The sequence below is a fragment of the Camelus dromedarius genome, chromosome 10 (genome assembly GCF_036321535.1).
Source record: "Camelus dromedarius isolate mCamDro1 chromosome 10, mCamDro1.pat, whole genome shotgun sequence".
Lineage (NCBI taxonomy): Eukaryota > Metazoa > Chordata > Mammalia > Artiodactyla > Camelidae > Camelus > Camelus dromedarius.
In genome coordinates this window covers 30,918,511-31,044,523 of record NC_087445.1, presented here as the reverse complement: position 1 = coordinate 31,044,523, position 126,013 = coordinate 30,918,511, and the positions used below count along the sequence as shown (strand labels likewise).

The window sequence follows — 126,013 nt, the reverse complement described above, 5'->3', positions numbered from 1 at the left end:
TTATCTATCTAATGCCTGTGTAGAAATAAGACTTAGAAAAAAAAAAAGAGAGAGAAAGAATTTTAAAAGAAGGGAGAAAAAAAGGTTTGAAAACAGTGTATAATGAATAATAGAAGAGCAAGTTGAAGCAGAATAGCAACCGGGTTGAGACATCCTTTAAAAACCTTTAAAAAAGGAGAAAAGAGGAAAAGATGTATTTGAAACCTGTTTATAATCAATAACAGAACATCAAATCCAAGAGAAATAAAAATGAATTAAGAAGTAAAAATTAAAAGGGTAATAGAAAATAGAACAGGTAAAAACAGATTTAAGAAAAGAAAGGGGGAGGATGGTGTTCTCCTGGAGACTGTTTGAACATATTTTATAGAATGTGGGGTAAGAAGATTAAAGGAGAATTGTGTCAATATCAGATAACATATAACTTTAAGTGGTGTTTGCATTACTTTTAATTGTATGAATTTGTGAATGTATGTATGTTTTATACACACATACAAATAGGTATTTTTAAAAATCACTTTGCATTATTATAGCATAAGGATTTTCATGTTATCAAATGGCATTCATACGTACCATTTTTAACGTATATAAGACTTCCAGCAAGTATGTATACAATTTCCATTGTTGGGTATTTCTGGGGTTTTTTTTTTTTTGCTACCATCAGTAAAATCATGATTTTCATATATATATAGCTTTTTAATATTTTGATTGGAAATACTAGCTTAAAAAGTATAAATATTTTAGAACGTCCCCTACCCCAGAACAGTAAAATTACTCAGTATTTTCCTGGATATCTACTAAGTAGTTTTGTAAACAAAATTTTTGAAAGTTCCAGACATGCTTAGAGGTATTTCCTTTTAACAGAGATGATTTTGAAGGGAGTGTGAATTTCTCCATTAAAATGAGAACCAGCTTTAGCCCAAAACCTGAGTCTGTGAAGGAGAGCATGTAATTGCACAGTGTGGGGCTAAGGCTAGAAGCTCTTCAGTATTAAGCTATTCTGGAATGGTGTTGCCCATGCTCTGGAACACTGTCTGAATTTTAACCTTAGACTTCAATCATGGGGCACACCTGTAGTCTGGGCATAATCTGAAGCAGTGGAGCATCACTGAGCTTTGTATGGCCTTGTTTGGGCTTTGTTCATTCCTCAACAGTGACACCATGTGGCAGTGTAATATAATGGCAGCAGTGGGCTCAGATCTTGTTCTCTCCGCACCTAGAAAATTTTTAATTGAGATATAATTCATATATCATAAAATTCACCATTTAAAAGTACGTGGTATAGTGGATTTTAGTATACTCAAAATGTTCAGCCATCACCCCTAATTCCATAACATTTTCATCACCCCCAAAAGAAACCCATACCCATTAGCAGTCACTACCCCATTCTCCCCCTTATCCCCTACCCCCTAGCAACTTCTAATCTGCTTTCTGTCTCAACATATTTGCCTATTCTAGATGTTTTTATATAAATGGAATTGTACAATATACAACCTTTTATATTTGGCTTTTTTCACTTAGCATAAGGTTTTTAGGGTTCATCCAAGTTGTAACATGTATCAGTACTTCATTCCTTTTTATGAATGAATAGTATTTCAATGTATGGATGTACCATATTTTGTTTATCCTTTCAAAATTGATGAAGATTTGTGTTGTTCCCACTTTTTTGCTATTAAGAATAATGCTGCTATGAACATTTGTATACAAGTTTTTGTACATGTTTTCACTTCTCTTGGTTATATATGTAGGAGTGGAATTACTGGACTAAATATACCTCTACATTTAATTTTTTGAGGTTGAACAAATATATGGTACTACCAGCAGTGAATAAAGATACTAATTTCACCATACAATTATATAGTAGTTAGGAGCATAGACAATGAAGCCAGAGTACCTGGGTTCAAATCACAGCTGTATCACTTTATAGCTATGTAACTTAAGTTTTGTACCTCAGTATCCACATCTATAAAATAGGAGCGATAATGGTATCTTCTTCATAGGATTGTTGTAAAATTTAAATGAGATAATATATGTAAATCACCAAGACAATGTCTGATTTATAAAAATGCTGTATGTTTTACTATTACTGTTTTTAGTCTTTATTATAATTATTGCATTTTGTCTTGTTAATTTGATAGTTGAAAAAGTGATGATGTAGTTTTTTGAGGATTGCCATTGAAATGGAATAATCAGAGATGACAGTAATTTAAGGAGGCGGCCAAGTCAAGGAAAGCTTTTTTGAGCAGAGGGTGATTATATTTCAGAGTGTAACGTGTATAAAACTGAGGCTTTACATAGTTCAGTCCAAGCATGTAATAGCCTTCTAAGAAAACATAAACTCACTGCTGAAGCACTGAAGAATGATACGTCAGCTTTCTTAAGGAGTCCTTGCAAACGCTCTGCACAGCATATTTAACAGGAAACTCCTAAAATCTTCTCTAGATATTTCTCTTTCCAAATTTTTTTCCACTCACAGTAACTGCTTATATTTTTCCTACTTCTCAACTATAAGGTCTCCATATCACTAGACTAAACTCCTGAAGACTTCCTCCATCTACAGCTCATGCCACTCACATAATTTTAGCCCAGTGACTCTCAGCCTCCTGCACCTGTGACAAATTCAGCATGGTCTCCTACCCTGAATACCTTTTTTTTCTTTTAAACTGAAAACAGTCCCTGAACTCTAATGGATAAAATGATCTACCTTATTGTATAGTCTCTCTTCTTTGCATCTCTTCACAAGAGGGATACTACATCTGTTTGTGCCATTCAGGGACATCAGAAAACCATACCCAGCCTTCAGTTTTTATTCTTTTTCTCCTCCTTCTATGGCAAGCATCTTGGAAGTGCTGCATAGCTTGGCCTGGCCATATCCATTAAATTTTTTCAAAGCAACCCTGGGAACAAGGATGTCAATAATAATAATAATGTTAGAATCTATTCTTCCTCATGCCAACTCCCCATCTTCCTCTTTCCCACCAAGAAAACATGAAAGAGGATGAGTTAACTGTGCTAATTTTTTGTAGTTACAGCAGGCATTAATTATCCCCTTTATCAAAACCAAGCAAATAAGGGTTACTTCATAACTGTTTCAGTTTGTGAAATACAGAGTAATGGATACCCAATGATTTTGCTTGAGACCAACCCTAGTATACCAGAAGCAAACCAGAACTGCTTTTTCCAACCCAAACTTAGGCCAGCCCTCACTGGGTTTGGGGAAACTGCTTATCTTCACCCCCTGGGGCTTTGCCTTGAGCAAGTTGGACTTAAAGGGGTAAAAATATGCCTTATGTTGCTTCTGACTTTCCAAGTCTACTTCAATGTTTGAAGCCGCAGTGGCACTATCCTATCACACTCTTAAAATGCTGTTAATTCTTCTGTTTTGCTTCATCAGCTCTGATTGGTACAAAATTAGCAAGATTTTCTGGGTCAACAGCATTCGCTTGGGATTGTAAAATGTCTGTAACTCTAGTCTGTAACTCTAGAGTTACAGACATTTTACATATTTCTACTTGGCTTGTTCATGCACAGGCACAAATGAAACCTATGCTTTCCACTTACTCTCAACTCTGCCATATTCTGTAAATTAAAACAGTTCATCCCTAGAGTTCATACACACATCCCTTAATAATGATGCCTTAGCTGATGGCATGTCTCAGCCTCTGAGGCCTTCCCTCTGCATACCATGCAAAGGAATGTTCTAACCACTACTCAGAGCCTTTTCCTCTCATTTCTGGCACAGTGCTCCCAATGAATTTCTTCCACTTCTCATATAAAGTGACCTGGACCTGTCATTTTGCAGCCTGATTAATAGCAAGTCTCAGGAGCAAGACCAAGGCCTTGGGCCACTTCCAACATAATGCCACCAACTTTCCATTTCTAGAAAGGACTGTAATTTCTTCTTAAGAAATTTTGAGTCTCTTGATGGGTTAAAACAGATTTCCAATTGATAATTTAGTGGGAGAGCATATGTTTCATTTTTAGGCTTTCCTTAATTTAAAGAGCTCACAATTACTGTGAAAGCCTGAAACTCTGACTATAATACTCTACTCCGGAACAGTGTATTAAAAATATTTCTATCATCCTTGATTCCTTTTTCTGACTACTAATATCCATCAACAAGTTCTATTAGTTCTACTTCCAAATTACATTTTGAATGTAGTCCATAGCAACAGTTCCTCAAGGTCTCCCAGCTTCCATGCTGTCGCCTCTATACTCCATGCTTCAGACCACAGTTAGAGTGATATTTTGGGAACATTCATCAGGTAACTCTCCTGCTTTAAATTATCCAGTGCCTTTCCATTGTGATTACAATCCAATCCTCTTCCCTTAGTCCTTAAAACCCTTCATGGTGTGATCTGATCACTACCTCTCCCTTCACTCTGTACTCCAGCCACAGTGACCTTCATTCCATCCTTAGAACTTGCTGAGTCTGTTCTCTCCTTATGGTTTTTGCCTCTGTTGACCCCTCTGCCAGGAGTGCTTTTCCTGCAGATAATTTTATGGTTGTCTTCATAATTCATTTCTCAAATATCACGTCTTAGAGAAGCCTTCCCTGGTCACAATAACTAAAGGAGCCTCATATCTAGGCATTCTACCACATTGTCTCACTTCATTTTCTTTCTTGTTTTTTTAATGGGACTTTCCAGTATCTGAAATTTCTGTGTATTAGTTTATGTTTAGAATCTCTCTCTCTTGAGGAACAGAAAGGCCTTGCTGTCCTTTCAGGAAAGGGTGGGGAAGAGAAAAGAAAAAGTACTTTTTATTCTTTTATGATGAGTCTACCTACAGACATGAGTGGCAGATTAATTAGCTTCTATATCCAGTAACCTGGATGTTACCATAATTGGCCTTTGAATAACCAGTTAACTCATACCAGAAAAAAAAAAAACCAAACAGTTTTTCCCTTTAAAGTAGAGGTTTTGAAGAGTTTAGGAACTCATATTGTTCTTAGTTTAAAACCAAGAATGAGTATAAAATAATATTTCTGAAGGCAATTCCGTAAGAGATGAGTTTTTAACCCCTAAAAATGAACAGAATGAGAGGGGCATGAATGGGAAATGGTGATGCTGGAGATGATCAGGGTGTCTAGTTTTGCAGCTCTGGCTTCCCGCTGCTTGTCTCCAATCTCAGCACCTCTCCGTCCACTTCTGCCAAATCACAAAATCTGCACAAAGTTCTGGTACGAATATCCCCCTGGCTGTTTTGATTTTCATATACTTTTTTGAAGTGGTAAAATCTCTTTTTTTCTAAACACATCCTGTTTTTCTGTCTCCAGAGGAAATAAAAACTTCATTAAGAAACTTGATAAACTGTGTAGGAAAATGAATGGCTGAGGGGTGGAAACAAGTGGGTGAGATGAACAAAATCACAGGTCCTCAGATTACTAATATGTAAATTACTGAGCAGCAAGCTGAGTAAATACCTTCCATTCCCCTCAACAACTTTAGAAAAAGGCAAATTCCATTCACCTCCTGCCTTCCCTACTGATCTTTATGTGCTTTGGTAAAAGAAATAAATAAGCAAGTAAGCATTGTGCCCCCCCATCCAATTAAAAAAACTATTCATAGATCATAGGGGCCATCTAAGAGGATACTACTTAATCCTGCCTACTCAGTAAATTATTTGCTCAAGGAAGCTCAGCTGGTTAGTTGTAGGTGGCTCTAGAGCCGGCTTTTTCCCACTTGATAATCATGACCAAACTAGTAGGTCTTGAAATCTATGTCCTGGGTCTTGACTGTCATTTTTAGAAAAATAAAGTTGATTAAATAGAAAATACCACAGGGAATAAAGTTGAGAAAACTATACACTATTCCACTATTTGGCCCCAAAAAGAAATATGAAAGAGGAAGCGTCTGAGCTGAATCTCCAAGTCCATCACAATTTTATTGAAGCTAAAGAGAATTTCACATTCCCCACCAGATTTTAAAGACAGTATTATCATCTGTACTTTTCTAGGTTAAGAAATAAAAATAGGTGATATTCTAAGAATGTAAAAATTCTTACTTGTGAAGCAAATGCCATAATCAAGTCAAGGACATCTCAGTATTCATCCATTATGTAGTATTTAGAATTGCAGTTGAAAAGAATAAACATGAAAGGCAAACAATGAAGAGTCTAATTTATCAACTTAAAATTACAAAGAAAGAAGTAAGAAAGAAAGGAAAGAAGGAAGGAAAGGTGGGAGGAAAGGAGGAAAGAACGAGGGAGACAGCACTAGAGAGCCGGAGAGGGAAGAGCAAGGGTGAAAGCAGCATCTAGAAATTCAAGTAGTGGGGGTGCTTTCTGTCAGCACCTCTGTGTGAGTCACGGGGTTTCAGCTTGGGCTCCATCATTGATCCGGAGTTACCAGAGGATTTTCTTAACCTTCACCTAGCGTGTGCTACCCCAAGCTGGATCTCAAAGACAGCAAGATAGCAACGATCCCAAACATTCTTAAAAGGTGGTAAGTCATCATGGGAAGTTACTTTAATGACAAAGCAATTGAAATTTCACTATGTCGAGGAACTTTGAGGAAGTGACCAAATCCACGTTTTAAAAATATATTTCCTATTATACATACACTACTTTCAAGAATAAAAATCGAAGGCATGTGGGCCTGTCATTTCACTTTCTATGTAGTGTAGATTTATATCAGGTTATGTCAAGATGATTTTTTTACAAGATGGTCTTGTAAAAAAATGTTTTATCAGAAAAGGGGGAACCTCGTGGCAGAATTTAGAGTGCGGATTCTAAAGGTAAAACCATCTGAAATCATCTCAAAGACGTGGTTTTGTTTTTAAACCTTTGTTTAAAACATCAGATGTTGGTTTGTCTTAATCCTTGAAACTTTTCTTTTACGGGAACCGGATTAAGTTTCACTTTTGGTTTCCATTACTTTGTTTTTTTATTCCAAGAATGAAAGTCCAAATTTACCCAGCCAGTGTCAGCGGGTTGGATCTGCGTCAGGGGTGGGCGGGGAACTCACCGAAAAAGCTAAGCTTATTAGCCGCCCGCCGCGGGGGGTCATCACTATCCCAGGCTCAGCGCCGCAGCCTCCGCGCCAGCCTCGAGTCCCCGTTCGCAGGTAGGGAGCGTTCTCGCTCACAGGCCAGCATCTTTGGTCATCTCGCTCGGCACTTTAAAGCAGACTGTCAATAGCCCCTTTCTTTGGGGTGGAGAGAGGAGAAGGGAAAGGGGAAGCGTGATGGTTTGGGTGCAGTAGAACCGATTACCTGACAAGGTTAATAACAGCAAGGAACACGTTTAGCCTTTCACTAGGCGGAATTCAGTTTTGCTTAATGTCAGTCTTGTAAATACATACATGTTTCTTCATGTTCATGAATGTGGCCCTGAGGTAGGTAGCCGGCGCTAGAGGGAAATTCCTAGGCTGGAGATCGGGACACTTGGGTTCTAGTCCACCCTCTGCGGCTCACTAGCAGTCTGCTGTGGGTCAGTCATCGCACCTGCAGCATCTTCTAAAGTTCCTTCGTGCTGTGAGAGCCAGGATACTCGAACTCGAACCGAAGTTCTTCGCTCTATCTGTTCTGAGGACCTAAAGTAGTCCTGAAGATGGAAGAAAGGAGCCTAAGGGGGAAAAATGTTTCTTAGATGCATTGAGCTTAGCCTGTGTCAAAGCTGAGTTTGGATTTGTTTTATAACGCAGAGAGCACTTCATGTATCATTGTTCCACCTTGTTTTTTGCACCTAAGGGGAATGATTTTCCATGAATTAAATTGCTTTCTAAAAATGTGATTTTTTAAAAAATAGCTACATGCCATGGCTCTGGATAATCAAACAAAATTAATCCCTCATGCTGGACATAAAGATTATTTACAGTGGTTCGCTATCTTAGCCATTCACTGAATATCATTGCATATAAATCTCTGGACGTTGATGATTGTTTCCTTCAGATTAACTCTTAAAAGTGTAACTACTTGATCAAAGTCTGGATGTTTAAAAGGCTTTTTGATACAAATTGAAAATTGCCTTCCAGAAAGTTTGTTCCAGTTCACATTGACAGTTGACAAACAGTTTTTAAGAAGAACTGTGATACTCTGAAAAAAAAGTTAGCCTTTTTTTCAGTGGAAGAGAGTAGGCAGAGGTTACAGGACAACAAACAGAGTGTGTTCTTAAAAGAAGCCACAGAAATAACTGTTGGGAATTGAAGCCACATCTGGGAAATGTACAAGAATGTCTCAGTGCAACTGAGGGGAAGGAGTCTGGACGCAGGGTTTTGTTGAGTACAATAGAGTTTGATATTTTAGTAGAGGTTTAATAGATCAGCTCTCTTGATCAGCTCTCTTTTAGTAGAGGTTTAATAGATCAGATCTCTTAACCTGGTGGTTTTTCAGTTCACTTGGAGACCATTTTCCAACTCCAGGAATTTTTTTGCTCAGATCGTAGTTCATATACACCAGGTAAAATGCAAAGGAGTCCCCGAACCAACAGATATCAAGATACTCCTTGCTTCTCTTTTTGAGAACAAAAGCTTGAGTTCTTTCCCCTTTTTCCTCCTACCCATTCTACCTTAGGGAGACAGAGTAGTATCAGTTCCATAATGGTATACAGGGTTCTCCCAGGGACAAACCTAGTTCCTCATCCTAATGAACCATCACTTCTTCCCTAGTTCACATTTCCTTACTCTTTCAATGTCTTAGTTTTTGTCTGGCAATTCAGATACACCATCAGAGTTTCTTACCTGAAGAAGATGTTCGTGTTCTTTTAGACCAATTGCCCTGATGTGGGATTTAGAAGTCAAAGACCACGTTTATTCACATGGTCTCTATCTTTTCCTCCACTGTTCCCCCCACTAACAAAGCCTGCACTGCAAGGGAATGGTGCCTTGTTGGAAGAGGAGGTATAGTGAGGAATTAGGTAAATATCAGATCTAATCCATCACCTTCCAGTAAACTTTTATTACCTCTAAAAATTTCAGCCAAATTTGTTCAAGGATAGGAATTCCAGCAGAGTATGGCATAAACATTGGGAAAATTAGTTGTAATTCACGAGTGGGTTTAATGTCCCTCTGTTTTATTCAGTGGTTCTTTCCTTGGAGTTGAGGGTATCTTAAGTTTTCTTCTGCCCAATAAGTGTATTTGTGTTTATATCATATTAGTATTTTATAATTGTGGTATAACCGACTCTGGTTCGAGGAAAGGACACCAGATAGCTGCTGCAGCATCATTTCAATGACCTTTGTGTTATCACAGACCTGGCTGCCATCCCTATTCCCATGTAGAGGGCAGACAAAGAAGAGAAGTAAGAATTATGCACCTATCACTAGCAAGAGGAGGATGATGACTTATTTTATCCTTTTTGTATGTGTGTATATATATATGCGTATGAAGGATTTGTACAGGTTAGTAAGAAACCAGTAAGATAAACAGGCAAAAAAAAAAATGACCAGATAATTCACTAAAGAATTAAAACAATCAACAAACCCATGAAAAATTCAAGTTGTACTTTATAATTAAATTAGGAAAAAAAATTTTTAAACAATACCTAGTGCTAGGTGAAGACAGAATGTAACCAGCACCAATTATCCACATGTATCACGAACCAGGAAAATGTTTTCTCCTTATTCAGCAATTCCACTTGGGGAAATCTATCCTTAGGGCCTAGCCTGGGACCTGGTGCACAGGAGGTATATAACAAATATTTGCTGAGTACACAAATACTTAGGATATTTTTAAAATTGGAAACAATCCTATACCTAATAACAAGGAAACTAAGTATTATAGGATGACTAAATAAGATGCTTATGAATATTATGTAGTAAAATGGAAAATGTTTATGTCATAATATTAAATGAAAAAATGGATGTTAAGTGTATAATAAGGTTACAGCTATTAAAAAAAAAAGATTCATAGGGGAAAAGAATGGATGAAAAATACATACTGAAATGCTCACAGTGGTTGCAAGTTTTCTCAGCCTTGGCACTGCTGATGTTTTGGGCCAGGTAGATCTTTGCTGTGGGGCCTGTCCTGTGCACTATAGGATGTTTAGCAGCATCCCTGGCCTTTACCACTAGATAGTAGCACCCTCTCTCTCACCCCACTAACAACCAAAAATGTTTCCAGGATTATCAAATGCTCCCTGGGTTAAAGTGATGGAATTGTCAGTAATTTTCCCCTTCTTTTCTCATTTTCTGTAATATGCTTGTATTACTTTAATAATGAAGAAAAACAGAAAAATAAACAAAGGCTATTATTCTTCCTCAGCTATGATGTTGGAGGTTCTGGGATTCTTCCCATTATACTCCTTTGTCTGCCAAACATTTTGCAGCTTGGCAAGATGAAAAGGTTCATTAAATTTTTAAATTAATTATTTTACTAAGGTATAATTGACATATAATATTAGATTAGTTTCATGTGTACAATATAATAACTTAGTATTTGTGTACATTGCAAAATGATCTCCACAATAAGTCTAGTTAACACCTGTTACCATACATAGCTACAAAAATTTTTTTCTTGTGATGAGAACTTTAAAGATTTACTCTCTTAGCAATTTTCAAATATGCAAAACAGTATTATTAACTATAGTTGCTGTGCTGTACATTACATCTCCATGACTTTTTATTTTATAACTGAAAGTTTGTGCTTTTGACCCCCTTCATCCACTTCACACCCCTTCTGCCCCTCCCCCATCTCTTGTAATCACCAATCTGTTTTCTATATATTGGCTCATTAAATTTGGGGGGGGGGGTTTATTCTAATGAAAGTAAAACATATCCATTTATTTGAAAATTTGGTCACAGAAAAACACCAAAGAAGTCATTCACAATCTCATCTTCCTTTTTTTTCTTTTCTCCCATTCTTTCTTCCTTTTCAAAACTACAAAGAGGTGAAAACCTGCCTATCCTTCCTCTAATTTCACTCCTAGGAATAATCACTGTCATCATTTTGGTATGGATTTTTCTGTGTATTTTCTATGCCTAAACACAAATTTTTCTCTCTTTTTTTTTTGACAAAAGTGGTTTTCTGATACACATACCATTCTGCAACTTACTTCCTACATCTTTGCAAAATCAACACATCTACATGCATTCTGTCCTTATGGTATGGCATTGTATGAGTATACCAAAATTTATTTAACCGTTTAGGCTATCTAGGGTATTCCCAGCTTGGGACTAGTATTAGAAATACTAATCTCTTGACATCTATTGCTATACATGTGTGTTTTTGTTTTTGTTATATACATTTCCAACAAAGGAGAAGTGAAGAGAGGAAGTGAAAGCTAATATGATTTACGTTTAAAATTTTAATGACAATTACCAAAGTGACCCCCAAAAGGTTATACAACCTCACATTCCTATCATTAGTGAATGAGAAACCCCATTTGTTCATATTCTCACAAATGCTAAATATTAGCAGTCTTTATAATTTTGATCAAGTTAGTAACTGAAAAATGGTATCTCATGTCTTAAACTTTCACTGTTTTTAATGGGTGAGATTGAGCATCCTTTCCTATGTTTAGATGTCATTTGTATTTTTTCTCTTAACTGTATATTAAAACTTTTGCTTGTGTTCCTATTGAGTTGTGTATAGTTTTCATACTGATTTTTAGGAGCTGTTTTTATATGCATAGCATAAATCTTCTGCCTTATATATGTGTAACATTGATTAATTGATCAGTTGTGAGTTTTTGTAATGGATACAGAGGTCAAAGAGACCCTAAGAGGGAAAAACTGACTTTCTTCTCAAAGTGTAAATATGTATATAACACAAGAAATAAAATATGTTAATAAATAAACAGATTTGCTGTAGTACAAAGCTCCTTTATTTACTCCTCTGCTGAACTATAAGCTCCAAGAAGAGAGTGGTTTGGTTTTTTTTTTTTTCCCTACTATTTATTGCTATATCCCTAATACCTAAAATAGTGCATGGCACAGAAGAGCTCAATAAATGCTTGCTCAAATAAAGAAGTAGGATGACAAAGAGGATGACAAAAAAAGAGTAGAATCTAGGCAGATACCCCTGAAAGAGTGTCTGTGAGTCATTCACATCTTAGTATGAAGTGGTTGAATCCAACTATTTCTCCTCATTCCCCCTGCTACTAGTGGAATCAATTTATTGAGGGAGTATAATTTATAATTTGGAATAAGTGAAGGACAAAAGAGGAGCTTTTTGAAGGATGGCACCTGGGGGACCACTGGCATGGTTGGAATAATGATTTGGAAGTGGCAGAGATAACTATTTTGAATTGTTAAAGGGTAGGATGAAAGTATTCAGCTGTTAGGAAGAAAAAAAGGCATTGAAGTGTAGGAAATATGCAGGTCAGATTCTCCTTGCCTTGAAATTTTGTATAAGGCAGTTTGGATTTCTTGATATGTTACACTATAGAAAAAACATAAAATAGTTGAGAGGATTTTGGTGTAATATTTTATTCTTGGCGTTTTCTTAGTGTACAAGTTTTTTTCAGGCCTTGTAATTAAACTTACAAATTCTTGAGATAGTACCTTTTTTTTTTTTCATTTGGCTTTATATGGCTATGATATATTAAGTGAAGGTATTGAATTTCTAAAATTCCACGCTGAATTTCATCACTTAGAAATCAGTCATTGTCTGCTTATCTGAAGACTATTTCAGTATGAACTGCCAAGCCCCATAATGTTTGGGTATTAAATTATTGAGTAAAGCAGTTTCCTTTTTGTGTTTTCCATAATTAGGTCATTCCAGAAAAATGAGGATATGTAGTGTTTTTACATTCGTGGCTTACTGTTGTTTGCTGAAAGGTAAGACACCAGATCCTTTCATTAGGTTTTGTATTTTAAATATTTTAACTATAAGATAAAAACAAACAATAAAAATGGATGTAATTTTTTATAGAGAGGACATTCTATTTTTCCTTCATTATAATTCAAAAACATTTCATAAGCCCATTTCACTGGACAAAGATATAGAATGTATGGACACACTGAAAGAAACAAAATTAACCCATATCCTTTTATGCATTACTCACTATCCATTATCCATTTCCCAAGGATAATTACTGAAAATATCTGGGGAAATGACCTAAGAGTATACTTTTACATGTTTGTTTTAAGCAGGGGCAGGATCATTCTATCCACCTTGCTCTATGACCTGCTTTTCCCAATGAGTATATCCTAAGGAAGAATTATAGTATATACAGAGCATCAGGATAACACAGTACTGGCATCATCCTGAGACCCTCCCTAAATCTCTACTTTCATGTACCTCCAGCCTGACAACTGATTAAGAATTTAGGGCAGTAAAAAGCCAGGACTACTGGAATCTATGATGTAGACTACGTAAAAAGCAAATAGGTGTCTAGTCAAATGACATTCTGGGGTTGTCCAAAGTCTCCCTGGTTATAAGTACCCTTATAATATATATTGTTCTATAGTATAATACTGTAATAGTTCTATAGTAATATATGTTTATGAATTTTGGGACAACTTGTTTAGCTAGTTCTATTATTCTAACTAGCATCCTAAAATATGTCTTAAGTCCACTGAGTAAAATACTTATTTCAGGGAAGTAGGTCCTTAAATGCAGTTATCACGTCAGTGACCAGACAAAGCGTTTATAAACCCTGCGCTCATTTTATAAATTTTTTGAGGAATTTGCCATCTTCTGAAGATTGGTCATCTTTCTTTTCAGCATTTACTATCACAGTTCCCAAGGACCTGTATGTGGTAGAGTATGGCAGCAATGTGACAATGGAATGCAAATTTCCAGTAGACAAACAATTAAACCTGTTGGCATTAGTTGTTTACTGGGAAATGGAGGATAAGAAAATTATTCAATTTGTGAATGGGGAGGAAGACCTGAATGTTCAGCACAGTAGCTACAGCCAGAGGGCCCAGCTGTTGAAGGACCAGCTCTTCTTGGGAAAGGCCGCACTTCAGATCACAGACGTGAAATTGCAGGATGCAGGTGTTTACTGCTGCTTGATCAGCTATGGAGGTGCCGACTACAAGCGGATTACTTTGAAAGTCAATGGTAAGACTTACTATAGTTAAAGAGGCACAGCCTTTATTAAAACCACATTCCAATGTTGAGAGCTTTTCATTCCTGGAAGTCCAGCCTTTTCACAGCAGCAGTCTCTTCATTCACTCATTCATACAACCATCCAATGAGCATTGCTTGAGTACATACTGTTTGACAGTCCCTGGAATTCCCCAGGCAAGCCTGACAGAGCCATGTTTCATGTTATGTTCAGTTTTCCTAAAAATAAATTCCTAGTCTTTACTTTATTATTATAAAAGTAATACATATACTTGCAAATAATTCAGATACCATGGAAGGGAATAAAATAAACCGCAAAAGTGTCTCTTCTTCTTTCACTACTATCTTCCATGGCATTAAAAGATAATAATCACTCTTTGTGTGTACTTCCAGGAATTTTTAAATGCAATACGCATTTTTTAAATTTATGAGATCTGCCAGCATTTTCTTTCCTTCGAATCTCTCTATGTCAAACCCAAATAAATATATTAAAAGCAAACCTCATTGTCAGGTTCACATGCAAAAAGACTTGAAGTCAATCTGTGAAGTCAAAAGAAAAAAATCATGTCAAGTATTGAATAAACTCTTCTTCCTCAGATAGTATAAATTATGCTCACTGGGCACACGTTCATCTTAAAAATCTATACCAATGTTACCTTGGAGTGTTGAAGAGAAACTGTGGGTGTCAAATTCGTGGGTACTGACCTATGACTATGACATCAGGTCACCTGGGTTCATAGTTTTGGGTTGTCTCTAGCTAAATAAAGGAAAACACCCTAGCTAACTACCTTTGCTTTCACTGTTAAGGTTTATAGAGTTGAGGGCTCAAAGGATCCAAGGCAAAAGCAGTTAATACAAATGCCCAAAGAACAGAAATTCCTCCAAAGGATCTTCTGCTCACATAGTTCTTATAGTGATACTCTTGTCATTTGGACCTCCCTTCCACAGTCTATTGAAATCTCTTTCTGATATTGAACTGAAGTTTATCCTCTCAAGTTAAAGTTTTGAGATTATCTGCCTGCTTCTTTTGTTTACATGATGACCTTTTAATATGTGACTAAAATTAAATCTCAATCCTCGGTCTTTCTATTCCTGGCCTAAGTACCATCAATCTGAAGGTCAGTAATATAAGTAGAAAAGTTTATGTTTATCATAGAGGGATAACTAATAATTATAAACTCAAAATCAAAATTATATAGGGAGTAGGTGAAATGCATCTACTTTATGGTACATTGCTGTATCTCTAATTCTAGCTCAATGTTTCTGTTGTCAAGAAAAATATCACTTGCCTTGTGGCATAGATTTAATTTTAATTGTATCTTACTATGTGCTTCTCTAGAACAGATATTTATGAAAGCAAGCTGCTGGGATCCCAGGTAGGGATTTTCAACTTTTCTTCAGTCCATCAGCAAACATCAAAGCATACTTTGTTTCAGGACATTAAAGAAATTATCAAGACTTAGCTCCATGAACAGTCAGCATTGCTGGATCTCAGGTGGGGAGGAAGAGCATAAGTCTGGCAGTCAGATAGAAGGAAGTATAGGGTGTAATTTCCTGCTTCCAGAAAGAGTCTCTCCTCAGCCTTTAGGGAGTATGTAGAGAGTGGGACAGCTGTCCCTGTAGTGAGAAAGGGTGTTCTTCTAGGTTATCTGGGATCTGTAACGTTGCTTATGGATTTGTAATTTCTTTTGCTATGGTTTGACACAATAGGAACTCTTTCGGCATTGATGGTTTTTCCAAGGACAGATCTTTGATAGAACAAAGGAAATGACCAACCGGATTTGAGGATGTGATTTGTTTGACGATTCCATTTTGTATTAAAAATTACTAAATTGGCATCCTGGTCCCAGTACATCTAGTTATCATTTGCACACAGTGGTCTTGAAGGTTGAAATGCACTGAAAGCAAGATAGCCACCAAGTTTCAATTGCATTGAGGCAGTGTCACCAAAGAAGTTTGGTGACCATCTTGCATGAGCTTTACAACTCAAGGAAGTAGAACTCCTGAGTCACCTCCACATGCAAATAATTTCACAGTAATGCCAGCAGGCTTCTCTTCCCATCACTGCAAACATTTGGTAACACAGCTTCCCCACAGGGAGTTTACTCACCATGGGATTTCAAAGGTGAAACATTTCGAAACTGAAATTTGAAAGCATTTAGTTTTAGATTAACTCAATTATTGTTATCACTTTGGGTATTATTGCACCTTTAATGTTTGTTTAAATTCCAGACACTCAGGCATCAGACTTTGAGTTGAATTTTTTTTCCCTTAAACATTGAAACTAATAGGGAAAATGAAATGAGCATTTATACTTTCAAGAACTTAAATGGGATTAGGCAACTGAAAGAACAAAGTATGTGTAGTTATCCTATTAAAGCTAATGTGTTCATTGGACCAAGGATTAACCACTATCATTTCTGACCAAGCCCATCTCTCCCCCACATTCTTCAACCAGCCCTGTTTAAGTTTTCCCTGTAACATTTATCCTCATCTAATATGTCATATATATATACCTATATATTTCATTATCTCTCTCCTTCTAGAATATATAGTCCACAAACACAGAGATTTTGTCGTTTTGTTCATTGCTATATCCTTGGGACTTGGCATATGAGAGTAGTAGTGTCACAATAACACACAAAATATATTTGTTGAATGAATGCAATGAATGAATGAATGACATATTTCCTCAAATAGGATAAGCCTAAAATTTTTGAAACATGGATACATGAAAATTTATTTCTAAGACTGTTCATCAGGAGCTGTCAGTACTTTCTAAAGAATGCCACGTGAGTGCATTTAAATGGTAATACTCAGAAGAAGAGCAGCTCTAGCAGTAGTAGCCGTGGTAATGAACACTTAGGTCGTGCTTACATGCCAGGCCCTGTCCTAAGCAGTTTGCCTTTATTATCTCATTTAATCCTCAAATGACTCTGTGGAGTAGGGGCTTTATCAGGTCATGTTTTTCACATTTTACTATCCTTGAAATCTGAGTGTGTCTTTCAGTAAGTGGCATTTTAGATACAATGATATGTAGTGTTATTCTTCTCATTTTATGAATGAGGAAAGTGAGATCCAAAGAAATTAAGTTATCTGCAAAGTTCATTCTCCTGTCAAATGATGAAACCAGGTACTAAACTCAAGCAATCTGGCTCTGAAGTCTGTGCCCTTAACAACTAGGTTTTATTTCCTGTATTTGTACCTCCAGAGTATATATTGAGTGGTACATTGACTTCAGAATTACTTTTCAGCTTTTTGTGGTCTTGATAGAACAGTTGCATTAGCACATGTGTATGCTAGATCTAGTAAACCAGGAGTCTGAAAATGTTTTTGATTACCTACCCTATCAGTACAGCATGTTAAAACTAATGTGTGTGTGTGTGTATGTGTGTGTTTATAAAGAATTTACTTGTGCTGATATATAGGGTTATATCATAAGAAATTGGTATTTTTAAAAGGTAAAAGAAATTGAACATCATCAATTTCATATAATTCAACCTAATACATTGTACATTTTATAAATGTACAAAAATAGACATTTTAAAAGATAAAATGAAAATTTAATAAACAATATTTTCAATGTCTTACTAATTATGATGGTTCACTATCATTAGCTAATATATCAAGGCATAATATACCTTAGGTGAAATTCTCTTAACAAAGGTAGATGGTCTTGACAATCTTGAGATTTTTTTAACCAATACCTTATCAGTTCCAATTAGGTACCTACCGTCTTACTTCATAAAGTTGTGTTTACCACACTCCTGTCACTTCCTTTTGGTTTGTATTTGAATTATTGGTAATATCTTCAATCCTGTTTCTTTGTGGGAAAATTTAAAATTAGTTTTAAATTACTTTAATATTTAAATTAATTCATTACTAATAATTGATTAATTAAAAGTAATTAAGTGTTCATTTTGTAAGCAGGCTAGTTTAGTTAAAATTAAATGAGAGAATCTGAAAATCTATAATATTCCCAAACAAGTCACTGTTCTCCCTTTGGTGTTAGAAAACTCCCCTATTTTTGTAAGACCCACATATGGCACACAAAGTGAGACCCAGTGTCAATCAGTCAAGTTTATTAAGCTTAGATTATTAATTTTTATGATAAAAATAAATATTAGTGGAGGTTCTAATACTTTCTTGTTATATCCCAATACCTGTGCCCCACTTGAGAGACTAATACAATGGGTATTTAATTAGTGAGTAGAATGAATCCACTAATTTATTGGGCCCTTAGAGGTAAGCCACATTTAAACATATGCTCAGGCATGAAACAACATTCTCCTTTATTCTTATTTCTTTAAAAAATGATAACAGAAGAGTAAAAAATCAAATATTTTACCCTCAAAGTTTACTACTAACTGATTCTACGCTTGGAATTTTAATTGTCTAGAAATCAAGCTATGTAGTATAAGAACCTGTTATGGTAATATTATTTCATAAGGTATAATCAGTGGATTCATTTTTTTTTAAAGGTTCTTAAACATAACAGATACAAGGTTGAGGACTCAAGTTCTCATGAGAACCATTATTTATGTGGTTTGAAATTGTGATTATGTTGATTTCCAATGTTTCCATTGGTGGTTTCATTGATTTAAGAGCACAAAAACATCACATCATTATTTCAGTTTTGTTTGATCGTGACTGTTTTGTATTAAATCTCTAAAGATATCATATCACAAAACCATTGTTGTGTCTTTGGTAAAAGAGTGGAGAATTAAGGCTCTAGGTGGACCACTAGTGATTACACTAAAATATTAAGAGTAAAATAAAGGTTATACCAACAGCATAATAACATGTTCACATACTTGTAATGAATAAACATGAATAAAGTTCAATATTCAGTACATTGGATATCTCAATCCTAAAAGGGTCCCAAGCTAATGGTCTAAAATTAATTAAAATTTCTTCGAGTATACTTAAATGATATATTAAAATAACCAGCATAAAAACTTTAAAAAATAAGTATCATAACATGGTATTCTAGATGAGATCCTAAAACAGAAAAAGGACATTATGGAAAAACTAGTGAAATGGAACAAAGTGTGAAGTTTAGCTAATAGTAATGTGCTAGCATTGGTTCCTTAGGACAAATGTACCATGGTAACGTATGAGGTTAACAATAGGAGAAACTGGGTGGGAGGTATGTGGGCACTCTGTACTATCTTTGCAACTTTTCTGTAAATCTAAAACTATTCTAAAATTAAAAAAATACATATAAACTTTAAAAAGTATCATTTAGGACCATGTATCAATTTTTACAATGGCATAATGTTGTTTTCATACCTAATTTCTTATTAACCTAAAGTTGAAGAAGTGAATGGCACATCAAAATGAGATTTTCTGTTTATTAAATAATGTATAAGAAAAGAGTGCTGGACAGTGCTGGAAAGGCTTATGTTTATAAAGACAGATTTACAACAACAAAAAGAAAAGATCCAGAAATAAATTTAAGAAGAAATGGATTGGCCCTTTGTAAAAACTATAAAACTTTATCGAGAAACATACAAAGACTTGAGTAAATGGACAGACATATTTTATGTTTGGATAGAAAGACTGCTGATTTAAAAATAACAGTTCTCTTTAATCTGTACATTTACTTTGAGCCCAATGAAAATAGCAATATGCTTCTTACAGCAAGATAGTTGTTCCTTTAAGCCCAAACTTGGCTCAAGTATAAATAGAAGAGATGAGGCAGAACTACCAGGTATTTCCCACATGCTGAGATGTCTGAACATTAAGCTTATTTCTCTGAGAACAGCCTGGATTGACATTCTTTCTAAAGTAGACAGCACCAAGCCACATGTCTCATTCCGTGCTAAGCTAAAGCCATGCCTTTTTGCTCATGACCTAGCCCCATACCGCAAAATCAACCAAAGAATTTCTATGGATCCAGTCACGGCTGAACACGAACTAACGTGTCAGGCTGAGGGTTACCCTGAGGCTGAAGTCATCTGGACAAGCAGTGACCACCGAGTCCTGAGTGGCAAAACCACCGTCACCAGTTCCCAGAGGGAGGAGAAGCTTTTCAATGTGACCAGCTCGCTGAGAATCAACACAACAGCTAATGAGATTTTCTACTGCATTTTCCGGAGGTTAGGTCATGAGGAAAACAGTACAGCTGAGTTGGTCATCCCAGGTAATATTCTGAATGTCTCAATTAAAACGTGTCTTGTACTGTCCCGTGGTATCTAGCCTGAGATGCCTGCTCATCGTAGGCATTCATTGTTTGTTAAATGAATGAATAACAACATTATATTTACAAAATGCATCCTGCTTCCTCACCTCCATTCAACCAAGTCATATTGCTACTTAATAAACATTCAGCAAATATTTATTGAATATGCTCTACATGCCAGGCATTGGGGGCTCATAGAAGATAAAACACAGTTAACACTCTCCAGGAAATAGATAAGAAAACAGGCAATCCCATTTCATGTAGGAAATGATCTTGTGGCTGGGGGACCTAGGGGATCACCTGAGAGGAAAGCTCAGCTCAGGCCATGTTTTAGGAATCGAAATCTGAGCACATCAGAGCTGCTTCTTTTCTTTCCATGGTTTCTGTGGCAGGAAGCAAATGGAATGTACTTTTCTGTCTTATTCCAAACAAGAGAGATCTTCCCTATCCCCTCACTCCCTGCCTCCCCCAAGGTAGTCTGTGACCTTCCAACTCAAAGCAGTCTGCTTAGTGCATAGGACATAAGGCAACTGGACATAAGTCCCTGGACAAGTGACTAGACTTCTATGTGCTTACTTTTTCTGATATAGTTATAAACTACTGGGCAATGCCATCATAGGGTTAAATTAGTTACTGTGTATGAAAATGACTTGAGATTCTTATTTTCACAGATTCAACTTTTTTTTTTTTTAATCTCACTCTCCTATACAAGTGGGTAGGGCAGGATGCAGAGTCTGGTGAGAGGCTCAGATCTTTAGAGAAAGTGAGACTGGTGAGCATGATGTTACTATAAACCCAGCAGTGTTCCAAGAATCACTTCTCACTACCTTTCCCCCAGTAGATATTGACAGCAAAACTTAGTACTTCAGAGAAAACGACTTAAAAAAAAATTGGTTTGAAAAGTCAAACAATAGGAAACAACAATCCAGGATGGACCTATGAACAAAAAAGTTTAGAAAATTAAAGAGATGCTCTTACTTGGGTCTGAGTCACTTTGGCTTTGGTTGGAGCTGCACCAATTTGTTTCTGCCATCTAAAAGCTGTTTTATGACAGCTTATTTGTGAGAAGACCTAGGGTAATTCACCTAACTACTCTCAGTCTGTTTCCTCATGGGTACCCTGGAGGTTTTTTTTAAATGCCTGTGTCACCTAACTCTTAAAGTTATTTTTGAGACTCAAATAAAATAGATATGAACAGGCTTTGTAAACTGCAAGCCATTAGAGAAAGGCTGACTGCTGTTGTGAGTTTAGAGCTTGAACTAGGTAGTCAGGCATCATGGCTAATGGTGGGAGGCGGGAGTTAGCCGTCTCTGAGAGTCATGTGACATAAGACTCCTTTCCTTTCTGCATGGGACTGGAGACAGAGAGACTGGTGAGAAGTGCCTGTGATTAGATGTCCTGAGATATGCCAACTGTGGAGGAGAAAAAAGATAGCAAACAATGGTCCCCAGTCATGGCCACAGATATGGAGAAGTTGGAGCTCTTTGGCAGTGCTAGTTGGCCTTTGTGTTCCATCTTTGCCATGTACAGTCAGCTGCTAGGCTTTATAGTAAAGAATGCAAGAAGTGAAATAATCGAGGCTACCATATAGTACTGAGCAGCCACTCCCTGTGAAAAGCACTTTATAAACATTAGTGTCACAAAAATTTCATTATCATTTCCATTTTATAGGCTGGTTAAAGGACTTGCTGGAGATCTCAAAGCTAGTGATTGGCACCAGAACTTAACCCTAGGTCCACCTGTCCAAAGCCTGAGCTGCTTCCAATTTTCCATGCTGCTCCTATTTTTGTATCTGAGGTATCTCAGCACTCCAACCACTCACTGGCCAGGAACTTTCAGTATTTAAGAAAATTAACCTGCAGCTAACCTAAATTAAACTTCAAAAATGATTATTCTCTTGGCCCATTCCCAAGAAGATTTTATCTTTTTATCAATTTCTTTTTCCTTTGTTTTGTTTTTCAGAGCCATATGTGGATCCAGCAAAAAAGAGGACTCACTTGGTGGTTCTGGGAGCTGCCCTGTTGGTTCTTGGTATAATCCTGACAGTCATCTTCTGTCTAAAAAGAGATGGTATTTCCTTTATTGCATTAGTCTCCACTGGGGGTTGTGGAGAAATGTATGAGGGTGGTACTGTTTTCACAATGTCACTTAGTAGGCAGAGCCAGGAATGCTAAATCTGCTGATACACGCAAGACAATCCCATGTAATAAGGAATTGCCCTATCCAACATGCTAGGGGTGCCTCCAGCAGGAAATGGTGATTTATTCAATGCCTACCTCTTAACCTTCCCTTCCAGGGCCAACTTTCAATTATGCAAAGTAGGTTTTACCTATACCACCACACAAACCTGTGTGTCATCTCTTCCTCCAGTCCTGCTTGTTTTGCTGTTCTGCAGCATCACCCACATTGGAGGGTGACAGTGAATATTGCAGTAACATTTCCAAGGGAGTTAGAGTTGGATCATGACTGCAAGCAAAGCTGACTTGCCTCTCTGCGAGGTGGTGCACAGACATTCCATTGTTTCATAGCAGTTATAGTGAAGCTGTGCACGATTGCTGGGTGAAGATCATGAGTACAGGGGTGAGGGGTGAGAGAAAAGGTGTGTGTGGAGGTTGTCATACAGTTTCTTTCTGTCATGCAAATAACCACAGACTTACAGGAGAGAAAAAGCTAAAAAGCTTGTTGATTTCAGTTAAATTTGTCTTGCGTGAGTTGCACTGTTATACTGAGCTGGTTTCAGGGAGCTTTAAGTAATAAACATAGTTCATTATGTAGAGTAGTGATACTTTTACTGTAGAGTATTTTGCAAGATTTCTGCCTAAGGGTATTATATGCTTTTTAAGATAATTTTCATGTGTGTTTTCTATTTACCTAAGGGACCAATTAAAATTAAGGAAAATGCATCCATTCAAATAATTTCCTCTCATTTTAAGATGATTCAGATCAAACATTTCCCTAATACTTTGAGAAGTACACCAAAGGAGCCAATGATGATCTGTGTACAGAGTTATCTGATGTCAAATAGGGAAGTGAAAAATGGAAGGGAATTCCAGGAGTCATTGAGAAATTCCCTACAACCCCTTAAGAGGGTGGGTAGATCTGGGAAGTGGTGTAATTGAGGGAGTGGAGGTCAGCTTCTTCTAAAGAAGGAGTACTTAACAGAACTGAGACAATCGGGCAGAATATAAGGATCAAGTTTCAGTGACAGGAAGATCCTGAGATAGAATTGATTTGTTCAAGGAGGTTGCTGTTGCCAACTTGCATTTCCATGTGAAAAATAATTAGTTGGCATTAGGAAGTGTTAGGAAATCAGTGTATAATAAGGTATCTCAGGATATGGTCCATCTTTGGGGTAGGGTTGGAAAATAAAAGTATATACACCTGAAGAAAATCTAGGAACAAAAGCATGTGCCCTAAACTGTTGAATTAACCTCAGAGGTTGGGACTCATGGAATAAGGAAGTCTACCAGATTTCCTAAGGGATTAAAAATGTTTCATAAGGACATGGGATTTAAACTTGAGTCACTGTGTGGGATGTAGAGTTGTGATATGTGGAAATAAAAATAACTTTTCTTTTTTCAAGTGAGAATGATGGATGTGGAAAAATGTGTCACCCGAGATACAAACTCAAGGAAACAAAATGGTAAGAATTTAGCGGGGATCAGAAGTTGAAGGAAAAGGAAACCAAAAGTTAAAGTAATAACAAGGAGAAAGTTATCAGCCTTACTTTCCCCTCACTTTACATAATGCTGACTGTTGGAACTACTGGCTCCTCTTTGCCTCCCTACTCAAGAACTATTCCCACAGTCTAAGATTTAGGGATGGCCTTTTGGGGAGGTGAGGGAAGGAGGCAGCTTCTCTCTGCTAAGTCTCTGTTGCTCTGCATCCTAACATCTCCCTGTAATAAGGGGACGAAGTTGATTTATGTGGATGGGTGATGATAGACAAATAGGTAGGTAGGTAGGTAGATAGATAAATAGGTAAAACTTGTGTATCAGGCACTATATTAACTGCTTCATGTGCATTACCTCATTTAATCTCCCCCTGCCATAAAATCAATTATCCCCATTTTATAGGAGAGAAAGCAGAGGGTCAAGAAGGTAATATAAATTGCCCAAGAACACAAATCTAACAAAAATCAGACTTTGGGGCCCACTAGCCTGATCGCAGAACCTTACTCTTAACCTATTCACTTAAATCCATTTTACCACAAATGTCTACATTTACAAAAGATCAACGAAGACCTCACTGAGATGATTGAACTGGGAAGAAAGTTATAGTTAAGATTTCTAATTCTTTTTTAAAAATGTAATTAGAAACCAAACTTCACAACGAGCCCAAGTTTAAAGTCTGATTATCTTGGACAAGTTCAAGCAGGTTTCATTATGTGGCCCATGGCACTCATTTGTGTTGTAAAGCTAATGAGTGGATGTTGTTTGGAGCATCCTAGGGTGACCAACCATCCCAATCTGCCCAGGACTAAGGGTTTTCTCAGGACAGGACTTTCAGTTTTACAACCAGGATAGTTCCTGACAAACCAGGATGGTTGGCTACACTTTATCATAGAAAGGGAATTAGGCATAAATATAACCTGTTTCTTTCTCTTATTGCAAGTTTATTGTATCATCTAGCAAATATAACTTATGTTTCTCATTATCACTCTCCAGATCCCCAGTTTGAGGAGACGTAATCCAGCATTGAAACTTCTGATCTTAAAGAGGGGTTCTTAGCCTGTCGTTTGAGTTCGTCAGGGCTGAGCATGACCAGAGGCATGAAGTAGGCAGATGATGTAGAACTTAAAAGGCCCAAGCTCTGAAAATGGAAGCTGGGAAAGAAGAGGAGGAGAACAAAGGGTGGCCTGCAAGGAAAGCTTGGTACTTCAAAATGACTCATCAACGCAAATGAAAAGGAGGAAGGACGCTTCTGCATGATGAACCTCCACGTACAAACTGTCCATCACTCATCCTAGGAAAACAGGTTGAGATTCCCTGAATTAATGGTCAGTTCCTGCAGAAGGGCCCTTTGCCTTCACTTAATATTTTGTGTTGTCTTCTGGGTGATTGTGAGTCCTGATGTTGCAACACTATTTAAGTATGAGTTATTTCTATTTATTTTGAGTCTGAGTGGTCTTGTCATGTGAGTGTGATTGTGGGTGACTTCTTTTGAAGATATACTGTAGCCTAAGTTAAATCTTGTTACCAAACCAAACTTACTGATTATAGAATTGTGTGAGTCCAGTAGAATATATACTATTTGTGAAGTGCTTGATATACTTTATAACTATCAGCATATTGGAAGTATAGATAATGAACCACTTGTTTGCATAGGATATTACTTTATATAACCCATTGATATTTGGATTGACTTGAATAATCTTATTCTCAGACCTCAGAATAAGATGTTACCAAAATAGCTGTTACATTTAATTATCAGCTTTACAACTATGTATACACATAGTCTCATTTCATCCCTGTTACAAGGGTGTTGTGGTAAGCACTATTATTATACCCATTTTGCAGCTGAGGGAGCAGAGAGATAAAGTAACTTGCCCAAGACAATAAATAACAGACCTCAGATTTTCAAGACTGTCACCCACTGTCCTTTTAGAATAAAATTTACAGATGTGTTTTATTTTAAGAAATTAATTCATTCAACAAACATTTAGGTAGTGCCTTAGCATGTCAGTCACCCTGCCAGGCAGAGAGTCTACAGATGTGAGCAAGATAAAGCATCTCTCCTCAAGGAGCACGTAGTATAATGGGGACATCAATAAGAAAATGTAGCATGTGTCGTGGCTCCTGCCTGGCCTGGCTCGCGGGCGTGCTGGCTGGGGAGGGGGCCCAGAGCGAGGTTGCCGTGCCTGTCGCTCCTGCCCCGCCCCTCTCCCTCCCTCCTCTTTCACCTCCGAGGCCAGGAGGGAGGGAGCGGTGTGCCCGCCAGCTGAGCCGCCAGTCCGACCCTCTGTTCTGCTGTGTGAGGAGCCAGCTGAGCGAAGCTCTGCCCGGAGATTTAAGGAGAAAAAAAAAACAAGTATTACTTCAGTGTAGTGCAGTATCATAGCATAAAGTAGTGGAGGAGAATGATGGTGTGAGGAGGAAAGTCTAGAATGCTGCCAGAGGAGGGGATGCTCTGGGTGGCCAGCCAGTGTGTTCCTGGACATTTGAAAATATTTAAACATTTCATTAATCAAAGCAGTTTTAATTTATGAGAAGTCAACTTTTTTTAAAATTGTGGAAAACAGCTCCTGAATTCCTTTTCTATCGTTATATTTACCCCTGATTTGCTTGCCTTTGTCATGCAATTTGATGCTTATTTATATACTGTCCAGAATTGTTTAGTTTTCTTTTTTATTTAAATACAATTGAATTTTGAATTCATACTTTTTCATGATTTAAAATTTAAAAAGTCCAATAGGGCTCCATTCCATCCTCTTACTCATTTGGTTTTCCATTCCAGAAGAAACCATTCTTGTCTTTTGTCTTTTTTCTTTCAAAGATATTCTATGAATATATGTGGAAATATTTGTAAAATGTATATACGTTGTTAGTTTTTTGCTCTTTTTCATATAAGTTTTAATACATTATGCATCTGCTGTGCACTTTGCTATTTTTATTTAATATACTACTTCTTATGTAACAGACAGAACAAATTTGAAGTTCCCAGGGGCTGAGCACTATGTCTTGTTTGTTTCTAAGTCATCTTTTCCATAGCCTCTTAGTATCTCTCATACAACTTGGTATGTGCTAAATAGTCGCTATATCTGCATTTAGACAATCAACATTTGTTGAGTACTTGTTCTGTGACTAAGTTTGGATTTGGTTCATTTTGTGTTTCTCAAGGAGAGAGTGTTTCTCAAAATGAGTTTTCCAGGGTACAGTGAGGTCAAACTAGCCCTAAAGGATGTCTTTATTGTTAACTCTGTATGATAGAATCCTGTCTGGAACTTGTTTTTTTTCTGCTTTCTCTTGAGTTTTAGCTTGACTTTGATGTTGCACTTGCAAACTTACATGTTCTTTTGGGGAAATTTTAGTATGGGTACCTTGATCTTAGACCCTCATTTGTGCCAGAAAAGGCCCATGAGCTATGCCTGAACCCTTGCGTTCCACCAGTTCTCACCACTACACAGGCGTCCTAAAACATTGCTTTCCAAAGGTTCAGATGCCCTCTCAGGAGGTTCCAGACTATTTCTTCCCTCTTAGCCATCTACCTGACAAGGGAAACCTTCTTTGCTTTGCCTCGTATCAAGGCTGAAGAAACAGACTCTCTAGCAGAATTCCTTCTGTTATCTTTTTTGTACATGTTTATGTGTACAATATCTGTTGTTTATGTGACAAGACCCTTTGTGTGAAGTACAAGCGAGGATTCTGGTTCAGCAAGATGTAAAGTCTATTTACTTCATTCCCAAATCTTAATGCCTTCTTGTGGTGTTGGATTTGCAAGGCACTTTATCCCTTTGTCTTATTTCATTGTCAGTGGCATAGGCAGAGATGATACCTAATTCTGCATTTGTCACTATTTATGCCTTCACTAATTTAATAAAATATTCTTATTTATTTTGCTCCTCAATGAATCCACATGTCCATTTTCTTATTTTCTACATGTTTTATAAAACCATTCCCAGGTTAACATCCCAGTGGAGACAGTTACTTGGAAAATCTTCAGCCACCTTCTTAGTTCTCTTTTTCATAGCTTCTATGTTTACACAGCATACTCTTGAATCTTGTGTGATTAAAAATATCAAAATAATTTTTTAAAGGATTGAAAATTTTCATCCTCTCTCACTCAATAACTTCCTTTGGGACAATACCAAGAAAAGAGTAAAAATTGTGTCATCCAAATTGAAGATCTGAAGGAAGGGAGATGGAGAGGAGTGGTCGTTAAGAGAACTATAGGGAAATGAACGGGCTTTCCTTTACAAGAGTAATGTCAGATCAGTAGACATAGATATGCAAGGCTGTGCATATGAAGCTGGGTATATTTCAGTCATCAGTTTCTGAAAAGAAAGTGAAAAACTTAGAAGTCAAATCGAGGATTAAGACCTGGTACAGGTAGGACTCTAAGAAGATTTAATGTGTCAGCTAACTTGATTACTTAGTCATCAAGGTTACTTTAAAGAAACTTTTAATCATTTCTCTGAATTAGACACTATCAAAAAATGATGACTGTTTCTAAGAATATGTCAGATTCTAGGTGGTTCTAAAGAAAGAGTATTAGTATCTTTATAGTAATGACCATGATATAATATTTATGCCACTGCTAGAAATCAAAGCAATAAAAATGTGTGGTGGGCATCAGGATGTTTCACCTTTCTGACCAGTCCTCCTGGCTGGTTTTAGTAGTCATGGTTCTGGATGGAATTTTGTGACTTTGGGGGAGGGGGTCCGTATTAAAGGAAAGTTAGCCTGAAAATGAACCATAAGCTTTCATTAAGCTTTTCCTCCAATCCATTTTACAAGGATGTGATTATCTGCCACAAGTGGGCCAAATATATTTTTATCTAAATATTTTAGAAAACTTATAGATTACTACCATTTTAAAAGTTAGAATTCAAAGTTAGCTTTTTCACTATAGATATCTCTGACCAAATTTGTGAAGACAGATACATTCTGGTTTTGTAACTTTTCCCCACTCCAGGCCCCCAAAGTTTCAAGGAAATTAATAATACAAACCAAATTACTCCATTATAATTTAAATATTTCCAGAATTATTTATATTTTTAAAGAGGTTTGACCAAACTGAACTGTTAGTGGTGGAGTTTTATCATTAGCAATTATGATAATTACCATTTATTGAGCATGTACTCTATGCCAGGCACTGGGATTACACACATTATCTCATTTAATGCCATGGGCTGGCAATGAGGCATGCCAAAAAAGGGCATCACATTTACCTGAAGAGCTACCAAATCAGGATAGTTAAGGAAAACTGAAGCATTAAAAAGGCAAAAATAAATAACTGCGTAATTACAGTGATATAATGGGAAGCTTTATTTAAAAAAAAAGTTTTTATTATAATTCTTGCTGCTTATTTACTTAAATATTTTTCCTCAACAGAAAAATATACAATGGCCATTTAAATGTTATGTGTATAAAACCATCATGTTAATTTTGTATGGAGAGTAAGTGGCCAAACATTGGCTGAAGTATACACTTCCCAGTTTCTTATTCTTGTGAAGCTATTGTATTTCGGCTCCATCTTCCACCAATTTATGATCTGACTGCAGATTCTATAGTAGAAAAATATAGTTGGATGGGCAGGAAGTTCGGAATATCCATTTCCATTCAAGAAAACATTACCGGTAAACAAATCCCTGACCTCCTCCTTCCAGTCAATGCGACCTCTCTAGGAGATCTCTTTTGGTAGAAAATAAGAATGGCTAATCCTGTCTTACCAAGGAGAGAATCAGTCTGGGGAGATGGGCAGCAGCGTGGAGTGTGGAGTGAAATCTCACTTATGACTCCAGGATTCAATTCCTACTCAGACCTTTTCAGCCCAGGTGGCAAACCAGGAAATGAACCTGACAGGGAGGGGAGGTCGAAAATGTTAAGACCCTAGGCCTTGCAGCAGAGACACCTACTACAAAGATAGACCTGAGGAAATAGGCAGCAGCATCCTGGTTGAAGGGGAGGTAAAGGGAGGTGAAGATCTACCCAGTCTCTAAACTTGCATAATCTCTAGGCTGGAGACGAGCCAAAGGATCTGAGGATGACTACAATGGTGGCAAAACTGAGTTAGGACAGTGTTCCAGTGCCTCCATTTTGGGGCAGGAAAATTCTCAAGATAAGACGTAAAGGGTTTGCCATAATGTTTTATGGCAGGACTGTGTTATATCTCAACATATTAATAAGATTTTTCTCTGTGTATTTCCCGCCACCTCTTCCTCCCTCTTTGTAGCCTGAGGGTCAGTTTTCCTCCCCCGTCCCATGCCAAAGCTGAGACAAAGAAAGTACCATGCTGATACCTGAAATTCCACTCTCATTTCCCACAGTTTCATTGCAAACATCTCAGTGGGTCCCAGTGCTCACTGGGCATCTTCTACATGTCAGGCATTTACAGGGCATTGTCGGGGAGTCAGAGATATTTAATGTGGCTCATGCCCTTGTGGAGCTTCCATCTAACTGAGGAGACAATACATACATTCAGGAAGAATCAAGTAATAAGTCAAGTGTTAGAGAAGATGAGACTTCTAAAAAATCAAGACAGAAGAGAGGACAGCAAATGGTGTGAAGTACAGAAGGGAGGAAATAGTAGGGACTAAAATGCCTTCACCAAGGAAGCCAGATTCAACTCAGACCCTGAAGAATGGAGAGGATTCCTACCTCGGATGGTGTGTGTGTTAGTCCATTTGGGCTCCTATAACAAAATACCACAGACTGGTGGATTATAAACAAAATTTATTTCTCATCTTTCTGGAGACTGGGAAGTCCAAGATCAAGGCGCCAGAGTGGTTGTGTTGGGGTCAGGACCCTCTTCCTGGTTCACAGCTGGCATTTTCTTGCTATGGCTTCATATGGTGGAAGGAGCAAGGGATCTCTGTGGGGTCCCTTTCGTAAAAAGACTAATCCCATTCATGAGAGCTTCACTCTCATAACAAGCACCTCCCAACAGCCCCATCATCCTAATACCATCATCTCTGACGGTTAGGATTTCAACATGTGAATTTAGGAATGGTGATACCAACATTCAGACAATAGCAGTATGGAAAGCAGCTTCTTTTCTTTTCATACAGGATAAACTTAACTATCGAAGAAAATCTGTGATCCCTTACATTTACTTGATACAACTCCTGAAAAAGATAATTTGTCAGTATCAATCAAATTGTAAATGACCCAGAAATTCCATCTGCAAAAATTTATCCTACAGCTATACTCTCATATGTGCAAAATGACATATGTATAAGGATATTTATTGCAGCTTTATAACAACAAAACACTGGAAACAACCCAAATGTCCATCAAAAGGGAACTGATTAAATAAATGTGGTGGCACATCCAAAAAACAGAATACTGTATTAGACAGCCACATCAACAAACAAGGGAGTTCTTTCTGTTCTGACATGAAGCATCTCCAAGATATATTTATTGTTAGCAAAGTTACAGAAGTGTACAATGTGCTATAATTTGTACATTGTATTAATTATGTATACAACATGTATACTATGAACACTTTGCACAACAGGTACTTAGTATACGGTGCACACTTAATTTGCATATTATGTAGACTGCGTAATTTCAGATATAAATTTTGCATTTTTGAAAGGGCAAAAATGTAGATATATATTTGCTTGTATAAAAAACATATATCTGAAAGTATGCATGAGAAACTGTTAAAACCAGTTGCCTTTGTGGTAGCATATTGGGTCTATAGTGGGAGAATTTTACTGGTGTAACTTTTTGACTTTTGAATCACATTATTACTTATTCCAAATAAAGAAATTATAATTTTTAAAGTCTGAGCTCAATTATTTGTCTTCCAGGGACTTTTGTATGCTTTTAAGGAAATGATAACACTCATTAATGTGTAACGCCAAAATGACAGCTCTCATAACGTATAACACCAAATACAGACATCAGCAGTGAGGCAGTTTGAACAACTAAATTCAACCATTGCTGGATTTAAATCTGGACTTGAGCCCAACTGGACTGAATTTGTTTTTCGTTTATTTTTTCCCTATTTTTCACTGGTCTCACTCCCAGCACAGCCTCTAGTATGTGGATGCATGGTTAGTTTATTTATGTGCTCTCATTAAGCAGCTATGGGTTTGGATTCTCATGATAATAAAGGATACTGTTATAAAAGAATGAACACCAAATCAACCCTTTGTTTATGGTGCCATAGACATGAAATATGCTTCCCTAGATATGAACTAACTTATTTGGACCTTGGAAAAGCTTACAAGAATGATCCTAACTTATATTTATCCAGTCTGAGAATTGAGTTTAACACAAGTGAAGTTTTTGCATAACTGCAAAGTAAAGATTTTGGTCAGCATTTTAGGGGCTATTGGTGGCTATCAAAAACCCCCAAGCCCAGGCTTCCTCTTGCAGCCTCTTGGCTTCTCCATGGGAAACTTCCGCTGTCTGCCCTCAGATCAGGCATCCAGACTTTCACAAGATGCAAAAAGCTGTTTTCGCCTCAGTGCTCTGCAGTGGTGAAAAATAAAGAGAAACATCATGCCAAGTTACCAAATAGACAACAAAATTTACATAACTGAAACTGGTAAGAACTTTTTGTTGTTGTGAGAATTAAAGAAATTGCTGTGTCAGGAACAAGTAATGAAAAAAACTAGTGTCAGCAACAGCAAGTGACTAAGAGTAGGCTTCATCAATCAACCATCTCTCTTCCTTTTTGGACATAGATGACTTAGCAAGAATAAAATGGTCTCTTTCTAGAACACTGAAGGTGTTTGGGGACTTAACAACTTGATTAAATGATTCAGCACATAGAAGAAAAAAATGCAAAACACTAAAGGACAAAAACAACAAACACCTGTTTATATTATCACCACTTGAAAAGTTGCTTCATTCCAGGTGACTATGAAAGGGGAAAAAAAAAAAAAAACTAGATGAATTGAGAAATGTATATATATTTGGGAAGAGTGGAAGATGGTTCTAAACATCTGGAGTTGGTCAGACCCAGGTTCCAGTCTTATTAACTCTATGACCATGGGTATGTCATTTAACTTTACTAAGCCTGTTTTCTTGTGAGTAAAATGGGGTAAGGACTAAATGAGGCAGCATCTAGAGTACTTAGCACAATGCCTGGTGCTTAAGAAGCCTGCAATCAATTTGTGTATTTTATTATTAATGCCAAGAAATGGCTTATTAAATTATTTTAAGGTTAAAGAGCTATATGAATCCAGCCAGGCTGTTATTGTTTTGTATGACTTAAAATTATTTTTTAATTAAAGTTATTTACTATTAAATTTTTTATTTTTAAAAATAAAAAATTGAAAGCTGAAGTGTTTAACTTTTCTTTGTATCTTATAATTTAAAATAACTGAATTTAAGTTGTGCCAAGTTGAAGGTCTAAATTGATAGACTTAATAATTTTTTAGGGTTTTTTTAGTTTTATTAGGTAGAATTGTTACAATTTGACTGCACATATACAATGTATTGCATGTAAATATATATACACAATATACTGCACATATTTTTAAAATTTACATATATGTACTGTTCATTGTTTCTAAGAACATTTAAAGCTTTAGCTTTTTAAACTTATATAGTTATCAAAGGAGTAAAGTCAAACACAAAATAAGAATTAATTCAAAAAATACATATACCCTGCTATTAACAGCAACATTATTTATAATTGCCAAGATATGGAAGAATCATAAATGCACATCAATTGATGAATGGATAAAGAAGATGCAGCATATATATGTAATGGAATACAACTCACCCAAAAGAAAGAAGGATATTTAGCCATTTGCAGCCCTTCATTCACTTTTTTTTCCACTTCAAAAACCAAAATTTTATAACTGGCATAATCATTTCCATTGCATCAAAAAGAACAAAATATCTAGAAGTAAACTTAACCAAGGAGGTTACCTATAGTCTGAAAACTGTAAAACACTGATGAATGAAATTGAAGATGATACAAAAAAATGGAAAGATATCTTGTGCTCTTGGATAGGAAGAATCAACACTGTCAAAATGGCTTTACTACCCAAAGCAATCCACAGATCCAGTGCAACCCCTGTCAAAGTACTCACAACATTTTTCACAGAACTAGAACCAACAATTCCAAAATTTATATGGAACCATGAAAGACTCCAAACTGCCAAAGCAATCTTTTGTAGGTCTTTTTCCCCCCCTCCTTCTTCTTTTTTGTTCTCTTTTCTTATGGTTTGATGACTAGAGAAGTTCCTTTAACATTAATTGTGAAGCTGGTTTTGTGGTGCTGAAATCTTTTAGCTTTTGTTTATCTGTGAAGCTTTTGATTTCTCCATCAAATATTAATGAGAGCCTTGCTAGACAGAATATTCTTGGTTGTAGATTTTTCCCTTTCATCACTGTAAATATGTCTTGCCACTCCCTTTGGCCTGTAGAGTTTCTGCTGAAAAATCAGCTGATAACCTTATGGGAATTCCCTTGTATGCTATTTGTTGCTTTTCTCTTGTTAATTTTAATATTTTCTCATTATCCTTACTTTTTGTCAGTTTAATTACTATGTGCCTTGATGTGCTCCTCTTTGGATTGATCTTGTATGGAACTCTCTGCACCTCCTGGACTTGGGTGACTGTTTCCTTTCCCAAGTTGGGGAAGTTTTCCGTTATTATCACTCCCAAAATTTTCTCAGGTTCTTCCTCTCTGTCTTCTATTTCTGGGACCCCTATAATGTGAATATTAGCATGTTTCATGTTGTCCCAGAGTTCTCTTAAACTATCCTAATTTCTTTTCATTCTTTTTTCTTTTTTCTGTTCTGCCGTAGTGATTTCCACTAATCTATCATCTAGCTTGTTGATCCGTTCTTCTGCCTCATTTAGTCTATTCTTGGTTCCTTCTAGTGTGTTATTCATTTTAGTGATTTTATTCTTCAACTCTGTTTGGGTATTCTTTACATTTTCCAACTCGTTGCTAAAAATTTCATTTTGTGCATCTGTACTCCTCTTGAGGTCTCTGAACATCTTCACCATCATCACTTTGAACTCTTTCTCAGTAAGTTGCCTATCTCTTCATCACTTATTTCTTCTTCTGAAATTTTATCTTGTGCCTTGGCCTGGGAGATATTCCTCAGCCACCTCATACTGTTTTTCTATTTATATTTTTAGGTAGGTTAGTTACGTTTCTCAACCTTGGAGAGGTGGCCCTCTGTGGAAGATGTCTTATGCATCCCAGCAGTACACTCTTCTCGTGTCACCCAAGGGCCAGTGTCTAGCCAGTCCTAGTATAGAGTCTGGCCTGTGCTTATGGATTCCTTCCACAGGCTTTGGGATTGTTGTTTTCTTATTTCTAGTATGTGCCCCTGGTGGATGAGGCTGAACTAGGGGCTATGCAGGTTTCCTGGCAGGAGGAACTGGTGCCTGCCCACTGCTGGGTGAAGCTTGGTCCTGGACCTCTGGTGGGTAGTATCATGTCTAGTGGCCTTTGTGGCTTAGGAAGTCTGCTGATGGGTGGGGCCGTGTTCCCACCCTGTATGTCATTTGGCCTGAGGCTTGCCTACAGGCTGTTGGGTGGGACTAGGTCTTGGTGCTAATGATGCAATCAAGATGTCAGCCTCCAGGGAGGCTCATATAGATGAACACTTTCAGAATGTCTGTCTGCCACCAGCTTTTATGTCCCCTGGGTGAGCTGCAGCTGTCCCCTACATCCCCAGGAGACCCTCCAAAACCAGCAGGCAGGTTTGGCCCAGGTTCCTATGAAATCACTGCCTCTGCTTTTGGACCTGGCACACTCAAGATTCTGTGTATGCTTCCCAAGAGAATGAAGTCTCTGTTTCCCCCAGTCCCATGAGGCTCCTGGAGTTAAGCCTTGCTGGCCTTCAAAACCAGATGTCCTGTGGTCTCCTCCTCCTCCTAACGCAAGAACCCCAGGCTGGGGAGCCTGACGTGGGGCTTAGAACTATCAGTTCTGTGGGGGGGCCTCTGTTACTTGATTATTCTTCAGCTTGTGGGACACCCACCTTGGGGGTATGGGGCCCAATTATATCATGAACATGCCCCTGCTACTGTCCTGCTGTGGTTCCCTCTTTATGTTTCCAGTTGAAGATGATCTTCTTTGCTAGGTTCCAGTCTTTTTTTCAATGGTTGTCTAGCAGTCAGTTGTGGTCTGTTTATAGTCACTAGGAGAGGTGAGCTCGTGGTCCTACCACTCCACCATCTTGACCCAATTTTTTGAGTTTTTTATAGCGTCAAAATAACTAGAAATCCTTTTCTTTTTCAATCTGTACATTTAAAATTCTGGCATTAATTCCTTTTTGATTTATCTGGGTCCCTCATGTCAGTAAATATTGAGCTACTATAAAGCAGAAATTATTTACATAGGATAACTCAAAACTTATTTAGGGGAAATTTAGGAAATGTTTATTTGGATAAACCATATTTTGTTTTGTTTTGTTTTGTTTTGAATAAAGATAGTTCATTCTTTGCTAGTTTCATAACAAACAGCTTTATAGTGGAAAGCATTTCCTCATTTTGTACCTCAAGTTAAATATTTGTCTATTCTCCAGTCAAATAGAAAACAAAACAGCAGAACAATGATCCCGCTTGGTTTGTAATTACACAGGAATGAGCGCACTGTAAATGATTGTGTATCCCCTCTATTGCACATTGGTTGAGCACCTACTGTATTCACTAGGCATTATGAAGAATGCAGAGATGGCCCAGATATCCAAGCTACCCTTAAAAACATGAAGATTGAAACACACTATCATTAGTTATGGGCATATCTCCTCCCCCTCCAAAAACAAAACAAAACAAAAAGACACAAGTAACTGTGATTGTTAGAAATAAAAAACACAAACCATTGAATTGCCATAAAATAATGAAAGCAGTTTGAATTCAACCTTTACACTCTCTACTACTTGAGTTATATTTTATCAAACCTCTGTAAATTAGCTCATGTGTTTTGGTGCCTCAATGGCTCTAATCCAAATATGGTATTTTTATAGTTGCATGTGTTCTCATGCATAATCACAGTGTTAGAAAACATATGGAAGAGATTTAATAATAGTATTAATTAAGGTTTTTGTTTTAGCATTTACTACATGCTGGGCAATGTTCTGAGTACCATATGTGTATCAGTTCACTGAGTCTTCCTAAGAACCCTGTGAGCAAAGTACTGCTATTATCTTCTCTTGACAGTTGAAGAAATTGAGGAACAGAAAGTTTAAGTAACTTCGTCAGAGTCACACTGCTAGTAAATTAGGACCCCGGGATGAGAACAGTTTGGCTCTTAATAAACAGTTCTGCTACACCTGAATAACTGAGTCATGTTAACTGAGGTTTGGAGCAGTATGGTACACTGATACCTGTCTGGGTTGCACAACTCCAGGAGCAGTCCAAGGTTTGTTAGCAGTGAATTTTTGTTTTTCCAGGCAATGGAGGCTAATCTGACTAGCACAGCTACAGATATTCTCATATAGATCTTTCAGTGCATCTTTGAACTCATTTCTCTTCAATATATACCTGGTGGTACAATTCATGAATCTTTAGTATGTACATCAGAGTGGAATTTCTGGGGCATAGTGTGGAAATTGCTGGAAAATGTACCAATTTGCATTACTAGCATCAACGTATGGTAATTCCAGTTGCTCTATGTTCTCAGCAACATTTGATATTTTCTGTTTCTTTTATTTTAAGCACTCTGCTGGACCTGTAGGGTATTACATTATGGTTTTAATTTGCATTGCCCTGAAAACTAATGAACTGAGCTCCTTTTTGTATGTCTATTGGCCATTTGGCAATAAACTTCTATGAAGTATCTTTTCAAGTGTTATTATCCACTTTTCTATTAGGTTGTCTAGCTTATTGATTTTGTAGGAATTCTTAACACATTCTCGGTATAAGACCTTTGTCAGATATATGAGTTGAATATACCTTCTCCCACTCTGTGGGTTATCTTTTCCCCCTCTTAATGGGTTCTTTTGATGAATAAAAGTTCTTGATTTTACGTAGTGCAGTTTACCTATTTTTTTCCTTTATGGATAGTACCTTTTTTTTCTTTTTAGATTATAAAAATCCAATTACCAATACTTAATTGAGACCAATTCAATCAGACTTTCTGGGGGTGAGGTAAAATTATCAATATTATTTTAATACTTCTAAGATGAGTCCATTATGCAGCTAAGTTTCAGAACTATAGATACAGAACTATCTGCTAAGTCATGTCTATGACTGTCTTTGTGGGATAGAATTATGATACATTTCATCTATTCTTTATATGTGCTTTCAATATTAATATATGAATAATTTAAATGATGATAATGGTACAAAGTGTATTGGTATGTGTAATGAGGAGTCTGACTCCATGTTTTTTGATGTCTGACTGTTGACAGCTTTAAGCCTCATCTCTCCCTCTTCCCTGGAAGCCCCGTATCTGAAGAAGCTGATAAGGAGACCTGGGATGCCCTCCTTTGGCACAGGTGAGAGATTCAAACCATGCAAGCCTCTTCTTGCACGTGAACCCCCCACTGTAGCCCTATCCTGTAAAGATGATAAAAAAAAAAAAAAACCTAAGCCAATCTCCTTTCTTTTGCTTTCTCAAGCCATTTCAGACCTGCCGAAGAGACTGCTGTATATTCCCCAGAGGCCTCAATTATGTAAGTAATAAACTTTCTAATACCCTTTTCATCTGTGTGGCGTCAGTCTCAGTAAGAACCAAATTTGGGGTAGAGGTCCATTTGACTTTTCAGGGGACTATAACAGCGTGGAAAACAGCCACATTGGAAAATTGTCACTGCAGCTCCTCATAAGATCACATGCCTTCATGTACTATCAAATACTCTATTGTACAGTATACTGCTTGTATTGTCCTCAGCTGCTAAAGAGTCCTGCTTTGGCTCTGGGAGCAGACTAAGGGTTTATGTCTCTATTATCCCACCAGACATAACTTCCAGGAGATTTTGCTATTCATTCCTTGTCTTCAAACTGAATTTTTGAGGCCTGGGGTGAGGTGGGGTACAGATCTGCTCTTCTGGCATGGCTACTGTCTTTGCTCTATTCTTTGACCTAACGTATCAGCACTGTCCCTTGATTCAGATTCCTCTTGTGTTTTGATGCCATGAGAAGAAATGGACTAAATTCCAACATCTCAGTTTTAGAGTCTCAGAGTTGATTATATTTTTTATATCCTTCTCTAGAAGAGTCACTTCTACTGTAGTTTTGACCAAATGCCTTTTTGTTTTATGCAGTCAGTCTTTAGCTATGCCTCATTTATACTCATCTTGCTGTGCTCTTGACAATGTTATGGAATTAGAGAATATTTTTATATTTATTAACCATTAGTTAGTATTCCTTATAATCTTTTGTATCTATACATAATTTAATAGCTAGAATGGTAAACAAAATTTGATATTCTTTCCTCTATTCTTCTACTTCTTTTGTGTCTCATTTAAGCATACTTTCCTTACACCAAGGTCATAAAGACTTTCTCCATGTTTTCTTCCAAAGTTTCTTTGTTTCATCTTTCATGTTTAGATCTGCAATCCATCTGGAATTAATTTTTTTGTATCATGTGAGATAGATGTCAAAGTACATTTTTTTCATATGAATATCCAGTTGTCCCTACACCATTTATTTAAAAAGACCATACTTTCTTCACTGTACTGCACTCACCTGTATCATAAACCAGGTGACTGTGTCTATATCTTTGTATCTCTTGTATCTCTCTTTATCTCTCTCTCTCTCTCTCTCTGTTTGCTCTAGCTTTATGTCTACTTCTGGACTCTGTTCTACTACACTGATCAGCTTGTTTGGTTTTATATCTAGAAAATTTTGTTAAACCTGTATTAATGAGATTGAATTTTGCCTCTTGAGGCTAGGAAAATACTTGAACTTATGATTTTTTCATCTGCAGCCCTAGCCATGTCATGGCACCCACCAAGGCTTCCATCCGATGGCTATCTGTGCTACGCCAAAGATACCCATATCTTTTTCTCCCACTGTTTTCCCTTCCCCTTTCACCCTAAGTCTTTCTTCAGTCTCTTTCTCTCTGAATGTGTTTGTCTCTCCAAAAGTATAAAAGTATACTCTTATCATTTACTTTATTTATTGGATATCTTCTCTTCCTTGTGCATTATTTCAAAAGCAGATGAATGAAGGATTTAACATATTTTTTAAAATAAAAAAGATTATATTTATTTGTATAGGCTTCAATGAAATTTTTTTCTACTATAAATTCAATGGGGTTTGATTTTAGAAAAGTATTTTCCACTCATCCTAAAACAACATGGTTGCTTTAATTATAAAAATAAATTATTTTATTCCAATCTAACAACATGTTGTTTCTACTATAATTTAAAAATCTATAACAAAAAGAGAATATTGTATATAATTGTGGCTTCCTAGAACATTTGCTCACAGCTACAATATTGTCAGGTCAAATAAACTTTATCTTTTGTTCACAAGTTTGGAGTAGAGTCTATAGCAATATGCAAAGCAGATCCCCTGTTGAGATGTCTTTTGGCCTCAGTGGCTCACTTTCTGAACAATGACTTGACTAAAACAGAGACTGTGGGCCTTACCCATCATTTCCCCATTTCTGTAAATGTTTTATCAAGTTCCCAGTCTCCAAAGCTTAAACCTCAGGACCATTGTTTACTCCTCCCTCTTCCTTATGGCTCAGCTTTTATATTGACTTAATTCCCTTTCACAGAATCTCGTGTTCCAATTACTTCTTTTGTGAATTCACTGTTACTGTCCTCTCTGAGCCTTTATATCAGGATGCTCTTATGGGCTTAAACAAAAAGAAAGATCATTGTCTCATGTAACAAGAAATATGCAGATAGAACGGCTCTGTGTCTTGTTTCTCTGCAATTCTCTTGCCCCACCTTCCTGGTGGGTTGATTCTAAGCCCAGGCTTGTGTCAAGATAGCTGTAGCAGTTTTTAAGTTCCACACCTACCAGATAATCCCTCATGTCTCATTGGCCAGAACCAGGTCCCATGCCTTTCTCCCAAACCAATTGTTGGCAAGGATTTACCCAGTAGCCAGGGATGAGGTCATCTTCCTCTGGGTCACATGAGGAGAAAAAACCTGAACAAAATCAGGGCCTTGTCACCATGGAAGATGGGGTTTGAATGCTAGCAGATAACAGTGTCTGCCTTACCTTGAATAACTGCAGCCACCTCCCTAACCATGATCCCTGCCTTTTGTTTTTAGCCCCAATTTTCTCAATATTTATAATAAAGCCAGTACAATCCTCTTTAACACATTTCTGTCACTGTAGTACTTTCTTGGTCAGGGGTCCTAGGTGGCTCCCCTCTGACTGAAGGATAAAGTCCAAACACCTTGGCCTCCCTATTCAAGATCCCCACAGAGTGGAGGCTAATCCACTCTATTCTTCCTTCTCTCTAGTCCCTTGTAACAGGGACTATAGCCAGTCTCCCATCTTCTAATTTCCCTCAGTATTTCTTCTTTGATCTTTAAGCACCTTTAATATAGCTGTTTTAGAGCGTTAGAGAGAATCCAGGCTCATGTGCACAGCTGCCTGCTGTGGGACTGGGGATGGGAGTTGTTTGCTTGTTTTTGAAGTATAATTGACCTTGTAGGTTCCTGGTACACTAAATAGTTATTCAATGTTCCTATAAATTGCAAAATCATCACCATGTTAAGTGTAGTTGTCACGATACAAAGATATTATATAATAATTGACTATGTTCCCCTCACTCTGTGTTTCATACCTGTGACTCATTTATTTTGCAACTAGAAGTTTGTACCCCTTAATCTTCATCATCTATTTCTCTCCTCACCTCCCCTGACAATCTGGCAACCAGCTGTTTGTTCTCTGTATCTATGACCCTTTCTGTTTTGTTATTTTTGTTCATTTGTTTTGTTTTTTAGATTCCATATATATACAAAATCATACAGTGTATGTCTTTCTCTGTCTGACTTATTTCACATAGCATAATGCCCTCTAAGTCCATCCTTGTCACAAATGGCAAGATTTCATTCTTTTTATGGCTGCATAATACTCCATTGTTTGTTTTTGTGTGTGTGCATATATATATCTCACATCTTATTTATCATTCATATTTCAATGGACACTTAAGTTGTTTCCATAGCTTGGCTGTTGTAAATAATGCTGCTGTGAACATTAGGGTGCGTGTATCTTTTGAATAAGTGTTTTTGTTTTCTTTGGATAAATATCAAAAGTGAAATTGCTGATTTGTGTGGTAGTTCTGTTTATAATTTTTTGAGGAATCTCCATACTGGTTTCCATAGTGGCTGCACCAATTTGCATTCCCACCAGCAGTGTACAAGAGCTCCCTTTTCTCCACATCCTCACCAACACTTGTTATTTGTTGTCTTTTTGATACTAGCCATTCTGACAGGTATGAGGTGATATCTCATTGTAGCTTTGATTTGCATTTCCCTGATGATGAGTCATGCTGAACATCTTTTCATGTGCCTGTTGGCCATCTGTATATCTTCTTTGGAAAAGTATCTTGGTTTGAATTCTGGCTCTGCTGCTACTTATTTACCTGACCTTGGGTAAGTTACCTAACTTCTTCATTTCTTCATCTGTGTAGTGGAACCAATGAAAGCACCTGACTCAAGAGAGTTGTTAGAATAATATGTGTAAAAAAATTAAAATAGGGCTTGCCACACTGTAAATGCTGAATATGAGTTGGTAGAAGAATATATATGTTCTGTACTAGGCATGGAGTAAAAGTGATATAGACAAAGGGAGAAAGTCAATATCCCCTTAGTGAGGCAGTCTACTCTGTATATAGTAATTCAAGGACCCAGATTGACAATGGCTCTGCTATATTCCATATATGCCATAAACATATGTTTTCCAAGACTTCCTTTGGAAGCTTACTGAACTAGGAGAGCAGAGAATTGCTCAGTGGAAGGTTTTTATTAGTCAGTTTGGAAATGGTGCATGTAATTTCCTCTCCTGTCTCATTGGTTAGAATTCAGTCATGTGATCATACCTATTCCAAGGGAGGCTGGAAAATATAGTCTGGCTGGAAGAAGAGGGGTTATATGGATTTGATGGGAGAGCTATCAGTTTGGCTACAGCTGAGCATCTAGACAACACTATATTTATAGTGGTATCCTAGCAACAGAGTACACTGAATTGCAATAGCTATAATATCAGCAGCATCTATTAAGTTTCTTTTTAATAAAACAGCTTTTTGAAACTGGTCATTTAGTCTAAGAATACTGATGAAGGCATTCTTCACTTCACTACATAGTGTGCTTTCTAAAGAACCCAGGGGAAAAACTCCCTTTGATCTTAATGCCAAAATAGTTGTGTTTCCCCAAGTGAGATGTTACTTTGCTTTGCTCCCCGACCCAACCTTGGAAATATTGTTTAAATGTCCAATGTTGGTTTAGACAGCTTAGAGCCAGTTTTATTCTTTCATTCAATTAATATTTACTTAGCATTTACTACATTTTAAGCTTTGAGCTAGAAAAAGAAAAAAATATAAGAGAAAACAAAACAGACATGGCTCCTTCCTCATGGAACTCACATTCTAGTTGGGGGGTGCCTGGGTTGAGGGTGGAGATATATAATAAACAAATACGTGACTATATAAGTGCAACAATAACAGTAAACAAGAGGCCAACGTAAGTGATACCAGAATTGGGAACTGATTTTAAATAGGATGGGTACAACAGGAACTTCTCTAAAAAGGTGACATTTAAGCTGAGCTACCCATACAAAAGGTGGTATGCCTCCAGTGGGAGATACAATACGCACAAAACCTTTGAGTATTTAGAATTGAGCTTGGCATGATCAAAGGATAGAAAGGAGGCCAGAGTGACTGAAGAGTCGTGAGTGAGGGGGGGATACGCACAAGTTGAGATTGGAAAGCTAGCCATGCAGGACCCTCAGGATCATGGTAAAGCGTCTGGATTCCATTCTTATCGTAGTGGGGCATTGTTGTACGGTAATGGCTGATCCAGCCTGTGTTATGAGATCACTTTTGCTGCGTGTGGAGGAAGCATTAAAAGGGGCATGGAAGCAAGGAGAACAGTGGGTGACATAAGCCTGGAAAAAGCTGGTGGTAGCTCAACCATGGCAAGCCTGTGCAGTATGACAGAGAATATGTGTTCCCGGCATGTGCTTAGGGAGTAGAGGAGACTGTTACTTGGGGTTGTTCTAATTTCCCTCCCCTTTTTCAGCCCACTTTTTATTTGTGCTCTTTCGTTGTATGTTATAGACCCTTGTGAACAGCCCTAAATCCTTTCTGGTTATCTCAGATAGTCCTAGAATCCTAAAATCTAGATCCCTCTTTGTTCCAAAAATGACTTCATTATATTGCTCAGGAAGAAAAAAAATACTGCTTTTTATTGTTTATCAAGAGGGTTGGTATTTCTGGGTAGATTAATTATGTCCCAATTGTGAAGATAGTTGGGACTTTTAGAGAAAGTAGATCCAGAAAACCCAGATTACTACTAAGAACAATTTATGAATGTGGGTCATGAAGCTTGGAAAAAAGTTTCTCTTTGATATTTTTCTTGGGTTATGTGAAAGGACAACATTTGGAAATTCTGTGGACAGTCAGGGAAACCTCAAGTTTGGTAGCTACAAAGAGAAGAGTTACAACTGGGGAAATGGGTGAACATGGAGAGGGTGAAGTGAGACAGAAGACTACTTCCTCAAAATCAGGATAACTATGAGAATGCTCTGGTTTGAGCTTCAAGAAGTTACTGGAAATGAATAGTTACCTACACACGCATGCACACACATACACATCTATCTAAAAGAAGACATAACAAATGTCTTTTGCAAGTGAGCTTGTGGCAATTTAAAATAGCATGATTACCCTTAAAATCTCCTTTTAGGGAAGAAGAGGTTTTGACTGCCCAGTGGATGTGGACAGGGAGTGAATATCCTGGCTGTTGTATCCCTAATGGAAATGCACCACTCGCCCTCTTCAGTCCAGACCTCCCAGCCAACCCAGTATCCTTCCTTCCCAGCCACCACACAATGGCTTGCTGACTCTATCACTCTTCAGTCACCTCTCCCACCATCTCTGTCTCTTCATTCTTTATCTCCTGTCATGGCTCAGGCCTCTGACTGAGCCTCAGTCTTGGGTACCTCATTTGACCCAACTATTTTCCTGTTTTCTTGAGCAGTGAAGTCATAATTTCATGACCTTGGACATAGAGAACATGGAGTAAAAACATTTATTAAACCTCATTACTTAACATCATTTTTAGAAAATTAACAATTTGTGGATATAAATTGTGTATGTATGAAATATAAATATATATATGTACATAGATATAGATATACATACATACACTGAGCTTGTGCATGTATGTGAAATTAATAGTGTGTGTGTCTATTGGATACAAAACAGTTGCAGCCCATGAGGAAGGGACAGAAGAAACAAGAAGAGAAAAGTAAAGAAACTAGAGTTGACAGAGTAAAAAGCAAAATGCCCACTTACCTCCTACTTTGAGTGCAAAGCATGCTGCTGGCAGATAATGTCACAAATCCCCCAGCTAGAATTCCCACAATTCTGCCCCGAAAGATGGTGTTTTCTTTCCCAATCCCAGGCCTGGAGGGGCTCCATTCAATCCTCTTTTATCTATTTATCAGCTTTTGATCACTCTTAAAGCGTTTCACTTTGAACAGCAGGCTCAAGAACTACTATTAGCTTCTCTAAGATTGCCCCCGATATGTAAGTATGTATGTGATGTATGTGTGTGTGTGTGTATATATATATATATATATACACACACATATATACACACACACACAATTTCTTCTCAGACCTGAAAATATATATATATATGTATTTCTGATTATTTCAGGAGTGTCTGGTTGAAGATAGACTGATAGACTCATAGATGCCCATTTTTACAATAATGAAGAGAAGCAATAGTAAATAAAGGAACCCCAGAGTTAGACTGTGGGATTTAATTAAATCTCAGCTCTCCCATTTGCCTGATGTGTTACCTTCAGCAAATTGTCTACCCTCTCTGTGCCCCAGTTTCCCTATTTATAAAATGAGATCCGTGACAGTACCTACCTCCTAGGGTTGCTGTGAGAGTTAATTGGGTTAATACACATAAAGCTCTTGGAACTGCCCTGGCAATATTTAGGCCTCCATGAATGTTGGCCTATATCACTGGCCAAGTGATGAAGAAAGTTTGGGGCTAGGAAAAATCTTCCCCAAGCCTGACAGGAACAAAATACCCTTGGACATTATACCCTTAGAAGCTTCCTTAAAAGTTAAGTGACGCTTTTCAGCCGATTGAACTTCCCTAACCTGATTTCCTGGAAAAACCAGATATTCAGAGAAACTATAGGGCACTGGTGGTCTGACAAAGAGATCACTAAATTCTCTTAGAGATCCTTCTCAGACATGAAAAATTGCCTTCTAGCATAGGAGCATGTTTGAAACCTGTGAGCAGGGACTCCCTCCAGATATTCGCTCTCCCACAAACTGACCTTGGGCCTAACTGCCCTCCTACAACTAGTTGCTGCAAAAGCCACTTTCACGTAAGCCCTGTCAAGCCAGCTGATTAGCCAGTCTGTCTTCTCACAGCATGAGTTACTCCGCTGGGACGTGCATCTTCAGGTTAGTGGCTTTTGATCCAGAGATTCCACTTACAGCAAGCTGTCCCAAGGAAATATTCAGACAAGGGCCCACAGCTGACTCTGTGGGGTCAACACAATGGTGCCAATGTTTTGTAATATCAGCAACACTGGAATCAACCCAAGTGGCCATCACTAGGGGACAGCATAAGTAAATTATGGTGTAGTCATACAATGAAATACTTATCAGTCTCTAAAAATAATTATGGGATCTGTAATTACTGACATGGAAAGGTGCCCACAATATCTTTGATTGAGTGATAATAGCCATTCACTGAACAGCATCCTAATAAAATGCCATTTACTAAAGCTGCATTCATATAGCTGTGTCCAGATTGCTATAGAGAATTATGTTCATCAAAATATAAAAGCAGTTATCTCTGGGGTTAGCTGGTTAGGTAAACTTAACTTTTTTTTTCATTAAAAATATTTTACAATGATGCAATGGGTCATTTTACAATCTGAAAAAATACTAAGCCTTTTACATTATAATTCTGAGGGGGAAAAATGAGCTAGGTTTTGGGGATGAGATCTTGGCTTGGCCACATCAACCAGGTAATAGCATAAGAACAATATAATTAACATTTATCAGGCACTTACTATGCACCAGCAGGCCCTGTCCTAAGCACGTTCCACATCTCAAATCATTTAATCTATATAATAGCTCTATAAGGCAGGTCTTTTATGATCCTTATTTCACAGATCATGAAACAGAAACCAAGAGAGAAAATCATTTGTTAAAGTTCTCAGGGCTGGGATACAATGGAACAGAGATTTGGACAGAGGTCTCTGATCATGATCCCTGTGCTGCTCTGAATAGTTTGCCTGCTCCTTATCTGCGGGGAGGAGTGAAGATGCTGAGGTCTGAGAAGGAGTGAGGGGTGGGGGTGATGGGAGCAGGACTCTGTCCTGTTTCCCCTGCTGATCCTACAGGCTCCTCAGTCTCCCACTGGCCATTTGTTTACTTAACCCCTCTAAGCTTCAGCTTCCTCTTGTAAAACAAGGAAACCATCTTAGGGCATCCAACTTAGAATTAATTAGCCGCCTCTCTACACTGTGTACTGACCTAGTAGTTACTTCTATTGTGGCACTTATACTGCCCCCATCGTCACCACCAACATCCCATCCCAGGCTGAGAGGCTGGCCCCAGCTTCCCTAGTAGACAAGTTGTCAGAGAGGCTGAATGACAGCTGGGCATTCTCTGTGCCTGCATTTACCACCTTCTATGAGAATTCTGTTCCTGTGTCTTTCTTCCCACCAGACATGAGCCCCTCAAGGCAGAAACCATGTCCTGTGCACTTCTGCATCCCTAGTGCCTGGAAAATAACATTGGGTTCAATAAACATTCTTTGTGGAGGGAATATCTGAAAATTACTGCCGTGTGGTATTATGATTCCAGAGGAAAGAAGTGCTTGCATGTTAATTAGTTTATTTTTTGTTTTCTGCTTTCCACCTCATCTGACACCAAGTTCAGAATAAGAATAGTCATTCAATAAAGAAGTCTCTAATTTTTAACCTGCTACTTAAGCAAAAGGGACCAGCAAGCCCTATTTTACGTTAATTACCTAATGTAAAAAGTTCTGGGCATTCTGTATACATTACAAAACATTCATTAACCTGTTCATTAATAGAACTCCTACTCTTGGTTCAGGCATTTTACCACCAATGCTCAGAACAGTCAACTCACACAGCTGGGTGAGGAGTGGAGCCTCATCCAGCTTTTCAGCCTCCACTTTCCGCCCAGCACCACCCCTCTAACCAGTAACCATGGTTTCTAAAGCCAACTGACACTAACTCTGGCTTTTTTGGAGAAATGGACTCATATCTGAGTGCTTCCATTTTTCTCCCCACTGGTAAACTGTGGCTCGTGATATCATGGTATCTTAGCAGAAGAAAATTGAGGTGGTCTCGACAGACCTAAGCCACATGTTGAAATAGCCACTGTTTGTCTCTGGGTTCTCACCTTCTTTTTCTCCCTTTCACTCACTTTTCTTTCAGAAGGATTGCTGTGACCAACATCATCAAACCTAGGGATTCCCTAATGTCGAGTCACCAATTAGGACTGGCTGGTTACTTCAGAATCACCTGATCAAAGTTTTGAAAAATGTAGATTTTTGGACCCCACCCCTGGAGATTTTGAATCGGGAGGTTTGGGGTAGTGCCCAGGTATCTGTATGTTTTTGAAGTTCCCCAGGGGATTCTGCTATGCAACCAGATTTGGGACCACTGATCTGATGCCAAAATATGAGTCAGCTGTCTTCTGCTGCCCCGACTGTGTTTGAAGAGATGAATCATCATTTCACTTTTTTTTTTTTAACTGAATTGAAACCAAAGAGCCAAAGTGAGAACCTCTGATTTCCTTTACATGGTACTGAGTTCAGATGTCCCTTCCACTTAATCCAAGCACTGCATCTGCTCCCCCAGGTCTTAAGGTCAAAAGATTCAGGCAATAGATTCCCTTCTTTTAGCCCTGGGAACATGTTGTAGTCTTGATCAGCCATGGTTAGGAAGCTCCTGGGTGAAATGGTTGTGTGATATTGTGATTTATAATAAGAAATACATATTTGGTCTTTTGTCTCCTTTTCTGGCACAGAGTTCCTAAAACCTTTGGAATTTCCTAACAGCTGAGAGGTATAAAGGTATCTCTTGTTATGTTAATGAGGTGACTTTTTGATCCCATCTAAAGCTGGGGGTGGTTGCCAGGAGAACCATTTTTGTGATTAGGGGATTGGAACTTTCAGTCCCAACCCCCCTGACCTCCAGGGCTACAGGTTGAATCAATTGCCGATGTCACGAAGCCTCCATAAAAACCCAAAAAGAAAGGATTCAGAGAGCTTCCAGACTGGTGAACAGAACACTTCCATATGCCAGTGTGCTGGGCCCAAACTCCATGAGGACAAAAGATCCTTGGTTTGGGACCTTGCCCTGCGTATCTCTTCATCTGGCTGTTGATTTATATCCTTTAATATCCTTTGTAATAAATTGGTAATGCAGTGAGTAAAAGGGTTTCCTGAGTTCATGAGGGGATCATGGGAACCTTCAATCTGTAGCTGGTCAGTCAGAAGCACAGGTGACAGCCTGGGCTTGCAACTGGTGTCTGAAGTAGGGGGGTCTTGTAAGGACATAGCCCTCAACATATGAGTTCTGATGCTGTCTCCTGTAGGTAGTGTCAGAACTGAGTTGAATTGTAGGACACTCAGCTGGCGTGCGAGAATTGCTTGGTTGGTGATGTGGAACCCCCACCCACCCTCCTACACACACATACACTGGAATTGGGTGCAGAATTTTAGGTGGACTCGGGATCCTTCATTCCTGAGTTGCTGGGACAAAACCAGGTTCATCTTACAGCAGGCCTAGATGTCTGAGTTCAACAGTCTTGCCTCCCTCTGTCCTCCCAGAGATGAGCCAGGACCAGGAAAAAGGAAAGACTTTGGAATGCATGTTCTTCTCCTACCAAACATCCTAAAAATAAGGTCAGACCTAGTTAGCCTGCAGTTGTATGTAAATCTCAGTCATCCTTCTCCTTTGTGTTATTAGAGCTGTCTGAGAATTACTTGAGCAAAAATTATAATTCCACACAGGTATCTAGACAAACCTGACACAGGGCCCACAGCCCAGACTGCAGAAGAGCCTGATGACCAGGATTCTAGTCAGGGCTGTCTCTCTTTCTCATCTGCTTCTTTCTTTAGTTTCTCTCTGAAGAGCCTTTCTGGGCCACATGGTGGAAGATGCTGTTTGCCCCCCTAGCCCCACCCTCACCCCCACACATACACATGACCTTCACAGTTACATTCTGCATCTCCTTCTTTTCACATGAAGTAACTTGCTGGCTCTCAGATCTACTTCAAATGTCAGGACAATGAAATCTGATAGGCTTGGGATCAGATACCAACGTGGGTAGGAGGTAAGGTAAGGTGACCTAGTACATATATGGCTGCCAGAGGCCAATTTTATGATCTAGGGAAGTTTCCAGAGAAGAGGAGGATCACTATGCCCTGAGAAGACACAAAGATCTCTTTTACCGTGGGTGGGGATGAGCGAGATGTCTGACCTTGTGCTCTTAGCCAGAAGAGCTGCTGAAATGGCGAGACCCCTTATAAGTATCTGAACTGTAACTCCAGGCCAGGCCCAATGTCCAGGCTTATGCCCTCATCATAGGCTTCTACCTTCCTCCCCACTTTCTCTTTAGTCAAGCTTCAGGGCACCTGTTCCCTTTCTGAGAGAAATGTCCCTGCCTCTGCCTCTGTTCAAAGGGCCACCCTAGGAAGACAGGTTTCATTTTGTGTGACCCACCTCCTACAAATGTTCACTGAGCCCAAGAGCAGTTCATCTATAGATTGGTCCATGACATAGGATGTAGCTGGTGGCTTCAAGAGGCTGAGTCAGCTGTTCAGATTCTCAAGACTGAGATGGTTAGACTTGAGCCTGAGGTCAGTAATTTGTTAGAGTCCACGATGGGATGCGTACAGCTTTGTGGTATCAGAAACGCTGAGAAAGCAGAAGCAGCAGGAAGAGAAAAGAGGTTGGCGGTGAAGGGAAAGAAGGAGGAAAGTGATAAGGGAAGAGATGAGATGTTCAGAGAGAAGCAGACGCAGCCAGAGGGAAAGACAACTCCCTGAACCAGGGGAAGTGGGCTAGTAAAGCAGCTCAGCTGGTGCTGGTGCTGTGTTGCTGCCAGTTCCAGCCCCTGCCCATCCTTATGTCGCCAATTTGATTGAGACTCAGTTCATTGAAAAGTTTAATTTTTCTGGTAATTGTTGCCAACAGTATTCTGTCAAACCTCCTCCTGTCGGGTAGAGAGTGACTTCATCTCTTCCCAGCCCAGTTTCACAATTTGTAGGTCAGTTATGATGACTCAGTCTAGTCCCATGTTTTCTAACAGCTTTTTGAGATATAATGCACATACGTACGGTTCACCCATTTAAAGTGTACCATTCAGTGATTTCTTGTATATGTATAGAGTGGTGCAGAAATCACTACAATCAACTTAAAAACATTTTCATCATCTTGGAATGAAACCCCATGTGCTTGACCCATCACCTGTCTACTTCCCCCTATACAACCAGTCCTAGGCGACCAATCATTATTTTCTGTCTCTATGGATTTGTCTGTTATGGACATTTCATATAAGTGAAATTATATAATATGTGCTTCTTAAACTTAACATGATGTTTTCCAGGTTCATCTATATTGTAGCGTGTGTCAGTATTTCATTCCTTTTTAAGGTTGAATTATATTCCATTGTATGGATATACCACAGTTTGTCCTTTCACTAGGTGCTAGACAGTTGGGCTCTTCCCACTTTTCCAATGGGCTACTATGAATCTTCATGTATACATCTTGTGTAGACACATATTTTCATTTCTATTGGGTATATACCTAGGAGTGGAATGCTGGGTCATACAGTTACTCTGTATTTAACTTTTAGGGGAACTGCCAGAATCTAGTCCCACTTGAAATTCCAATCATATCTCCTTTTCACAAATCTCCCCTTCTCCCAGAATAGGCTGAGCTTGTGGCTCTGTTATCTTTCAGTGGAGGAGGGAGATAGCACCAGGCACTTTCTGTGTAAGTTGTCCAGCCAGAAATGCCCCTGTTAACACTTTGGTATCTACTCCTCCAGTATTTTTTTGAGGTATATAGATTTATGAGGCAGGAAAATGTGCTGAGATATTTGTTTGAGTTTTATTTGGGCCCCATTGTGAAAACACCTGGGCCTTCTCTTGCTCTGAGATAAGTCTGTTTTCCCAAGCCTGTGTGTGGTGGAATAACTGAGCTGCCTAGAGAAAAGATTGGAAAGACATGCACAGAGCCGGGAGGGAGCCTATATGATGCAGAGGAAGAGAAACAATGGGGAGTGTATCTCCCTCCTAAAGAGGGGTAGGAGCTCTGATGAGTGATGTGTGGATCCTGTTGATATAAAACTCCTAGAGCCTCACAGGGGACACATGCCCATTTCTAAGACAATCATGGTAACTGGGGAAGAGAGGTCGTTGTAAACCACATGCCTGGAGCTGTGGGTGGAAAAGCAGTTCCCCACGCAGCCCCATTCATGGGGTCTAGGCAGCCACTCTCATTTGTAGCTACTACAAGTTGCATTCCTTCTTCTTTGAGGGATAAAGTAAAAAGAACGAGAAGGAGGAAAGGAGAATGCTGCTTTTTCATAAGAAAAATAGGCAGAGAAGAGGCCAGTCATGTTAAGAAGACTAGAGAATATTAGAAAAATGTGGCGAAGAAAACCTACCCTGTCTCTTCTGACCCTACTCGTGTGAGCCCCAGGGAAATGGCGCGGTAGGAACGGGATTGATCATCCTCGACTGCATGCAAATTGGCCTTTTCTTGCCACCACGTTTTAGTTTCACTGTTGAAAAGTCTCATGGTATAGTGGGGCGTCAGTGGCCTGAGTTCAAACTCAGACGTGCAACTAAGGAAAGGATGCTTGATGTCAACTGTTTCATCATATGTAATATGGGGTCTAACAGTATCTAGACCACAAGTTGCTCCAATAATGAAATGAAGTACTGTAGCGGTTGAATAGTGTTCCCCTCAAATTCCATGCCCACACGGAGCCTCAGGATGTGCCCTTATTTGGAAGTAGGGTGTTTGCAGATGTAATTAGTTAAGATGAGGTCATATCTGAATAGGGTGGGCACTAACCCAGTGCCTGGTGTCCTTATAAGGAGAGGAGAGGACATACAAAGGTATGCCCAGGAAATAAGGTCATGTGAAGATAAAGGCAGAGATTGGAATGATGCATCTGCAAAGAATGCCAAAGCTTGACGGGAGCCACTGGAAGCTAGGAAGAGGGAAGGAAGCACTTTTCCCCGGAGCCTTCAGCAGGAGTATGGCCAGGTGACACCTTGATCTCAAGACTTCTAGCCTCCAGAATTGAGAGAATTGGAAGTACAGTGTGTGTTGTTTTAAGCCACCCAGTTTGTAGTAGTTTGTTTTGGCAGCCCCAGAAAACAAATAACAACACCTGCATAAAGCTCTTGGTGCGTAGCTAGGACATGCTGCTGTTCTTCTTTTCCTCCCCTTCTCTTACTCCTAAACGCACACACAGCTCAAGGGGTACCTGCACGCAGAGAAGTGATGCTGAAAGTAAAACCAAAACTTCCCAGTAGGTTGGGCTTTAGTCAGTTCCTTAGAATCAGTTTCGGTTTGAATTGTCCTCAAGTTTCAAGGAAGCCTGAGCTGGATGGAGATGACATTTTTTCTTCTCCTGCTTAATGTACCTTATCCCCACATTTTTCTGTTATCCATCCTCGTATGTCCCTCTGCCAGCTAGAAGGAACCCTGGGTGGAAGCTACTGCTTGTTGCAGTGGTCTAGGCAGCAACCTATGCGTTTTTGTTTTTGTTTTATTTTGTTTTGGCTGTTTATTTAGTTGACTTCTATGAGGGAATCTGACAAAGAGCAACTGTTTGTTGTTTTATTTTCTTTCGTGTCTTTGCCTGAGGAGCTGTGCCAAGTCCTGACGTGAGTATCGAGTGGGCTGAGATTTTTCTTGTACTTTGAGTCGGTTTTGTAGACTATGATGAGGCTGCCACAGCCAGGTGAGTATGGGCACACTTTCTCTAAATACTATTGGAGGTGAGAGAAACTGCCTCAGAAATTGTGCTCAGGTGCACAAACAAGCAAATTTCTTCCTGTCCTCAAAATAGTAGGATTTCTCTTGCTTGTCCCTATGTTTATTATTCTTGTTGAGCAGTTTTATGAGGTGAGTTTTTTTTTTTTTTTGCACAAAATAAATGTGCACTGAAAAAAACCTAACTGTTCCTGAGATTGTCTCTCAGCTTAGAATTTTGAAGAGTTAATGGAACTTAAAATTTTGGTTTTTTTGCATCTAACATCTGTTTGTGATTATCCCTTTGGCAGGCTGTCAACATTCCAGGCTAGCCTGTGTTTACAAGCTATGTTCTAGGAGTAAGCTTTTTAAAAATTAAAAATTAAAAAACTCTAATTGCACTAACTTATGAGATAGGCAACCATTATTTAATGAAAGCATGATTTGGACCTGCTAAAGGGCTTATTATTCTGCATAAAATGATGAAAGAAATGTTAGCAAAATGAAAGAAAGCTGCAACCATCGCTATTGGTCACTACTCAGGTGCATATAATAGAAAAGAGATAACAATTCATGTGAGAAAGGATTGAAGTGAGGAGGTCAGGCTTGAATTAAATTACCTACAAATAAGATCTTCTAACCCTGAAATTCTGTGGTTCTATGGAAGAGAGTCATAGACATAAATTGACAAAATGCGCAGTAAAATACTTAGTGTGAGCAGTAAGTACTCAGACAGTTGTTTCAGTGGTCAGATGCTGATTGACCTGGATAGTTCTTTAAGCCCAAGATTCTATGAATAGATGAACCATATCTCTTGCCACTTGGAATTGGTCTATTTGCCTTCATTACCTGAACTCTCATTATCAATAGAATCTTCCCTGGTTACTCTCCAAGGCATCTTCTCCCAAGATTTCTCCTGTCTGTGTGCCTTTCCATTAAACTGGAGCTCCTTGTAGGCAAGGACCACATCTTTTAGGTTCTTTGAATCCCAAGTGCCTATCACAGTGCCTCACAATGTGCATAGTTGCTCGTTCAGTGCTTGTTGAGTTGTTGAATTAATTGATTTGATGAAATGGCAGGTGAATCCCCAGTTGTGGGAGGTTTGCCTAATATTACAGGGGGCCGTGGGGTTGATGTGAGAAGAAGGAGGTGTAAATGTCCTCTGGGACAGTAGGTAGGGGTCATGCTTCTGAGTTGACTTGCTTTAAGATGCATTAGACAGTGATCCATAGAGTGTTGTATGTCATTTTTACTCCACATGGCAATGTCCAAATACAGCACATGCCTTAACTGTGGCACATTTGGGTTACCCTGTAGTGAGGCAGCTGCAGCCTGTTTTCCTTATGTCTCACCCTGCTCCATTACAGTGGGGCTCCCTCAAGTTTTATTTCCCTAATCTTCAAATGAATTCACAGAATTCCAGGATAGATAAAGGAATCTGAAAGGTTATTCAGGTCAATCATCTGAATGTCCTCCAGCCTTCCTAGTACCCCTCGGGGCTGGTTCCCAGCTCTCACTCTCCTGACCCCTCTATTATCAACCACTTCTGTTGCTCAGTGTTTTCCTCCCTTGGCTCTTAGGACCATTTCTTCTCTGCCTTATTCTCTGGGCTCCTACCCCTACTCTGCTCTCCAAGTCTGGGGGCATTCCTCAGAGTTCAGACCTTTCCTTTCTAATCTCTCTTTTTATACTCTCCCCCTCCTCAGAGAGTTAACTCTTCCCCCAGTGTCAGCTAACACTTCCATACTAGAAATAACTTAGCTTTATCTCTAGTCTTGAATTGTGTCCCAAACTCTAGACCTACATTTTTCTTGTCTTGCATTAGTTAATGACTCAAATCCAACTCATTGTCTTCCCTCTAAAAATCAGCTCTTGATCTTGTATTTCCTCCCCCTCTTCCACCCACCCCAAGGCATCAATTTTGTTTTGATAGTCTAGCCTCAAAACCAGTCAACTTGTTGCTTCTCTTTCTTTCCCATCTGGCTGATCACTTGCCAATCGTTTTGTCAATGGTCATCTCGATCAATTTATAGTTTCTCCTTCCTTTCTCTTTCTTTTTTTTTTTTCTGACCCTAAACAGGGGCTTTACCAAACATCTGGATGAATACCACCTAATGGAGTAGCTGGCCCCCAATTCCACTCTCCCTCATTATATGCTAAAAAACAACCCAAAAAACTCAGATTAAATTGTTGCCACAAAACTGGCCTCTGTACTCCAAAGACGGATTGAAACTTGGAGGCAGAGTTTGGGGAGGATTAGAAAAGAACAGCTTTATTGCTTTGCCAGGCAAAGGGGAGTCATAACAGGCTAATCCCTTAGAGACTGTGAGTCCCTCTTATAGAAAAAAACTGGGTGGAACAGAAAAGGTGATAACAATCAGGGCATTTTACAGGGTGCTGGTACATTGGTACATTTTCCTTAACCTCATGAATCTTTCTGACATCATGGGGGAACTGCAGAGGGTCTGTCCATTCTTCTGAGATTATTGGCCCATTATCTTCTTCCTGGAGCATAGCCTCTGGGTTAAAACTATTGTAAAGAATGTCAGGGAGAAGTTTGGGGGGGTCCTTCGCACAAAAGCAGTAAGGGAGAGAAAGCAAATTACAGGATTTCTTAGAAAGAATCAGCAGTTTTAGCATCAGGGAAGGTAGCTGTTTCCTACTTCTTTAGAATCTTCTTCAAACATCTTTGGTGTTGTCACTCAGTTTCTCACTGTCACTGTCTCCTAGTGGCAGCTCTTCCTGGCATTAATCCCTTAACATTCTTGTTTCAATCTGTATTTCCAGCCAGGTTCATGCCCTGTGTGTTTGCACCTCTGAAACTTTGCTTTCTGGGCCATCTCAGTGCCATCAAGAGTAGCTCCTCTCTGATTCCTACCAGTGCTTGAAAGGCTTATTTCAAATCCCACTCATCTAGGAAGTCTCCCTTCCTCCACTCAGCTTCCATGGTTTTTGCATTTTCATGCAAAATATTTTACACCACTTCTTACTATTTTTCATGTGTATAAACTTTAACCTTCTGACTATGTTTATAATGTCTTTAAGGGCACGAATCCTTTCTTAGATGAATCCTTCTATTAATTCTCCACAGTCTAATACAAAGACTTGCAAAAAATGGGAGCTCAGTGTTTATTGACCAAAAAACTTAAGGTGCAATATGAATTTAAGTTAAATTAAGGTAAATTTGAATTTAATTTAAATTGACTAGAATAGCATTTTAAGGCTACAGATAGTCTATCTATGCCTCAGATGGTTTAGGGATTGAATAATTACACTAAAAGTTTACTGATCCCCCTCTAAAAACAGAGCCACTGTTGCTAAGATTCCCTAAAAGCGTAAATGCCTGTAGGTAATAAAAGTGTGAATGCAAGCTGTAGGTAAGACAATAGGGTGTGGTAGGGCCTGGGGCAAACTCTGCATTATTTGCCAAAGGCATTCAAACCCAAATTATTTTAAAACATTGCTAATTAAAATTCTTCTTTTAGACATTTGGCTTCAAAAACAGTGATTAATTCAGGTATTTAAAATCAGCTTGGTGTGTGTTTATCTAGGTCTTCATAGATACCCAGGACTGTGCTAGACAGTTGAGGAGGAGAAGTCAAAAGAGTTAAGACTGTTCAGCCAGGAATAAAGTGTTACACAAACATGATCCTTTATGCTGGTTATTATTGCACAAAGAAATTATTTGCTAGGATCCTTGAGACATTTCCATAAAGTATTTATGCCTTGCTTATTCTAGAGACTAGAGAATTCTTGAAAGCACTGGTTCTGCTTGTCTTATTTACCTCTGCATACCAGCGCTTGGCACATAGAAAATAGTAAATGTTTTGAATAAAAGAAATAAAGAAAGAATTAAAACTTCTGTAAATTATTGTAAAATCATAAATTTCATCTATCAGTTCACAAATAGATTTCAGGAGGTAGGTGAAATGGTAAGAAACGGCCTGAAGCAACCAGAAAGTGAACCTGCTGGCACCTACAGTGATTTTTGATCTTCTTGCAAATTTTGCTTGGAAAAGTTTTCCTGCTTACATTTTCTGCTGACAAATTTCTCCTCAGAATTTACAGAAATTTTCTGGATTTTTTTTTGGAAATACAGTATGATTGAATACAATTGATACTAGTCTCTTTTATATAGAAATAAGCCAAATAAGATCTAAACATCTACTAAGCAGAAAGTTAAACATAAACTATTAAATACAGGGTAGAAAAGAAGTACTCTGAGAGGTGCAGCAGTTTTGCAGACATTTACTTAGGAGGCACAGGGGAAGATTCATGAAGGAGGTGACCCTGAGTGAGTCTTAAAGACGAGGTAGACTTTACCTGGTGAGATCTTCATGGGTTAGTGAAAGGAGTGGTCATATTAGGAATCCATGGGAATTTTGGACCAAAGATCATCAGTCACCACCATGAGTAATAATGACAATGAATGTGAAGAACACTTTGCCATTTGCAAAGTATTTTTCACATACCCCTCCCAGTATCACCATGTTTGAAGGGCTATTTATATTTATGGCTCATGGACCACGGGAGCCTGATTTAGACATTCAACAAATATTAATGAGGACCCACCATGTATCAGGGGCTATTTGAGGGACCAGCGACATAGTAAGCAACAAAAACAGAAATTCCTACCCTTGGGGAGCTTAATCTTCACAGGCAGGTAGAGAAACAGAGGAAAAAGAACAGAAGAAGCAGAGAAGCAAAAGCAAAAACAGAAGCAGCAGAAAGAGGAGGAGAAAGAGAAGGAGGATGAGGAAGAGGAGGAGGGAGGAGGAGAAGGAACAGGAAAATGTCCACTGAGGTAGGAACCTTCCACTTGATGGTTTCCATAGACTCAGGAAGCGTTCTCCAGGTCTGCTTCTCCCTAGGTGAGGGAAGTGGCTGACCGACCCAACGTCACATTTCTGGCTACTGGCTCTGCCACAACCTAGGCAGCAAAGGTTATGCAGCACCCCACATTGTTTTGTGTTCCTAATAACAGAGTGCCTAAATTATCAGAAGTTTAGCTTTTTATCTATGTACACATACATATATGTACACATTTATAAGTTGAAGTTCATTAATTATCTCCATGATGTCATTTCCACTCACTTTCTTAAATGCCTTTTAGAGGAAAGGAGTAAAAGACCTTAGCTGGAATAAGTCAAGTCTTATGTATCTTAACTTCATCTTAAACGTTGTGATCGATAGTTACTGATAGGCCAGTAATACTTGTGGTAGTTAGAAATGGAATCACGCTTTAATTCTTAAAAAAGAGAAATGTTCATGGTTCATCAAAAATCTTGGTATGTTACACACTTGAGTGTTAGCTAACATGGGGAAACCAAATGGTTGAGACTGGTTGTTTAGGGCCACTAGTTGCATAGATGGTACACGGAAGGGACCTTGGAAATCACCTAGTTCACCCCTCTTTTTGCAGAGCCGAGAGTGAGTTCCTAGGGCATTAGTGGACAAAGACTGGAACTCCTGTCTCCTGATAGCTACCTTAGAACTCCTTCTTACCATGCCACCAAGAGAAGCATCTTTTCCAGTGACCTGAGTGAAAGCAGAGATGGGACAGCAATTTGAACAGGACTTTCCACAAATCTAACAAGAATAGCTTTTGCTTCTTCTCACTCTCAAGCCTAATCATTTCCTGACTTAGAAGGCCCTTCTTGACTCCTCCTGGAGCCACTAGAAAATGTTCTATGCCGTTCTGCTCCATTTCAGATCACGACTTGACATCAACACTTACAACATGTTCACAGGCAGAATTACCAAGAATTACCCAGAAATTCATTAAGAATTATCTAGAAATTAAGAAATTCAGCTAAACTGATCATTTGATTAAAAACTTCTTTTCCACCCACATTCCAAAGTATTCATTAGAAGCCAGCTTGCCTGATATAAAGTTAGCGGTAATGAGCAACCTCAACTTCATGGGAAGGCTGGCAAACACAACCATGTACATAAGGGATGTACAATTAAGATGAAAATGAACAGCTGACCAGGTATAGATAGTAAGATATTTATATCCAAAACAAAGGTGAATATTAAAAGGGGAGACTAGAGAGGGAGTGTGGTTGTTTGAACATGTTCATTGTATCATGGAGAAGCAGCAACATGGTGCTCATTTAGCCAAAGGAGTGCCTTACACATGGCCGCTCTGTAAATGATGCATTGAGTTAATTAACTTTGGCAATGCACTCCATAAATTTTCTAAGTAAATTCTTTCAGGCCTTGCCTATCTGAATATTAAGAGTTCATACTTCCCTAACATTAAAGCTTCAAGAACCTGCTTCTTCAGAAAACGTGGTTCTTCTAAGGAAACCAGAGGGCAGGGGTCTTATCCAGATTGTCTAATGTTTTGAGAGAGGTTGGTGTGGGGCTTGAGATACCTGTGTAAACATTCTTCTGGGAGACAACTTTGTAAATAATTTTACTGCTAAAAAGGGATCACTTTCTGCCTCTTGTGGAAACTCTTGCTTCAACATGCACCCTTTGCTTATTAAACAATTCCAGAGATGATGCCTTCCCACTCCATTAGTGGCCCATTCTGTTGTGAGTGGTTCCATTCAATGGAAAGTTCTTATTTGGGGCCAAAATAAACAACCAAGTTAAGGTTTCTGTTTCTCTGATAGGGAGTGGAGTCAACTGGGAGCCAGTACTCCTCAGATTCCTGAATATGATGCTAAGCTCTTGTGCAAGTAAGCACTCTTTCACTTGTCCATTCAGCACACAGTTAAAAGAACCTAATATAGGGCAGTCCATCCTTTATATCTGCAGGATTCCGCAACCCTACATATAGGACCAACTGTACTATCAACTTTACATAAGGCACTTGAGCATCGGCAGATTTTGGTATCTTCAGAGGATCCTGGAACCAATATCCTGCAGATACCAAGGCAGACTGTACAAAGAGCTCTTGTTCTAGCCTAGGAAAACAGAAGTGTAATATATCAACATACCAGTAATGAGTTAAGTGCTTCACTATAGGGGTGAGTAGTAGGTACAATTGAGGCAGAAGCACCCTAAGTTAGTTAGAAAAGAGTTATTCACTTCTGTTGAATGCATGAGAACGTAAGGCTACTTAAGGTACAATACAGTTTTTTAAACTCAAGAAGAAGTTGAGAGAGAGGAAAAATAAGATTAAAAAAATAAGATTAGACATAGAAGATTAGAATTCTCAAAGCACCTGTGAGGCCCTAGTCATGGAAAGTGCATGTATTACTCTGTGACTGAGGCAGAAGGTGGTAGGTCAGGGAAAGTTTTGTGTGCTGCACTAAGAACTTTACCTTGTAAACAGTGGGAGCTGCTAAAGTCTTTTAAGCAGGAGTGACATGGTCAGATTCAATTATTCAGCGTTCAAGAGATTGTTCTGCCTGCTAGATAAGGGGATAGTTCACTCAACAAATACTAATCAAGTGCCTACTTATTGCCAGACACTGTTCTGGGTACTGAAAACATAGTCATAAGCAAATAGATGAAGATCCCTGCACTTTTAGTGATTATATTCTAATGGAAGATGGCAGGTAATAATACAATAAACAGGTAGGTTACATAGCATGTTAGATGGTAATGAAAGCTTTGGAAAAGAGAGACAGAAAATGGAAACTGGGAATGCTGGATGAGTGGTGCTATTGCAATTTTCCATAAGGTCATCTCATCAAAAAGAGTAAAGTGTCCAGGCATAGGGACGGGCACATTAGCAGCAAGGTCCATCCTTGAATGGATGGATCTGGGGAAGAAGCCAGATCCTGGAAGCAGGCTTAGGGCCATTTGGGCAGGGAATTCCAGCATCCCAAGGACCCAGATTGTGGGGATGGTGGAGAGAGATCACGGGCTCCAGATGACACCTCTCAGTCCTGCGAACACTTCACACTGCATGAAAGGCATGAGCACAGTGGGATCCTCTAAAGCACAGGAGAGCTCAGGACAGAGGCCCCTCTTACTCTCAGTGAAATACTGAGCCATCAAAAGGTTTTAAGAAGACATGGTTTGACTTATATTTTTAAAGAATTGCTCTGGCTCCTGTGTTGAGAATCAACTGTAGTAAGGCAAGGTTACAATCACCATGACAGGTGATAATGTCTCAAGTTGATATGAAAGCAGTGAGAAGTGGTCAGATTCTGGATATGTTTCAAAGAAAGGCCTACAGGATTTGTTAATGAACCAGATGCAGGTGAGAGAAAACAGGAGTCAAGGATGACACCAAGGTTTGTGTCCTCCACTTTGATAAGAGGAGGATGGAGTAGAAAGAAGCAAGACTAGAAGGTAAAAATGGCAGTGAGGAGGCTCTGCTATGGTATAATGAGAAATGGTGGGAAGCTGCATTAAGGTGATGGCAGTGGAGTGGTGGAAGGAAGAGGCATAATCCAAGAAGTATCCAGGAAGTAGAATTAACAGGTGTGGGGGAATGGACTGGATGTTCAAGATGAGAGATGAGTAGGTTTAAGATGACCCCCAAGATTCTGCCTTGAAGCAGAAGTTATTATTGTTGGCACTATAGGAAAATGGGACACAAAGAGTTTTCATAACTGTCCAAGGTGTTAGAGGCTAATAATTTATAGACCCAGGATTTGAACACAGATGCATCTGACTTTAGAACCTGTGCTCTTAACTGTTGCATGGGACACATTATCCCTAGAAGAAAGAAGGTTGCTTGTTGGAAAGTACCTTTATGAAAGTGTCTGTCTCTCAACTGACTCAAGGAGGCAGTGTGCAAGGAAAGTCCCCTTGGATGGGCAAGGAAGAAAGGGAAGTTAAAAGCAGTGGTGAGTGAACTAGGAGTCTTTTCTGTTGCCAGACCACATGTTACATGCTATCCTTTTGTATTCTAGAATTTAAAATGCTGGGCAAGGCTGCAGGTGCAGCTTAAGATGTTATCTTTTTTATACATATTTTTATTTTCAACAAGGAAGAGGGTTTTCAAGTCTAGCTAAGTTGTGTCTAGAGCATTGCCCAGTGGAAAGCACTTGATTCTCTTCCCAGTTGTTACCTGCTGTAATATCTCCCTCCCTAAACTAAGAATACAGCCCACCTCAATTCCCTTCTAGCTGCTGCCCCATTTCTCCTGTAGCACTCTTCCCTGAGTTGCCTATATTCTGTTGTCTCCACATCCTTACCTCCTATTGTCCCTCGAATCCACACAGGCTTTCATCTGCACCAAACCCACTGGTACCATGCTTATCAAGGTAATCCATGACCTTCATACTGCTAAATTTAGCTCTCAGGAGCTGGCTCAACTGATCACTTTCTCCTTCTAGTACTATGTTTTAAACTCTAGGTTTTATTATTGTTTAGGTACGGTGAGGCCAACAGATCAGGAGGTGAGTGCCATTGAAAAAATAATTTGTTATACTCATAGATTCCAAGAGAAAAGGGCATGCCACTCCAAAGGGAGCCACACAGGTAAATATCAGGGTCACACAGGAGGCATTGGGAGAAGATGGGGAAGTAGCTAGGAGCCTTTACTGTGGCTTCCACAGGAACGAATGGGGCTAGTTTGAATAATTTCAGCAGACTCTGGGGGGATAGGAGCTGTCCCTTATTGTCTAGTATCTAGCCCTGGGGTGATTAGGGCAAATAGATAGTGGCCCAGAGTGTGAGAGCTTAATAAGGAGGTGATTGAAGATAGGGCTTTGGAGTGGTTGATTTGCATATGAAAGGCGCACTTGAGGGTGAGTTGTTTACTATTTCTAGGAATTGGGTAATCTTGAGGGGGCAGTCCCTCCACAGTCAACAAGGCTCCAGAAGTCAAATGAGAATACAGAAAATAAAAGAGATGATTCATTTGCCTTTGTACCCAGCCTCTCAGTTTTCTTTGCTAGTACCCTCCCTCTCAAAGATCCATAAATGTTGGAATGACCCACATCTCAGTCCTTTTGACACTTTCTCTTCCTTATCTCTCTTTAGATGACATCGTGCAGCACCATGGCATTAGTAACACTTATACGTTGATGATTCCCAAATTTATATTTCTGCCCCAAACTCTGGACTACCAGTTATCCAGCTGCATACTAAACATCTTCAATGTGGATACCTAATAGGCATCTCAAACCAAACACATTCCAAATACAAATCTTGATTTCTGCTCCCTAATCTGCTTCACTCTTAGTCTTCTCCATTTTAATAAATAGTATCTCCATTGCCCTAGAGACTCAAGCCCCAAACCTAGAAATTTTTCTAGATTTCTTTACTTTTGTCAAACTACCCTTCCAACCTGTCAACAATTCCTGTGAAATCTCTGAAAATATAGAAGTCTTAAATAAATGGAAAGACACACTGCATTCATGGATTGAAAGACTTCATATTATTAAGATGGCTATATTCTCCAGTGGACCTACAGATTCAGTGCAATCCCTATCAAAACTCCAGCTGCTTTTTTTGGGTGTGAAAATGGACAAGCTGATCCTAAAATTCACATGGAAATGCAAGGGAATAAGAATAGCCACACACCAAAAACACAAAACAAAACAAAACAAAAAACCCCCACAAAACTTGAAAAAGAAGAACAAGTTGGAAGATTCACATTTCCCAATTTCAAAACTTACCAAAGTTACTGTAATCAACAGTCTGTGGTACTGACATAGGAAAGATGTATTGTTCAGTGGAAAATTAAGATTCCAGAACTAAGCTCATACATTTAAGTTCAATTGATTTTTGGTGAGGATGCTAAGAGAATTCAATGGACAAGGAATAATCTTTTCAACAAATTGTGCAGCGGCGACTGGATGTCCACATGCAAAAGAATGAATCTGGAGCCGTACCTCACACCATATATAAAAATTAACTCAAACTAGATCAAATACCTAAATACAAGAACTAAAGCTATAAAATTCTCTGAAGAAAACATAGATGTAAATCTTTGTGACCTTGGATTAGGCAATGATTTCTTAGTGATGACACCTAAAGCATAAGCAATTAAAAGAGAAAATAGACAAATTGGCCTTCATCAGAATTAATTTATGCTTTAAAATTAAATTAAAACATTTGTGCTTCAAAGAACACTATCAAGAAACTGCAAAAACAATCACAGGGTGGGAGAAAGTAATTGCAAATCGTACATTTGATAAACAGTTTGGCAGTTTCTCAAAAAGTAAAACAGAGTTACCATTTAATGAAGCAGTTCCACTTCTATGTATATACCCAAGAGATTCAAAAATATATCTACACAAAAACTGGTACCTGAGTGTCATAGTAGCATTATTTGTAATAGCCAACAAGTGGAAACAACTCAAATGTCCATCAATTGCTGAATGGATAAACAAGATGTGGTGTATTCATACATGGAATATTATTCAGTCATAAAAAGGAATATACTACTGATAATGTTTTACAGTACAGATCAATCTTGAAAATAATATGCTCACTGAAAGAAGCTAGACACAAAAGACCACATATTGTATAATTCCATTTATATGAAACATCCAGAATAAGTAAATTATAGAGATAGAAAGGAGATTTGTGATTGCCTGGGGCTGGGGGAAGAGGAAGAGGAATTGGGGAGTTTCTGCTAGTGAGTATTGGGTTACTTTTTGGAATAATGGAAATGATCCAAAATTAGGTACTGGTGTGGGTTGCATAATTCTGTGAATATACTGAAAACCACTGAATTGTACCATTGAATCATCTGTGTCTTAAATATATCTATGTGCACACACCCACAGTCCTCTATTGTACGTCAATCATACTCCGATAAAGCTGTTATGAATTTAATACATTTAAAGGACCAAGAAAAAATGTTTAAAAATAAAAAACCATCAACAGACCACTTCTTACCTCCACCAGCCCCACCATTCTAACCCAAACTATCATCTCTGCAAAAACATTCCTTACTATCACTCTGCTTCTAATCTTGCTCATCCCATTCTCCTTCACAACAGTGGTCTATTGTCTACACCAAAACTGAGTCCTCTTTTAAAAATGTAAAATGAGATCATGCCATTCTCCTGATCCAAATCCTCCACTGACTTTCCACTATACACAGAGCAATTCTGCTTTTATCTGATTTAGATGTATGGCTCCAATTGATTTCCCCTTGGAGAAATGATTCTATGGCTGATAAAATTTTGAAAGCCTGTTTGAAGGAAAAAAAGCTGACAGTGGTATACCCTGTCCCTTTTGCCTTCAACCTCTAGAAGTCCCTGGGTGGAAAAGTTGAGCAAAGGTGGAAGCACAGGAGTTGAAACAGGACCAAGGTTTGGCAGCTACTCAGTGGAGCCAGTTCTCTGCTCTCCCTGTCTACACCTCTTAATGACAAATAGTTCAAGTAACGGGTACATTCAATCATAGCCCTGCAAAGAGCTTGACTGCTTTACCTGCTCAGTCAACTCCCAAGTTTTTGCTGAGACTCTAACTCTGTTCTATTGAACACTATCTAGTGTCTGACTCCCAGAGTTCCAGTGCAGCTGGAAAAGGTGATGTGTATTCTTCATTTGACAAACAAGATTGGTTTTCAAGGGCCTACTACTGAAACTATGGAAGGCTTCATGGGAGAGACAAAGAGGTGCAGATAACCACCAGCATGGGTAACTATGAGGACTGGTTCATATTTAGAAACAGTTGTTAGAGAAGGAAGAAGTGCTTCTAATTTGGATCGAGAGAGGGCCTCGCTTCTTCTTACCCTATCTCCTCTCTTCTCTGAGTGATCAACCCTTCTCGACTCCATCACGGTCCACTGCCTCCCCAAAAGATTTGTTTACGAGTCATTTTCTTGTTTTCAAGAGTGAGCAAATGACCAAATCATGAGACCCAGCAAACTGCAGGTGGCTCTGAGACTTTCAATTGTCTGTTTCAGATCCAGTACAGAACATGTTCCTCCTCCTGCTAATTCTGAGCCTGGAAATGCAGCTTCATCAGACAGCAGGTAAGAAAGGACAAAGGGAGGGGACTGAGAAAGAGGAACAGGTAATGACCTTCAGCTGAAACCAAGGACGAGACTGTGGTCCTCAGGCTGAAGGCTTTCTGTGAGAGGCAGTGTGATTTCTGGTTAAGCACAGCCAAAAGAATGGTGCCCATGGTGGCTTTTGTATATCCGTGTCCTTGTCTTACAGAAACAGGGACTGAGAATATTGGCCCATCTATCCCCACTGTCCAATAATGGTAGTGACAAGAAGTCAGGACCACTCAGACCGTGCACCTCTGAACTGACACAAGAGGGCATGGGTGGAGTGTCCTGAAAGGTGAGATGCCACACAGCTGTCCCCTTCTCTTCTGGCAGGGACAGTGAGGAGACAAAGGTCAGGGGGACACCTTCTCTTTTAAAAAGCAACATCAGCATCCTTTGGTCATTCACACATTAATGTGGATTACTTGAATTGGAAAGTCAGAATCTTCTTGTGTCTAAATGAATAATGAACCTTAAGGTTATGCCTTTGGATTTTGAAGAAATATATTCTACTGGAGAATGTAGGGCAGGGAGGAAAGCAATTTCAGGAGTTTTGCTTTTCTGGGGAAAGTAGTTCATAGACCATTCACATGTGCAGTCAGGACCATGAGTGAATTACATTGGGAGAATACCAGTAGGTAAGAGAGGAAGACAGGCAGATACAGGGGATTAGGTCCTCTATGATAGCAGCCCTGATTCCATGGGAAGTCATCCAGCATTCCACCTTTGATTGAGAAAGAGTGCCTTCTTTGGCACAGATAACTTTTTGAAAAGCTTTTCCCTCCCTTCCAGGTGGTCCCAATTACTCTCTACCCAGTCATGTTTCTCTCCCTCCCTTGGGCTGCCCAATCTGGACTGGTACTAGAGACATCGACTTGGGGCCATCCATGGAAAACATCCCTATATTCTGCGTACTTCAGCCCTGCCTTTGCAGTGGTAGTTAAAGGAACACTTGATGTGTCCTTTCTACGGGACCCTGCCCAGCTGGGATTTTAGAGACATATGAAATTAACTCTTTCCTTGTACGTTCTGTGGATGCTTTACAGTGTTATCTATAATATAAGTTAAAGTTTGAAGTGAAAAACTATCAGAAAACATTTTCATTTAGTTTTTCAAATATTTATTTTTAAATTGACATGAATTAAAATTTTACTGTTTTTTCATAAAATCATCCATGAGTTTTGACAAATGTGTAGTCACACAGCCACCACCACAGTCAAGGCCCAGACAGTTCTATCACCAAACAAAAAATCCTCCCCCAACTTCTAAGCCCAGGTACCCACTTATCTATTCTCTACCCTATAGCTTTAACTTTTCCAGAATGTCATGTAAATGGGATCATTTATTAAATACTCTTTTTGTCTGGGTTCTTTCCACTTAGCATAATGCACTTGAGATTTATCCATATTGTTGTATGAATCTATAGTTCACTCCTTTTTGCTGTTGAGTAGTGTTCTACTGTATGTTTGTACCACATTTTGTTTATTCATTACCCAGTTGAGGGACTTTTGGGTTGTTTCTTATTTTTGGCAATTACAAACAAAGTTGCTACAAACATTTGTATATAGGTTTTTGTGGAAGCATATGTTTTCATTTCACTTGGGTGAAAACCTAGGAGTGGGATTGCTGAGTCATATGGTAAGTATATATTTAACTTTGTAAGAAACCATGAAACCGTTCATAGTCTGTATACCATTTTTGCATTCCTGCCAGCAAAGTATGAGAGTTCCAATTGCTCCACATCTTTGACAGCACTTGGTATTGACATTGTCATTTTCTCTTTTTAAGTCACTCTAATAGATGTGTAGAAGTATCTCACTGTGGTTGAATTCGCCTTTTCCTTATATCTGGTGATGATAAACATATTTTCACATACCTATTGCCCATCCATATATCTTCTTTGCTGAAGTGCATATCAGATCATTTGGCCATTTTTAACTGGGTTATTTATTTTCTTATGGCTAAGTTTTGAGAGTTCTTTATATAGTCTGGATACAAATTCTTCATCAGCTATGTGTTATGCAAATTTTTTCATCTTTTCCTTCTCTTAGCAGTGTGTTTTGTAGAGCAAAGATTTTAATTTTGATAATATCCAATTTATCAATTTTTTTCTTTTATGGATTGTCATATCTAAGAACTCTTGTGCCTAACCTAAAACTTAAAGATTTTCTTCTAAACATTTTCAGTTGTACATCTTACATTTAGGCTTACAACTCATCTTGAGTTGATTTTTATATAAGGTTAAGTTTTGTTTGTTTATTTGTTTGTTTGCTTGTGGACATCCAGTTGCTCCAGCTCCAGCCCCATTTTTTCACTTGTTGAAAAGACTATCTTTTCTCCATTGGATGGCCTTTGCACCTTTGTCAGAAATCACTTGGCCATATTTGTATGGGTCTATTTCTGGCTTCTCCATTCTGTTCTATTGATCTGTGTGGATAGCTTTTCGCATTAATCACACTCTTTTATTACTGTAGCATTACATTTCATTTTTTTCTTATATTTCCATTTCAAAACCTAAGGACATGTTATAATCCAGACGCACTTAAGGGAAAATATTTATTTTTGTATTTTGTCATGTCTTGGAAGAAAAAGTAACCCCAATCTTATATCTTTCATTTGTGTTTTTATGTTTTTCTTTTTTTGTCCTCCAGAAATGAATAAAACCCAGGAGGCACATGACCAGGGTGTTGCTTGAGGTCACTCTGGGCCAGGAACCACACCCTGAGTCACTCCACTTAGCCTATAATCAGCCTCCAAATCTACTTCTGCTGACCCCTGAGGTATACACAGCAGAAGAATCTAGTTGGGGAGAGGATTTCTAAGAGATGAGATGTCTCCATGCAGTATTCCTACAAAGAGAAGTGCATGAGTTAGGTGCCCAGAGCAGGCATCTGTCCTGAACCAGGAACTGGAGTTTTCTGAAAACTGTGTCTGTGTAAAGCAGTCCCCTGCCCCTACCCTGGTCCTACCCTCACCTGTCAAGTACTAAGATAGGAAGTCTGAAAACTCTTAAGCTTCTATTGCTAGATGGGGGGAAAAAAGTATAAAATTAGCTTGAGAGAAAGTTATCTCGGGAGGTAATGCAAATAACTTGTTTTGTGTTTCCTGGAGATGTGACGGCTCCAATTGATGCCTTGATTGCAAAAAAAAATGCAAAGTTCCCCAAAGAACTTTGAAAAACGCTCCAACATTACTCAAGCCAGCTATTTTAATCTGTTTAAAGAACCTGCATGTATGAATTTTTCAAGCTTTGGCCAAGTCCTTTACCTTTTAATTTAGTCAAGATGACCAAATGAATGTTTTGTTTGCTTAATTTCTGTCATGGAAAATTTCCAGTTTTCTCCTTTGGTAACATCAGGAAATCAATGCTAGGTTGAAGCTTAATTTAATAACCATGTGACATGAAATAAAAAACAAATGTCTTTTCCTTAGTATAAAGCTGCAAAGTATATCTATTTCATTCATGGATGGAGCATATACATGCCAGTGGATATATGGTCATATCTCTAGAGTTGTTAGAAGTGCAAGCTTTCAAGACACAGAGATATGAATTGGAATTCCAACTCTGTGAGCTCCCACTCTTTGACCTTAGGCAAGTTGTATCACTTCTTTAAGCCTCAGTTTCCCTATTTGTAAAATGGGGGTAATGACCCCTACCTTGCAGAGTTTGGAGAACATCAAATAAGATGATGATGTAAAGTTTAGCCCAGGGTCTGATTCATTGTGTTTAATAAATATTAAGTATTACTCTACTTCCCAGTAACAATCCAAATGCAAACTAGTGTTATCATTCTGCTTATCAAATGTTAATGTGCATGTGAATCACCCCATTTTGTTAGAAAGTAGATTCTGCTTCTCTAGGTCTGGGGCAGGGGATGCAATTCTACCTGCCTTCCAGGAATTGTAGGAATGCTGAATGGAGACGCCACATTTCTCCCAGAGGAAACTGAGGACAACACTCTGAAAGGCAGGATGATAAGATGTTTGCAAGTGCAGGTGTTTTTGATTTGTCTAACAAATGGTTTCTCATTGTTCTGTGCGCATTAGAAGCTCCCAGTGAAATTAAAAAAAAAAAAAAATTGATGTTGACTTCACAAAATAAAGTTCAGTTTTAAAGGATCCAAAGTGGGGCCTAGGCATTGGTGTTTTAAAAGCCTCCCAGGTGATTCCAATGATGGCTAAGATTGAAGCCCTCTGCTTAGTGATTCTAATGTGCAGCCAAGCTTGAAAAAAACCTCTTCACAGAATTGTTTGCAAGAGTGTTTTGATTTCCTCTGTAATTTACAGTGAGAATATTTTAGGATTTCGAAAGTATATTGCATCTCCTAAACTTGTCATTTTATATTGGGTAATCAAGCTTAAAGCTTTGCATAGCTCAGAAGCTTTAATTGGGACAAACTTAGACCAAATAACAACTAATGTTCTCGTTATTCTGAGCTACTCAGATACATGATTCATGTTTGCCAATTTTTCTCTCCTCTTGTGAATGTTAGCTGAAAAATGTCACCTGCCTGAAAGGTAGCGCACTTTTTGCCTCCAGCCCCTCTACACACACACTCTGTACAAGGCAGAGGCAGAGGGGAAAAGCAAGCATAAAGTGGATTTTTGTCAAAGGCCCAGACAGTGAAGAGGGGAGTTCTGCTGTATGCTATGGGGAGTTCCAGAGGAAGTTATAGCCGCTCCCTCTCATGAGAAGAAAGTGTAAGTGTGGTAAATAAATTTGTTAAATAAATTTGATAGGGACTGCACTCAAAGTCTTCTGATTCTTGTTAAATCTCAGACTCAGCAAGTAACCTTCCTCACAAGCCCCATTTCTCTTCCTTGTTTCTTGTTTTATCTTGTGCAATAAAATAAGAGAAGGAAGTACTATGTGGAGAGTAAACGCAGTGTAAATTCTTGAACCTGGCACATAGAAGATGGTTAATATATATTTGATGGGTGAGTAAATAAGTATTACTCTTCAGGCAGGGTGGACTTGGTATCAGGCAGCTCTGTCTTAGTTATAAGGGAACTTAATAACTCAAGTATTTGGAGATGATTCCTGTCATAAAGGAATCTACCTTTAAGAGCATCCTCTTATGGAGACTTGGGGTAAGAGTTATTACAAGTGTTCAGTGGATTCCACTTTGTGGGAAATTTGGAAGCACGACATCTTTTTTCTCCACATCATCCCAGAGTCTTCTATACCTGGCCTAGCAAATGCAGATGTGATTGGAATTGTTTTATACAGAAGCACTCATGTTATAGCCCTGCCCCATCCCCATTCTGCCCGAAAGAATACTGGGCAGATGTGAACTCCTTTCTGCACCACAGGTATCTGTTAGAAAGGCACATTAATGTTCTCATTGTTAAAACAGGAGTTGGAGGCAAGATATAAACTTGTCAGTCATTATCAATAAACCTCAAGCCTATATTACACTATCACATGTGCTGTGTAGTGATTAAGAATGCCAGTTTGTGCAGTTTGGTGCAAGTTGCAGTTTGATGAGAGGAAAATAGAAGTGAACATGGGTAGACTTGTCCTTTTTTTTTCTGCCTCTTCCTCTTTCTGTCATTTATATGTTAAACCCTGAACTGGAATTTAGTATTAGTATGTGCTAGGCACTGGAGATACCAAAAACAAACTCAACCTGGTCATTGCCTTCAAGGACTTGCAAGATGATACGAGGAAAAACTCGAGTCAGAAGAGAATTGCAATGTGAATCATTCAAGCAACTGAAAACCCCCGAACTACTTATACTGTGAATCTGTTGTCCAGGGTGGTCAGAATACCACTTTCCCAAGAATTAAAGCATGATACAAAAGAAAGGAACCAGTGTTTGCTGACCACCTACTACCTGCCAAAACAAGGTGCTTCACATGTGCCATTTTGTCTAGTTTTCACCACAATATTGAGAGGCAGATATTAACCTTGTACCTTTTTGTTTTTTTAACATTTTTTATTGAGTTATAGTCATTTTACAATGTTGTGTCAAATTCCAGTGTAGAGCACGATTTTTCAGTTATACATGTACATACATATATTTATTGTCACATTCTTTTTCACTGTGAGCTACCACAAGATCTTGTATATATTTCCCTGTGCTATACAGTATAATCTTATTTATCTATTCTGCATATGCCTGTCAGTATCTACAAATTTTGAACTCCCAGTCTGTCCCTTCCCACCCCGCTGCCCCTTGTACTTTTACAGATAAAAGAGGCTGAGACTCATAGCAGTTAAATGACATGATCAAGATCAAAGGATTCATAATCCTTTTTTTTTTCTTTTTAATGGAGGTACTGGGGATTGAACCCAGGACCTTGGGCATGCTAAGCATGTGCTCTAACACTGAGCTATACCCACCTGCCCCAGCAAGGGCTCATAATCTTGGTACAGTCAGAATTTGAACCTAGGTTCATCTGTCACTAAATCCCGAGCTCTTTCCATACATACCATGTTTTGTATGAAAATGACTCCTCAAATCGCATATTCTTAGAAACCATCCCCAATGGCTGTTTTGACTGATTAAATGAGTGAATTAATGAAGCAAGCTCTCCTGAAGATAATTTGATCTAATCTTCTGTCACAATTCAGAAGCTTCTTCGAGATCTTGCTCACTTAGTCATAATGATTTTCCATTCATTAACGATGAAAGCAGCGTCACTTTGTACAGTTTCTCACAATTTAATCTTGCACACACTACCTTCATTACTTTTGCTGTGTTCGACTGCTCTGTGTGCTGTTGTTTTTATAGAATTCTTTAACTCAACTAAGCGTTTATCTTTTGAACAAAACAGTATAACCCTGTGGTAAATGGAAACCCAGTATCACTGGTACTGGTAAAGAGAGGGTATGAGTAAAAATAAATGTAGTGAAAGTAAAGTGGTTTTATTAAATTCTACCAGATTATTATTAACATCTGCCTGAGAGCTTCCTGTTTTACTAAAAGGAAAAATAGCCATTGTTAGGGATGTGAGAGGCTAGTTGCAAATTATATGTAATTTGAGGGATTGAAATAGAATTGAAGAGGGTATGAATTTCTCTTTGAATAATCCAACTCCCTTTAGGCCTTGATTCTGCCATATTTAAAATTATTTTGCATAGTTCTAAAGCTATGTGACATTTTGGGGTCACTGTTTCAAAAACTACAGATTTTAAAGTCAGATATCCGACTGGCTCTGAAGTTTGACTTTACTGACTGTATGTCCTGGAGCAAACCTCTTTGACCAAGTTTCCTCAGCTGTAAAACAGTAATGATAATACATATTTTATGATTGCATTTTCAGTATTAAATGATATAGATAAAAAGCCTGTGGCAGTGGCTCACATACAGTAGGTATACCCTAAACATTAGTCCCAATCTTTCTTTCCTTTTGTTGATATAAAAGATGCTTCCACAGTGGGCTTGTATGATGTGGTGGTGGGTAAGGGCACTTGTATTGCTATTGGTTGTAACCGGTGTCCAGGTTCTTGTTCCATACCAGGAAGAATTCAGAGACAAGACTCATAGGTTAAGAAAGTGAAGCAGGGATTTTTAAGGGATGGATAGTACACTCTCAAGGGGAGAGCGGGCAGGCTCAGGTGAGCGGCTGCCCTGAATTTCTTTGGCAAGTTGGTTACATAGAGAGTAAAAATGAGTGGGCAGAATATTCATTGGGGAGGGAAGGATTTGGGGTCATATTCCCTGATTTTTAATCCCAACTCCACCTTCCCAAAGGGAGGAGGCATTTTTGTCCTTATTTCTTCTGGATCAGAAGTGTCATGGTGTCGGTGCTTGTTGGGTACTTCTAGTCTGCAAGGCTGACTTTATTGTGATGAGGGCATGATGAGCAAAAGGTTACATTTAGACACTGGAGAGTCCTGCCTTTCCTCATCTTTCTTTGTAGGCCTCCAGGCCTCTCCACCCCAAAAGGTATGATTGCTTATCAGTCCAAAGTTTCCTGCTTTTTTTCCACTGCCCAGGGACCCCTGGTGCTTATATAATGTATGGTTTCCTGGATTTGGTCTGTGCCCCTCCTTTCTGCCCAATTCCTACCATTTGGTCTATGTCCCTCTTTCTCTGCTCATATCTAGCTATCTGCCTGCTCTAACACTTCGACTCGGCAATACCTGGGTCTGATCCTGGCTGTGCAATCTTGGGCAAGTTGCTTAACCTTTCTGTGCCTCAGTTTCATTTTCTAAAAAGAAAATGGCCCTACTTCACTGGCTTCCTGGGAAGACAAAAGGGATCATGTGTTAGCAGAGGCCTGACACGTAGTAAGAACTCAACAAGTGATAATTGTTATTCCTCACTGGTGAGAGGAGGTAGAATTTGGCAGGGCACGATGTAATTTGATCCATATGAAGAAAATGTGCCTGGATAATAGGTGGCAGGAGGGCAGTCAGCCACACAGGTGGGGAGTGTTGAGAGGAGAGAACTACCTCAGAGCAGCGGATCAAAAATTCCAGTCTTGGCCAGAACAGATTGGACAAATGAGAAAAAGGAACCTCCACAAATGCCGAGATACTGACAGGTATCTCCTGAGAAGCAGGGTGGGATGGGTCTCCTTTGCTCCCATGCTATGCAGAACTGAAATGTGAAGGCAAACAATGGGAGAATGTCTTATTTTCTTTTCAGCTTTATTCACAGTGACAGTCCCAAAGGAAATGTACACCGTAGACTACGGCAGCAACGTGACCTTGGAGTGTGATTTTGACACTGGAGGTGACATGGAACTTAGAGATTTAAAAGCCAGTTTGCAAAAGGTGGAAAATGATACAACTTTGCTCAGTGAAAGAGCCACTTTGCTGGAGGAGCAGCTGCCTCTGGGGAAGGCCTTGTTCCACATCCCCCGAGTTCAAGTGAGGGATGCAGGGCAGTATCTCTGTCTGATCATCTATGGGATCGCCTGGGACTACAAGTACCTGACTCTGAAAGTCAAAGGTGAGTAGTTTCAGGCACTGGAATCCATGGAGGCATCCCTCCGACACAGGCCCTGCATTAGCTGCAAGTAACAGGAGCACACTAAAGGTAGCTAAGGCAAAACTGGAAGAACGCCTAAGGCTACCTCAGAGAAAACAAAAGCACCTGCTCAGAAATATTTCTTGACATCTGAGTATAAAGCAGCAGGGGTGAGGGTAAACAGAGGTGGAAGGAATAAAATTGGTCTAGAGGAAGCCAGGAAGATAAGTCCCTGAAAAGTGGGAGGGGACCAAAGATTCACAGTTCTCCCAAGGAACAACACTGACTTGATGATTAAGCTACTCTTTAGAAGTCCAGAGTTTTTAAAACCATGCTTTGCCATCCATTAACAGATTAAAATATCAATTTTGTGAGTAGCAACCAGGTGGGTTTTTTTTTAATCAATAAAATGAACAGCTTGATGAAATAGAACATATCAGAGAGCGGCAGAGTGTTGTTTCATGAAACTCAAATTATTTCAGAAGTGTGTGTGCATCTTGCCTTATGGTGTAAAAATTTTTTTCTCACTGTGAGACAATCTAAAATGTTTGGAAAATACTACTCTAATCTGAGCCTCATCTATTGCACATGAAACAGTCAAAGCCCCAAGAAATAAAACAGGTGGCCTGAGGGAGCCAGTTAAACCAACAGCTATCCCCATTTCTCTGGGTTCAGGGCTCACCTCTCCACCACAGCATGAGCCAAGAACCCAAATCTGAAGGGAGTCTTTAAGTTCTTATTTGTTCTGGGAAAGGTCATTTTGGGAAAGGCATATGACAATTATCAAAGAATAGATTTGGCTCTGTTCATTGGCTTGTGTTTTTCAGCCTTCATTGACTGTTCTGAGTTAAACTGTGCCAGTTTTTCTCTGTCCTCTCCCCACCCTACCCACTAGGTCTCAGGGCTCTGTTCTTTGTTCTGGAGGGTCTGTGGATTTTGGTTCCTAAAGACCACTGGTCTTGACAGCAATGGTGTGACTTTATGATCTGGTATAAAGAAGAAGAAACGAGTAATTAGACACGAGGATAAATGTTTTCACCTGTGACCTTGGGCTGGTTATTTCACCTTTCATAATCTCACATTTTTCTTACTTGTAGGATAGCAATAGTATTATCTACCAAATAGGACTTTTGTAAAAGTTAAAAGAAATAATGAACATAAATAACCGAGCATGGTGCCTGGCACTTGGTGTGTCCAGAGGTTTGGTTCAAAGACCCTCAGTTACTGCAGGGACAGTGACCTCTCACACCTCAACTCATAATAGTCATCAGAAAAGCCCTTAGCCTGGATGTAACTGCCTTCTATCTTTACTGCATTTCCTACATCCAAGCATCAACTGGGAGGAAATCCAGAGCATTGAAGTTAGTCTGAGTTCAACTAATGGAGGAGAGAGTGCTCTACATTCTCAAGATCCCCTAGTGTACTTGGGTATCTGCACCCCTACATCACTGCCCTATGTTTTGCTGATTTCTATTTGAGTGCTGTAATGCATCCAGGGTCTTTGGGCAATCTGGGGCCAGTCCCACTCTTTCTGGCTCAGGGGTGCCCCTCATCCCTAGGAAGGCATTCTGCCTGCTTCCTCACCCTGACAAAGGGTGACTCAGGTGTGGAACAGATTTATTCCTCAAACCTTACTTTATATATTATTCATTCATTCATTAATTCATTCATTCATTCCTTAAACCCTCAATGATCTTCCAACTAGAGTGTGTGGGAATCACAAGGGCTTTTTATGGGATGCGTAAGCATAGGCAGTTTTAGGAAACGAGTTTCTAGATCTTCATCTTCCTCAAATACTCTTCCCCCAATTGAGTGTGCCTGAGAATGTGCCTTCCAGGCAAGGCTCTTGGGGTTCCCCTAAAACACTTCCTCTTTTATTATTGCTCTACCCACTTCATATAAAGCCTCCCTCTCTCCCATCGTGTAAAACCTCAGGGTGTAAAAACCTCTATAGTGCTAAACAAAAGAATGACTGAAAATGTTGATACCCTATCAAATTGTAATGACTAATAAATCCTTCTGCAAATCAGGTAGTATCAAATTCTCTGTTTTCAACAAAACTTAAGGAGGCCCTAATAGAGTTTACAGCTGATAATAGGAAAAAATGAAGCAGTTTTTTGTTGTATAGATCATAAGGCTTTCAAAGAATGAAATGACATTACTATAACAGCTGTTTTCATTCCTACTTCCTTATTCATATAAGCAAGATTCCTTAGCCCTTACAGCTACAAAAAAAAAAAAGAAAAATAGAAATAGAATTGATGCTGAACCTTGTCTCACTCCAACCATAAGTCACATGCATCCTCAGATTCATGAACAAATTGAAAAAAGAGCCCCACCCTTCCCATTAAGAAATACATTTCCAGTAAACTTTTTTATGTTTAGTAACCATCAGTATTTGTAATATTTTATGTTTTGACTTTACATGTGTTGATAATAATGGAAATTAGATTTTAATGCAGGAGAAAACTGAACACTTAAAGCCTCATGATCAGAAGAAAAAATTTAGTTTCAATGGCTTACATGTTTTGTTGTTGCACAGAAACAAAAGGATAATCACTAAAGAGCTTTCAAACATGTTGCATAAGGGTAAAATTCTGTATAAAAAGTATAATTGGAACTGAGGTTTAAGGAATTAAAAGAAACAATGTAAAGCTCTGACCATAAAGAAAATTTTTGTATGTATTTTTCAATGGATGGTGGTGTGTGTGAAAGACACCTTTTTTGCTATCTAGGTGACATTGGATACATTTGTATAAGAGTGAAATAATTGCCTTACTAAAAATATGAATGTTTATAAAATGCTCTCATACCATGTTTGTCTAATGTAGAAACTTATGAAATAGTCTAAGAATGAAGTTAATAAATGTGTGAGAAGGACCATACTGCATCGCAATTGTTTAAAGAGGGATGCAAACAAGCAAAAAGAAAAAAGGTTGAAGATCAGCACCTAAGAATATTTTACCCTGATCAGGGGTCTCTGAAGGAAGCAGGAGAGATCTGGGACCCCAGTTAGCGTTTACTTAAATGGCACAAGACGAGAGGAAGGACAATGCTTTGTCCTTAAAATGCCTGATCTATGGCATATACCTTGAAAATAGGTTGATAGCACTTTCTTTGATGCCTGGGAAACAGTTAATATTAAATATAGTGAACTGATTTCATAAGGACAAGGGAAAAATACTAGGTATCATAGCTAGAGAGTCTAGAAGAGCCAGTAACAGAAGGCTGTAGTTTCTGAAAAGCCAGGTTGCAACCACAAGACTAGGAGGAATCTGTCTGAGGAAGGCCAGGGAGCATGGCTGAAGGAAAGAGCAAGCGACCCTGAGAGGCCAGGGATTGAGCCCACAGGTTGAGAACCAGACTGTGCAAGGATCCCAGACAGACACAGAGGAAGAACTAAGAATAGATGGGCCGAACCAGCTTGAAGGCCTGGGTGGGCCATAAGCATAGGCCTGGGAGAGAGCCAACACTTGGAATAGGCTGAGGCTTACAGAAGTACTTCAAACCAACAGAAAGGCCCAAGGTAGACAGAGCATAGCTTCAACAAGTGGAGGAAGGAGACAGCATAGTTTCCATTTTTTTCTCACAAGAGAGATGTCCTTCACTCCGAGAAGAGGAAGACAAATGGCACAGGGGGACAGAGAAGAAACAGCCCGAAATAAGTAATGCAGTATTGAAAAAACAAGTCTGTAAATTTAGCCTCTAGGACCAGAGAAAACATTTGCTAAAGGAACTTACTGATGGGGCTAAATCTTTGCTCTCAGTGCCTTTTCTCCCATGGGGAAACAAAAGGGAACGAGGAAAGCTGGAGTTAAGAAAACAGTATCCTGAATTTTGAAGAGACTGGGGCGGGGGACCTCCTGGGAATTAACAAACTGTTTAAGCTGATGTTCCTCTCCAGGCCATTTAACAGACCAATTTAATAGGTATTCCTAAAAGGTTTATTTCAGTGATTCCTAGAAACCTGCCTGGATCCTCTAAGACCAAGGCACGTAAAAGTATGTTTTTTTACCTGAATTATGGTCATTATAATGATAAAGCAGATAATACTATGTACAGTAGTAAAGATAATGTAGTAATTAATATATATATATAGTAAAGATAATAAGGCTTACCTTTATTTCAGAAATGCTAGAGTTGCTAGTAATATGTGAATCATATAGTCAGAGACAATCAGGATCACAGAAACCATTTAAACCAGTGTAAATTGTAATCAGAAAAGAGTAATTCTTTGGATGAAACAGACTGAGAAGCCAAATGGGCAATAGGGAGGCAAATCAGCAATTAGTAATAGCAGAAAGCTGCTACCGCTGCTGGGCTGGAGGGATAAGGGAAAGGCAGGCTTAATGGAACCCAGGGTCCAGAGTCACTTGACAGACCCTGGAACCCAAATCGGCCTGTCCAGTGGTAGCTGGAGCCAGGGAAAAGATGTGGCTGCTGCTGGAGATGCCATCATAGCATAGAGCGTGGGAAAGAAATACCCTTACCTCTCCCTCCCACTTGCCCTCCAGTTTTCCCAAGAGGCCTGCTGTTGGCTGTCAACAGCCTGGGTTACACAACCTGTAGGAGTCAGCCTTCCCGCAGTACAGAGCAGACAAGAAAAACTGAGGGATGCATCTAAGGGCAAACAGGCCCAGGACCTACACAGCATACACCTGAACAACTAGTAGTTGTTGACTGAGGGCCAACAAAGGATGATTGACAGTCTTGTGTCAAGCTGGAGACAATCTCCAAGTGCCAAGGGGTCTGTGATAATCAGCCTAGCTGGGCAGTAGATCATTTAACGAATTGAGCCTTACAACCTTAGACTGCTTTAAAACCCTGTATTGGGGCTGAAAACTATGTCCTATAAGATATGATTGAAGGATGTAGGCATATTTTACCTAGAGGTGAAAAGACTGTATGGGTTCTTGCCAGTTGTCTTCAGATACCTGAAGGTTTGCCTCGTCCTATGGAAGAGATAATAATTGCCAGTACTAATTAAGTATTTACTAAGATCTAGGTACCTAACTCATTTAATCATCCTAACACCCCTGTCGAGGATAAGTATTATTGTACCTTTTAAAATGAGAAGTCTGAGGCTTGACAGGTCATGTAACCAGCACTTGGCTTAAGCCTTGTCAAACCTTTCAGACTCTGAAGCCCGTGTACTTAACACTAAGCTGACCACATGTTGTTTTGCTAAGCCAGTCAAGTAAGTACCAATAGGTTGAAGCTGCCATGAGGCAAAATTTGATTTGATAGAAGGGTGATCTTCCCAATGAAAGTTTAACTTTTTTATTGTCTAATCATGGTGATGACTGCTTCTGGAAGTAGGAGCTTCCATTCATAGACGTATTTAACCAAAAATTAGTTATCTAGCAGATTACTAATATCAGGGGAAAAAAGTATTATTAAAGACAAAAAGGGACATTTCATAATGATAGAAAAAAATCACTTCAACAATCCTAAATGTGTGTACATCTGACCACATAGCTTCAAAATATGTAAAACAAAAATTGACAGACCTAAAAGGAGAAATTAAAAACTCTGCAGTCATATTTGGAGATTTCAGCTCATCTCTTTTGTAACTGGTAGAACACATGAAAAAGAAAACAGAAGGGTAGAACAAGACAGCCATCTTGACTTCATTGACACACATAAAACTTATACCCAACAACTGCAGTTCCAAGTGCATGTGAAACAGTCATCAAGATAGTTATCTAGCAAATGTGCTGGAAAAGATACTTCTTTTTGAGCAGGAAGTTGGACTAATTAAATTTTAATATCACTTCCACCTCTGAAATTCTAAAATTTACTCATCTTTTCCTAAGAATATCACCCTTAGCCCAGCTTCCCCTTTGTGTGTTGCTGATAATGATGTGTTTTTAGCCACTTCCCAAACACAAAAGAGGCTGTGGAGGCACCTTAAATAAATGCAGAATATGGGATCCTGTCCTTCCTCCAAACTTTGCTGATTCTTTTAGTTGAACACTTGTCCTATCTGCTTTCTCATTTATATATCTCAAGTCAAAGCCTCAGCCCAGCTGCTGATTCCTGGTTCTCCTACCTCTGAAATCACTTACCAGCTCAGCCACCAAAACCAGCTTTTTGTCCTGAGCTACCCTGCTGGAGCAAGCCAAACCTTCAGCTGTAACACACTACTCCTACAAATCCATTTATTCTAATCCATGCACCTCTAAAAACCCAGAGCTTCCAGAAAAAATCTACACTATAATGGAAGGAAATGATTAGAAGGGGACATCAAACCAAGGGGAAAATAAGTGGAGATAAAATAACATAAAATGAGATAAAGTGAATATTCAAATGTGTGCTTCAGATACTGTTAGATTGCTAGAGGTAGACCAAAATTGGCTCCAAGGGAACTGGTGAGTCTAACCAGTTCAAGTCCCTCAGTAGACTGTGTTAGAACCTGACACTCATCTGCTTCTAGTTCTGGGTACTCATAAGTCCCCCAGAAAACATACCCCTCTTCTTGTGTATGTTGCTTCATGCCTAGACTTTTGCAGTTACATAGAGAAGCATCTCTTATGATGACTCCAGCTGTTCCAGAATTCAGAATGCTGCAGCCATGAAGGGCATGAGTTCAAGTCCCCCCAACCACCCCCAGATTCCAGCTGTTTCCTTATTTATTAATGGAATATGAATTTTGTCTACCAAATAGGATCTTTGTGTGGTTTGAATGAGATAATGTGTATGGAGGGGATGGAGTCAGTTTTTTTTTTAACATTTTTTATTGACATATAATCATTTTACAATGTTGTGTCAAATTCCAGTGTAGAGCACAATTTTTCAGTTATACATGAACATATATATATTCATTGTCAGATTTTTTTTCTCTGTGAGCTACCATAAGATCTTGTCTATATTTCCCTGGGCTATACAGTATAATCTTGTTTATCTATTCTACAATTTTGAAATCCCGTCTATCCCTTCCCACCCTCCACCCCCTTGGCAGCCACAAGTTTGTATTCTATGTCTATGAGTCTATTTCTGTTTTGTATTTATGCTTTGTTTTTTTGTTTTTGTTTTTGTTTTTGTTTTTGTTTTAGATTCTACATATGAGCGATCTGGTATTTGGTATGGTATTTTTCTTTCTCTTTCTGGCTTACTTCACTTAGAATGACATTCTCCAGGAGCATCCATGTTGCTGCAAATGGCGTTATGTTGTTGGTTTTTATGGCTGAGTACTATCCCATTGTATAAATATACCACCTCTTCTTTATCCAGTCATCCGTTGATGGACATTTAGGCTGTTTCCATGTCTTGGCTATTGTAAATAGTGCTGCTGTGAACATTGGGGTGCAGGTGTCATCCTGAAGTAGGGCTCCTTCTGGATATATGGCCAGGAGCAGGATTCCTGGGTCATACAGTAAGTCTATTCCTAGTCTTTTGAGGAATCTCCACACTGTTTTCCATAGTGGCTGCACCAAACTGCATTCCCACCAGCAGTGTAGAAGGGTTCCCCTTTCTCCACAGCCTCTCCAGCATTTGTCATTTGTGGATATTTGAATGATGGCCATTCTGACTAGTGTGAGGTGATACCTCATTGTAGTTTTGATTTGCATTTCTCTGATAATTAGTGATATTGAGCATTTTTTCATGTGCTTATTGATCATTTGTATGTCTTTCTCGGAGAATGCTTGTTTAGGTCTTTTGCCCATTTTTGGATTGGGTTATTTGGTTGTTTCTTATTAAGTCGTATGAGCTGCTTATATATTCTGGAGATCAAGCCTTTGTCGGTTTCATTTGCAAAAATTTTCTCCAATTCCATAGGTTGTCTTTTTGTTTTACTTATGGTTTCCTTTGCTGTGCAGAAGCTTGTAAGTTTCATTAGGTCCCATTTGTTTATTCTTGCTTTTATTTCTATTGCTTGAGTAGACTGTTCTAGGAGAACATTTTTGAGATGTATGTCAGATACTGTTTTGCCTATATTTTCTTCTAGAGGTTTATTGTATCTTGTCTTATGTTTAAGTCTTTGATCTATTTTGAGTTTATTTTTGTGTATGGTGTAAGGGAGTGTTCTAGCTTCACTGACTTACATGCTGCTGTCCAGTTTTCCCAACACCATTTGCTGAAGAGACTGTCTTTATTCCATTGTATATTCTTGCCTCCTTTGTCGAAGATGAGTTGACCAAAAGTTTGTGGGTTCATTTCTGGGCTCTCTGTTCTGTTCCACTGGTCTGTATGTCTGTTTTTGTACCAATACCATGCTGTCTTGATGACTGTAGCTCTATAGTGTTGTCTGAAGTCTGGGAGAGTTATTCCTCCAGCCTCTTTCTTTCTCTTCAGTAATGCTTTGGCAATTCTAGGTCTTTGATGGTTCCATATAAATTTTATTATGATTTGTTCTAGTTCTGTGAAATATGTCCTGGGTAATTGGATAGGGATTGCATTAAATCTGTAGATTGCCTTGGGCTGTGTGACCATTTTAACAATATTGATTCTTCCAATCCAATAGCATGGGATATCTTTCCATTTTTCAAAGTCTTCTTTAATTTCCTTCATCAGTGGTTTATAGTTTTCTGTGTATAATTCTTTCACCTCCTTGGTTAGATTTATTCCCAGATATTTTATTACTTTGGGTGCTATTTTAAAGGGGATTCTTTCTTTTTCTGTTGATTCCTCATTAGTGTAAAGAAATGCCGCTGATTTTTGAACATTAATCTTGTAACCTGCTACCTTGCTGAATTCTTCGATCAGCTCTAGTAGTTTTTGTGTGGACCTTTTAGGGTTTTCTACATATAGTAACATGTCGTCGGCATATAGTGACACTTTTACCTCTTCTTTTCCAATTTGGATCCCTTTTATTTCTCTCTCTTGCCTGATTGCTGTGGCTAGGACTTCCAAGACCATGTTGAATAGGAGTAGTGATAGTGGGCATCCTTGTCTTGTCCCAGATTTTAGTGGGAAGCTTTTGAGTTTTTCACTGTTGAGTACTGTGCTGGCTGTATGGAGTCAGTTTTTAGAATCACTCACCCCATCTCCTCTCCAAGTTCTTGACTAAGTGAGCTATAGGCATGAGAATCAGTAGCCGAATGGGAGATGAACTCCATTTTTTAAAGTAATAACTGGATGAGCACATGATTTTCCTCCTTCCTCTCTCCCAACTTTGGGGCTTGTTCGGTAATTTGCACTGAAGAACATGACTTAGAATATCAGCCTCTTATTTCTTGCTCCCTCCTCTTAACCTGAGAGTCCAGGTTTGTAGATCAGAATCCAAAGTCATTCATCCATCCAGCCTCAAACATAAGAAAATCTGCACCACCTACCCAGTCACAAGCAGAAGCTGGAATACTGTGAGCTGGGAAGAGGTGAGAGCTTTTAGAGACAGACAGGCCAGCATGCTCTACTGTGTGGGGACAAGAACTTCAAGAGACTCCACAGGTTATGAACAGCACTTCAGGATGCAGTCACCCTGCTCTCCAGTGAACCATGACCCAGTGAGGGACTTCAGCTATAATTAATCAAGTCAGCAACTCAGCATAAAGACACACAAGGGAGGTTCTCAAGTGGCAAAAATTGTGCAGGGGTTGGGACATTCTTTCCACCTCCACAGTATGTAAAAGCACAGGGCATGAACTCAGCACCTAGAAAACACTTAGTAAATCATACATATTTGATGTTTTCCACATGGCTGTTATTATTATTTTAATATAAAATGGATTTTAACACTTTGTGCCCATTTATACTCTTCCCAACAATTTAAGAAAAAGTTTCATCATACCTGTGTTATATATAGGTATCTTTAATAATTGCATTGAAAATCTTTCTTAAAGAAGTATTTCCTACCTAATGAAAGCTAGTGCTCACTGCATCTTCCTGTCACCAAAAATCAACAAGTTACTTTGCACACTGCCTGATATTTGCATATGTGGTTAATGTTTATTGATTTTTAGCTGTCATCTGAGATAATTGGACAATTTGTCCTTGTGTCTTCCTGTTGCTGTCAGTGTCACTTGTGTCTATTTTAGGTCTCAGGTTTCTAAAGGGCAGGGGGGCATATCTAATTGATTCATTAAGCGTACACTGCACAAGAGTGTGTGTGCACATATGGGTATGTGTGTGGGGGTTAGAGAAGAGCTCCTCAACACTCCTTTCTTGAAACTCTAGTAGACAGAATTTAGGTCTTTATTTGCTCTCCTAACCTCAAAGAGAACAGAGGAAAGGGTGGAGTAGGAAAAGTTTTCCACTTCTCTTGAAGTGGAAAGAAAATTTAGCCATTTAACTAAATACAAATACATGCATTTTGTAATCTAGTCAGAATTTAAAAGACAAAATGTATGCTTGCTTTGGAATGATTTTAGGTATTGTACAGCCTTGAATCAGTTGAGCATGTAGTAATTAATAAATAATGCCGATCCAATGTGATTATTAAAATGACTGTGGCTGAGAGGTTTCATTTTCCTGTTTTGAAATTGTATAAGAACTCATGTGATTAAGTTCACAGTTTATTGTTTGTTTAGTATTTTAGAAATATACCACCGCTATTAATTTTTTTAAAAAAGAGGAAATGGTGAATTGGAAAGAAAAATTTTTTAGAAAAAGTACTAAATAAAGTGAGATTTGAGGGTTATCTAGTGATTTTACTTACCCATCGTGTCTTCTCTCCAGCCCTCAATTGTGAGATCATTTACAGTAATAACGAAAGACACATAGTGTGGTAGTCTGAAGCACTACTGAGATTTGGAATCAGATTTTGTGCATATATTGGCTCCACCAGTCACTAGTCCTGTGACTCTGAGTGAAATGCTCAACCTCTCTAGCCTCAGTTACCTGTAACAAAAATTGGGAATATCAACAATGCTGTTTTGTTGTAGTGTAAGAATTAAATAATTCAATGTGTGTAAAACAGCACAATATCTGAGACATATGAAATGTTTAAAAAATTGAAACCATTTTTACTTAATATTGATAATGATGATTTTATTTCACATGGCATTGAGTACAGAGATCTACAGGAATCAGAAAAGGGAGACTTACTTATTTTTCTTCCTCTCTCATCCAGCTTCCTACAAGAAAATAAACACTCGTAACCTTAAGGTCCCAGGGACAGATGAGGTAGAGTTCACCTGTCAGGCTGAAGGTTACCCCCTGGCAGAAGTGTCTTGGCCAAACATCAGCGTTCCTGCCAATACCAGCCACACCAAGACTTCAGAAGGCCTCTACCAGGTCACTAGCGTTCTGCGCCTAAAGCCACACCCTGGCAGAAATTTCAGCTGTGTGTTCTGGAATCCCAGTATGAAGGAACTTACTTCAGCCATCATTTACCAAGGTAAAAGCTGCCTGCCCTTCCTAGCTCTATCCTCAGGGTTCTGACAAGAAATGGATGGTGCATTCAGAATAAGTCATTTGAGGAAAATGTTCTAAAGGGACTATTTATGAAGGTGTGGTCAGACTTTAGGGAAACTACCAAAGGTAGTGCAGGACACCTGGGGCTTCAAAAGTTGGGGGAGCAGTGACCACCCTTGGAAGGTTGGTGGAATCTAGAGAAGGGAGCTGTAGGGAGAGCACTTGACAGGAGCTGTGTCCTCCAGCACAGGGACGCTGCTGCCTGCGGTGACTCCAAAGGGTGGAAGCTGAGGAATAGATACCCCAGCCTCGTTCCCCTACTGCCCTCCAGTCTCCTGCTGGTGCTTCCCATTGGCTGAACCCAGCTAGACATCAGAGAACAAGGAAGTCCACTGATTTGTTCATAAGATCAGTCTCCCAGAGCTCAGAACTGAGTGTTGGAGTATAGAGAATAGATCCACAGAGGAAACTTAAAACACCCAGTGCAAAAGCTAATCACTGTGATTCAGACACCATGCCATGAGTCAGCAGAATAAATGGTACTTTGCTGGCTTTGGTGCCAGCCAAGTGGTTATAGGGTTTTCCAGAAAAACTGGCCTCAAAAAAAAATCTTTAAGAGCCTTCACTGGCTATGCTGAATCGCGTACTTTAGAACTTGGTATGCCAGCAAAATTTCACTTTGGAAGTCTGACAATTTTTTTTCTACTAGGAACATTCATTTGCCAAATTAGAGAAGCTAACATCTAGTATCATAATCATTTCATAAGAAACCTGTCATTTAATCACCAAAGGCATGTCTCCTATTATTCCTATTGTTCCACAAACATTGTGGGCTTAAGACAACACAGATGCATTAGCTCACACTTCTGGAGGTCAGAAGTCTGAAAAAGGCTTCACTGAGCTCAAATCATGGTGTCAACGTGATTGCGGAAGCTGTAAGGGAGAATTCATTTTCTTGATTTTTCCACCTTCTAGAGGCCACCTGCATTCCGTGGCTCTTGGCCCTTTCCTCCACCTCCAAGGCCAGCAGTTACGTTACTCAGATCTCTGCTTCTGTCATCACATCTCTTTCTTTAACTCTCTCACCTCCCTCTTCCACCTTTTAAGGACGCTTATGAGTACATTAGATGCTTCTCCCAACCCAACACACACCTCAACCTGATAATTCAGGATAATTTTCCCATTTTGAGGTCCTTAATACAATCACATCTACAAAATCCTTTTGCTCTGTAGGGCAACACATTCACAGGGTCCTGGGATTGTGACATGGACATACATCTTTGAGGGGAGACATTATTCTGTCACTATACCAATAAACGATATAATCTCAGAGTAAAGGACAGTCCCTAGTACTGATTAAATCTGACTTTATAGAAGATTTACTACGTTGTCATTATGTTTCACTATTTGCCCTTCATCTTAGTTAGACAAAACAGAGCTTATGATAAGGACTTGTGTGGCATGCAGGTATTTAGGTGATGACTCCAGGGAGCAGAAGTGAGAGGTTTAGGAGATTAAGACAGGAAAGAAGGAAAAGCAAATATAAGGGTGCATTATCAGAGTTGTTGGCATGGGCAGTAGGAGCTCAAATACTCAAAGACCACCTGAGAAGTGTATCAATGGTCTCCTAAGATGTTTACTCAAAGGGCTTCAAGTGGAAGAACTAATCTATCTGCTTTTACTCCTGTGGTTAACACTTGTCCCCAGGAGTGTTAACTTCCTTCTGCTGTGAGCTATGCATACATGTGAGCTGAACAAGCTCCCACCAGCATCTATAGCTTCAAGGTCATTCCAGGGCTGAAAGCAGTTGAGGTGAGTCACTGACTGTGAAATGAGTTTTGGCCAATCTGTGGCTGAAATCAGAGGTGAAGCCGAGAGGAGGTGAAGCAGGACTACCAGTTTATCCCTTGCACTGCTCGGGTCCACTCGTGCCCTGCATTAAGTCCACTGTCTCTGAGCCTTCCATCAGGGAAGCAGCTACAATCTCTGCACAAGATACATATACGAGAGTTCATGGAACAAATTACAGTTCCTGCTGCTGCAGTTGATCCCAAGCCATAACTGATATGTGTCATTGTTATCCACTATACACTCTAGGTTTCCCTCACTCAGCACTTCAGATGGAATAGTTTGTTTGCCTGGAAGGTAGAGGAAAGAGGGGTTGGGGGTTTGACTCAGACTTTAAACCCTAAGAGACCTGAGCCCTTAGTCGCCTTGCCTTTAACAGACTGTTTCCTTTAACAGCAACTGAAGTTGCTAGAATTGCCGTTTCATTGTTATTACTGGGCAAGGAAGTTACAAGACTCAGAGAATGAGTGGGTCTCTGAGTTCCAGATATAGTCTTCCTTGCCTCCATTAGATAGCACCATTCAAGTTCCTCTTGGTAATCAAGATTGATTACTCTACCAGTGCAATGATTCTTTTCTTTGCCTGCTGATCCACTAGTGGGCAGAGCTCAAGCTGACTAGGCAGTAGCTATAACTTTAGATGCAGCGGAACATATCCCTTGGTACAGTATCCTTTGGTAGAAGCATTTGCCACTAGGAAGTAGGACCTTTAATCCAGTAGAGCCTAACTTTGTGGCAATGAGAAACAAAAACTGTACCACTAAGTCATTGGAAGTGAAGATGAGAGAGACCAACCCTCAGCACTGGGGGAGCTCTGACACAGAAGCAGCATGTTGTTAAGCGAGACTGTTGGGGAAGCGAGAACCTGCACGGAGCCATGCATCATTCAGCCACATTCAGCCATGGCCGAGATCAGGGGTGGGACAGGCAGAATATGAGCTGGGGCATCAGAGATCCCTGCTCTATCTTAAATTAAATTTATCTTAGACTGGCACCAATCCGTAGACCAAACTGAGAACGCTGAAGTGACAATGCCCATCTCATCATCGATTTCCTAGCATTTTTTTTTTCCTGGAAAAACAATCCTCCCTGATATAGTTTTCAAAGGCAGCCAGCTCCACTGTCATCTCCAGACCCTCAATTCCCCGCTTCCCCACCTATCCACACTTCACTACCCAATTTTAAAGTTAGCCCAGCCTCTTTCTAACTAAATTATTATAATGAAGTGAGGAAGCAACAAGAAGAGTCATGCTAAGGATCTTGATAGAAATAAAGACATTAGAAATGCACCATATTTAGGGCCAACTTTGAGTGAATATAGCGAATTAAGCAAGTTGACCTTTCAACACACCCTACCTCTCTTTATTACAGGTGAGACCACCAGACTTGTCACCTTATAAAAACTGAGCTATAACTAATTCATACTAGAGCTCTAGGGACTTAAATATTAACAATCCTAGTAGAATTAATTTTTTCCAGAAATTGTTTAGTCAACTTGTCATGTGGAATTTTCTGCCTGGTTAAGTGTTGGCCAATACTTTGGGTGAAGTGTGGTTTTCTAGAATGACACTTACATAAGGATTCTTGCCAGGAAACAGAGGCCAGGTAAGAGGAATTTGGAAATAACTAGAATCTACCCTTTGCATTGTTTTCACATCAGTATTCTTTTCTTCCTGGTAGAGAAGTGGAAGGGCAGACTGGCCATCACTCTGGAAGCCTTGGGGTAGTGAGAACTTAAGGTTGAAGTAAGCTGGCCCTTCTCTCCATGGAAGCCAATAGAGATAACGGAATAGTCAGCAATCATGGGAGGGTCCTATGGGGTCTACATCAGAGCTTGGGAGCTCCTAGGATATCACTCATGAATGCAACCAGTGGGGAAGTGGAGGGATCTTCATGCAGTTAGAGGTTCTCAACCTAGTTCTACCCATCCTTCCCAGCTTTACATTCATCCTCTCTATTCCCTGAGATGGATCCTCTGCTCGGTCAGCTCCCCTTCCTCACCATGTGCTCTCTGAACTTGCTTGTCCCTCTCCCATCACCATGACTTCTTTGCTCAGGCAGTTCCTTCCATATAAAATAGCATCATTCACCTTCTTCACCAGCTCTCCAGGGCGGCTCATGTAACTCCAGGGTACAAGGAGTCTTTCCCTCATTTCGCCTCCTAAAACAGATTACTTGTACCATTTCTTTGCCTGCCTGTGACTGTACTTATCTTGTCTTCCTTCACAGCCATTTCATTTTCCATGTATTTCCATTATTCACATGAGTCTTCTCTATACCCAGACTAACACAAAAGCTGAGTGCTCTGCCCATGGTAAGTGCTCAGTCAATGTCAGGTTAATGGTTGGAGACTTCATCTTGGATGGCCCCAGTCCTGTCATCCCAGCTGCCAGTCTGTGGGGACAGCCAGAGCAGAACGATCAAATGGTTCCCTACTTTGTGGTACAAATTCCAGCAACAAAATAACCAGAGTCACACGTCCTCCCACAGGTTCCTTGCTTCTATTTCTCAAAAGCATTTTTGAATTGCCTTATGACTGTCTCCTTTCTACTCATTCTCATAAGTTGAGCCACTCTCTGGTGACTTCTGTGACCCACAACATGTTTCTCCACAAGTCCACAAATAAAACAAATACAGCAGTGACAGTCTGGGGTGGGAGGTGCTCCAGGGGTTCTAGAATAGATGGCTGAACATCCTATGTTCTATCAGAAATTGAGAAGCAATGAGACCATTTTCCTTTTGAAAGAGGGTTCCTTCGGCTCAGCCAGTGTTATATTTTCATTAGGAAACGGAATGGGACTGCAGCACAGGAAACAGCTATAACAAGAGCCTGCAGGGCTGCCGGAGAAGTCCTCCCAGAAGTCCTTCCTGGTGGTGACTCTCTGGCAGTGGTCAAGAGCAGGGGTTCTGAAGCCAGATGGACTTGAATTTCAAATCCTTTCTCCACCACCTACTAGTTTTGAGAACAAGAACATGTGACTGAGCCACCCCTGAACTCAGTTTCTCATTTGTAGAATGAGGGTAAATAATAGTAGATACCTGCCTGATAAGGTTGTTATGAGGATTAAAAGAAATATATTTGTAAAATCCTTAGCACTCAGAAAAGATGGAAACAGGAAAAAAATACAGCACCTTTAGCAAGAGGCATGGCTTCCTTGAGAGTACATAGGGTTGTGGATAAGAATAAATCAGATATATTTCCCATTGTATCATCCTACCATTGTTAAGTAGCATGCAATTATTATAAAACAATTTAGAAGAGTATGTATTAGGACATAGGCTAAGAGACTTCAAAATACAGTGATTCAAATAAGACAGAAATATATTTTCCTCTCATGTCATATTCAGAGATAGAAGATGGTTCAGAGCAGCTAAGTCACTGTATTCCATAAAGTCATTCAGTAATCCGGGCTCTTTCCATCTTATTGCTCTGCCATTCTCCAGGATGTTAACCCTATTGAATCGTCAAAGCTGGGTCACTGCCACATTCATGTTTCAGCCTCTAGAAAGGAAAAGAGACACATCTACTGTTTGGAGGCCAAGACTCAAAAGACCTATTCTCTAGTTCACATGGCTGGCCACACCTAATTGCAGGGGAGGCTTAGAAATGTAGTCTTGGAGAAACATGTGTTCATCTAACACCTAGCTAATACTAGAAAAGAAACAGAGAGTGGATTTAGGGATAAGCAAGCAGTCTGCCACAAGGTAACTAACAAAAAGGAAGACTCGGCGAGGTGGGCTAGACAGATAGATGGTCAGTTCAGCCCAACAAATCCTCATTGACACCTTTCATGTAGCTAGTGAGTGGCTCTTTAGGGGATTCAGAGATGACTTAGAGAAAGTCTTTGCACTTCAGATACTTACAGTCTAAGCATACTGATGTCCTGTTACATGTTCAATGTTAAAAAATCTTAAAGGAATAAATAGAGCTTTTGTGTTTGGAAGGGACTGTGAGGGGGCCTGCACAGGGCAAGGGTTTACATAAAGGCATTGAGGTTGGGACCTCTCCTGTTGTGGAGACAGAGAACATCCCAGGACTCCCTGACTTTCAGTGCTACATGTAGCATGTTCTTAGTAGAACTTCCTAGAAGATTGTAATTAATACGGTTATGAATAGCAAGAAATGATAACTAGACTTATTGTGGTGATCATTCACAATATATATAAATACTGAATCATTATATTGTACACCTGACACTAATATAATGTTGTATGTCAATTATACCTCAAGAAAACAATTTAAATATGGATTATCCAATATGTAGATAAGCCAGTCTTCTTTATCCTTTTCTTAATGTTCACCACACTCTTGGATAGAGACAAATATCTATGAGGACCGAGCTTTGGATCAGATAGATCTGGGTTTGCAATCCTGGCTTTGCAATCCTGGCTTTGCAATCCTGGCTTTGCCACTTACTTAGCAGTGATGACCTTAGGTAGATAATTTAGCATCTTGGAGCTTTACTTCCTCAACTCTAAAATGAGGGCCTTAGATTAAATGATATCTAATCCCTTCCCAGCTAAAACTGTCCATGGTTCTCAGATGGCACTATGATTGAGAAAGGACAGGGGTAGTTGATAGAACTGAGCCCTTCCTCGTGAGCATTTTTGCCTCAACCAGGCCGTTATGTTTATTCCTTATGAGTTACTCCATAAGGCAAAATTCGGCCTTTTTGAGAGGGCTCAGTTTTCCTCAGGTACCCTTTCATGTCCCTGTAGTGACTCCCACCACTCCAGCCCTGCCTTTTGTCAATCTGGGGCCCTCATGCTACCAAAATTACCCCTCTTACCCACCTGTCTGCTGAACTCATTTTTAGCTCAGTGCAAGACCTTGGTTAGCTGAGACAAGGAAAAGGGCTAGTTGTAGTAATTTACATTAAGGTACAATATTCTGTTTTTTCAAAAGGATCCTGTCAATCCTGAAAATTGAATAACTGATAGTATAGATTCTAAGCACTGTGAGAGCTTAACAGTGGAGGGGGAGACATATTTGGGCTGAGGGACTATCCGACTGGAAAGAGAGAGAGATGATAATGATGATAGAGATAGACAGACAGACAGATAGATAGATGATGTAATACGATATGTATATCAGAATGAGGAAAAGCATGGAATCTGGAATCAGGCAGCCTGGATTATACCTCAGCTATTCCCTTACTGTATAACTTCAGGGAAGTGTCCTAGGTCTCTGTGCATCACTTTCTTCATCAGCAAAATGAGGGTCCTAGTAGAGCCTGCCTCATAGGGTGGTTGTGAGGCATAAGGGAGCTAATACATATAAAATTCATGAAACAGTACCTGGCATGGAGTAAATGCTCAGAGCAAGTTGGCTATGTTGGTTATAACCCACTCGTTTTGGCCAACTTGTTGGTTTACCTCTAAGCTCCCATGTAATAGGATTCTGGTGCTTTTCTTTCCACCAGGTGATGTGGAACCTTCCAAGATCCCTCCATCTTCACTGCTTCATATTTTCATCCTCTTCTTCATCATTGCTTTAATGTTCATAGCCACAATGATAGTCCTAAGAAAACGGCTCTGCCAGAAGTTCTGTTCTAGAGAAGGTAAGTGAGTTTTGTTAATGGTAAGCAAGTGGACTGGGTGTCTGCATAGTGAGGCTCTGCTGGCCCCATAGGCCTAGAGCTTTCCAGCTTCACACTAAATCCCCTCAGGGCTTATGAATTGCTTTGGGCTTGTCCTGATTATTTCTCCCCAGAAGAAAATGACTCTGGTCTTCAATGAGTTGGAATCTTTACACTGAATATTTTTAAAGGAATGTTTTGTTCCTGTGGCTGAAACAGTTTGCTTTGTTCTTTGAGCCAAGAAGTGTCATCTGCCTCATGAAAACAGTGTAATTCTGGCAATATTCTGTTTTTTCAAAAGGATCCTGTTAATCCTGAAAATTGAATAACTGATAGTATAAATTCTAAGCACTGTGAGAGCTTAACAGTGGAGGGGGAGACATATTTGGGCTGAGGGACTATCCGACTGGAAAGAGAGAGAGATGATAATGATGATAGAGACAGACAGACAGGCAGATAGATATAGATGGATAGATGGCCTTGTGGTCAGAGTTCACTGGTGGGAGGATGCCAGGACCCTTGATGAGGATTCCTTTAGTTCTCATTCCTCCTTTCCCCATTCTGGTTCTGAGCTGGGCTAATCTCCCACCCCTGCCTCCAGGAACCTTCTGGGTGGGGAAGGAAAGAAAAAAGTATGAGGCCATTTGGGGGTGGGAAAAGTACCTGAGTGGTGATACCCTGAGGTCTTCCAGCAGTTCCCTCCTCAGCCTGTCACATCCTTACCAACCTGCCCCTGATCTGTTGTGTCAGCTGGGGCAGAGCACACATGGAGCCTTTGAGCCCAGGCCAGAATATCTGCAGGCCTATCTGGTACTTTCCTAAACTGTCCCTTTGTCAGCACCCAGCGTATAGATCCTCCCAAGATCTATACACCGCCTATAGAAAAGGAAGTAGTATCTGGGAATACTTCAGCAGGAATTTGGAGTGGTCACTGTTTGAGGATTGGGGGCTTTTAGGTGACTGTTATCCTACATTTATGGTCTAACTTCTAAATTCTCATCTGCCATGAAATATTGTCATACTCTGTCCTCTGACTTATGTGTGCATTAGCTTAGGTACTAACCACAAAACCCTCTACGATAAATTCCAAAATCCGAAGACTATTGTCAAAAGAAAGAGAGGGGTTGGAGAGGAAGGAAGAAAGCAAAAAGAGGGAGGGAAGGAGGGGAAACAGAGGCGGGGGTCAGGGGTAGAGGTTACAGAAATAGAGGGAAAGAGCACTTCACCATACAGAAGGAATTATAGGGCCTTTCCCAAAAGAACTTGGACTAAACAGAATTACTTCTGCAAATCTATGACCTCAGAGAATCATGGCAGATGCAGCTCATCAGAATCTTATCTTCTGCGTTCTCTTATTACCTCCCCCATACATACCTCTCAGAAACAGCTTTATAACCAAGATTCCAGGCCTGGGGCCTGAGAACCCAATAGTCATCTCAGAAGTGAGCAACAGAGTCTTCTATCCCTATTCTCTTTGGGAAAATCAAATAGAGTCACATTTCTTAAAGGTAGAGCAAAAAAAAAAAAAAAAAAAAATCCTCCCTTCATCTTTTATCCCAATCTCAAGAGTAAGTGAAAGTATCAGTAGCTCCAAGCTGGGTACGAGTCTCAGGCACCAACTACGGTGAGAGATTTGTTACTCATGAAAGTTAAGTGCATAAATTGGCAAATGATTCCGCTTCTGTTTTTAGTGAACCAGAGTGAACTCATTGTTGCCTACATAATAACCCCTCTCTAACTCATGTGCTTTGGGCTCTGCTTTCTCACAAGGGAGTACATGAATAGGTGTGTGGAAATGCTTCTGCCATACACGCTCACATGTCACAGGAAAAGGTGGAAAACTGCTGGTACTGTGGACAGAGCTTTAAACCAGGATCAGAAGGCTAGATCTGGACCTGGTGCTGCCATATACTGGCTCTGTGATCTTGTACGAACCACGCAATCATCCAGCTTCTTTGAATCCATCTGTAAAATGGAAAGCAATATGAAAATAAAATTTTCCAGCTTATTGATCCAACCTCACTGCCATGGCTGTGGTTCAGCCTGGACTACGCCAGAACCCTCCTGCCTCCAATGTAGTCTATTTTTACTTTTAGTCAGAACAGGTGTTTAAAGTTTCAGATCTACCATGTCTCCTCTGTTCACACCTCTTCCATGGCTTCTCATTGCTCACTGGATGAGTTCCCAACGAGCCTGGGTAGTGTGACTCACGTCTCACCATTTATACTGCATCACCATTACCTTTGTTCTCTGAGCTCTAGCCATACAGAATTTTCTAGTCCTGAGAGGCATCTCATTGTTAAATCTTAGCTGAGCTGTCACTTAAGCCTCCCATGATGCTACACCATCACCACACCCATTGCATTAAATCCCCTTGTCAGATATTCCCATAGCACCTATTTTTCCTTTCAATACACTTGGCACACATTACATAACTAGGACCTATTTTAATAGCTTCGGCTATAAACGGAGTGGCACCCCATTTAATTTTCCAGTTCCTTAAGCACCTACCTGCCTACCTTAGCAAAAAGTCCAGTGCCTCTCTCTTGCAGCATGTATTGCCCCACCTCCCACAAATTTTCAGGAGGCTTTCTTAGTCCACAGGGCCAGTGCTGTTTCCAAATAGGCAAGTAGGCTACTGGGAGCTAGGTTGGTTCACCAGAAGGCCATGCAATATCTCTGTTCCCCCTGAGTATCTCCATCCATGCAAAGGTACCCTTACCAGTCCAGATACCCACACAGACCAGAGTGATACAAGATGACAGCTCTTTTGGCTCCCCTCGCATGTTCTGCCATTGCTCCTAAAGTAAGACTCTCACCGGCTGGTGAGGCAGAAGGAGCTTCCTGCCTTAACCAGAGCTGTGCCAGTCAGCCTCTTCTTCTCTAGGCCTTCATGTTAAGCTGGGGACATCAATCCTAACTTCTCTTGAGTTCCTCTTAGGGCCATTGCTTTCCCTCACTTCTCAATCAGAATAGAACAGAGTGAAGTAAAGAGGTCTGTCCAGAAGGCTCCTTGGCTCCTAAACAGACTTACCCATCTATGTCTCAGCAACCAGCTCTGCCCACCAAAGTGTATAGGGAAAGCAGCTGTTGTCAGTCCATAAAAAGTTCTGTTTACCATCTGCACTTAAGAGGAACCATTCAACAATTTAGAGCTTCAGGGTAATTTGCTGGGTTCCAGAGAAGTTGGCACCTTGTGTCACAAAAATAATGTCAAGTTCTTCTTCATCTGCTAATCTTTAAGTTTCATGTGTTCAGGGACTGTGTTTCTCTTATTCATCACTGTATGTCCAATGTCTAAAATATTACCTGGCATATATAGATGTTCAACAAAATTTTAGACATTAACCTGCTACATGGAGGTACATATGCTCTGTGCAATGTAGCCATATCTGGTTATTTAAATTTAAAAATTTCAAGTCCTAGTCACATTTTAAGAGCTCACATATTGTAAGTATTCAATAGCCACATGGGGCTAGTAGCTACTGAATGGGATAGTGCAGTATTTCCTTCTTTGTTATCTATTGGATATAATGTTTCTATCTTTGCAGACAGTAGACAGTTCTGTCCAAAAGCAGGGTGCTAGACTTTTTACAAACTTCTTTTCAGTTAATTCACAAAAACTTTTTGAGGCAAGCAATAGTGTCTACTTTGCAGATGGAGAAACTGAAAAATCAGAAAATATTTTTAAAGTCATATAGCTATTTTAAACACAGATCTGTCTGACTCCAAAATTTGTGACCTTTCTGTTGCAAAAATGCTTAATAAAAATTGGCTTAATCTGAATAGCATCACCTTTAGGCAATGATGGAAGGAGAACTGAGTAACTTGTTCATTGACTTGCTGGGCCAATGACAAAGCCAAGAATGAATCCAGTAGGAGTTACCCACTATGGAGGGCAGGTCTCTAGAATGAGTCTCCAGATTTTAAGAACAATACTTCTCAAACTCTCTATGGTGAAAACCAGTTTTTTGGTTTTTACAAAATTTCTAATATGTTAGGATTGGTGCTTTTGTAATATATACTGAAAATGAATTACTAAAAAGTGAAATGGAAAGAACAAACACATAAAACAATAAGCCTAATTTCTACTGGATTCAATAAATATGATAGTTCAATAAATATGATCTGAAAAAAACCATAACAAGGCAAACGAATTACTATGAAAGTTTCTAAATGTTTACACTTAATTTCTATACTTACCGTGAACTGCTAACAAATGATTCACCTATAAGCACCAGCCTGTGGATCACACTTTGAGTGGCACTGCCCTAAAAGACTGAGCCAGGACTTTGCAGAGATTTAAACCAAAGGCCAAATATGCTGGCTAATGCTTGGTAAGAATCACAGAGAATGGGAGCACTGACCTCAGGCATTAGAGGCCTTCACTGAAACACTAACATCCAAGGGCAATACCATGGCTTCTTTCAAATACACATGCTCTTGGAGAAGTCTACAGAGCTGAACAGAAGTCCTCAAAGTCCAGACCAAGGTCAGGATGGTTGTGAGGGAGTTACTAAAAGTCAGGCCTACAGAGCAAAAGCAGAATTAGGAATGAACTGAGGTCAGGAACCCAGGCAACTGCAGGACATGGGCATGAAGCCCTGGAAGCAAATCATAGTGGGAGGGAACATGTGAAATGAAGGACTGAGAAAGAGATGAAACCAGGGGAACCGTGGGAAGCAGCATCCCATCATGTGAACTTGTGCTTCTTCCCGCTGAGTAACTTTGAACCAGTATCAGTCATTAACACCTTAGTGCAAATTAATTGATCAGACCTGCTCTGTGTAGGGAAGACAGGAAAGAAGTGGCATTCAAGACCAAAGCAGAAGAAGGGGAGAGAATTTCGGAGACACTTCCTGGGCTGAATACCCAAATCAGCAGCCCCTCAGCCTCTGAGTGCCTGGTGGCCAGGGGCAGACAACACATGGGAAGTGAGGGTCTTCTTTCTTCACAATTTTCACCAAGGGTACAGTTTTACATTGTATTCAGCCTGAGCTCTCAAGCTGCAGTAGACACTTGGACTTTGATGTGTGGATATATTCGGATTTACTTTTTGTTCTGCTGTCATTTAGCCTCTAAACAGAACAATTTTCTCATTAATCTTATTGCATCCCTGGAATTTTTCTCTTTCAGATACAACAAAAAAGTTCTGTCACCACAGTAAGGAGGGACATGAGTAGAGCTGTGAGTAATCATGTTTTTTTTTTAATTTTTCACCTCTTTTTCTCTTCCAGCTTGAAATAAGGAATAGCCTCCCTTCTATTAATGCACCAAGGGCAACTGAATAGTTTGGGCCTGTGGAGAATCTTCCTGTTAAGTGGCATTTTAGCTGGTTTTTCTTACAGCCCTGCATTGTTCCATCCTTTTTTGGAGAACAAAGAAGGTGTCGGTTGAATAGCCACAGGACAACTATGTAGCCTTTAGTGTGTCTATATTCCTAAGTGCTCCCCTAGAAAATACTGCACAGGACATCTGGGCTCACATACTTAGAAACATGGTTAAATTTAACAGCAAGGGGAAGATGTTCAACTGTGACAAAATCAACAGCTGATGTTTTTGCAGTAACTGTTAAGGACATTATTGAGGCTTGTGGGTCAGGGTAATGCTGGGGATAGGGAAGTCTCTTCATGAGGTTGACGGGCTTGGAGCTGGAATTCATGGAAAACAGGATGTGATCTGGAGGTCAGGTGTAATTGCTGAAATCATTCAGGCTGGTCGGATGAAAAGCTTAGACCCTGAGGAAGCAGTGTGTTGGGGACCGACAAGCCTGGGTCATGTTGTAAAATGGGTACTTCTGGCTTTGTTGGGAAAGCTGCCTTTCCTTTTGTAATCTAGGTGTCACACAGTGTGACACAGGAGTTCATAAGTTCACCAAAATAATGATAGGCGGTTCATACAAATGTCTAAATAACTATGCATCAACTACTCTGAATATTCAGAACTGCTAATTTTCTAATTCTGTTGAATATATCACCAAAATTCCAGAGGCACCAATTGTAAAAACAACCCTAGATAATTTTCAAATACCAGGGTCTGTGTCTGGCTTATGCATGAGACATGGCAGCTCATAAGTACAAAATATGACTGAAAAGAATGAAATGAAAGGAGGCTACTGTACCCTCCCCACCTCCCACCACTTCCCCAAAAGCCATTCTTGAAAATACAACCTGTCACTGTGTACTCATCCCTGGGCTCAGAACCAGGGAGCAAATGCAGCTCAGGCCCAGACTGTACTTGATGTCTTTTTACCCTGAGCTTTTCTAATCAGCAACAAGATTTTCTTGACTCAGAAAACTTTCAGATCAACACTGGCAGGCCTGATGGAAACATTCATCTCTTAAGAAACAAAAATCCTGTATTCCTATAAATTGGTCTGCTTGGCCTCCACGTGAGTTTCCACGGGAGGGGCCCAATATTTGCCTGAATTGCATGAGCTCAGAGAGTTTGTACAAGTGACTCTTTCAGCCACTCAGCATAAGGGAGAGACAGCGGAAGGCCTGCGAGCAGAGGCAGTAAACTCAGACGCCCACCAGGGCCAAGCAGGTAGTGACAAGAGTGAAAAGCATCTAATAAAACCTGGGAGGGAGTCAAGAAAAGGAAGGGACTGTGGTGAATTGGAAAGCATATGCCTCGTCAATTTAGCAGTAGCCTAATGTTGCCAGAGAAGGTGGAAATCCAGATTTTTATGTAAAATGTCCTAATTATTAAATGCTAGCTGAAAGTACTTCAAATATCAGCAAACCAAATAAAACACACCCATTGGCTAATTGAGCCTGTCAGTAAGCAGTTTGCAGGCTCTCTCCTACAGAGAAAATATTGTTAGGAAAGAGCATAGGATCTGAGTAAGGAAGCAGAAACAGCTATCTGAGGAATTGAATGCTCAAAGGCTTGCTGCCATCCTAAATGTCTCATCCTGTGGCCTGCCACATGATCTGAATATTGCGCTATTACAAACAGACTTCTTTGGGTTAACAAGGTATCCCAGCCATTTTCAACCAGTACGTCTCCTTATAAACAGAAGAATCTCACACCCTCTTTTAATGGTATCTGAAATTCAAAGTAAAGTAACTATCTTGATCGAAAGTCAAATTAAAGAAATGGGACTAGTTTTTCCACCCCACCAAAATTATATGTAGTCACTCTCTCTACCTTTTAATCTGGGGCTAGAGGAAGTCAGGGAGATGAGAGAGTGATGCTTCTCCTCTCTCACCCTCACACTCCCTGGCACACACCTGAGAATATGTGGTGTGATACAAAGAGGTCAGAGACACTTAGATACGCAGAAGACACACACAGGAATATACCTGGTACTATTACTTATAAGACAACAAATCGGAAATAATCAATATGAGAAAAGATGAATAGGAAGACTAGACAGTAATTAAAATGAAAGCATCAAAACTAGATGTATTTTTGAGATGAATAATCTGAGCAATATAATTTTGAAAGGAAAGGCAGATGCAGAACGATGCAGATATCATATTACCAATTACAGAAAGTTGAAAAGCATGTAAACAGCCTCTAAGTGGTGTTAATGGAAAACAGTCACATGACATAAAAGTACAAAAATGGCATGTAAATGATAGACATCAAATTTAACCTCTTAAACTAGGTTGTAAGTATATAGATGTTCATTATGTTATTCTCTATATTTCACTTTATGCCTGAAATATTTGTTTTTATAAAAAGAAGTCTAAAATCCATTCAGATTCAAGTTTTTCTATGAGCTAGCTACATAATCTTAGGTAAGATCCACCCCATCTCTGCACTTCAGTTTTTTTGTCTGTAAATTGAGAAAGTTGGACCAAATCCAGAAGGACAAACAGGCCTCATGTCAGGTACAGGGGATGCCTAGAGCAGAGATGAATATGGTTTGGGACACCATTGCCAAGTAGAAACTGTGGTGATGGATGAATGTTTGCCTTAGGTGCAGGATAGGAGAAGTGATGGGTCTTGGCCATATGTTTGCCAAATGTGGAATAGATGCTCTTTAAAAAAAAAAAATATGTGTTCATCTGTATTTCCATTTGTCTTTGTCATGTACATACATATTTTAATGCTTACATAATATTGATACATTATTTGTTCTACATGTTTCAGTTGCATTCAGAGTCATTTTCAGAGTCTTCCAAGTCTTTGTAATCATATTTAGAGCTGCATAAAATGTAGAAGTTGACAAACGATTAATAGCAATGGAATTTTAAAGGAAAAAAATTACTCATTTTTACTTAACATAAGGTTTTATGGTTTTGACAAGACAAATACCAATGTATTAGATTTCAGTAGGTGCTTTTTAAGTTCCTCCCTATAACATTGCTAACCAGTTATTAACTATTGGGAAATGATTCAACATTTTAGATAATATCCTCTGAGTAGAAGAGGGAGCAGGACGTGGAGATACTGATTTGAGGAACATATTCAAGAGGTTAGATCTGGAGTCCAGTGTTTGGACAGCCAAGAAAAATTGGTATCTGTTCTTGGGGGTGAGGGGCACTTCAGGCTTCTCCAGAGAAAAAGGACTACGAAACCACTAGGAGATTGGCAAGTATGCAATCTGTAGGACAGGCCGACAGGCTGGGAACTCAGGTGGGACTTCTATATTATAGTCTTGAGGCAGAATTCCTTCTTCTCTGAGAAACCTCAGTTGTTGCCCTTAAGATCTTCAACTGATTGCATGAGGCCCATCCACATTATGGAAGGTAATCTGCTTTATTTAAAGTCAGCTGATGGCAAATGTTAATCACATCTACAGAATACTTTCAAAGCAACATCTACACTAACATTTCACCAAGTGACTAGACCCAACAGTCTAGCTAAAACGACACATAAAATTAACAATCACAGGCACCAAGAGAAGAGGAGGGCATTCTTGCCTGGAATAAGTCAATTTGTCAGACCTCCCAGAGCTTTTAAAAATAGAAGTATGTGGCCATCTCTTTTCTAGTCACTGGAGTTGTCCAAATGGCCAGGGCTCTAATACCTGCTCATCCATGCAGCTGCCTCCCCAGATTTGTATGGCACACTATTTAGGGGTTTTTTGTTAATTTCAGCGGGAATTTTTTTCTCAGCTCACTGCCTCTCAAACTTTCAGCAGCAAATGGACATCTGTGGCATCAGAATCTAGCACTTTATGTATTTTGAAATAATGAATATCTGAATAGATCTAGAGACAGAAAAAAACTGATCTTGCAGCCAAAAAGTACTTGATAAAATCAAACAGAAGTTTTTGGAAATTCTCAGTAAAATGAAGAGATTACTTGAGCTAGATTTGACTTATCTATTATCTTGTTTTCCTTGCCAACACCCCATGAGAAATTTAAAAATTTATAGATAGCTTTAGAAAGTCCCCTTAAGTGGAGCCAGCATACACTGCAATATCCACTCCCCCAACATTGTTTTCATCATCCTTCCAGTGTCTTATCTAGACTAGATCCAAACTCCTTTGCATGGCTTTTCAGGCCTTTTGTCATCCTTACCCTTCTCCTGTTCCCATGCCATGCTCATTCCCACCTTTGTGCCTTTGCTCATGTTTTGTCTTTTCTGCCTGGAATGCCCTCCTCATTCCTTCTTGCTTACCCAAATTCAAACTTCTTGCAGGATCCACCTTAATTACAATAATTATTAGCATTACTATTGGTATTATTATGTGCAACTCTGATTATTACCATAAGGTAAAATCCAAGAAGTAGAATTACCAGAGTAAAGCTGTAAGCATTTTTAAGACTCTTAAAACATATTACTGAATTGCCCTCTAAGAATTTGTAACAATTTATACTAGCAATATATGAAAGCACTAATTTTATCACACTTGTCCAGACACTGGGTATTATCATTGTTCTAAAATTTTGCTCATTTGAAAATTGAAACTTGTAAGTCATTGTTATTTTAATTTGCATTTAACAATTATTAGTGGGATAAAACATTTTCATATACTTATAGGTTTTATCTTCCTTTGGGAATTGCCTATGCACAACTTTTGTCCCTCTTTTTATCTATGTCTTTACTTACAATTAATATTATCATTGCCTAATATATATTTTATAAGTTTTCCTCCAATTTGTCATTTACTTTCAAATTGTTTTTTCTTATTCTGAGAAAATAGTTATTGGATTTAGTAAAATTGGGTTCACAGGACCAGGTTATAAACATTAGTGTCTTACATGCCACATATTTATCAAAAGAAAATAAATGTATTATGTGAGGTAAAAAGCTTACCTTGAGTAGGATCTACCCTTCCTAGATTCTAAGTTATGAATTTCTAGAAAGCAGGTACGGTATATTTTTCTTCCTTTGAAAGCTCATTGTATCTTAGAAAGTGTTGTACTTTCTGCAGGCACCTATTAAATGAGAATCAATCAAAGTTAGCACTCAACTATCCACTGGTATATATCAACAAAAAGGGGGTAGATAAACTATGGCCAAGGGGGCAAATCCCCACTTGTTTTTCTAAACAAAAGTTTTATTGAGACTTAGCCACACTCATTGTTTTCATATTGTGACAACGTTCACACCCCTTCCTCAGCTTCTCATGGCAGAGTTGAGTGATTTCAACAGAGGCCATACAGCCCATAAAGTCTAAATTTTTTGCAGTCTGGCCCTTTAGAGAAAAAGTTTGCTGACCTCCGACCTAGAGGTTCTTCCAAGCTTCGTGCATTCTCCCACAGCCTTCTTCCGTACTTCTTCCTGTACTAAATGATCTAATGCCACCCCCACTCCAACTTCAGCTTCATGAAGTCTGAGGACAGTGTGTAGGCCCAGCCAGCTCAGGGCTCTCACTCTCCCACACACATGGTCTGCCACCCCAGCTCTGCCTCACCCCCAAAAACCACACCACGTGTAGGGACAGGTTAGATTCTGGGCTTTCCAGGGGCCATCTGGGCCCTCATGTTCTTACTCAGCATCACCTTGGGAAGTGAAGTCTTGGGACTTGCTCTGAGCATACCCAATGCATGTACTTCTGACAAGATTTTTTACTCAGATAAATATTCTTGTTTTCCACTTAAGAAGAGAAGGGCTTGCTGGATTTTTCTTCACTCACCAGCGACTGAAATGAGACCTGATTATTGTGGGAGTGTCCAGCCAGGTTCAATATCTCAAGTAATAGCTGCTCACGGCTGGGTTTTCCACTCCATGGCTCTGCCCCTAACTTTCTAGGAAAGTCTGGGAAAGCTGTTGCCTATTCTTGTGAAAATCCAGAGTTCTTAATCACCCAAGATGGACCTTCAAGGCCTTAACCTTAATATTATAAAACTAAAGACTCAGATCAAACTCAATATTCCCAAAAAGAAAGCTCATTCCTGTGTTATTTCACATATTTCAGGGGTCTCTTGCTTTTGTGTACGTAATAGGATTGCAGAGAACTGCAATTAATTTGTAGTTAGGTATAGTCATGTGACTTGACTTGGTCAACTAAATGTAAAAGTAAGTTATGTGTATTCCTCCTGGGTAGAAGATACAGTAGCTAGCATGTGCTTTGCCTTATACTTTCTTTTTCCATCTGCAACATTCAATGTAGCAATTGCTGCATCAGCCTGGGTTTCTGAATAACTACAAATAACAGGGCCCCCTGTTGATCCTCAATGGACATCAAACATGAGCAAGAATAAACCTTTGCTATATTGAGATTTAAGAGTTGTTTATTACTGCAGCATAATCTAGTCTATCCTGACTGATACAACAGGGAAATAATTGATCTTATGTTACCATTTAAATTCTGTTTCTGAGGAATAATAATATGAAAAAAAATGCTTTCTATATAAAAAAAGAAAAAAAGGTGAGCTATAAAAATGCATTTACCATATAATTAATGCTCTACTTTAAAATGTTTTTAATACACATACCATACCCCCTCTCTCCCAAAACAGTGAAGTAAAAACATTAATATGTCCATAATCATTGTCTTTATGTTATGGAACCTTGTATTGTTGTCCTTTTTGTGTGCTTCCTGAATTTTCTTTGTGTTTTAATACCTTTTAAGATGTTCCAGTGTATCACTTTTAAGTACCCAGGAATGCTTGTTAGATAAAGAGCGATGTTTTCTAAAGCCCTTTTAACCACCCCTCACTCATCTCTCTATATTTCAATAGTTGAAAGCATTATATAGGACTCTTCATTGGGTCCTCATCAACTTTAAGGAGGGAAATGCTCTAGCCCCCTCTCAAGGACACATACCAATGTCTTAGATGCCTTTCAAAGATTCCTAGCCCAACCAACATAGAGGGGATGGATAGATACTCCAAGGACGTAAGAGATGAGGTGACTTGCACAGGGTCACCTTATAAGTAAGTAATGGAATTGGAGTTAAACTCCAGCTGCCTGAGTCTGTGTCTACAGCATGCTGCCCTTTCTGTTTGTGGAAGTTCTTCTTGCAGCTAACTTTACTCACTTGTGCTACTGTTTGGCCCATGGCTTCTTGCTGTTATGCAGGCAACCAAGTTATCAACCAGTGTAACTTTAGGAGTGGATTCTAATACTATAGATAAGTATTGTGCTTCCTTTAAAAAAAAGTTATTCTAATCATCAAGCCATATCTTGTTAGAGTTTCCAGACCACGTAGCCTAACTTCTCCATTTTAGAGATGGTAAGATTGTGGCTGAGGTATGTTAAGTGACTTTCTTGAAAGAAATTATGACTAAAAAAGAGATCTTGTGATTCTCAGTCTAACATTATTAATTCATTCATTCGCTCTCAAACATGTATTAACTGTCTGCTTTTTGCAAGAGACTGTGTCAGGTAGGCTGTGTAAGAATTATAAGGGTGAGTTAAGCATAACATTAGTCATCCAAGAGCCTTACGATGAACTATTGGAGATAAAGCACTCAAAAATCTGTTCTCATTGGCATAATTGAGTTAAAATTAAAATAAAAGAGGCCGGTTTTCTATATACTTCCTAACAATGAATCCAGTCTCTATGTTTTTTGTTTATATTTTGCTTGAGTCTCTTGTCTTCCCCCTAATGACTTTCACCTGAGTACTGACCACAGACTTTGTGTTCCATCATGGCACCATGAAGCTGTCTCCTTTCCCCTTTCCTGTTCCAGTGGTTTCCAATCTTTTTTTTTTTCTTTTTTGCAATTATAATCCTTTAAAAAGGAAATATTAGAACATCTATATATACTGAGTAGGAAAAATTTCAGTCTTCCTCCCCTGTTCCTCTTCACGCTCACACTACTATCACACTCAGACACATCTGACTCTAGATGTGTGGTAGGTTTCCCCACACCAAGCAATTCTCTGCATCACCAGGTGAGTATATACCATTTAACTCAGTTTTCATACTGCATACCTGGTGATAGCATGAGATCCCACAGCTTAAGGGCTCAGTCCTAGAAGTCTCACCTCCCCTTCAGATGTCATTCATGAATTCAGGTTGTCACCTATGTTTCTGATCAATTGGGTATGAATCCCATGACCCCCTCCTTGGGTTCAATTAATTTGCTAAAGCTGTTTACAGAACTCAGGAAAACAGTTTACTTAGGTTTCCCAGTTCATTATTAAAGGATGTGATAAAGGATACAGATGAATATCCAGATGGAAGAAATGTGTAGGGCAAGGTATGTGGGAAGGGGCACAGAGCTTCCATGCTTTCTTCATGTGCCGCTCTCCCAGCACCTCTGTGTGTTCACCAATCGAGAAGCTCTTTGAACCCCATACTTTTGGGATTTTTAATGGCAGCTTTATCACGTAGACATGATCAATCATTAACTCCATTTTTGGCTGCTTCCCATCTCTGCAGAATAAGGGGTGGAGCTGAAAATTCAAGGTTGTAATCATGGCTTGGTCTTTTCCAGTGAGAGTCACCACTAGAACAAAAGACACTACAATCACCCAAGAAAGTCCAAGGAATTTAGGAACTCTATATCAGGAGCCAGAGTCAAAGGCCACATACTAGAACAAATGATCCTCCTACTGCTCTTATCACTTAGGAAATTACAAGGGTTTTAGGAACTCTGTGCCAAGTACCAGGGGCAGAGACCTATATTTCTGTTATCTCACATTAAATCAGTGGTGGAACTGGGGTGGAGGATATAAACATCCTTCTATAGGTCCCTGCAAAGATCTCTAAGGTGCCTTATGCTTCTTCGAACATATTTGGAAAATCATATAGCTCTCAGTTTATTCCTTTATTCTGAAGCCTACCTTATTTATCTATCCTCAGAATCCCCAGAAATGCCCACCCCACTACCAGCCTCCTTTCCACGCAGAGCACAGCTGTCCCAGGGAGGGGGCGGGGCCACAGGAGTCATGAACAGCCTCACTTACCTGAGTTCATGAATTTTTAGCAATGTAAGAAGTCTGTGTGTTTTTTATGGTTCTCTATGGCTTTACACGAGGTACAAATAATACATGAAGGTTCAGAGATAGGGAGAAAATATCCTTTTAGGCTGGGGATAATCAGGGAAGAGGAAGAGTTTCATGGAGGAAATGACATTTGAACCAGGCAGAAAGAGAAACAGCAGCGTATTCTAGGTAGAGGATACACAGGAGAGAAGGTAGAGAGGCTGGAAGACATGAGGCATCTGGAGGAAAAGGCATGTGATCCTAGTCTGGAAAGAGGCAGGTGTGACATAAGGGGAAAGATTGTTGGGGGCCATATTGTGAGCCATGAATTCTGGACAAAGGAAATTAGATTTTACTCACCAGGCATGGGTTCCTCAGTCAGGTCTCTGCAGAAGACTGAGGGCACACACAGAAGGGGTAACTAGGGCAAGTTTACAAGTTTTTACTGTTTATAAAGACGTGAGAAGGGTTAGGGGAAACCAGTGAGGGATATTAAGCACCGTGGGACTAGCAAGAGCAGGGACCAGTGACCAAGCCTCAGCCTGAAAGGGAAAGTGGAAGGATCAGTTACCAGAACCCTGGTGAGAACAGCAGTAGGAAAGGGCTGCCCACTGGAACTGTGGGCTTTAACAGAGGGATAAAATTGACCTGCAACCTGACCGGGAGGCTGCTGAGGGACAGATACCCCACCCTCACTCTCCTACCCACTGCTATCTGCTTCCTCTTCTAGACTGAGGGAACAAATGGAATGGAAGCCAGAGGGAAGAGAGGCCAGTGATACAGTCCTGGGACACGAACAGGGCAGAGCAGGGTGGAGAATGCGTCTGCAGGGACAAATAGAAGTATCTGGCACAATGGGGAACTATAAAAGGTCTGAATAGGGAAGCCCCATCAACTTTGCTCAAGTATTGCTGACCTGTCTGCAGCCCACAGAACAGAGGAGAGAAGGCTCTTGCCACAGGTCTAGAGATAAAGGCTGAAGATTTGGACGAGGGCAATAGTCCAAGGGGTGGAGAGAATAGTTTTAAACCATGCTGCCTTCAGAGAGATGAGCTTTTGTTCTAAAGTATTTCTCACTCCAATCTGATTTTTGAGAGGTTATATATTTTCCAGTCAGAATAGTGATTTTCTTGTTTGTGGACTTTTCTCCCCAGATCTGAACCTGTGGTCTCAGAAGCTGAGGTGACCTGACAGGACATCCTCAAGAAGCTTCTGGACTTTGAACAAGAACCATTTGGCCTGCAGAACTTACTGTTTTTACTTTTCAAATGCCTTTGTGTAAGCCAGCACTTTAATCTGGAGGCTGCAAGACTAGGACTGGGCAGCACCTGCCAAGGTGGGCTTAAGGGAGTCAGGCAGCCGCCCCCCACTGATCTGGGCTCTCATTTCTGCAGCCTGTGGCTCCGAGCAAACACTACTGCACTTTAGAAAATGACCACACTGAGTCCTGGACCCCAGTGAGTGTCCTGAGGCTCTTTCTTGCTGCCAGACTGAAAACAAAGGGAATTATTTCCCCCTGCATTTCCAAAGTGATTTTTCAGAAGCAGAGACAAGTGGACATTTCCAGTTACAGAAACAGACTGATTGCCAATAAAGTTACTTTTGTCTCTGGTTTCCTCTGGATACTGGAAAAGCCTGTTGAGACTGTGAGCTCACAGGGCTTTATACAAAATCAAGACATAACTGACATGTTTTGTGAGTTACTGGAATCCCGAAAGCAGCTGAGTTGTTCTAATTAGGTATTTAAGCATTCAAGTACACAGAGTGGTCGACTACAAATTGTGGAGAAAAGCCATTGAGTGTTTTTTGTGAGGTCTAAATCACAAAGCATTTGTTTTGTAATGGCACTACTTGAATGGTGTTTTGTTTTGTTTTTTTAACTACATCCTTCCTTCAAAAAGTCTGTCTTTTTAACCTCAAAAAACCAATGATATACGTTTAAAATTTTGGCATGCTAATATGCTATTTCTGCAGAGATTTCAGATGAGTAGCCATGATGATCAGAGCCCCAAACTAAGGCTCCTTTCCTGGCCCTCTATATGACTTTAAACATAACCTTTCAGGGGCTGGTTTCCATGTCTGTGACATGCTGATACTCGCTAGCTGAGGCCTCTGATGGTCGACACCATAGAAATCCTGTGGGATCCCACTATGGTTGTGTCAAAGGGGATGGTAAATGGACATAGCAAAAACAGATTTGTCATTAAGTTGTGTTGGGGCTATGAAGCTCAGGGCATGAGTTGACCCATAAACTATCCACATGCATACAGTATCAAGTATAAGTGATGAGTGGGCCTGAAGCAAACTCTTTAACTGGTGCTCAGACTGAGAAGAATTTGAGGTTAATAGGAATGAAAGGGTGTGAAAGTAAGTAACAGACAAATTACATAACATCTCAGTTTCTCAAGTCTCTTTCTATACAAATCAAAGAAAGCCACTGAAGACTAAAACAATTGTTTATTCTTCAGAGTGTTCCAAGTGTTTTACGTTTGGCTAAGTGATTTCCTCAGGGCCCATCCAAGTCACTAAGTTTAATATTCCATCAGGCCAGTTGGCTCCCACAGATTTGAAAGCCTTCGAGGAACACTTGGATGCCCTCTTCAGAAGGGCAGGGTCCTCTGGCTGATTCCCAGGTCTCGTGTGTTGGTCTGGGGTCCCTGCTCAAAGAGCAGCACTTCCTAATGCTGAGGAGATCAGAGCAGGCAGGCAAGACCTCCCTGAGGAAGCAAGTCCATTTATGCTGGGCCCCACCTCCCTGCAGATGTGCGATTAGCATGCTGAATCCTTGGGTGGTAATATTCCTCTGTTAGGAACCCAGTGAAACAATAGCTTCTTTCAAAATACCACCATCTTTGGTCCTAGACTGGGGCTATTTTCTAAAATGCCAAATAGGGACAGGGCTCCTCAGCCCCAGTATCGAAATCCAAGCTTCTTTGGGGAAGAAGACCATTGGGCAGTGCGTCCCAGTGTGAGAAATGTTCTACACTACAGTGTATAATCATAACATTTACCAAGTACTTGCCAAGTTCACGGTATTATTTAGCATTTTATACATATTATTGAAATCAATTCTCTCAAAACCCTCTGAAAAAGGCACTGTTTATGTCTCCATTTTAAAGAGTAAGGAAACTGGGGCACAGAGAGGTTAAAAAATTTGGTTAAGGCTGTCTGTTTAGTTTGGAAGGGAAGAGTTAAGGCAGTAGAGCCACACTTATTATACTCCTCCATATGTCACGATTTCCTACCCGATGTGACTTTAAGGTGAGAATTTACTGGTTTCATTAACCGTGTGATCCCTTTTGCTGGTCAAGAATTAATTTCATTCTTACTTTTTCCAAACGGGCACTTTGGAAGGAGGGTGGGTAGAGGACAGGCTCTGGCGTCAGAGATTCCAACCCAACTCAACACTTGTCTTATAGGAATATACATGTATTCGTTTTCATATTCTTTTTCATCATAAGTTACTACAAGATATTGAATATAGTTCCCTGTGCTACACAGTATAAACTTGTTTATCTGTTTTATATATAGTAGTTAGTATCTGCGAATCTCGAACTCCCAATTTATCCCTTCCCACCCTCTTCTCCCTGCCTGGCAACCATCAGTTTGTTTTCCATGTCTGTGAGTCTTTAAATCATCTCTAGATTACTTATAATACCCAATCAATGTAAACTGCTATATAAATAGTTGCTGCTGGTACATGGAAAATTCAAGTTTTGCTTTTTGGAACTTTCTGGAATTTTTTTCTAATATTTTCAATCCTCAGTTGGTTGACCCCCTAGATGTAGAACCTGTGGATATTGGGGGAGCTGACTGTAGAATAAAAAAGGTATTTAGCATGTTCCTTTATCAGGCACTTAGCATGTGTGACACATGGTAAATAGATGATAAATATTAAGTATGATTGGTAATTTCCCTATGTGCCAGCCACTACTTCTTGCCAAATGTGTAGTATCTGGACATTGTTAGGCTAACCAGTCTGCAGGACAGTTCTCCTAAATCCCACTCCTAAGGAAGCAGTGAGCTATGCTCCAAGGATTTCTAGCCAAGGGGTTTTCTTTCCCTGGGCCTTCCTGGACATGCCACATCCTCCAGATAAGTCAAAGGGCTCACTGAGCCTCAGGTATGCCTTTTACTCTCCCCTTCACCCGGAACACCTCCTTCCTGGGACCTCAATTCTCCCTGGCAAAATCCTGTCCATCCTTTAGATGTCAGGCCTGCTAGTGAGTATTTTCTTATTTTCTCCAGTTGAATATGAGCTCTCTTTATTTTGGGCAGAGCAGTATTTTCTTTGTACTTCTGAAGCAGTTATCTTTCTTGGTTTTGAATCATGAAGATCTGAGCACATGTTATCTCTTCCCCCTAGGCTATGTGTTCCTGAAGGGCAGGGAAAGAGTGGGATTTTTTTCATTCCTTCAGCATCTTGTGTGTGATAGATGCCTCATGCAAGATTGGCTCTGAGATTCACCATAATATTGAAGAGAATGGCTACACTTATTCTTACTTTTTATGACCTTAGTATGATTGGCTAAAAACTATGTAATGGCAATCCTCAAAACAAAAGCGCTAAATGAGTTCTAAATCTTTTTTTAAAAAAGTACCTTTTACAAAGAGAGCAAAAATAGCATTTGGGAGAGTTTAAGGAATTGAGAAAGACCAAACAAACAAAAATCACCTATGATCTCATCACCCAAGCACAATTATTTTCATTTTTGCTGTTAGCATTTGCTCTTTATCCAGACATGTGTGTAATTTTGGCTATTGTTGTTAACATGTCATTTTCTATTGTTTTTCCAGATTTGTCATTGTACATATGTTCATAGCTATGTTGCTGACTAGTCTTCCTAATTATCATTTTCAATGGCTACATGGGTCACAGATCCAAGAAGAGATGGAATTGGGGTGAAACTCTGTTTATCGCCCGACTACTGTAAACCCTTATTGTGACCACTGAACCACAATGGTATTTGGGGTTCCTAAAGACTAGTGTCATTTCAGAGCAGTGTTTTGGAATCTCTGAAAATTCTGGGTATTCCCATTTCCCCCAGTGTACAGACACCTTAGTAAATGACTTCAAGTTCCTTTGGGGATGGCTTGGAGGAAGATGTACAGTAAGAATTTGCGGCATTGTTGCAGGGTCCTTTCTCGAGGGGTCCAATTTTCCTCTTCAACCAGGAGCTTCAGATTTGTGAACTAGTGGGGTCTGGGAATTGGGGAAGAAGCTATGATTCTCAGTTAGATTTCAAGTCAGAGTTCTATCATGTAGATCAAGTCGTGCTCTGGTAGGCCAGCCAGCTCTTTAATTCTTAGCCCACCACCACCAAAGCCTGTGAGTAAAAACAATTCTTATTGCCGCTCTGGGTTCCCATCATCTCCACTGAAATCAGGAAGCCCACCTCAGTGGCAGAATTTCCCACCATCAACCTTGGCCTCCAGAAAACGCCTACCTGGAGGTGTTCAAGATTGCTGCAGCTCCCTCACTAATGCATTTCTCAATGCTTTAGTGAAGGGAACATTCCTTGGAACCTTTTAAGGTGAGGAAAGATACACAGGTTACACATGATAAATTACTCTATTACTTCTATCTCCCTAAGCCTTTAGAATCCTTCCTGTGCATTATTCCAGAGAGTCTATCAAGTCAATATCACTGAATATAGCCTCTTGCTGAGCACAGGTTTCAACCAACCAACTGAAGAAATAGAGCCTCTCCCACCTGCTTAAACTAATACATTTGTTTCAGCTAGCTTTTGCTGTATAACAAAATTTCATGGCTTATGTTTATCACTTATGTTTTTATACTTTTGAAGGTTAGCAATTTGGGCTAGGCTAAGCTGGGGCATTTTTTCTTTACATGGTGTAAGCTGGGTTCACTCATGTGTTTGCAGTCAGTCTGGCAGTTTGACAGATTGGCTGGAGGATGCTGGTCTTAGCTGGCCTCACTCATATCTTGGAGTTGGTTCTGGTTGTTAGTTGGGCCATGTGTCTCCAGCAGGTTAGTCCATGCTTCTTCAACATGAAAGCTGGTCTAAAACAGAGAAAACAAAAAGGCAAGCCCCAACATATAGGTGCATTTCAGGTTTCTGTTTGCATCACATTTTCTAATGTCTCATCAGCCAAAGCAAGTTAGACAGCCAGGCCAAAAATCAGTGTGGAAGGGGTTATTACATGAAGGCATGATATCCAGAGTGGTATGTTTCTCTGGAGGCTGTTGTAACAATTTACCATAGCATTAAGTCCAAAAATCCGTGGCAAGTGTATTATATCAGGGCTACCTAAATTTGGCCCCAACCCAATGTTATAATCTGTTCTCCTTGGTCTAATACCCTTATAATCCATCTGCTATTATATTAGATAGGTTTATTCTAATATAAATTTAACTAAATCTTCAGATTCTTTTGGAGTATAAGCCTTTTCCTTCTGAGCCAGATTCTGACCTTTTCCCCCTAAATACACTGGGATCTGACTCCAGATAAAAGACTGAAGGCCTTGAGAGTTGGGAGCAAAGATGTTTAAAAAGAATAGGGATCCTCATGTAAGGTAACTGCCTCATATGTGGTTATTCTAGGTTTTCAAGGGCTGGTATCATCAAGTAGGAAATGAGAGGCTTCTTCCGACATCAGGGGAAACTCAGGGATACCTGGAGGTTTCGAGATTCTCAGCTTCATTGAATTCCACCCAGATGTTTCCATTCCTAGTCTCAAAGTCCTGTTCCTTCCAAATTACTGCCTGAACTTTGACATATGAGAATTGGCCAGTCTGCGGATGGTTGACTTGGGTCTGATGTTTTAGACATGTTTGTCATATTTGTAGAAGGAATAAGAGGTACTCTCAGGGCAGCCTTAGGAACCCTCTGGTGCTCTGAAGAGGATTTGAACTAGAAGCTCTGGGCTTGTTTTCTTCCTGCAAGCACCATAGCACAATCAGAAGCAGCCATCTCACCTTACATTCCTTACAATGATCTTTACTACCATAATGATCACATGCTGCGGTTACTTGATCTCCAAAAGCCAGGCTCCCACTGGCACTCAAACCGGGGAAGAATAATTTAATAAATCATGATGCCTTTGCCTGCTGTAAAGTATCAGTTCCTATTTTCCATTGGTGAAGAGCTCAGCTTTGAGTTCAAAGCGAATCAATCCCAGAATCCTGTCGAGAGAGGCTGTTTCCCAGCACCACTCCTAGTATCAGACACTATACCAGCCAGAGTCCAGTCAGGAAATAGGGTGGATTTAATATAAGGAAATGGTTATAAAAACATTAGAAGGCAGGAAGAACAAAAAGTGGATACCAAAGAAACTCAGGTATTAGTAATGTCTACATTTCTGCTGTCTGCTGCTACCGACAGATTAAGGAACTAGAAATAGGAAGAAATTCTCCCCTTCCCCACAGTCCCTTAGGGTTTCCCGCTTGTTGAACTTAATAGGAAGCCAACTGGCAGGGGAGGCTGCTAAATGAGGTGTGCTGAATCAGAGCCGTAACATGAAAGAGTGGAACAGAGGAAGGCTTGGAACTGAGACCAGAAGGCCCAGCTCATTCCTAAATCAAAACTTATCTGGTTAAATAGAGATTTAGTGCTTGAGAGAGGAAAATACAAAGACAATGAATTCTAATTAGATTGTAGCACAAAGAACTTTCCTAAACTTTGTGGCATCTGACCATGGAACAAGGGCCTAATATATATTTACTGATTAATTGAACAAGAAAACAGCAATTGGGAACTGTTTTGGCCATAAGTGCAGGACAAAATTAATTTGCTTTATTTTTTAATACTTTATTTTTTTAATGGAGGTACGGGAGATTGAATCCAGGAGTTAGTGCATGCTAAGCATGTGCTGTACCACTGAGCTATACCCACCCCTGCTAAATTTATTTTAAAATGCATTTTGCAGAAGTTTTGTCATTTGGTTGCAAATGAAAGAAAACCAGATGGAAACTGGCTTAAATTAAAAAGCGGAATGTGTCAGCTTCTGTTAACTGAATAGCCAAAGGTGCAGTTGTGCACAGGGTTCAAACAATGTTTTCAGGATCTAGGTTCTCTACACATTCTCTTCACCCTGCTTCCTTTTTGTTGACTCTATTTTCAAACATCTCCCTCATGATCACAAGATGTTTGCAGTAGTTACTGAGACTTTCATGTTCAAATCCACAGGAAAAAAAAGCCAGAGTACTTTTTCCAGCATTCCCATAAAATTCATATATTAACTCTGGACAAGTGTATGTCATGTGCCCTTTCCTAAACCAGTCACTGGAATAAAAAGAAAGAACATGTGAGTGATGTCTTAAGACTGGAGCTCCACTCAGAATGTGCAACTGAAAGTAGAGATTGTGATGAATCCCCAGATTAGGAATGGATGCTGGAGAAGAGACACCAATGTCCACTCTCAAAGCCACTTATTTAATCAGTCCACAGTTGATGAGCTCTTACTATCCACAAGGCTCTGTGTTAGAGGCTGGGGATTTAAGATGCCTAAGTCGTGGTCTTCATCTTCAAGGAGATCATATCTAGGCTGGGAAGCCAAAGATGAACGTAACCCTAGTGTCTGTTGGATCTCTTTGTTTCTTATTCATCTGGGACAGATGAATAAGAAACAAAGTGATATCCTTTGTGCTAAGATACTGAAAATGCCCAAGTGTATCTATGGACTTCTGTAGAGCACAAGATGTAAGAAGCTTCTTCTAAGAAAAGCATTACTTTCATGAGACCCTTGAGGAGAAATACTTTCAAAATGTCACATTTTCAAAAGCTGATTATCCTACCTTTCCAGATACACTTCCTACCTATATGGCATTTAGAAGTGTTACAGTGCTGGGAAGGTTTTGGACTATACAATCTTCTTTGTGTTGAGCTTGAAATAGATTACCCATGTTATGGTGCAGGTAGCCATCAATCAACCATGAGGTTGGTTGTGTATCATTTAGCTAACTTTTCATATCATGTGCCAGACATTGTTCTAATTGCTTTACATGTATCATCTCATTTAAACTTCACAGTTCAATGAAATAGAGTCTACTATTGTCTCCATTTTACATTTAAGCAAACTAAAGCTCAGTGAAATGAGATAAATTGCTCAGATCACACAGCAGAGCTAGATCCTAAGATTCTGCAAGCCAGCCATGGTGAAAAGAAGCCAGAGGTCCTGGACCTACAACACAGTCAAGCTCTCATTATATAGTATTCTGTAATTATGTATGTGTTTGGTTTTCCCCAGAAGTCTTCATGGTACCTAGGAACAGGAACTGGATTTTTATCCATTTATCTGGTCCCAGAACCCAATACAATATTGGCATATAGAAAATACTTAACACATACTATGGAATTGAATTGAAGGCAATATTCATGGAGTCTAGGGAAAAGAGGCCAATATGGGAAAATGTGATAGTAAATCCCAAGCATACCCAATGGAGCCTGCCCCTCTACTGCATGCATTCCTTCCACCTGTCCAGTCTACCCTTCTAGTGGTGATGGATGCATCAGAGTCACATAGCTTGATGACATCAGCTATTAAAATTATTCCAGCCACCATCCCCACTTCCTACCTCATCCCGATTCCATGGTTATTGAGCAAACTGATTATAATTTGACTTTTCATATAGACTCTTCTATGGGAATAGAATGTTCTGAAGCAATTTCTGAAGCACATTAATGGTATTTCTTATTATAGAAAAGTCTTTTAGGAGTTTGGTTAGTATGATCCAGTTTTTTAGTCTAACTCTGAGCATACTGACAGAATCAATTTTCTGGACCTTTAAGATAAGAACTTGGTGATACCAACAAGAAATTTTTCCTAATGGTGGTCATCTGCTGTCTCCTGTAGCACACCTTGTCTATAACTCTATAATCTCAAAAGCAGGCTCCACTTAGGAGAAGTAAATACAAAGAAAGCATGTTTTCTGCTTAGTTCTGTTTGTTCTATAAAAATAGAATTCCTTTTTTTTTTTTTTTTTTTTTTTTGCAGACTCATAGAATTCCGTTTTAAAACAGAACAGCTGCAAGAAGTACAGAGGAAGCAACAAATGCCTAAGATTTTGTGTTGTACAGATCGAAGAGGAATGTGACCAGGTTGCTGGTCAAGTCAGGCCACTTCCCAATGTCTCAGTTCCCCTTGCCTCGAAATTCAAAAAAGTGAAAATGTTCAACTTACAGGTAATTTAAAGTTTAACTTAAGTAGGCCTTTTAAATCATTACATTGGCAAAAGCTTTTTAAGTTATAACACACAGTGCTCCAGAATATGTTGTTAAATTGGAAGACTCATGAATTGTTAGTCTTTATATAAATCAGTATAATTTTTTTGGAAGGTGATTTTCTATAGGTTAGAGGCCATACAATTTGTCATACTACTTGTTCAAGGAATTCTACTTACATAAATCTAGTCTAATCTGAGGATGTAAAATCTATAGACATGGAGAGGTTTATTGCAAATATAAATATATAAATATATGATTTTTAAAAAAGCTTTGCTGTAACACTGAATTAAAAAAGCAACATATAAAACTCTATACTCACTTAGATTACTCTTAAAATTAAAAAAAAATGAACTAAAAAAAATGTACTTGGATATGTAGCAAGATAAGATATGTCAAGGTACATTCTTTTACCCAAAAAAAACCATTCCAAGGATTTTTAAAAAGGAAATCGTAGACTAAAGTAAAACAGATGTTATATGAAAAAGTAAATTAATTACAGTGTTATTTAGATGGCCCCAAACTGGAAGTAATTTGTCAAACAAAACGGAGGTGCATTAGTCATAGTGATCTGTATGGGCACTACAGACTACTATCTAGTTATAAAAATGACAATTATAAAGATTATATAGAATTATGAAATAATTATGATATAATTTTAAGTGGAAAGAATAGTTTCTGCATGTTAAGCGCTTACCATGAGCCTGTTACTCTGTCACTCAATTTCTATACATGATCTCTTTTCGTGCTCATAGAACCAGATGGGTAGGTAGAGTGCTATCCTCATTGACAGATGAGAAAACTGAGACAAAGTTACTTAGTAATTTTCCCAAAGTCACAAGTTAGTTCAGCCAGGATTCAAACCTAAGCTAATATCAAAGCCATTTCTCCTTATCCAACATGCTGTAACAGCCCTAGACACCTGAAGATAATAGACAAAGTTAAATATAATATATGTATGGTAAGAGAAAGAGAGAGAAAATCAGAGTAGAGCAATGGTGTGGGCAGAATAATAATTGTTTCCTTTCTATTACAATGTTAAGTAGAAACAAACAAACAAGTAAAATTTTAAAAGTGAGAATGGGACAAAAAACTGGAAAGAAGTATATTGAAGTATTAACAGGGTTTTGTTAAAGTGGTAGAGTTCTGTGTCATTTCCCCCTTTTCTCTATTTTACAAGATTTTTGGGTAACTGATAGTACTTTTTTTTTTAAGTGGAGGTACTGGGTATTGAAGCGTGCGCTCTACCACTGAGCTACATCCCTCCCCCAAGTAATGTATAGTACTTTTATAAAGTATTGTTAAGTGCTCACTTTGGCAGCACATACTGGCCCCCTGTTCAAAGATGACACACAATTTCATGAAGCATTTATGTATATATAATGGTATAAATATATATATATATTTCTGTCATCTGTGATACAGAAACCAGAGCTCTGTAAAGCTTACTGATTAGTGAAACACTGTGATGTACAGAAACAGCAGTGGTACTCCTGGCAGTAGAAGTGTTAATAGGACTGTCATTTCTTTCAAAAATTTTGTGGATTACTTCCATTAGAGTCCTTTTTGCCCACACAAATTTGAGAAGAAAACCTAAAAGCTCACATTCCTTTTTTTTAATTCCTTCCTCTCCTTTGCTTTCTCAGCTGTAAAATTAGAACAATAATAACAGTAACTCTCTCTGATGATGTGATGAGAACATGGGCAATTTTAATTTTCATTATCTTCTTCCTGTATTTAAAAGGTTTTTAAAAACACACTTTACATTTTTAATCTGAGAAATAATCTTTAAGCTTAATGTTTTAAAGTATTCAATTCAGTTCAATTTAAAAGCTTTTTAAAATGTTTTGAAATTTTAGGATTTCAGTGCTTATTGAAAATCAAAATCTTGCACAAATACCAAGCATAATGATATTTTTGGCAGAATTTTTCATGCACAACTCATGTTTTTCCCCTTTCTGGTGCAAACTTTCACCTGTGTTTTGAAGAGACTCTAAATGGAAACTAAAAGAAAAGTTTACTGAGTGAAAGTTGAGAAGGTTCTGGGGTTGCCAGCATCCTGCTTGCTCAGCTGAATGTCATGTTGGCCTCTGCACACAACGCATGACCAGGCTGTGACAGGGCACATGACACACATGTGATGGGACAGGATGCTCACATCCTTTCCAAGTAGTGCTCTGGGGAGTTGTCCTCAAGAACCATCTCCTAAAGGCAGAAAATTCAGGGGTGGGGAGAGAGAGGGGTCTTTCCAAAGCACAAAAACTTTTCTGAGTGTTCTAAAAGTGAAGAGAACAGTGAGTACAAGATGCAAAAATATGACATTTAAAAACTTAGGAAAAAATGCCAGGCTGGCAGGCTCCAGCTATGTCCCCCAGAGTCAAAATGAAACATTCAAGCGTGGACTGACAGAGTCCCTACTTTTCTGAATGTTCATCGATGAGACAGAATTTATTGGACTACCCCCAATGGCATCTCCTCCCTTTCTGAGCTGTTTGAAGGGAAGATTTAGTCCCCAAAATCTATCATTCTGTCTTGGAACTTTGAACCCTCAGTCAGCACTGTGTGAGATATTGTCAGGGATACAAAGTCTGTATTAGGTACGCTCCACCTTGGGGAATTTATGGGAAGCTGGAGGAGTACATCACCCACAGGAAAAGGTATATAAAAAACAAGTCAACATGTAATTGAGTCTCTGGTGAATGGAATAGACCATAAGACAAAGGAATTCAGAGTGGATGGGAGCTCCCTGAAGGAGAGAGAAGCACAAGAGACTGGGGCGGGGGGTGGGGTGGTGCAATGAGAAATGCCGAGCCTGGAAGATTTTCGGTGATGGATGGGGAGTAGATAAGTCATGTGGGCAGAGATAATAATAAAAAATTTCACCAACCTGCTCAGCAGTGGCACTGGCCAGTCAGAACAGACACTGGTCCAAATGCTGGAACAGTATCCTGGAATCTCCTTGCTCGGCCAGGAGTTACTTCTGTAGTTGTTAGATTGTGGGAATATCAGGGGGATCCTGGAGGAAGGACAAGTCCCAGGAGATGGCTGGAGTGGTGCTGGGCACTCAGGGTGCTTGGGGCAGTGGCTTTTTTCTGTCCAGTTCTATTTGCTACAATGATGCAACCTTACAGCTAAAACTCAGGCTTGAATGAGGGCAAATGGTATAACAAGAATATTTACAACTTGCTTTTGCATATGGCATTCTATTTGATCTCCCTGTCTGTCAGTCTGTCTATCTACCTGTCTGTCTAACTAGCCATCTCTCCATCTGTCTGTGTATTTGTCTGTTTATCTGTCTGTCTGCCCACAAAAGAACAAAGACATAGGCAGAGGTACAGAAGTAGGAATGAAGGCAGCCTTCATTCATCTTTATTTAGACATTTCGACATTCTAACAAACTCAGTGTTCCTGGGTGCTAGACACTCAGCTGGGCACTGAGTTGAGGATCTGGTCCAGAGCTGGAATTTTCTCCTGGGACCTGGGCCTCATGCAACAAGCCCTATGTGTAATCAGGTCAAAAACTGACAATGACAACAGAAGGAAACAAGTAAACCACAACCTGAGCGGATCCAGGTCAGGAGGCATCGGAGGAGGCAGGTTCAACTTGTTCAAGGGGAGATCTGAAACCCAGTCATAGAGTTGAGTCAGGAACTGATGGGTTGTTAGGCATTACAGAACAGAGTAAAAAGCAAGCAATTAAAGCCTAATCCAATTATACTCAGCACTAGTAACACATCATCATTATCATCATAATTTAGAATTCTGTGGCAAGTTAAAATTTGCAAAGCATTTTTAAATGTCTCTTGGTACTAGCTGAGCCTTACTAACAGCTAGCAAAGAGAGTAGGACAAATACTCTCATTTCTTAGATGGGGAAATTCAAATTTAGAGAATAAGTGACTTAGGAGATGTCAAGGGCATAGAATATATTGGTTTTTATCACAGCACGTAACAAAGTATTGCATTTATATGTAATGCATGTGAATTAATTAATATGATTGGGAGAAGAAGTGGGCTAACAAAGCAACTATTAAGAAATGATTTTTTTTCTGGGAGCTTAATATAAAATAATATGTGTGATGTCGTACTCATAAGTTACAAATGTGCCACAACTAGAAATGTAAGCTGAATTGAAATCCACTTGCTCAAAAGCTAAGGAAAACTTCAGAACCGCTGATAGTAGGTTCTTCTTCAAAACTTGGAACAAATAGTCTTGCTGTACCTACTATGTCTAGACCAGACTGAATCTAGAGTATTTTGTTCTATTCTGGGTCCCAGTTGTAAATTGGAACATTGATATGTGGGAATAGATATCGAGGAAGCATCCAATTTGGTGTTGGAGCTGGAATACCAGAAAAAAGTTAGGTGTGCTTCTCCTGGAGAAGAATTATTAAGGGAAGACATGAAAGCCAAATTCAATGGGCACGAGTTACATTAAAGGAGAGTTTGACCCAGAACTGGAAAGGACTCGCTAACTAGAGCTACTCATCACAGGTTAATCTCCCAGTTCCTGGAAATATCCATAGCCTGGAAGTGCCATCTTTCAGGATGCTCTCGAAGGTATTCTTCCCTTAGAAGGGGAGTTTATAAGGTCTCCTTGTTACCCTAAGATACTATGACTTTTCAAACTAGTCACTTCTCTTGGGGAAGGGGGTTACATGCACAAGAGAACTACCACAACAAGCCGTTTCTCTTATCTGCCTTCCTGGGGTACGTGCACAAGAGTTGTTTAGAGTACGTTGATTAGTGAGATTACTGTCTTGTAGGGTGGGTGAATGTTCTATTTTGCCATTTGTGGTTTTCCAAAAGTGGTTTTGCTGAAGTGGTGGTTTTCTCCAAATTGTTTTCCAAGGTTATTATGCCACTTTACATCCTACTGGCAGTGTATAAGATTCTTTTTGCTGTGCATAAATCATAAGGCCATACATAGCACTGTCTAACTGAAATTTTCATTTTATTGCTTTTTTGCCTAAATTCTGTTTTTAAATTCAAACATCCTGCTTTCAACCCTCTTTGTATCTAAGATCAGAGTGGGACAAATGACACAGGATGAGAAGCTTGTAAAAGGTAGCAAATATCTGCCTTTTACCTGGTAGATAATGTCAGGATTAGAGAAAGGCTGATGTGGAATTCTACGCTTGACTTTAAGGCAGCAAGTAGGAGTCATAGGAGTATTTATTGCCTTAAAGAATCACCTCCAGACAGGATCAGCCACAGTAGGCAAAGTAGGTGTTTGCATCTGGCGTGTTAAGATGGATTCTGGGAAATCCCTACCCTTTCCCCTACATACACATCTTACCCATTTCTTCATCTTCTGCCTGAACACTCACCTTTAGACATAACTTCTTTTAGACTTCAAACACTTTTTAGACTTAAAAAAAAGCTCCTTAGAAACTATTTATTAGCTCAACTAGGGCAATATACCAAGACTTGGGAGAAAGGGCCATTTTTAGGGTCCAGGGCTGTCCTTGGAAGGTGCAGTCATGGGAAAATCAAACTCATCCTTTTTCATTTATTGTACCACTGATTCAGTGCTAGGCACTAGGAATACAGAGATAGTAAAACATCATCCCTGTCCTCAAGGGGCTCACAGACTCCAGAAGCCCTCTCTCTAACCTTTTACATAGGTGATATCCTATGTAAAAAGAGATGTCTCAAGATGACTAAAATGGGGAAAGCAGCTTAGGCATGTGTGGGTGAAGAAGCTATGGAAGGGCCTTTACCCTGCTGATGACGCCAACTCCTTTAGTCACTTAGGGGAGTGGCCAGAACCCACTGGTTTGGTCAATGGAGAGGAAACCAAACCAAAGGAGAGAAAAGTAATTCTGTAAGGACTAAAAGGAAGTCAAGCAAAACCTCTCAGCCAAGTGTTGGGGCCATACATTTTTGCTGCAAGATTTTATGGTTTTGGGTGATCATTTACAGAATTAAGTAGGAGTCACCCTGGGCAATACTGGTAAGGGGGAAGAGCTAGAATCTCAGAACCTTTCGTTTTGAGCCTCAGACAGAGGAAGGTAGATGGGAGAAATAGCGTGTTGTGTTTCTCAGACTTTTTACCTCAAAACACTGAAGGGTAATTCCACACTCTCTATTAGGAATAGCAGCTGACTTCTGCAGATATTCACAACCATTAGGGATGTGTGGCACAATATCATGGAGAAGCAGGAAATGGGAGGTAATTATGAAATTATGAAATTTCCTCATTGAGTCTGCATGTTCCTTTTCAACCTGCCTTGAGGTTTATAGGCCTGAGTTAAAACCAGCTCTGCCACTAACCAGCTACCTCACCCCAGGCAGTTCACACTCTCTCAGCCTTAGTTTCCTCATATATAAAATAATGAATCCTACCTGGCAGCATTATTGAAGGGATTAAAGATAATATACTAAAGTTCCTATCATAGTTAGCATATAGCCATAGAGCCAGAGCTTAATGAACGATTAACTACCAGGATGGTAATTTGTCTTAAAAGCTGTAGTGTGGGATAACAAAATCTGTTCAGTCAGCCTTCATGCAGAAGTGAAAGTCCTGGGATCTGCAGGAAATATGCTCTTAACAGTAAATGCCCTCTGTAATGGGGTACCAGCTTAGACTGGGGGCAAATATTTCATGAAATCTTAACTGCTAGAAATAGGAAGTTGAGGTGCAGAGGTATTAAGAAGCTGCTATTTCCAAGCTACCAGATTGGGGTTTTTTTCAGTTTTTCTAGAAGAAAGATTAAATTTACATTTGAGACTGATTATTTCAGGGTAAAAAGATTAATAATTTTTTAAATCACATAAATGTAAAACTAAGATCCTAATCTGGAACAGGAAGGTTGAGACAATTCATTCATTTATTCATTAAACAAATATTTATTGAGCATCTGCTACATTTATCACTTAAGGTACCATACATAAAAGGCACTGGTTAGGCAAAAAAGGTTGTCTTTATACCATGAGTAGAATTGCAGCCCTGATTTCCTGTGTTTCAGTGGGGTCTGGAAAGGGGAGGCATGGTCACTGGACTCTTGGTGTCTATATCCTTCCTCATGGCAGCAAGATAGGGATTGAGGGAGAGGTACCCTTCCTATGACCTGAGGGCAGGAGAAGTTTTGAGGGTCCAG

General features: G+C 39.4%; 2 protein-coding genes across 5 annotated transcripts; both read left to right on the top strand.

The window, feature by feature from the left end:
• Nucleotides 1-6,290: 6,290 nt before the first annotated feature.
• Nucleotides 6,291-27,702, top strand: CD274 (CD274 molecule). Of its 3 annotated transcripts, none has more exons than XM_010993429.3 (7): nucleotides 6,291-6,442; nucleotides 12,650-12,715; nucleotides 13,605-13,946; nucleotides 19,813-20,097; nucleotides 22,099-22,206; nucleotides 23,720-23,779; nucleotides 24,804-27,702. In XM_010993429.3, the coding sequence occupies exons 2-7, from the start codon at nucleotides 12,664-12,666 to the stop codon at nucleotides 24,824-24,826; spliced, it is 870 nt and encodes a 289-aa protein (XP_010991731.1). In that variant the 5' UTR covers nucleotides 6,291-6,442; nucleotides 12,650-12,663; the 3' UTR covers nucleotides 24,827-27,702. The 3 variants fall into 3 exon arrangements, with proteins under 3 accessions (XP_010991731.1, XP_064346305.1, XP_031305618.2); XM_064490235.1 differs by lacking the exon at nucleotides 6,291-6,442 and adding an exon at nucleotides 7,002-7,063 and having other exon boundaries at nucleotides 22,099-22,167; XM_031449758.2 differs by lacking the exon at nucleotides 6,291-6,442 and adding an exon at nucleotides 7,002-7,063.
• PDCD1LG2 (programmed cell death 1 ligand 2) lies at nucleotides 25,006-110,029 on the top strand. 2 transcript variants are annotated; one of them, XM_064490234.1, is made up of 9 exons: nucleotides 25,006-25,135; nucleotides 38,137-38,223; nucleotides 38,347-38,400; nucleotides 66,711-66,779; nucleotides 75,401-75,706; nucleotides 86,736-87,002; nucleotides 94,290-94,427; nucleotides 99,582-99,632; nucleotides 109,883-110,029. In XM_064490234.1, exons 2-8 carry the CDS (start codon nucleotides 38,205-38,207, stop codon nucleotides 99,626-99,628), a joined length of 900 nt encoding a protein of 299 aa, XP_064346304.1. In that variant the 5' UTR covers nucleotides 25,006-25,135; nucleotides 38,137-38,204; the 3' UTR covers nucleotides 99,629-99,632; nucleotides 109,883-110,029. The 2 variants fall into 2 exon arrangements, with proteins under 2 accessions (XP_064346304.1, XP_010991730.1); XM_010993428.3 differs by lacking the exons at nucleotides 25,006-25,135; nucleotides 38,137-38,223; nucleotides 38,347-38,400 and adding an exon at nucleotides 53,535-53,841.
• Nucleotides 110,030-126,013: the final 15,984 nt, after the last annotated feature.

What these genes read in the sequence shown, in the direction of transcription:
- CD274 (XM_010993429.3), top strand. Translation starts at nt 12,664, where the DNA reads ATGAGGATATGTAGTGTTTTTACATTCGTGGCTTACTGTTGTTTGCTG. An exon ending in TTACTGTTGTTTGCTGAAAG is followed by an intron (nt 12,716 to 13,604) that starts GTAAGACACCAG and finishes CTTTCTTTTCAG; the next exon opens with CATTTACTATCACAGTTCCC. An exon ending in CTTCTGTCTAAAAAGAGATG is followed by an intron (nt 22,207 to 23,719) that starts GTATTTCCTTTA and finishes TCTTTTTTCAAG; the next exon opens with TGAGAATGATGGATGTGGAA.
- PDCD1LG2 (XM_064490234.1), top strand. An exon ending in TTCAGCCATCATTTACCAAG is followed by an intron (nt 87,003 to 94,289) that starts GTAAAAGCTGCC and finishes TCTTTCCACCAG; the next exon opens with GTGATGTGGAACCTTCCAAG. An exon ending in GAAGTTCTGTTCTAGAGAAG is followed by an intron (nt 94,428 to 99,581) that starts GTAAGTGAGTTT and finishes TTTCTCTTTCAG; the next exon opens with ATACAACAAAAAAGTTCTGT.